The 144,179-nt window shown below is 42.8% G+C and overlaps 1 protein-coding gene across 1 annotated transcript; it reads right to left on the bottom strand.

Annotated features, from left to right (window-relative positions):
* Positions 1 to 48,720: 48,720 nt before the first annotated feature.
* Positions 48,721 to 109,748, bottom strand: TAPT1 (transmembrane anterior posterior transformation 1). The gene is made up of 14 exons (XM_068543195.1): positions 108,962 to 109,748; positions 99,207 to 99,337; positions 85,263 to 85,381; positions 74,907 to 75,069; positions 72,414 to 72,549; positions 70,761 to 70,858; positions 70,515 to 70,584; positions 64,965 to 65,045; positions 62,546 to 62,655; positions 61,062 to 61,121; positions 60,607 to 60,675; positions 57,183 to 57,259; positions 53,868 to 54,028; positions 48,721 to 51,025 (listed from the first exon to the last, which is right to left on the bottom strand). The coding sequence occupies exons 1-14, from the start codon at positions 109,746 to 109,748 to the stop codon at positions 50,808 to 50,810; spliced, it is 2,280 nt and encodes a 759-aa protein (XP_068399296.1). The 3' UTR covers positions 48,721 to 50,807.
* Between the last annotated feature and the right edge of the window lie 34,431 nt (positions 109,749 to 144,179).

Here is a 144,179-nt window from a genome sequence, read left to right as displayed (position 1 = left end):
AGCCCACCCATCACTGAGAGCTGGTCTGAGGGATTTCCCCACTAAAACCCAGTAAGACCAAAATAAACCTGGATCTTCTTGCCCCTTAAGGCCTGCCTTCACACGCTGTGGCTTTCCAGGTACACCCCTCCACTATATCTGCCTCCTAAATGCCCTGCGTGGTGACTGCAGCCAGTCTCCCAAGGGACGAGGAAGCTGAGGAGAACATCACCCAGCATGAGGCCTGCAGAGCTTCCTTACCACCCCCTTTTTCTCACACCGCCACTCAGATCTGCCCCCTCCCTTCTTTCCAGAAACTCCCTGCTCACGTAGCCCTTGATGCTGGCAGGAGAAGCCGCAGGATTCAGTAGACTGTAGTTAGAGGATCACTGGAAGATGGGTACCAAAGGTTCCGGATCCTCAGCTCAGGGATCTTTCCTTCAATCGCACGATAGGGGAAAAGAGAATACTGGAGAAAGCCCAGACCAGGCCCCTGCATCATGGAAAGAGAGGCACCGTGGGGGATGGAAAGGTGTGGGCGTTAAGCTTTGCAGAACAAAAGGCACAACAGCGATGTGTATCTTACAAAGATAATACTTGATAAAAGCCCATTTACTCCTCCACTACCGGAAGCCTTTTCTCAAAGGGCTTCCATTCTGAGTGTGGTTTTGTAACTCTGAGGCAGGGAGCCCTAGAGTTTGCTCAGGACAGGAGTCTTAAGTCCCAGCCCCATTTCAAGGGGAGCGAACACCCAGGTGTCAGTTACATATGTTAGGTTACTAAATAAGATCTTCATTTAAGAAAAAAGCATCTATCCTCTACCCCAACTCAACACTTAAAATTGGCCTAGGAAAAGCCCTGAACTTGACTAGTAGTCAAGCAGCACACAAACAATAAGGATGTGGCCAGGACTGCTCCTTGCCCACCAATGTCCACTCTCCCCTTCTTTCACTCATTGAGATCATGAATAAGCAGTACCCATAGCCTCCTCCAGTAAAGATTACATTTCCCAGCCTTCCTTGGAGCTATCACTAAATTCTGGTTATGCAGAATAAAGCCAGAGCGGTGTATGCAGTTCTCGGAAATGTCCTTAGAGGGCGTATTAATGAGGGTTCTTCAGAGAAACAGAATGGGAGATATATATGGAGATTTATTACTAAGAATTGGCTCACGTGATTTTGGAGGCTGAGGAGTTCCTCAATCTCCCAACAGCAAGCTGGAGCCCCAGGGAAGTCGGTGGTATACTTCAGTCTGAGTCTGAAGGCCTTAGAACCAGGGAAGCTGATAATGTAAACCTCAGTCCACAGACAAGAGAAGATGAAATGAAATGTCCCAGGTCAAACAGGGGAAAAAAAGAGGGAAATCCCTTCTTACTCAAGCTTTTGTTCTGTTCAAACCCTCAACAGATTGGACAACGCCCAAACCACACTGGGGAGGATAATCTACTAAGTTCACTCATTTAAGTGCTAATTTTACCAGGAAGCCCCCTCACAAACACACCCAGAAACAATGTTTAAACTGGGCACCTGTGGCCAGTCAAGGTGACACATAAAATGAACCATCACAGAGGGAGAGGGTGCCTCCTTCTTCATCTCTTCCTCCTACCTGCTGCCCAGAATTTGGATTGATGGTTGGAGCTCCAGCAGCCATCTTGGGCCATGAGTTGACCTTGAGAAGAGAAGCCATGCACAGCAGAGCAACATAAAAGGAAAAGTGGAGCATCACTCCAGCTCACACTGCCTTCCTTCCACCAGTGTTATCATGAGTGACAAACAACTTTCTATGAGGTTTAAGCTACAGTTTTTTGTTTTTTGTTTTTTTTCTGTTCTGTTACTTGTAGCCAAACTTCCTCAAAACTAATAAAATGCCAATATATCACATCCAATGAAAGATGGTGGGTCCTGTGGGGGCTTTTTTGTCATTCATATCCACCTTTATTAGTATAGTGTATTTGGACTCACTTTCTCTCTCTAACCACAGACTCTTCATTCAGGGAAGGTCTGGCTATAGTTGCTACACATTTGATAGATAGAGCAAGAGGCTGGGAGGAGGGAGGACAAATTCTAAATTTAAGGCAGAACAAACCACTTCCCCCCTGTCATTCGTTTGTTCTTTTTAATTTAACCAATGCTGACTGACTCTGTGCCAGGTACTATGCAGTATCTCATCTAATCCTCACTGACAACACAATGAGGGAGGCATCATCCCCATTTTTCAGATGAGGAAACTGAGGTTCTGAGAGGTAAGGAAATGGCAGAGTGAGAATCAGTCTGCCTCCCTTGATTCTGCACTGATTATTTTTTAAAATCATCAAACATATTTTCATTTGGCTAGTGGGAACTTGATTCCACAAACTTACTTCAACAAGGCAGAGAATGAAATAGTATGAAGCATCCAGTTCTCAGGTGATAAGGAGGCTGGGGTTGGTCAGTCAGTTAACCACTATCTATTGAGCACCTACTGTGTGCCATGCACTATTCTTCAAGTGGGTCGTCACCAACGTGATGTTTACAGAGCACCTTTCCTCTGAAGTGCAAGCATCACCGTTTCTGTGCAGAACCCACACTGCCCTGGCGCACTCTCGTGGTTCAGAAGAAAAAATAACAGCCAGGGTTACAGGGACCTAGGTCTGGTTCCATCTCTACCACCTGTCCACTGTGCGCCTTCAGATAGGTTGGGTAACCTCTCTGGTCTTCTGTCTCCCCTTCAGGGCCTTTGAGAGTTTCCCCTGCCTTTGCTTGTGCTTCTTTTGAGTGTTCCTTAATTCAAACTTGGTCAAAGCTTGTCGGGCAGTGCTATTTAGAGTTGTCCAGAAAATTACACTCTCAATGGAAATTCAGGAACCTTCCATTAGGCCCCCAAAATAATTCACATAAACAAACATCGGGCTTTGGTTGCAGTTTCCTTTTATAAAAGAGAGAAGACATTTGAGAAGGAACTGTTGTTACCGTTGAAATAGTCCCTGGAATCATGTTCTCACCTCCTCCTTGACTTTTTTCTTTTAGGAACCTCTTCTGGGAAAGAGTCCCGTTGGAATGTGTTTCCAAAATATATTTGGTGATAAGAACATGGGGTTCTTGATTAAACTAACAAACCAACAGAAGCAGTATCCCAAGTCAGTCTTGGAGTTGTGATTCTGCAGATCAGAATGAGGCCAGGAATAAATATTCTTACGAAGCGCCCAGGGCCTGGGCTAAATCAAGACTTGAGTCCACATCCTGAGGCTACATGGAAGTTGGAATCAGAAGTTTGAAACCTGATCTTCCTATTTATTAGCTGTGTGATCTTGGGCAAGTGTTCTACTCAACTCACAAAGTATTCATGAGCAAGGGTCCGTATTACGCGCCAGATCATGTGCCTGGCTGAGGTGCTGATGGTGGAAGGTGAGAAGCCAGCCTGCCTATGGGTGTTGCAGAGCCTGGAGGGGAGACTACCAAAGAGCAGGGGCCACTAAAGGTGAAGAATGCTACCAAAGCGGAGGGGGACCCCATAGAGGTACCCAGCACACCTGGCCCGGTCTGCAGGGGACGGGAGTGGCTTCCCTGAGAAAAGGCGGTTCAGGATGCAAAGGCTGACTAGGACTCGGCCAGGTGAGCAGGTTGGACGAGAGCCCTGCAGGTATGAGGACAAATGCGCAGAGACCAGGTAAGTACCTGAATGCGGGCCTCCTGAGGCCAGAAAGAAATCCAGGAGGCGACGGGGTAGCCGTGGAAACTGGGGTGGGAGGGGGAGGCAATCACGCGTGGTCTCATCCGCGCATGAGCTCTATTCTAAAGGCGAAAGGAAGTCCCTCAAAGGTGAGGGGTGGTCACGGTGCCATCGGATGTTGAAGGCACGTTCCTGAGCCTCCGAATCTTCATCTGTAAACGAGGGGTTTTGAGGCGCCTCTACTTTTCCTCTTTCCCACCTGTGGTCTAATTCTCCACCCAGGGAGCGATGTTTTCACACCAGAAGCCAGATCCTGTCCCTCCTTTGCTTAAAAGCCCCTGATGGCCCCCATCTCAGAATAGCTTCCAAAGTGCCCCGCGTGGCCTGTAACAATATGCCACGCCCTTCCCGGGCCTCCCTGTGGCCCCCAGGCCCCCAGCACACTTCCCTGCAAGTTGTGCCGCGGCTGCGTCCTCCGCCTGGGGTCTCGGACCCAGACGCCACTCAGTCCCTCCCGACGGCACCCCTCGCTGTCCCCTGAGGTAGCTCAGTTTTTCTTCGGAGCACATTCACCTGTCATCTCATAGATTTATTTGTCCAGTTCTTTCCTGTCTGCTCCCCCCAGTAGAAGGTGAGCTCCCGGGGAGCAGGGATTTGGTGTCTGCTTGCTGCTGTCTCCCCAGGGTCTGGTGCACAGCGCCAGTCCATGATATCAGAACAGTACCTATCTCACATGTTTGAGAAACTCAAATCAGAAATATTGTATAAGTAGCATTGGGTTCAGTAAGTACTTAGGAAGTACTTCCCTGTTTCTTTCTACCCCGATCCCCCATCTTCCAGACTCCCGTTAGAAGTCCTTCCCAGGGCACCATTTACCCCTAAGCCCGCAATTGCCCCACTGGGCCCTCTGCCCCGCCTGCCAGCCCCTGACTCTGTCCCTGACTGACCTGCAGGTTTCATGCTGCCCCGCTGCTGGCTTGGCTGTGTCCCCGGAGGAGATGGGATGTGTCACGATTGCCACACACTGTGGCCGAGGCTGTTTGGAGGTTGGCAACTCTAGTCATCGTCCTGCTGCCCCTGGACCCTGTGTGGTCAGGGCCTGGGTATGGCCATCACCCTGGCTGGCATAAAGTGCATGCCAGGGCATGTAATGAATCTGGACCATTTTTCAGGGACAGAAAAAACAAAACCCTTCCTTAAGCTTTGACTGATGGCTTCTTTTCTCCTGACCCCGACACAAACAGATGGTTTTCATCTGATTTTCTCCAGCAGTGACCTGGGATCACGTGCAGAAAGCCTGCTGACTGCCCCTGCCCCTTCCTACAATCCACCTGCAAGGGTCGTGGAGATGGCAAGCAGTCTGCAACAGGGAGGCCCAGGCAATGTTCTGGAAAGGCTCTCTCCTCCTGCCTCTTACTCAGAACTCACAGGGATTTAAACAAAAAGTGGGGTCCTGCAGCACACGGGATCTTCATTGTGGCACGTGGACTTAGTTGTGGCACACATGCGGGATCTAGTTCTCTGACCAGGCATCGAACCCAGGCCCCCTGCATTGGAAGGGCTGAGTCTTACCCACTGGACCACCAGGGAAGTCCCCCAAGGGGGGGTGGTCTTTAAAATCACCTAGATCAGGGGTGTTGAACCTGAGGCTTCTGATTGGCTGAGGGGTTTGGACTTGGGCTGTGAGCCTGTGTGCAAGATGGTGTCAGTCTGTGGACAGAGGGTGCTTGATTTTTTGATTCTCAGAACCGACCTGTGTAAACGTCCGGCCTGGGGAAGAGGAATAACTCACCTGTGATCACAGCATAGATGGCAGCTCAGTCTCCTGGGGCTCCCGAGACCTCCATCTGCCAGGTCACCAGCACTGCTCAGGACAAAACCACGGGCAGATAAATAACAACAAACACGGAAACAATCAAAACCAAGCTTAGAAGAAACAAAGCAAAAGGAGATCAACATGTTAGCCACAATTGTTTCTGGGAGCAGTGGGACAAAAGTCTTTCTCTTTTCTAGTCTTTTAAATTTTTTTCTGTATTTTCCAGAATTTCTATTTTAAAAGCCTTTTCTTGAAAGCATCATTAAAAGAAGAAAACTTTCTTTGAAGGAAAAAAAAAATCACTGGCATTGTATAAAAGTATCTCCATCCAACCCCTCTTTTTATGTTTTTTTAGGTTTGAAGTTTTTTCTATTGTTCGAGTTTGTAAGGAATACATTTTGGTAACCAACTTTTCTAGAAAAAAATCATGAGAGTTTAAGAAAGCATTAGTTTTCACTCTGGAAGTACTTTCACTCTGAAAAAAAGCATGAGAGTTTAAGAATGCATTAGTTTTCACTCTGGAAGTATTTAGTTTAAGGATTTCGCAGAAATGCTTTAAAGGACAATTTTCATGTTCTGATAAGTTCTATAAACGGCAGAGTGCATTATTTGGAAAGATGCTTTTTTATGAATAGTTTTTTATTTCACTTACACTGTTGTAAAGTTTTATTTCTTCAGGGACTGAACAAAATTCAGGGAGCTGAGCTTGCCCTGAGATACCACTTCAGGGCAACCCTCTTATTTTTCTATTCTTAGCGTCAATGAAGATTTTAAAAATAAAATTTTAAACTGTGGCTTCAGCTGATGAGTCCAATGTGATAGCTACTGAACCTGATAATTATAAGATTTCCTAGAATAAATTTAATTGGCACACAAATACTTGCAATCAGCCGTTATTGTTGCTATAAATGTCTCTAAAGCCCTGGGTAAAGCTATGCTAATTGTTCTGGCCTCCAGAAAAATGTTAGTTAGGCATCACCCATTTATGAGCCCTCATTGTAGCCAGTTGTTTTGATTCATCTGGGGCAGATGTCTATGTAGTTCAGAGAAACTCCTCACACACACAGAAGACAGCAGAAAGTTATTCTCATTCTTGTGGAAAAAGGACACTTTTTTTTTTTTTTAACCCCATTTGGTGTGTTAGAATCAGGTTTACAAATCCATCTCTGTTTATATCTAGCTATGCCATCTTCTAGAATTTCATTCTGAATTTACAGGGATAAAAATAATTTGAATATAAGCCATTAAGCTAAATATAAGCCATTTTGTCTTTAAATATGTAAGTCTGACTTTTAAACCCTTGTTCTGCTTCTTAGTAGCTGTGTAACCCTGGGCAGCTCACACAACTTCTCTGATCCTTATTTATAAAACAGAGATGGTAATATACATGCCATAAGATGTATATGCTGTTAAGACTGCAGTTTTTTGGAAATAAGGTTTTGGGAACTAAAGTATAATATGGCATTATTAGCACAGTGTGGAACACACAGAGCATATTTAAATTCATTTCCTTTTCCCCAGGTAATTCTCAGAGAAGAATGCCAATTTTATTCAATTAAGCAAACATTAATTGAGCACTTATTATATGCAAAGTCCTGGGGATACCAACCCTCCATTCAAGATTTTTAAGAAGCTCATCATCTTCTTTTTTTTTTTTTTTTTTAATTTATTTATTTTATTTATTTATTTTTGGCTGCATTGGGTCTATGTTGCTGTGCGTGGGCTTTCTCTAGTTGCGGTGAGCGGGGGCTACTCTTCGTTGTGGTGCGCAGGCTTCTCATTGCAGTGGCTCCTCTTGCTGCGGAGCACAGGCTCTAGGAGTGCGGGCTTCAGTAGTTGTGGCTCACGGGCTCTAGCGTGCAGGCTCAGGAGTTGTGGCGCACGGGCTTAGTTGCTCCGCGGCATGTGGGATCCTCCCGGACCAGGGCTCGAACCCATGTTCCCTGCATTGGCAGGCGGGTTCTTAACCACTGCACCAGCAGGGAAACCCCGCTCATCATCTTCTAAGGAGGACAGACCCCCTCTTATGTCCTAATTACACCAGATTGGGAAAACTGCTTTAACTGAAGTCTAAAGAACGTGCTCAGGGTTCCAAGGGAAAGGAATATTAGTTTTGACTGGTACAAAAAGGTTTTTATGAAAAGGTTTAAGAGCCTCAACCTAGCTCTCAAAGGATGAATAGTTCTGACCGGAAAGAGAAGAAAGATTTGGAAAACAGAGAATGGAGAAAGAACAGTGTAAGAGGCAAAAGCATGAAGGAAGGCAAGACAGAGTAAATGTGTGTGGTGTGGTCGAGGAGCGCTGAGGAGGACTTTGTCTCCTCAGGGGAGATGACCAAGTGCCAGAGAGAGAAAGATGGGAAACAGAGTCGCCAAATAGGCAGAAGTACCTGTGGCTCGTCCACATTGCCTCTGTCAGTGCCTGCCCCTTTAAGGCGGGCTGATCTCCAGAAAGGCAAGTCTTGGAACTCTAGTGGAAGGTCAGTAGACATCTATCACCTTTAATTATTTACTCAACAAATACTCATCGAGTATCTACTATGTGCCAGGCCCTGTCCGAGACCCTTGGGAGGCAACAGTGAGCAAAACACGGTTCCTGCCTTCATGGGGTTCCATTCTACCAGGGCAAACAGGTGATAATCAGATAAACAAATAAATGTCCTATAGAATAAATTTTTAGGGCACAGTGCTGTGAAGTACAAGAAAGTGTACGGGATAGACATGACCTATTTTCCACAGGGTCGTCAGAGATGTCTCTCGGAGGTGCTACTTGAGCAGAGATCCAAGTTAAGTGAATAACCGTGGGAAGAGGGTTCCAGGGAGAAGCACGGCAGGTGCAAAGGCCCTGATATGGATAGGGTCGCTTCATGTGCTCAGGGCAGAGCAAGGAGCCTAGGTGGCTCCAGTGCAGGGCTTGGAAATGAGGTCAGAGATTTGAAGATGCAGATGAAGGTTTCTAGACCCTAAACTCTGTAACGCACCCCCCAATCATGCTCTGACCTTCTGAGCTTGGTCCCCCTGGATTTTGAACTTGGCTTTTCCAGGGCAGATTCTCTTGAGTCCCTATTGGCTCCCTCTGCCCTTACAGGAACCCCTGGCCCCCATGCCACCCAGGGCACATAATTCTGGACACTAATCTTTGGAAAGGAAACGCGTAGAAAAGGGAATTGGTCACTTGGGTGGCTGTGCCTCCCCCACCAGTGTCCTCAACAAATTCTCACCTTGATTCTCCAGGCTGGCGGCAGGGAGTGGGATTCCCCAGTGGGGAGGGCCATGGCAGGCTTGACTCTGGGACTCCCCTGGTGTCATCACACCCCTGCTGGCCCTTTACCCTCTCTGACCTAACCCTGAACACAGACCCTTCCATTGATTTGTTCCAGCCCAGCTGAGACCAGGCTGGATAGTTTAGCAAGATTTTACAGGGGGCTTAGGGAACACCAAAGGGATGTAACTAGAATAACTGACAACTACCACTGCCACGGCTGCTCTCAGAACCCTCAAGGCCACCCACAGCTGTCCCCTTCCTGGCTCAGCCTCTTCCCAGCCACTGCTCCCTACTCCTGGGGTCCTGGTCCCCACGGGGGGGCCCACAGAGAAGCAGGCGGCCAACTCCTCACCAGTTTAAGGTCTGCCTTCCACATGACTTCCCGTCCCAGCATCCTCCTCTTCCCGCCTGATTGACACCAGGGTCGCTGTAGGAGACCCTGCCCAGCACCCCAAGGGCTTGTAGCCCCAGCTTAATCATATCAGAGTGAAACCGAGTCCCCCTAAAACCAAGTTCCCTTACTGAGTTTGTTATTAACCTCTCTATTCAAAACTTCATTGCCTTTCTTGTCCTGCCCTAGTTCCCCTCAGGATGGAGGAGTGTCAAAGAAAAGTGGGGATTGAAACCAAGCAGGACCCTGTGAGGACCTTCTCATATGAAAGGCCCTCCATGCCCCCGTCTCTCTTTTTTTTTTTTAAACTCCTTTATTGGAGTATAATTGCTTTACAATGGTGTGTTAGTGAATCAGCTATACATATGCATATATCCCCATATCTCTTCCCTCTTGAGTCTCCCTCCCTCCCACCCTCCCTATCCCACCCCTCTAGGTGGACACAAAGTACCGAGCTGATCTCCCGGTCTCTTGTCTGTAGAAAAAAGGCTTGAATCCCCTAGGTCTTCCCAAAGTTCCAAAGAGCAGACTCAAGCAGTTAACGATTAGAACAATAGAGTTGATTTCAGACGCACGCAGCAGTAAGCGGCAGCTTGCAGCAAGCAGCAGCGAGCAGTAGCTGGAAGAAAGAATTTAGTTCCCAGACGGGGAGTCCTAACTGCTAGACCACAGAAGCCAGCGGCTAGGGCCTAAACCCCCAGTTCTTGCCTGCCTTGTCAGGAAAGAATTCAGGCTAGGAGGCAGAAGGTAAAGAAAAAAGTAAAAAAATTATTGGAAAAGCAGAGTACATGCGGAAAGATGCACGGGCGAACTCAGAGAGAGTCTCGCCTTTGGGGAGTTTAAATCCTTTATAAGGGGGCAGTTTTCCCGGTCTCTGTCTTCCTTCTGGCCAAACATCTTGCTTTGTGCTCCCTGGCTAATTTGTCTCAGGACCCTCCCCTTAGGTGCTTACGCATCTCTTAGCCAAGACGGATCTCGACGCAAAGGATTCTGGGGGAAGCAAGACTTCCCTGGAGTTGTCTGGAGGGAGTTGGAGTTGTCTGGCCTGGAGTTGTCCCCTGATTTTGACCCCCCAAAGAGCCTTTCTGCACATGAGTAGTGTCTCCCTTGCCCCAAGGAGGCAGAGATCCCTTGATCCTTTACTCAAACAAGGTTTTGCCCCTCTTTGTTCCTGCCATGACTGTTGTCTTAAGGCCTCCACAAGAGGCAAAGCTTGGCTAATTACCCAGTCCCTGTCGTAGCTTCCATTTCAGAGAGTAAACAGGAGGTTGATTTTAAATGTCTAACCTGGAGCCCATCTAACTCTTGTCTCAGGAAATGCAAACAGGAGACTAGTTGTAAGTGTCTGGCCTGAAGCCCACTTTTTCCTGCCCTATGAAACGTAAACAGAAGGCCAGTTGTAAATGCCTAACCTGGAGCCCACCTATCTCCTGCCTCAGAGTCACCAGACTCCTAGCTCCTCCTGAAGATACAGAGGACAATCTGGTGCATATCTTTCAGTTGTTCTATAAAAACTAAGACCCCCCACCCAGGGGGAGGATGGTGACTACATGCTGACCATAAGCACGTAGACCCCAGGCTGGTGGGAACCGGAAGGTTGATGATTGGGATTCCTGAAACATCACCCTGTTACCTCACCACCAAGAAGTCAGAAGAAGGTCCACGAGCTGGTCAGGCATCCTAGGACATCCTATCCCCTAACACTGTCTTTAAAACCTTGCCTGGAAGCCATCAGGAAGTTGGGGTCTTTTGAGCACAAGTTGCCTGTTCTCCTTGCTTGGTGCCCTGCAAATAAACCCTTACTTTGCTGCAAACACTGTCAGAGCTGTCAGAGCTTGGGTCTTGGTGCCCTGTACACATGAGCCCTTGCTTGGTAACAAGAGCATTGTGCTCTCAGTGTCATTCAGAGGTCACAGATTCTCCTATGGGAGGATTCCTCACAGCTTGACTGGTGCCCCTGGACTCCGTTCGCCCCTGCGCTGAGCTGCTTGGGGCAGGAATTCCCACCTGGCCTGGCTTCTTGAAGCTCATCTCTGCTCAGCTGCCCCAGCATGGTGGGGAGGGAGCAGGGGGTAGCCTGGAGGGGGCTGGCCTCCTGTCCTGCACTCTGCCCGTGCTGCTGAGTCTCTGGCTCAAGGGGCCGGTGGGCTCACCGGGGGTGTCCTGAGGTCCAGCTAGTCTCAGGGTATGGTACGTGGCTCCTTCTACCCATCATGCCTTGAGCTGAAGAACTGTCACCCTGTTTACAAGTTAGACACCGAAGCAAATGGAGCAGAGTGGTTCTCCAGATTCAAATGGGACACAAAAGGAGCAGAGTCTGGATGAGTTTGGAGGACAGAGACCAAGAGGGACACGCCATGTAACGTAGCGGTTTATACTGATAGTGAATACATGTAAACTTGATAGATTTGACTCAGTATCATATTATATCCCAGACACAATGCATGGGATCCATTTTCTATCTTTTTTTTTCCAACATCTTTATTGGAGTATAATTGCTTTACAATGGTGTGTTAGTTTCTGCTTTATAACAAACTGAGGGGGCTTCCCTGGTGGCGCAGTGGTTAAGAATCCGCCTGCCAATGCAGGGAACATGGGTTCGAGCCCTGGTCCGGGAAGATCCCACATACCGCGGAGCAACTAAGCCCGTGTGCCGCAACTGCTGAGCCTGCGCTCTAGAGCCTGCGAGCCACAACTACTGAGCCTGTGTGCCACAACTACTGAAGCCCACGTGCCACAACTACTGAAGCCCGCGCACCTAAAGCCTGTGCTCTGCAACAAGAGAAGCCACTGCAACGAGAAACCCGTGCACGGCAACGAAGAGTAGAGCCCCCGTTCGCCACAGCTAGAGAAAGCCCGCACACAGCAACGAAGACCCAACGCAGCCAAAAATAAATAAATAAAATAAATAAATTTATTTAAAAAAACATAAAAAAAGTGAATCAGCTATACATATACGTATATCCCCATATCTCCTCCCTCTTGCGTCTCCTTCCCACCCTCCCTATCCCACCCCTCTAGGTGTGATCCATTTTCTTGATTCCCAAGGTGAAGAGACTTGGCAAAGTTCCATTGCTGAGGAACGGGGGTGGGGAACTGGGTGCAGATTGGCCTGACTCCGGGCCTGGGATTTTGGCTGCCACGCCACACTGCTTCTTAAGCAAAGATGCCTGAAGTCTGGGGAGAAGAAAACAAAGTCGGGAAGAATTCACTGAAGCAGGTTTCTGGGCCATCATGACATTTTGTGCTGAGCTCATGGCCCTTGTCCATCATAGAGTGTACAGTGGAATCATCTAGAATACAGTAGGGAACCACCCAGCTGCCAAGGCAGGAAGAGGACCATAGTAGCATCCCCAAGACAAAGGCTCCCAAGCCTCTAGGAGAGAAAATTGAACACATTTATGAATACTTCCTCACCCTCGATTTCCTATCACCATGGCAACCACCCTGTTATGGATTGAATTGCATCCCCCAAAATTCATGTTGAAGAAGTCTTTACCCCTAGTACCTCACTATGCTACCTTCTTTGGAGACAGGGTCTTTACAGAGGTAATTAGTTAAGCTAAGGTCATTAGGGTGGGCCCTAATTCAAAATGACTGGTGTCCTTATACAAAGGAGACATTTGGACAAAGACAGACATAGAGGGAAGATGCTGTGCAGAGAAACAGAGAGAAGACGGCCGTCTACAAGCCGAGGAGGGAGGCCAGGGACACATCCTTCGCTCGCTGTGAGACAGTGTCTGTCTGTCGTCTCGGCCACCAGTTTGTGGAACTTGGTTACAGCAGCCCTAGCGAATGAATCTACACCCCATGTGGGAAGAGTTATTGTCTCTACCTTACAAATGAGGAAACAGAAGCTCAGAGAGATTTCATGTCCCCCTCAAGGGTCCTTGCATCCAGTAGGAGGCTGAGATATGGGCTGCCAAGCATTTTCCCACTGCCTGGAGCTGCTCCTGCTGGGGGCAAGGGGCAGGGGGTTGGGGAGCCCTGAGGTTTCCCACACCCGGGCCAGGCTGCACCCTCGTGCTGCAGCAGAGGAGGCCCTGACTCTGATTATGATCACTTGTTCCCTTCTGTGGTTACGTAGCAACCGTTCCAATGATCTCCCGGGTACTCACACGGGACAGGGCACCTCCTTCCTGGAGGCGGGAGGGGATCCAATTCCTGGCAGCCAGGAGGAAGAAAGTTTCCTTATTTACACAGTAAAGCTAATGAAAACCTTGTTGGAAGTCCCAGCTCTTTACACCCCCAGGGAGGGGAGGGGGGAACTGAACCCTGGGAAAGTAAACAAGGTGTTCGCAGGAAATGTTTGAAAGTGAAAGTATGTGGCCCTCGGTGGCGGTCCCCTTTCCCATGCTGGTGTCATCCCATCACAGCTCAGGGTTTACTGACTCCCGCCCAGGGCTCTTCTGGCCTTCACCCCTTCGCCCATCCCAGCCTCTCCACACCTTGCAGGGGCAGGGGCTGCTCTTATTTCTCCCTTGGACAGAGAAGGAAACCCAAGATCAAGGAAGCAGGAAAACGAGCCCAAATCCGCCCGGCCAGTTAGTGGCAGAGCTGAGAGTCATACACAGCCTTTACTTGTCTCACCATAGAAATCATCTGGAGACCGTTGCTGAGCACTTGCTGTTTGTCGGAGGGAAGGAGGGAAGAATGAAAACAGGGGCCTGCCTCTCTAGCCTGTCTGCAGGCCTCTGAGCTCCCTCCTGCTAAGAGCCGCTTCACCCACTCGGTCTCCTGAAAGTGCTGTTGAAACTGGGAACCAGGTTGGTCCTGCGACCGAGGCCCCGAGGCCACAAAGCAGGTGCAGCCGCAACCTCACCTCCATCCCGTTCGTCCTGTGACACCGGCTTTCCAGTCTGGGGCTCAGGGAGAGCCAGGGGGTCAGACTCGAAGGATGGAGGGGGCTTAAGGGGGAAGTGACTCACCTTGAACGAGCACATCAGAGGTAAAGAACAACGATTAAGTCCAGCAAAGGGCACAACATCCGCTGGCCCTCCACACGACACTCCCCACCCCCTCACCGGGCCCCGAGGGCTGCACTGGGCTGAGACTGCACAGGAAATGGGGGGAAAGGCCCCTCATCCAGAAAAGGGCCTCAAGGCTCCAAGGGGCCTAAGTGGCCCCTCGCCCTCAGAGGGTGGTGGGGCGCACAGGGAGGCACAGGGCGCTGTGTGAGAGGTGCTGGCCTCTCCTGGAGCTTCAGGCAAAAGCTCCAGAGGACGATTTCTCCGCTGCAGCTCCTTCCTTGAGTAGGAAGACGGGGGAGGGTGAGTCCAGCAGATGCAGCCACTGGACAGGCATAGCTACAGGCACAGCCCTATTCTCCTTTTTTAAAAATTGAGGTAAATTCACATAACATAAAATTAGCCATTTTAAAGTGTACAATTCATTGGTGTTTAGTACATTCACAGGGTTGGACAACTACTGTCTCTGTCTAGTACCAACACACCTTCATCACCCCCAAGAAAGCCCCGATCCCATTAAGCAGGTGCTCCCTTTCCTGGCCTCCCAGCCCCTGGCAAGCCCCCATCTGCATCTGTCTTGATGGAGTCACCTCTTCTGGATATTTCCCACCGATGGAACTGTACGACCCTCCCTTCCTATCAACAACCTGCAGAGCATCAGGTCGAGGAGGGCTGAACTGCAGATTTCATTCTGATATATTTTAACCTTTGTTGAGACTTATTTTGTGTGTGACAAAGAAAGTCACACATTTCATGGTAGAAAACCTAGAAACTGAGAAAATCTCAAAGAAGAAACTTAAAATTGCTCCTTGTCCCATCCCTCAGAATAACTATACCAATATTTCAGAGACAAATATTCCACTTTTTCCCCCCAAGCAAATATCAGTGAGCATCTAGGCTGCTCTACCCGGCTATGTGCCTTGGCTTGGTTTCTTAACCTCTCTGTATCTCCTTTCCTCACCTGTACAATGGAGATGATAATAGTACCTACTTCATGGGTCCATTGAGAGGGTAAATAAGTGAATAATACATGTGAAGCACTGAAAACGGGGCGAGCCACAGAATAAATGCTCAGCCAATGCATCCACGTCAGCTATTATCATATTTTTTCCCACAACTCAATGTCATGAGGATTATTATATCTGCAGAGGAAGAAACTGAGGGTCAGAGAGGTCAAGTAATTTGCCAAAAGGCAAAAGGAAGCAAATATTCTTTTTTGAGTACCTCTGTGTGCTAGGTCATTATCACTGCCTCACTTTACAGAGAAGGAAATTGAGGTGCTGGGAGGTTAGCGTGTCCAAGGTCACACGGCAAGTTGGGGGCAGGGCTGCTTATTAGCAGTCCTGGTGTCTTCCTCCATCCTGCCCCACTGCCTCCTTCCGTGGAACAAAGGCCCCTAATCTGGGATTTACAATCACGTGGCCAGGGCGCCTCACCTCTGTGCGGTTCCAGGCATCCGGTTCTGCCTTCCTGGTTTCCCAGGGCTGCTGTCAGCTTCCTCCCTGGCTGCTTGCTCTGGCCATCTTTGGGCTGTAACTGGAGACACTCCTGCAGTATCTCCAGCGTCTCTCTGAGCTGAGTCAAACACCCCGTGGAAGCAGGCTTGTCAGTGCCCTGGTTTCTACTGCCGGAGCCCCTCGGGTGCTGTTCAGAGACAGCCCAGGGCCTTTGAGCGAGGCCTCTCCAGGGTACACTATCTGCCGTGAGCTCAGGGCCAGGCACCAGGCCTCCGTTCACAGATGCCATCCCCTGAAGCCTCCCACCTCTGCCCTGGAGCAGGGTAAGCCCCGCGAAACACCGAGAAACGCCTCAAGCCCGGTGAAGCACGGAAGACGTCTCAGGCTGGAGCCCAGAGCTCCGCCAGCCCACCATGGTCAGCACTGGATGTTGTTACCGAAACAATTCATTGGGCCGTAGAGCTTTCCCTGAGATTCCACAGGAGGGCTTCGAGGCTGCAGCCTTTTCCCAGGATGCTAATTAGAAGCACAACCCGACCAATACCGCATCATAAGTTATTCAACTTGGAGGACCACAGGGACGCAGGGTTCACGCTGCTGCCCGCGTCCCTCCAGAGCATGCTTGTTCCTGCCGCCCTCCGTCTGTCTGGACATCTCCCGAGACGGGAGTACTTCTCCGCAGGAGCTGCTCCCTAGTCACTGGGCCTAGAGGCCCGCACGGCTGCCTTGGTCCTGGCATCCCCACTGAACCCCATCTGGGCTGCTGCCTGGCTGGGCTGTAGATGAGGCTGCCTGGCTTGTCAAACGGGAGCTGAGTCTGGAAACTGGACACGCCTCCCTTCAGTGAAGTTCCCCCAAAGTCCTCCAGCTCGGGGCTTGGTGGGAGTCGGGTAGACCTTCTGTTCCTGAGTTCCCAGAGCATACACAGGTGAAGACTTATTTGTGAATTTAGAAATTGCAAATGCCTTGGACTCTGTCCGTTGAGGATGTCGGGCACCTGCTAGGTGATGAGATGCCCGAGCACGTGTAGCCCCATTGTGCTGTGCTGCACGGATGGGGGTGCTGTCAGTGTGTGGGTGTGGCTTCGACACCGGGGAAGACTTAGAACGTCCACACGGAATAGACCTGTGGGGCAGGTGATGCCTCTGGGGGCCTCTGCCTACCCAGCCTCTCTCCTTGGCCTTTCTGAACTAATGAAAACTCACTTAATACACCTGGAAAAATCCTATCGTCCACGACCCATGGAGAAGGCTCCCAATGAATAGAGAAGGTTCCCACACTTGGACTTCAATTGAAGGATCAGAGGACAAAGCAACACAATCGCTCTAACCTCTAGACCACACTCCTGTTATGCGTGTGGCAGACCCTCCAGGGGGTGTTCCTCAGCTGGCTCGACTCTCTTCCCCTGCTGCCAAAGCCCAGACCAGATCTGGGCACCCCCTCTCCCACCTGCCCAAGGGAGCTAGTGTCTCTGTGGCCACAGGCAATGAATGTGGCTCAGTTTGAGCCGTTCATGGTCCCTCATTCCCCACATCCATGATTGCTTAGGTGTGGGCTTGGGATGTAACCCTAGCTCCTGACACAAAAGGAGAGGGTCCTTTGGGGATTTGGGGAAGGATTTCCTCCCTGATGGAAAGGATATGTGAGGAGAAATTGCCCCTCCTCTTCCTGGACATGATTCTGTGAAGATAGGCGATCAGAGGCTGAGGCCACCATCTTGCAACCATGAGGCAAACCTGAGGACAAAAGCCAGTAAACCAAGAAGCAGTGTAGAAAGCACCCAGGCCCTTGATAAAATTAAACAACCTGCTCCCAGCTGCCTTTGCACTACTTGTAGATGAGATAATAAATCCTTAGGTGCTGAAGCCGTTGATTTCCAACCTTTAGTGTGTGTATGAGGATCACTCAGGGAGCTTGTTAAAACAGGGATGCACATGGGGGCTGGAGTGAGGCTCCCTAATTTGCATTTTCAGCAGACTCCCAGATGATGCTAATGCTGATCCAGGGACCGAACTTTGAGTAGCCATGGCTGAAAGCAATTTTAGCTGCGTGCTCCATTTCTCACAACCCAAAGCATCCTAGCTGATAAGTGCTTTGGGCTGGTACATGACAACGCAGTTTACTTCATATTCACAAAGCTCTGATGCAACACTAGTTCATTTGATCCTCACCACCGGCTTAGGAGGTGGCTTGCTTTGCAGAAGAGGAAACTGAGACTTAGAAAATTTCATTTGCCAGAAGCCTTTTGTTTGCAAGGGACAGAAACCTGGCTCCAAAGGAGTTTAAGCACAAAGGGAAAATTGTTGACTTAGGTGTCCAGAAAGAATAGGGGAAAATCCAGGCACAGCTGGATCCAGTGATTCAAATGACGTTGCCAGGGCTTCATTTTGTTTCATTCTCTCTGACCTTTGACCACCTTTCTTCAAGTAGCAGAGAACCTGACCACTAGCAACCCAGGGCTCCCATCCCATCACACTGGATTAAGACTCTAGAGTGGAGTGTTTCTCTTGCCCAGTGTCCACATATGAAACCCCTGGACCAATCCCCGGGAGGAAAGAATGGAAACAGTGAGAATGGTTAGGAAGTGACCCAAATTGCCAGGCATGAGATAACATGGCTCATATCAGGCTGGGAGGCATGAAGGTTGTGAAAAGCAGTCAGTGTGTTTAAATTCAAATACCTTTGTAAGATTTTCATTTCAATATATTTAAAAATCAGACAAAGAACAGTCAGCTCTACCCACCACCAGAGCCTCCCATCGAGCCTCTTAGATAGCCTCAACCACCAAAGGGCAGACAGCAGAAGCAAGAAAAACTACAATCCTGCAGGCTGTGGACCAAAAACCACAGTTACAGAAAGATAGAGAAGATGAAAAGGCAGAGGGCTATGTACCAGATGAAGGAACAAGAAAAAACCCCAGAAAAACAACTAAATGAAGTGGAGATAGGCAACCTTCCAGAAAAAGAATTCAGAATAATGATAGTGAAGATGATCCAGGACCTCGGAATAAGAATGGAGGCAAAGATTGAGAAGATGCAAGAAATGATTAACAAAGACCTAGAAGAATTAAAGAACAAACAAACAGAGATGACCAATACAATAACTGAAATGAAAACTACACTAGAAGGAATCAATAGCAGAATAACTGAGGCAGAAGAACGGATAAGTGACCTGGAAGACAGAATGGTGGAATTCACTGCTGCGGAACAGACTAGAGAAAAAAGAATGAAAAGAAATGAAGACAGCCTAAGAGACCTCTGGGACAACATTAAACGCAACAACATTCGCATTATAGGGGTCCCAGAAGGAGAAGAGAGAGAGAAAGGACCAGAGAAAATATTTGAAGGGATTATAGTCGAAAACTTCCCTAACATGGGAAAGGAAATAGCCACCCAAGTCCAGGAAGCGCAGAGAGTCCCATACAGAATAAACCCAAGGAGAAACACGCCGAGACACATAGTAATCAAAGTGGCAAAAATTAAAGACAAAGAAAAATTATTGAAAGCAGCAAGGGAAAAACGACAAATAACATACAAGGGAACTCCCATAAGGTTAACAGCTGATTTCTCAGCAGAAACTCTGCAAGCCAGAAGGGAGTGGCATGATATACTTAAAGTGATGAAAGGGAAGAACCTACAACCAAGATTACTCTACCCGGCAAGGATCTCATTTAGATTTGATGGAGAAATCAAAAGCTTTACAGACAAGCAAAAGCTAAGAGAATTCAGCACCACCAAACCAGCTCTACAACAAATGCTAAAGGAACGTCTCTAAGTGGGAAACACAAGAGAAGAAAAGGACCTACAAAAACAAACCCAAAACAATTAAGAAAATGGTCATAGGAACATACATATCGATAATTACCTTAAACGTGAATGGATTAAATGCCCCAACCAAAAGACATAGACTGGCTGAATGGATACAAAAACAAGACCCATATATATGCTGTCTACAAGAGACCCACTTTAGACCTAGGGACACATACAGACTGAAAGTGAGGGGATGGAAAAAGATATTCCGTGCAAATGGAAATCAAAAGAAAGCTGGAGTAGCTATACTCATATCAGATAAAATAGACTTTAAAATAAAGAATGTTACAAGAGACAAGGAAGGACACTACATAATGATCCAGGGATCAATCCAAGAAGAAGATATAACAATTATAAATATATATGCACCTAACATAGGAGCACCTCAATACATAAGGCAACTGCTGACAGCTATAAAAGAGGAAATCGACAGTAACACAATAATAGTGGGGGACTTTAACACCTCACTTACACCAATGGACAGATCATCCAAAATGAAAATAAATAAGGAAACAGAAGCTTTAAATGACACAATAGACCAGATAGATTTAATTGATATATATAGGACATTCCATCCAAAAACAGCAGATTACACGTTGTTCTCAAGTGCGCATGGACCATTCTCCAGGATAGATCACATCTTGGGTCACAAATCAAGCCTCAGTAAATTTAAGAAAATTGAAATCATATCAAGCATCTTTTCTGACCACAACGCTATGAGATTAGAAACGAATTACAGGGGAAAAAACGTAAAAAAGACAAACACATGGAGGCTAAACAATACGTTACTAAATAACCAAGAGATCACTGAAGGAATCAAAGAGGAAATCAAAAAATACCTAGAGACAAATGACAATGAAAACACGACGACCCAAAACCTATGGGATGCAGCAAAAGCAGTTCTAAGAGGGAAGTTTATAGCTATACAAGCCTACCTAAAGAAACAAGAAAAATCTCAAGTAAACAATCTAACCTTACACCTAAAGAAACTAGAGAAAGAAGAACAAACAAAACTCAAAGTTAGCAGAAGGAAAGAAATCATAACGATCAGAGCAGAAATAAATGAAATAGAAACAAAGAAAACAATAGCAAAGATCAATAAAACTAAAAGTTGATTCTTTGAGAAGATAAACAAAATTGATAAGCCATTAGCCAGACTCATCAAGAAAAAGAGGGAGAGGACTCAAATCAATAAAATCAGAAATGAAAAAGGAGAAGTTACAACAGACACCGCAGAAATACAAAGCATCCTAAGAGACTACTACAAGCAACTTTATGCCAATAAAATGGACAACCTGGAAGAAATGGACAAATTCTTAGAAAGGTATAACCTTCCAAGACTGAACCAGGAAGAAACGGAAAATATGAACAGACCAATCACAAGTAATGAAATTGAAACTGTGATTAAAAATCTTCCAACAAACAAAAGTCCAGGACCAGATGGCTTCAGAGGTGAATTATCTCAAACATTTAGAGAAGAGCTAACACCCATCCTTCTCAAACTCTTCCAAAAGATTGCAGAGGAAGGAACACTCCCAAACTCATTCTATGAGGCCACCATCACCCTGATACCAAAACCAGACAAAGACACTACAAAAAAAGAAAATTACAGACCAATATCACTGATGAATATAGATGCAAAAATCCTCAACAAAATACTAGCAAACAGAATCCAACAACACATTAAAAGGATCATACACCACGATCAAGTGGGATTTATCCCAGGGATGCAAGGATTCTTCAATATACGCAAATCAATCAATGTGATACACCATATTAACAAATTGAAGAATAAAAACCATATGATCATCTCAGTAGATGCAGAAAAAGCTTTTGACAAAATTCAACACCCATTTCTGATAAAAACTCTCCAGAAAGTGGGCATAGAGGGAACCTACCTCAACATAATAAAGGCCATATATGACAAACCCACAGCAAACATCATTCTCAATGGTGAAAAACTGAAAGCATTTCCTCTAAGATCAGGAACGAGACAAGGATGTCCACTCTCACCACTATTATTCAACATAGTTCTGGAAGTCCTAGCCACGGCAATCAGAGAAGAAAAAGAAATAAAAGGAATACAAATTGGAAAAGAAGAAGTAAAACTGTCACTGTTTGCGGATGACATGATACTATACATAGAGAATCCTAAAACTGCCACCAGAAAACTGCTAGAGCTAATTAATGAATATGGTAAAGTTGCAGGATACAAAATTAATGCACAGAAATCTCTTGCATTCCTATACACTAATGATGAAAACTCTGAAAGAGAAATTATGGAAACACTCCCATTTACCATTGCAACAAAAAGAATAAAATACCTAGGAATAAACCTACCTAGGGAGACAAAAGACCTGTATGCAGAAAACTATAAGACACTGATGAAAGAAATTAAAGATGATACCAACAGATGGAGAGATATACCATGTTCTTGGATTGGAAGAATCAACATTGTGAAAATGAGTATACTACCCAAAGCAATCTACAGATTCAATGCAATCCCTATCAAATTACCAATGGCATTTTTTACGGAGCTAGAACAAACCATCTTAAAATTTGTATGGAGACACAAAAGACCCCGAATAGCCAAAGCAGTCTTGAGGGAAAAAAATGGAGCTGGAGGAATCAGACTCCCTGACTTCAGACTATACTACAAAGCTACAGTAATCAAGACAATATGGTACTGGCACAAAAACAGAAACATAGATCAATGGAACAAGATAGAAAGCCCAGAGATTAACCCACGCACCTATGGTCAACTAATCTATGACAAAGGAGGCAAAGATATACAATGGAGAAAAGACAGTCTCTTCAATAAGTGGTGCTGGGAAAACTGGACAGCTACATGTAAAAGAATGAAATTAGAATACTCCCTAACACCATACACAAAAACAAACTCAAAATGGATTAGAGACCTAAATATAAGACTGGACACTATAAAACTCTTAGAGGAAAACATAGGAAGAACACTCTCTGACATAAATCACAGCAAGATCTTTTTTGATCCACCTCCTAGAGTAATGGAAATAAAAACAAAAATAAACAAGTGGGACCTAATGAAACTTCAAAGCTTTTGCACAGCAAAGGAAACCATAAACAAGACGAAAAGACAACCCTCAGAATGGGAGAAAATATTTGCAAATGAATCAACGGACAAAGGATTAATCTCCGAAATATATAAACAGCTCATTCAGCTCAATATTAAAGAAACAAACACCCCAATCCAAAAATGGGCAGAAGACCTAAATAGACATTTCTCCGAAGAAGACATACAGATGGCCACGAAGCACATGAAAAGATGCTCAACATCACTAATTATTAGAGAAATGCAAATCAAAACTACAATGAGGTATCACCTCACTCCTGTTAGAATGGGCATCATCAGAAAATCTACAAACAACAAATGCTGGAGAGGGTGTGGAGAAAAGGGAACCCTCTTGCACTGTTGGTGGGAATGTAAATTGATACAGCCACTATGGAGAACAATATGGAGGTTCCTTAAAAAACTAAAAATAGAATTACCATATGACCCAGCAATCCCACTACTGGGCATATACCCAGAGAAAACCGTAATTCAAAAAGACACATGCACCCGAATGTTCATTGCGGCACTATTTACAATAGCCAGGTCATGGAAGCAACCTAAATGCCCATCAGCAGACGAATGGATAAAGAAGATGTGGTACATATATACAATGGAATATTACTCAGCCATAAAAAGGAACGAGATTGAGTCATTTGTTGAGACGTGGATGGATCTAGAGACTGTCATACAGAGTGAATCTTTTGTCATTTACAGACAGTTCTGGGTGTACTCTGATGATTTTGCAAATATGTTCCTATAAAAGGGTTTCATCTTCAAGAAATTCATGGAAAAGACTCTGACAAGTACAGGTTTCTGGTAACTGACTGTACTGCTGAACTGAATGAATAAGCGTTTTCAGAACTCTAATGAAAAACTGATGAACTCATAAAAGTGCTAACAAAAGATCAAGATGAAAAAAAAATTAATTACATGGGACTGAGTGAACTGATGAGGATGAGTATAATTTTTGTGACTTTCTGTCTGAATTAAAAAAAAAAAAATCCCACAAGGACTCAGAGGCAAAGAATATACAAATCAATTTTCACTGCAAAGTAAAGGAGCTGTTGCAGTGGAGGATTACTGGACTGAATGTCAATATTATGACATAGTATGAGTGTGTTTCATGTTTGGTAATTGCCGTCATTGTTGCTTTTGTTGTGGTCATCCATGTACAATGCTTGGTGTCAGTCTATTTATCTCTTGTAAAAATAAAGCACAGTGTGTGTGTGTGTGTGAAAAAAATAAATAAATAAAAAATAAAAAAATAAAAATCAGACAAAAATACTTTACCAGAATTCCTGTTGCAGGGCTTGGTCCTGAAAAAGTGACTCCCTGTGGTTGTAGTTTTTATCTGAGCCTCCAGCTTGGAGATGTTAATTATTACCTCCTTCATGAGTTATGGGGCCCTGAGAGCAGAAAACATGTCATTCATTCATTTCCTCAACAAATATTTGTGTGCCCAGCTCCAGGAATGGCAGTGATAATGCTGTGTCCGTCCCAGTGAGGACGTGGCATCTGGGCAGTCGGGCTCCCTGTGGACCAGGCATCCAGGAGGTGCGTCTTTGTGCCCCTCCTGGAGCACAAAGAACCACTTCAGCACACTCTCCTCAAATTTCATTCTATGATTGTAATATTCAGCTTTGTCTTGGCTTTGAATAAAGACTGATTTTACCATCTGCCAATTTAGAATTTGGTCAAAGGCACATTTAGTGACCCCCAGAAAGTGTGCATGCACGCACGCGCATGCGCGCACACACACACACACACACATGCCTCGTTATCCCAATGTCTCCAAGCCTCGCCAGGCTGGAGTTATGATCACATTAACCATAATCCCTATGGTTGGCAAGTAGTTCTTTTGTTTATATGCTCAGCCTTTTCCATCCCAAAGAGCATATTAGCTGGGTCAGAATGGATCTCAAATATCTGCTTCCAGATGATCTTCAGATCCCCGGTACTGCCCTCTGGACCTGAAGTCTTGAATCTGACTTGTTTTGCCAAAATTCCACTTCTCTCTTCAATTCCCTTGCAAAGATCCCCCAGTACTTTTGGTGGCTGTGTAAATTCATCCATCTCTGGTTCACAGAAAGACAAGGAAATCACAGTTGGGGTGGTTTGGGCTGATATTAGATTTGGACCTAGTTAGATTTGGGCTTCCACGCGGTGATGCCCACCCACATGGCGCTGCCCATTCATGTGGTCATGCCCATTCATGCAGTGATCCGTCTACATGGTGATGCCCATTATTGCAGTGATGCCCAGCTACATGGTGATGCCCATCTATGCGGTGATGCCCATCAGCCAGGCAGAGCAGCCATCTTGGAAGTTCTGCTCGAAGACTCGGGATAAAACTGGGGCATCTAGAGAGGAGAGCAGACACAAAAGGGAACTCACCCTGGGTTACAACCAGGGTTGAAAGGCAGGGAGAAAGCAGAGCAGATGTAAATGGAAGAGACAAAGAAGCAGTATCCGGAGAAAGGGCAGTGCAAGATGGCTGAGTCCAGGCAGGAGCATTTCTGGAGGGAAGGAGAAATGCAGTGAAAGCACCAAGAGGGCCAAGTCAAGGGGGACTGACAACAGCAGAGCAGGCGAGTGGCAGAGGCGAGTGCCTGCCTGCCTGGACCTTCTCCCTGACCCTGGAGGTGGGCACAGCAGACACTGCGATCCTGTGATCTCTAGTTCCCAAATGAGTCTGCTGAGGACCAGAGAACTGTAGGGACTTCTTCAAAGTCACACAGCTTATTCTAATGCTCATGTGTCCTGGGACCTTGGCCAGTGTCCTTTTGGCTCCATGCAGCTGCCAGGGGCAGTGATCACTCCAATGGGCAGCAGCTGCGCAGGGAGAATCGGTCATTGGAAAGGTCAGCTGAACTACAGCTCAAACACGTTGAGATCTGAATTTTTTTTAAAACCCACACAAGCCTGCTGAAATTAACCATCCAACTTCGCCATCCAACTGTCCTCTCAGGAGGCAGAGTTTGTGGATAAATTTCTGTAGGTCATTACAAGTTTCCAAAAATAGTCTTCCTTCTCTGTGTTGGGGAAACCGACCAGACTTCCCAGGAGACATGACGATACCAGAGGCTTCCCTGCATCCACTAAATGGAAAACAAGCCTTTAGCACTGTTGTGAATTCCCTAAACCACTGGTTCTCCACCCTGACCGAGAGTTTAAGTCCTTTGTGATGTTGTCTCCCAGCCAGGGGATGGTTCGCCCCCAGCCCTACCACCAGCTGGTCCCATCTACTGCGGGGAGCCTGGGAGAGAGATGATCACTAAGGTGACCCAAGGCCCTGGGGGCGGGCAGACACAGACACACAGCAGCTGCCACTGCTGGGCACGCAGCCTATGCCCTGCTCTGGGGGGACTCCAGAGGGCCTTCGGCCAGCTGAGGCCTCAGACCCGAGGCCTGCGGGGCTGCCTGGAGAGAGCTGCTTGGAGAGAGTCTTCTTGGTCTCTGCACACTCCTGTTGGATCATGGAGACCCCAGGGACCATCTCCAACTGGGGAGACTGAGGCCAGGAGTGGAACTGACACTTAGCAGCAGAGCTGGGACTTACCCTCAGTGGTCCTGATACCTGCTCCTTCTTTGGGGTGATGTCTTGATGCAATGGGCCCCCCAGGATCCCATAGAGGGGGCTGAACAGTGCTGCCGTGGATGGCATTCATTAATTCATTCATTCACTCAGTAGGCATACCAGATGTCTACTATATTAGTTTCCCAGGGCTACCATAACAAATTACCAAAAATTTGGTGACCTGAAATAACAGGAAGTTATTCTTGTACAGTTCTGGAAGCAAGAAGTCCTAAGTCAAGGTGTTGCCAGGGTAGCGCTCCCTCCGAAGGATCTAGGGGTGAATCCTTCCTTGCCTCTTCCAGCTTCTGGTGGCTCCAGGCATTCCTTGGCTGATGGCTGCATCACTCCAAACTCTGCCTCCTGAACGTGTCCTGAGCTGCTGAAGTGCAGGCCTGGGCACCTTGAGACCAGAGCAGAGTGTGGTGACACCATGGCATGAAGACTTGGCTTTTGAATTTCAGGGGCCACAGGCAAGTGGCACGCCTTTCCTGGAGCTGCCCTGGATGCACAGCGAGGCGTAACAGCAAGGGGAGCAATCTGCATCCCCAGAGGCTGGACAGGCCAAGGGAGTCCAAGGAAGGAACCAGACTAGAGACTTCCTGGAAAAAATTCTGCCCAAGAGGCTGCTTGCTGGGCAAGGGGACCTCCAGGGTGAACCCTAGGGCTGGAGATGTGATGGGCAGAAGCTGTGAGAGGTCAGACAGAGAGTGCACCTCCCACGCCAAGAGCTCCAGGTGGTGACAAGGGTGGGTATCAGGGGAGGGGGATATCCCTGAAGAGCCCACAGAACACCCTATGAAAGTGAGAGGAGAAAGAGGGTCATTATGGGTGAGTTGTTCACCCCCACCCACCAAATATTTTGAAGTCCTAACACCCAATACCTGTGAATGTGACCTTATTTGTGAATGGGGTTGTGACTAATGTCATTGGTGAAGATGAGGTCACACCGGAGTAGGAGGGGCTCTTAATCCACTGTGACTGGGGTCCTTATAAGAAGAGGGAAAACTGGGCACAGGCACAGAGAGGAGAAGACCGTGTGAAGACAGAGGCAGAGACTGGAGTGATGCTTGCACAGCCAAGGAACACTTAGAGCCAAGAGAAGCTGGAAGAAGCAAGCGAGGATCCTCCGCTGGAGACTTCAGAGGGAGCACGGCTCTGCCAAAACCATGATTTCGGACTTCTGGCCTCCAGATTGTGAGAGAATAGATTTCTGTTGATTGAAGTGCCCCATACTGTGGCTCTTTGTTATGGCAGCCCTAGGAAATTAACAAGAGGACCAACCTTTGAGCATCCACCACATAGCAGGTACCAGGAGCCAGATATTCCAACAGGAATTCAACAGAACTGCCTTGCCTTCACATCTCCTCTCCCTTTGCTCACCCTTCTCCTCCAGCTCTGGAGGAGCCAGACACGGCAAAGCCTATGGGGGAGAGGGGAGGAAAAACATGAGCCGAAGGACACACAATGCCCTCGTTGCTGCTGTTGTTCTGCCTGAACTGGGGGAAGGGTACTGCTTCAAATGGGATGTGAGAGAAAAAAAAGAAAAAAGGAAAAAAAGGTCTGCCTTAGATTAGACTGGAATCTTTTTCTTTTTTTTAATTAATTAATTTATTTTTGGCTGCATTGGGTCTTCATTGCAGCACCCAGGCTTTCTCTAGTTGCGGTGAGCGGGGGCTACTCTTCGTTGCGGTGCACAAGCTTCTCATTGTGGTGGCTTCTCTTGTTGCGGAGTACGGGCTCTAGGTGCGTGGGCTCAGTAGTTGTGGTTCGTGGGCTTTAGAGCACCGACTCAGTAGTTGTGGTGCACGGGCTTAGTTGCTCCGTGGCACGTGGGATCTTCCCGGACCAGGGATCAAACCCATGTCCCCTGCATTGGCAGGTGGATTCTTAACCACTATACCACCAGGGAAGCCCTAGACTGGAATCTTTATACTATCTGAAAATGACCAGAACGGGGTACGGGATCCACCTATATAGTGTGGGAAATTGCCTCCAAGAGCCAAGAATGGGAAAGAATTCATAGGAAACATGCAGGTAGAAATATCTGATGGGCTCTGATACGAAACTTCCCCCAAAGCCTCAGCAGGAGCCAGAGTGCCTCTCTGGAGACGAGGGTGGCGGCAGGAGGTTATCTCGGAATCCTTGCCTTCCTTTGTGCTTTTCCAAAATGGAAAGAACCCTCAATTCAGCTTCACAGAAGTCTTCTCCAGGGACTGAAACCTAACCTGGAGCCCAGGTCACTGCAGGGGAATGATCCAGAATTCAGGGAATTGTAAAACATGTACTCAGGCAACAGCTTTACCTGGAGGCTGGCCAACGAAAGTCACCTGGTGGCCAGGGCAATGTTCTGTAGTTGAAGGAGTGCTTTCCGAGAGGGGAAATCCTTTGCGACTGGAGATGGCGATACAAATGCCAGCGTAAATAGAGCAGGGTTTCCTGGTTGAGGGCACAGGTGCTCGAGGCAGACAGTGTGGGTCTTTGTTCTGGCCATCTGTGCAGTTGGCTAAGCGGCTTTATCATCAGGGTCAACTGCAGGAAACAAAAGCCTCTAGTAGTTTCTAGGCAAAAAGAGAATTAGTACAGGGAATTAGGTGCTTACAAAGTCATCTGAAGGCTGAAGGGAGTAGGGGGCTCTAGACTCGGTCTCCAGGAGTATTTAAAGAGTAGATAGGATTTGTTTTCATCGGTATGAGAAGATACCGACATGTCAGTGACTGTTGTCAAGGAAGAAGTGTGTTATCCTCACAGATCCCTAGAAACAGAAGGCATAGCGTGCTATGTAGGGCCACATGGGGAAGCACCATGGTCTGCTGGGGGCAGTGGGAGCAAGGGGAAAACATGGACAAGAAAGAGCCTTTATCATCGTTTCCAGGGGAAGGAACTTGCTGCAGGGTAGGCAGGCTTGGGTTGGGATTGGCTGGTGTGAATAACTTCAGCAGACTGTGGGGCATAGGTGCTGACCTTAGTTGTCTGGTACCTGGCCTTGGGGTGATTAGGGCAGGTGAATAGAGGCTCAGATGGTGAGAGTCTTAGAGGAGGTGGCTGGGGGTATGGGCTCTGGGTTATTGGCCGGTTTGCATAGGAAACACATGTGTACAGACCAGCCATTTGGCTGTCTCTAGGAATCAGCTACCCTGGAAGGGACAGTCCCTCCAGGGTCAGCAAGGCCCCAAGATGTCAAAGCATCAAAAATACAGAATAAAAAGACTCGATTAATTCAAGAATGATTTCTTTACTACTGTAGAATTGACCAATAGGATGCGGAATGGTTTCTGCGACCTTCTGGAAGGTGAGGCAACAGGCCACAAGGAAGCTACTGAGTGCGAGAGGATACAGACATGTATATAAACCGCTAGCAGAGCTAAAGGCATCAAGTCTTCATAGTGACTGCTGCCATTCTTATTATTGTTTTGAATTCTGTAACTTGGGCAGCACAGACAATGATCATTAGGCTTGAACTTAAAAAGGGAAAATGTCCCTGTCATTTGATTATCCATTAACACAGTACTCCCAGGGACACAGGTCTGATCGCATGTGCGTACTTGTCAGCCCTTAGATGTACCACGTTAAATTGAACTGCGGTGTAATGGGGATAAGGGAGTAGTTCTGAACCTTATCTTTCCATGAGGGCTTGAGCATTGTTGGGGGTAAAGTTGCCTATGAGAGGACCTAGCAAAAATTGTTTCCAGCACCTTCCTGAAATATCCCAAGAGCTCTTCCATACGTGTAATGTTTTCTGCTGCCCACCAGGTAAGCAGCGGAGTGAGGCGAGCCCCAAAGCAGGGTGATGAGGAGGCAAACCCTAAACCCAGCCAAGGAGGGCCAACCTCTGAGTCTGTTTCCTGGAGTTGGGGAAACAAAGCGAGGGAACCGTTCAGTGGGTGGGGCCTCAGGGACAGCACGGGGGGCAGACCACAGAGCCCCCCCAAGTCAACACAGGCCAATGTTGGCTCCTTCCACCTGGCTTGTCCCACCCAGTTACCCTGACTGAAATTGCATTTCTCTGCACTTTCACTCACAACTTTTATGGGTTGCATTTTTATTTTAATGAAATAGCTCTTTTTTTTATTTTTAAATTTATTTTGGCTGCATTGGTCTTCCTTGCTGCACATGGGCTTTCTCTAGTTGCGGTGAGTGGGGGCTACTCTACGTTGCAGTGCGCCGGCTTCTCACTGCGGTGGCTTCTCTTGTGGAGCACGGGCTCTAGGCGCGCGGGCTTCAGTGGTTGCGGCACGCGGGGTTAGTTGCTCCATGGCATGTGGGATCTTCCTAGACCAGGGCTCGAACCCATGTCTCCTGCACTGGCAGGCGGATTCTTAACCACTGCACCCCCAGGGAAGTCCATTATGGGTTGTATTAATAACATGTCTCTCACAGTCACAAAAGTAATAGACACTCACTGTAAGACAGAGACGTGTACACTGTATAAAAATAAATCACCACACTGACAAGGATGGCTATACTGCAAAGGATAACAGCAGGTGTTGTAAGGATGTGGAGCGATTCGAGCCCTCAGACACAGCTGGCGTTTAGCACAGCTGCTCTGCAGAACAGTCTGGCAGTTCCTCAAAATGTTAAACAGAGTTATCCCATGACCCGGCAATTCCACTCGTAGGGATATACACAAGAGACATGAAAACATATGTCCACATAAGAGCTTGCCCATGAATGTTCATGGCAGAATTATTCATAATAGCCTAAAAGTGGAATCAACCCAAATGTCCATCAACTGATGAAGAGATAAAGAAAATGTGGTCTATCCATACAATGAATATAATTCAGCAATAAAAAGGAACGAAATCGGGGAGGGGGAAGGGTAAGCTGGGACGAAGTGAGAGAGTGGCATGGACATATATACACTACCAAATGTAAAATAGGTAGCTAGTGGGAAGCAGCCGCATAGCACAGGGAGATCAGCTCGGTGCTTTGTGACCACCTAGAGGGGTGGGATAGGGAGGGTGGGAGGGAGACGCAAGAGGGAGGAGATATGGGGATATATGTATATGTATAGCTGATTCACTCTGTTATAAAGCAGAAACTAACACACCATTGTAAAGCAATTATATTCCAAAAAAGATGTTATAAAAAAAAAGGAATGAAGTACTGATACAGGCTACAACATGGATGAACCTTGAAAATATTAGGCTAAGTGAAATAACTCACAAAAGACCACATATTGTAAGGAATGTCCAGAAAAGGCAAATTATAGACAGAAAGTATATTAGTGGTTGCTTAAGCCTGGGGTGGATGAGATGGGGAGTGACTACTAATGGGTACGGAGTTTCTTTTGTGATTACAAAAATGTTCCAAAATTGAGGGTGGTAATGGTTGCACAACCCTATGAATATACTAGAAATCATTGAATTATAGTCCTTAAATGGGTGGATTTTATGGTATATAAATTAAATCTCAATGAAGCTGTTATAAAAATTAGTTATGAAAACTTATGTCCACACAAAGACCTGCATACGGATGTTTATAGCAGCTTTATTCATAATTGCCAAAACATGGAAGCAACCAAGATGCCCTTTAGTAAGTGAATGGATATTGCAGTACTTCCAGACAATGGAATATTATTCAGCGCTAAAAAGAAGTGAGCTATCAAGCCATGGAAAGACATGAAGGAAACTTAAATGCATATTACTAAGTGGAAGAAGCCAATCTGAGAAGGCTACATACTGTATGAGTCCAATAATCTGATTTTCTGGAAAAGGCTAAATTATGCAGACAGTAAAAAGATCAGTGGTTGCCAGGGTTGGGGGAATGGAGGGAGGGATGAATAAGTAGAGCACAGAGGATTTTTAGGGCAGTGAAACTATTCTGTATGATACCATAACAGTAGATACATATCATTACATACTTGTCAAAACCCATAGAATGTACAACACCAAGAGTCAACCCTCCTATAAACTATGGACTCTGGGTGATCATGATGTTTCCACATGGGATCATCCATGGTAACAAGTGTACCACACCCTGGGGGATGTTGATGGTGGGAGTGGAGGTGGTGAATGTCAGAGACCAGGGTGCATATGGGAACACTCTGTACTTTTCTACTCAGTTTTGATGTGAACCTAAAACTGGTCTTAAAAAATGAGGCCTATTTTTTAAAAAAATCACTTAAAATTAAAAAAATCACTTAACAGTCTGATCACATACACACATGATAACTCAAACATTTTAATCATGTGCTTGGAGTCTTTGTAAAGACTTTTTTATATAGTTTCACGTTACAGTATTTTAGCCTGTTTTTCTTCACTTAGCAATATAATGTACACATTTTTCTATGTCAATAAAGGCTTTATTACACTTTAAAATATCTGCATGGAAATCCATTATGTAGATGAGCTATAATTTATTTGAACATTCCACATTTTTAGACATCCTTTTAATTTGTGTTAGTATAAAGAACACAGTGGTAAACATCACATGCTCTTGGAATAAATTCTTAATGATAATAAATAGTGAATATTTGTTGAGTGCTTATAAGGGCCAGTGAATGATCAAATGCTGTACAATTTGTCTCGATTAACAGATGCTCAGAGAAACTTAGGAAGCAGGTACTATAATTGACCCCATTTTACAGATGAAGTGACTGAGGTTTGGAAATATGAAATGACTTGCCCAAGGTTAAACAGCTAGTAAATGACGAAGCCTGCAATCAAACTTAGGTTCAGCTGATTCTAGAACTTTGAGCTATTAATTGTTTCTGACTCCTAAACACACGGAATTAGTTTCTGTAAATTTTCATTCTTTTGATACCTTTTGTCAAATGGCCTTCCGGAAAATTCACAATAATTTATAGTCTCCACCAAAAATGCAGGAAAGTACTAATGACTCTCACCAACACTGGTTTTATAGTTCTATGTAATCTTTGTGCTAATTTGATAGTCAAAAAATGATTTCCTGTTACTGTTTCAATTTGTAATTTTTTTTTAAGGGGCAGAGTTGTCATCTCTGAGGATGTAGACATGTTTTCTTTTTGTTCTTTTTCTTTTTTAATTGAAGTATAGTTGATTTACAATGTGTTAGTTTCAGGTATACAGTAAAGTGATTCAGTTATATATATGTATATATTTATATATATAAATATATATATATATATTTCAGATTCTTTTCCCTTATAGGTTATTACAAAATATTGAGTATAGTTCCCTGTGCTATACAGTAGCTCCTTGCTGGTTATCTATTTTATATATAGTAGTGTGTATATGTCAATCCCAAACTCCTAGTTTATCCCTCCCCCGCTCTTTCCCCTTGGGTAACCATAAGTTTGTTTTCTATGTCTGTGGGTCTATTCCTGTTTTGTAAATAAGTTCATTTGTATCTCTCTCTCTTTTTTTTTTTAAGATTTCACATATAAGAGATATAATATGATATTTGTCTTAGTCTGGCTTACTTCACTCAGTATGATAATCTCTAGGTTCATCCATGTTGTTGCAAATGGTATTATTTCATTCTTTTTTATGGCTGAGTAATATTACATTGTATATCTGTACCACATCTTCTTTATCCATTCATCTGTTGATGGACATTTAGGTTGCTTCTATGTCTTGGCTATTGTACATAGTGCTGCAATGAACACCAGGGTGCATGTGTCTTTTCGAATTATAGTTTTCTCCAGGTATATGCCCAGGAGTGGGAATGCTGGATCATACGGCAACTCTATTTTTAGTTTTTTAAGGAACTTCCGTACTGTTCTCCATAGTGGTTGTACCAGTTTACTTACCAACCAAGATATAGAAGGGTTCCTTTTTCCCCACACCCTCTCCATCATTTATTGTTTGTAGACTTTTTGATGATGGTCATTCTGACCAGCGTGAGGTGATACCTCATTGTAGTTTTGATTTGCATTTCTCTAAAAATTAGTGATGTTGAGTATTTTTTTCACATTCCTGTTGGCCATCTGTATGTCTTCTTTGGAGAAATGTCTATTTAGATCTTCTGCTCATTTGCAATTTGTAATTTTTAAGTTACTTGAGAGATTGTATATTTTTATGTTTATTGGCTGTATTCATTTATTTTCTCAAGGATCAACTTTGTACCTGCTTTTTTTCTCTTCCATTGGGCTTTTTTCTTATTATTTGTTTAGCAATAGCCTTGTTGTTATATAATTTTCAAATATTTTCACACTTCATGCTTTTGCATTGTAACTTGACAATTTCCATTATTTTTCGTATTGACTTTTATTTTTAGACTTTAAAAGTGTTCCCTTACCAACTCCTCTAGACACGAGTACAGTAGCAATGAAGTTCCACAATGAGCAAGCTGACAACAGCTAGTCAGGGAGCCAGCTCCTGAAATGGTTTAAAACCAGTCTCTGCTCTTATTTTCTCTCCAATCAAATCCAGAATAAATATCCATATTCTTTGCTTTCTGCCTGGAAAAGTCAGAATACACATCAGATGTAGGAGGCCAGTATCAAAAGCGCAATTTGGAGCTGACATTTGGTCCATAAGACAGCAAAAATTACAGCAAATTCCTCCATACTTTTGCTAATTGATGAAAAATTTTAAGGTATAATTCACATACCATGAAATTCATCACTTAAAAGTATAAAATTTAATGGCTTCTATTATATTCACAAGGTTGTACAACAATCACTACTACTTAATTTCAGAATGTTTTCATCACCCCCCAAAATGACACTCCGTACCCATTAAGCAGTCAATCCCCATTTCCCCTCCCACCAGCCCTGGGATCCAATAATATACTTTCTGTCTCTATGGATTTGCCCATTTCCTATAAATGGAATCCTACAACATGTAGTCTCTGTCTAGTTTCTTTCACTTTGCATGTTTTTTTTTTTTTTTTAATGATTTTTTTTTTTCTTTTGTCTGCGTTGGGTCTTCATTTCTGTGCACGGGTTTTCTCTAGTTGTGAGCAGGGGCTACTCTTTGCTGTGGTACGCGGGCTCCTCATTGTGGTGGCTTCTCTCGTTGCTGAGCACGGGCTCTAGGAGCGCAGGCTTCAGCAGTTGTAGCACACGGGCTCAGTAGTTGTGGCTTGTGGGCTTTAGAGCGCAGGCTCAGTAGTTGTGGCTCACGGGCTTAGTTGGTCCACGGCATGTGGGATCTTCCCGGACCAGGGCTTGAACCCGTGTCCCCTGCATTGGCAGGCGGATTCTTAACCACTGCACCACCAGGGAAGCCCTAGCATGTTTTTAAGTTTCATCCATGCCGTAGTTTGAGTCAGTGATTTTCTTTTTGTGGCCAAATAATATTCCGTTGTATGGAATTTTGTTCCTCTGTTTGATGTTGATGGACATTTGGTTGTTTCCACTTTTTGGCTATTATGAATAATGCTGCTATAAAAATTCATTGCTACAAATTTTCATGTGGAGGTAAGTTTTCATTTCCCTTGGGTATATATCCAGGAGAATGGCTGTATCATATGGTAACAATGTTCAACATTTTGGAAAACTGCTAAACTTTTCCATAGAGTCTACACTATTTTTCATTCCCACCAGCAATGTGTGAGGGTTCCAATTTCTCCACATCCCTGCCAACCCTTGTTATTTTAAAATGTATTTATTTTTATTATGGCCATCCTAGTGGGAGAGACTTTTACACTGGGTGAACTTTGAGTCTGTTAAAATAAAGACAAGCTTTCTGAATGTGGGTCTTCCAGGGAACTACTAGACAGGTCAAATGATGATCGTTCTTTGTGAATGACGTTTTGAAAGAATTCCAGCTTTGTTCTGCTCCATCCAGGACGGGGAATGCAGACGGTTATTTTTCAAGGCTACTGCTGAGCTGGAAAATGAGGGATGGGACTAGAGCAAGTTAAAAAACAGAAATTATATTTTTATGCAAAACTGCCTGATTTTTAAAACACCTTTTGATGGCCCCAATTGAAAACACTTGTGGGTCAAAATCAACTGCAGGCCCCCGTTAGGAGCCTTGGACACAGAGAGAGGTGGCTTGGTGGAATGGAACGGTTTTCAATTGTTTTAAAGTAGTAGAAAATTTTTGTCAGATAGCATTTTATTCAGAAGCAAGGGTGATATGGAAAATATTTCACAACCCAAAGGCCTAGCACCGGCCCATCAGAACAGAAACAACTTTAGCTGTGCCAGGTGCTGCCCTTTGAATGGCCGGATTGTGGGGAGACGGAAGGGTGTCCAGGAGAGGGGCCCTCCCGGAGCAGCCCGCAGAGAAGAAAGGATGAAAGCGGAGCTTCCTTTCAAGGGGGAGTGGGGAAGGAGAACGTGGGCGCTGACCCCCGCGGTGCCCCAGACTCTGTGCAATCCGGACTCCCTCTGATCCCACACCCTGCGCCCACACTCCCGTGCTGCGGACCCCACTGCCCCTCCCCTGCTCCCCCTCATCCCTTGCTTCTCCCCTCCCCGGTTCGGTCCCCTTCCCCCTCCGTGCTCCGGACCTCACCCCCCCCGTGCGCCCCCCGGGTCCTGGTACCCGGACTCCGCTGTTCCTGGGCCCCTGCACCTTCCGCCCCTCCCGCAGCAGCCCTTAAAGTAGCTCGGGGAACCCTGAGCTCCGCAGAGGAGTTTAAAACTTCCTGCTACAGGATGAAGAGTGTAGCCCACGCCAGGGCTTCCCAGACTTGATCCCTGGGGGTCCATTCTCTGAGCCCGCGGAGCCCTGCCCTCCCCGCCCCACCCCCGGCGCCCTGGGGGGCTCGGTTCTCCGCTGGGTGGGCGGGGCTCGCGGGGTCTCTCCTCCACCCACCCCCGCAGGCAGTGGGGGCGGCGGCGGCCACCCCTTCCCGAGGGCCAGCCTCACAGGCGGTTCCTCCTCTGAACGCAGAGGGGTCGCGGGTCCAGGGCGGGGCTGGCTGAGGGCGGCGGTGGGGCTCGAATCTGCCGCCTTTGTTTCCTCAACCCCGCGGGACTGCGTCTGGAGGAAGGGTCTCCCCTGGGCCCCCATCTTTCCCCAGTCTCCCTTCTGTAATGCCACCCTCCTTCGTGTCTTTTGTAGCCTAGCTTTGCTGGATGCCCAGGTCTCATAGGTGGGTCCTGAGTGGGTCCAGTCTCTCCGCAGCAGCGCTGGTTTTTCTTGGAATCCACCACATCTGGTCTCCCGTAAAGAAAGCATATTCGGGCTGTGATGTGTCTTGGTTCCTGATCCTTGAGATAACGAAAGTTACTGAGGTTTTTGGTGAGGGGCTTCTGAGTCCTGCTTGAGCCTGGTTTTTACTGAGAATCAAGTCGGCACGCAACAGGCTCCCTGCCGTCTTGTCGTTCATGATTGGCACCAGCGCCCCTGGGATGGTTTCTCTGATCCTGGACGGGGATGAAAACGTCCCTTTACCGTCGGCGCCAAGGGCGTGGTGTTGGGTGTCAGCAAACTGGGTTCAATGCTCATCTCCACCAACTGTTGTGTGTTCTTAGGGGGTTCACTTGGCCTTCCTGGACCTCAGGCTCCTCAGTTATAAACCCGAGATAAGACTGTCCTCCTTATGGAATACTAGCCATAAAAAAGAATGAAATAATGCCATTTGCAGCAACACGGACTGAACCAGAGATGATCATACTAAGTGAAGTAAGTCAGAGAAAGACAAATGCCATATGATATCACTTATATGTGGAATCTAAAGTATGACACAAATGAACCGATCTGTGAAACAGAAACAGACTCACAGACATAGAGAACAGACTGGTGGTTGCCAAGGGAGAGGGGGAGGGCTGGAGTGGGAGGTTAGGGTTAGCAGATGCAAACTATTACATATACCATGGATAAACAACAAGGTCCTACTGTATAGCACGGGGAGCTATATTCAACATCCTGTGATTAAACCACAATGGGAAAGAATATAAAAAAATATATATGTGTAAGTGAATCACTTTGCTGTACAGCAGAAATTAAGACAACATTGTAAATCAACTATTCTTCAATTTAAAAAAATAAATAAAAGCATTAAAAAAAAAAAAAAAGACTCTCCCCTTGCAGTGAGGACTCAAACAGTGTGTGGAGAGGACCCAGCCCTCTTGCTGGCATCAAGCAGGCCAGCAACAGAAGTGAGTTTCTTTCTTTGCATCTCTTGGCTTCCTGGGTTGACCCAGATGGTGTCCATGCCTTCTGGAGGGGCCGAAAGGAGAGGACGATTCTATGACGCTCTGCTGTCTGCCAGTCCCACCTGCTCTCTGGACAGGACCATGATCAAAGCGGCAAACATGGCCCCAGGGCTGCAGAAAGGCTGCAGGTGGAGCCAACAGCACGGTGGTTCAGTAGGGTCTGAAGCCAGACACCTTGGGTTTGAATCCTGCCTCCGCCACTTCCTGTGTTCCTTTGAACTTGCAGCTTCTATCTTAAGTCAGAGTCTTATCTACAAAAAGGAGTAGATTGTGAGAGTACCCAGCTCAGAAAAAGTACATGCAGAATGAATGACCTAAAGCACCCACCGTACGTGAGCAGAGAGTCCAGACGTGGTAAGGAGCACCGCATCAACACACACTAGTGTTATGTGTTTTAACCTCACGGGACTGTCCTGAACATCCAATGAAATCATGGTATGTGGGCTCTTGGTGAGTTGTAAATGGCTTTTAGAAAATAAAAGCTTTTTGTCATTTGATCAAAACAGCAAAAAGGGAAAATGGCCCACTCTAGGGTGAAACCCAGGGGTTGGGAGGCTGCCCTTGTGAGTCTAGACCAAGTTCAGGAACACACAGAGAGATTCTAATTCCTGGGTGGGCTACTGTGTCTGCACTGAGTTATAGCTTCAGCTTTTCAAACCTGGTCAGCAGCTTGCTAGGGGGGTTATCTTGTGGCTTAACTACGTAGTTGTAAGTAAAAGGACTTTTGCTAAGTAGAGGAAAGACGGCATCCATATCGGTCATCTGTGTTAAAATGGCAGAGCTAACTAATACCATTTTAATTAGGAAATCGTAGGAATTTAATTTGCAGTGGCAGTAGGGTGCCCTGCTCAGGGGGTGGGGTGGGGTAAACCCGGAGCTTCAAGTCACACGGCTGCATCTGGATGAGTCATACCTCCATCACTAGCCAGATGTGTCACCTATAGGGCAGGTTATCTAACCTTCCCAGGTCTTGTGTTCCTACTCTGAAAAATGAGTATAGTCAAACCTATTTCCTCTATTAAAGATAATTAATGAGAACACAGTCCAGAAAGTATTAGGTCCTACACAAATGCAAGGTTTCATCATCATCACATCAGATCCTTTCTCTCATCTCTCAGTCCAGGGGCCCAAGTTCATGAAAGAATGGAGATTTTTGTTTCTTTGTTCATTAATTCTTTACTGACCATCATTTAACGACAAGGATTCGAAGTAGCATGTAGAAACATACAGAGTCCAGTAGCATTCCAGTAAATACCACAGTGAGTTCCAGAAGGCTATTTCTTATAAGCAACGCAGTACAGTAAAAGTGATTCTTTGGGATTCTTCTTCTCACTTGGTTTGTTGAGTGAATGAATGAGTGAATGGAAGATAATGAATTGAGATTATCCCTCTAAGTAAGATTCCTTTGTACACGTACAGGGAGTATATACTTTTGCAATGTCACGATAACTTGTTAGATGATCTCTCCCTTACAAGCATAATCTAGTCACAGAGGATCGATTTTCTCTCCATCATCACTGACCATCAACTTTATGACAAAGAGGCTGACACTCCAAACTGACAGGAGTCAGGGTGCAGGATATGGTGTGATCAGAGATTTGGTGAAGCACTCCTCCAACGGTACTGAAATGATCCACTGGTAAAAACACAGATGCTTTATTTCTGGACACTAAGGAACTGAGCAAAACCCTCCTTTTGGGGGGAATTTTGTGCCTGGCCTAGACAGAATGGGGATCAATTGCCGTGTCCGCGGTCTTTTGGGGCAACAGTGATGGAGGGGAATGAGAAGATACTGAGTGCTGTGTCCAGAGACAGGGCCCAGTCCATTGTATGCGCTATACATTGTGACTCAAGGTGATGTGGGCCCCATCGAATGTAACTCCTGAGCTGCATTGCATGGTTGTCCTTAGCCATTGGAGAAACATCCAATGAAGAGCTTAAATAGAACTTTGGGGGAGGATTTGTTACGATGAGCGCTTGAAAAGACACTAGGAAAACTTATCCTACGTGAGGAAAAGAGTGCAGAGAAGTAGTTGCAATCTGAACACACCTGAAGAAACAGCACTGGGCTTGGTGAATAGCCCAGAGGAGGGCGAGCCTGCTATCCTAAAATGAACCTTGAAGAAAGGCCACTGGGGATCTGAGAACTCCTGCCCAGGGATAACTCTCTCCATTATGGACTGAATGTTTGTGTCCCCCCAAAATTCATATGTCGAAACCCTAACCCCCAATGTGATGGTATTAGGAAGTGGGGTCTTTAGGAGGTGATTAGGTCATGAAGCTGGAGCCCTCGGGATGGGATTAGTGCCTTCTTAGTCAGGGTTCTCCACAGAAACAGAACCAATAGGATATATATAGTTATATACAAGAGGAGATTTACTCTGGGAATTGGTTCACAAGGTTATGGAGGCCAAGAAGTTCCAGTCTGCTGTCTACAAGCTGGAGAATCAGGAAAGCTGAGGGTATAATTCATTCCGAGGCTGAAGGCCTGAGAACTGGGGAGGCTGCTGGTTTTAAGCCCGTCAGGCCAACGGCCTGAGAACAAGGAGCTCTGATGTCCGAGGGCAGGAGAAGATGGACATCCCAGCTGGAGGAGAGAGAGAATTCACCCTCCTTTCACCTTTTTGTTCCATTCCGGCCCTCAACAGATTAGATGGCGCTGCCCATATTGGTGAGGGCGGATCTCTTTGTTCTTCTTCTGAATCAAACACTAGCCTTTTCTGGAAACACCCTCACAGACACACCAAGAAATAATGTTTTACCAGCTATCTGGGCATCCTTTAGTCAACTTGATACATAAAATTAACCATCATGGCGCCCTTATAAGAAGAGACAGGAGACAGGAGAAACAGGAGAGAGCTTTCTCTCTCTGCTTTCCACCAGGTGAGGCTACAAAGAGAAGACAGCCGCCTGCAAGCCAGGAAGAGGCTTCTCATCAGACCAGATCTGCCAGCACCCTGGCCTTGGACTTCCAGCCTCCAGAACTGAGAAAGGTTTGTTGTTTAAGCCACCCCTGTCTTTGGTAATTTGTTACAGCAGCGTGACTGGCTAAGACACTCCCTGAAGGGGCTCTCCTGCAGCCTGGCAGTCAAGGCCCTTGGGGGCAGGCGGGGCTCAAACAACTTTCCCAGACAATATCCTTCCATCCGTCCCAGAGCCCAGCCCGCCTGGTGCTGGATGCGTGTTTGTTCACTCACACTGCCGCTCTGCCAGGGTTCACATGTTCACACCGGCCCATCCTTCAAGGTCTGATGTCGGCTCTGTTACATGTCTACCTGATGTCTCCCTCCCTTTTATCTGTGCTAATGAAACCCTGATTTTGTTCGGAGCCAGTATGTTCCAGGTAGTTGATTATGCTTGGTGTAAGCCGGTGTTTTTCAAACCATGGACACAATCCATCACAAGATTATGAAATCAATTTAGTATAGTGTGACCAGCATTTAAAAATTATAAACTGAAGAGTGAAGGTAAGTATTGTTTGGTGAAAGTTTACTTTTCAGTTATATATGTGTGTGTACAGTGGTTTCAATGTGCCATGTATAGTTGACCCTTGAACAACACGGGTTTGAACTGAGTCCAACTATACGTGGATTTTTTTTCAATAAATACTACTACAGTACTACACAATCCACGGTCGGCTGAATCCGAGGATGCGGAAGCATGGATTGGGAGGGCCCACTGTAAAGTTATACACGGATTTTGGATTTTCGACCGCAAGGAGGTCGGCACCCCTAACCCTCCTGTTGTTTAAGGGTCAGCTTTATTACCTATTATGGGTCTCCATCAGAAATTTCCAAAATCACTGGTCTAGGCCAATCAGGAGGCTCTCAAGTCCCCATCTCCCAGCCCCACTTGCAGCTAACACCAAAAAGAAAAATTAAAGATATAAATACACATGCCACTAAGATGAAAAATAACTAATAAATATTTTAAAAATATTTAATCACACTCTTAAAACTAGGTACCCTTTTTTTTTTTTTTTTTTTTTTTTTTACTAGGTACCCTTTTTAAACATCTGTAAGGTTGGCAAGGATTAGATCAGGGCTGGTGGAAGTGTGGGGTTCCAGGTATGCTCATATGTGCATCTAGAAGGTAATTTCATAACTACAACAAAAGTCGTTTGGAGACTTTGTCCAAGGAATTCCAGCCCTAGGAATTTATGCTAAGGAGAAAATCAAATGCCCAACAAAAAGGAATTGATTAAACAAATTATGATACGGCCGTAAATGGAATTCTAGGCAGCCATTAAAAATATTTTAAATCATTGACTTGGAAAAATGTCCACCACGTGTAAAGGAAAGGAAGCATGTTATAAACCAGTATGTAGAGTGTCATGGAAATATATTTACATGTAGGAACCTATACCTGTGTATATATTATCAGAAACAGTTTGAAAGAAAGTGCAACAAATTAGATGGTAAAATTATAGATATTCCTCTACACATCTCTACCTTTTTCTTAATAGTCTTCTGACTTTTCTATAACAAATGTCTGTTACCTGAGGATTGACAAAAGCTTTTAAATTATGCGGTATTTACCATTGCTCAAGCCAGGAAGGCGGTCCCCACCCTCCTTTCTTAGCACGTGATCAGCGATGGGGGGCATGTTATGCCCACGTGTTTAGCAAGCATGTGCCCCACCCATGGTCAGGAGCCCTGCTCCGAGGTCCTGGCACCACACCCAAATTCTTGGAAAACCAAGGTCTTGGTCTCCCTGTTGGTACATGGACATCAGGACCCACCACACAGGAGTAAATGAGAAACCAAGTGCTAAGCATCACAAAAATCCATGTTGTCATGCCTCACACTGTCTAGGTTCCTTAGGGAGAAAAAAAAGGTGATTCAACAATAAGCAGTAGAACCAGAACAATCCATTCCTAGTCCAAATTCTAAAAATAGCACTCAGCAAAGCCAACCTATGGAGAATTGGAATCATATGAGAGTCTGGAAAATGTGAACTGAAAAGAGGTCAGGAGGAATGGAAAATTTGTTAAATGCTCACGCTTTTGTTGGAAAACCACTTGATTTAAGAAAAAAGTCTTGTGCGTATTGGTAAGAGCTCTGGTGCAGGGCTGTCCTGGGGTCTGAGCACTGCACAGTTGTGAAGGACCAGTGCTCTGCCATTAGATGAACCAGCCTTTAAATCTTGGTCCTATTCATCTCTAGCCGGATGACTGTTGAGAAAAGCCTCCTAGCCTCAGTTTCCACATCCATAAAATGGGGACTCTGCAGGCATATTGTACAGATTAGATGAAGTATGAATTAAAAGGGCCTTGTATGATGGTTTGCAGTAGATGTCTAATAAGTACTGCTCTAAAAATCATTATTCTTCTTATTACTACTACAGCTCTTGCTTCAAGCCAAAGCTAGATGACACTGGGGTACAGGAGAAAAGTAGCTTGCCCTGGGACAGAGGTTGGGTGCCTGTTAGAGCCCCTAAAAGGCTAAAATTCCATCTTTCTAGGACCTACATCATCTTTAAACATGTTCTCTTTGAAGGAGAAATGAACATCCGTTACATTTGCAAGGGAAAGTCATATTCTTTCCTGCGGTGTTTTCTAATTAAAGATGGGTAGGATCTGAAACCGCATGGCTTTATGTCACCCCGCCACCTGCTTCTTTGTTTCCAGTTCTCAGTCCAGTCTGGACAATGAGGGAGCTGAGCCCAGTTTCCTGCTATTCAGCCTGGGGCTCTCAGGGTGCTTCCTTCCGTTGCCTGTTATGCAAATGTGATTTCCATCCTCAGCCGGTGACCGGGTCCCAGCCTGTCTGGGCAATCATTTCAGGGGTAACAGACCTGCAGGCCGCTCATCACTACATCATCCAGTGAGAAACAGAAAATCAGACAGAGATTGATTTTGCCTACGTGCAGTGTCAGTATTGAAAAAACACAAGGACGAAGTCTAAATCGAAACCTCTGTTAGGTGTCTCTATGGCCAGTGGAGGTTTAAAGGTTCCTGCAGAGGTGCTGCTTTTTCCTTCCGAGGTGGAGACAGAACCAAGTCAGCCTGGGGGGCTCCTGGCCCTGCCCCGACTCCAGGCCTCCCTCGCCTGGTTAATTCCATAAAAGCAGCCCCCCCCCCCCCCACTGGTGTCCCTGATTCCATGCTAGCTGCCCTACAACCCATTCTTCACACAGCAGGAAAAAGCAACATCCTAACTCCTTATCAGGTCCCCAAACCAGGAATATCCTGGCTCCTCCTGGTCCCTGGGCTGGACGCCCTGCCATAGCCCACCTCTTACTGCATTTCAAGCTGCATCCTGTCCTTAACCCCACATCCCTTCAGCCCTGACTTCCTTCTGTGGGAAGAATACACCCTTCTCACTCTCATCTCAGCAACCTTGAACTTGCTGGTCTCTGCCTGAAAGAAGTTCCTTCCACCTCAGGCCACATCTTACATGTCACCTTTTAGAGGGCTTCCCTGACCATCCCCATCACATTATCTTGTTTCCTCTATGGCACCCGTCACCCTCCGCACTACTCAGCTGTTCCCAAGGTTATGGTCTGGTTTCTGCACTGCAAAGTAAGCTTCCAACTGAAGGACCCTGCTACCTCGTCTGCTGTGTCCCTAGTTCCCAGAACAGCAGGCTGCTTGCTCCCGGAGGGAATGAATCTCCCGCAAAGGGTTTTGGTGCCCAGTTGCACAACATAGTGGACTGTGTGTCCTTTCTCTCTTCCTCGACTTTGGTGATTAAAACTTTGGAGTGTCATGTGATATCTTGACCCAGTGCTCTATGATTTCTGCATGATTTATCTGAAAAGTTCTACTGCCAGAGGTTGGAGGTGGAGCCTTGAGGGTGCAGGAGGCGGAGCATTGAGGCTTGAACATCTGGAAGACACCGGTTCAGCCCTGCTCTGCCTCATCTAACTGCCCTGTCTTGAGCAAGCAACATCAGTGAAGTGTGGATTTTAAATAAAATGTAGGCATATGCTAGAGGACTTTGGCTCCCCAATTCTATTTTAGTCTCTTCAGTCTTTACCTTGGGAAGAGCGTTGGAGTTGTTTCTGGCCCCATAATCTGAGGTCCAGATCCTAGACAGTGAGGGCTCTAGGCCAGGGGTTCTGAAACTTGAACGTGCACGTGAATCACCTCGATCGTCGGGCACCACTTCCAGAGCTTCGGATTCAACGTGGCTGGGCAGGGGCCAAGAATCTGCAGTTGTACCATCTTCCCAGGTGATGGGATGCTTCTGCGCCGGGACAGCGCTTTGAGGACCACTAACCTAAGCTGTGAGGCATCAGGTAAGGATGGTCAGCACAACTTAGATTCGTACAGTGCTTTATCATTGACAAGCCAAGTTTTAGATGCATTATCTTTATTTGCTCCTCCCAACAACCCTGAGAATATTATCAAGCCCAGTTTAAAAACGAGCAGACTGAGGTTTGCAGTGTCACACAGAGGAAGTCCCTGACTCAACACCACACAGCCAGCCAGCCCTCCCCGGACTTCCTAGAGGGGTAAACATTCTGGACATCCAGCGTCCACAAGGTCACCATGCCCTACACCCCTTAAGTCCTGTTACTCTGGCATGAATGACCACAGTCACCTCCTTAAGGGGTTTCCCTTCATTCATTCATTTCTGACTTGTCCTTCCTTTTTTTTTTTATCCGTTTAATTCCTACTCTTTCTTCAAAGCAGCCTAAGTGCACATCCTCCACAATGACTCCCAGGTTTATTCATCCAATAAACATTTATTGGCTGCATCCATGTGCCAGGAACCGTACAAAATGCCAGGGCTACAGCGAGCATGGTGAAACCCATCTGAATTAGATGTCCTGTCACAACCAGCACCTATGTTTACGGTAGCACTTACCTCAGTTAGTGGTCCCCTGTCAGGCTGCAGATAAACTCTGTGAACAGAGAGCACAGCTTATTTAGTTCTGTGCTGTGCACAGCAACTGACTGTGCCATGAATATTTTACATCAAGCCCGACAAGCTATTTATGCATTTCTGTTGTATTTCACTTATCTGGTTAACCCTGACGTGATAGCTGTCTCTTTCCCGAGTATTTACATTTTTATGTAGACATATCCAAAATGAAATGAAAATAAGCTTGTTGAAAATAATTGCAGTTTTGAAAGTACCCACTTTGCAGGTGATTCACCCCTCAAGAGCTTAAACACTCTGTAATCCCTGATCGAATTCCCTCGAAAAGGTGCCAACTGTACTCTCAAAACCCTCACTTCATTTCCTCACCTGCCAAAAAGAAAGTTGTAAGTGAAAAGCAAAATACATCGCGCAGATACGTTCCCTTCTTTTTCATCACTTTAAATATCAAACGACTCCAAAAACAACTTTACTATGCTGTGCCAAAACGTGCCTTTCATTAACTTGCCAGTGTGTGTTGCTTTTCTTTTCTTAACTGAAATTTACAACAGCAAGGCCAAGCGTGCACTTGCTGAGCATTGCCTGTTACTAAGGAAACGCCTCAGATAACAGAAACTCCCTTGGAATGCCAATTTCTTTTTTAACAACTTCCCCTCTCAACTGTACACATTCTTCCTCAATCAGATTAAACATAATCTAAACCATCCGAGGTGTCTCAGGCATATATGAATGCTGCATATCACACTGCTCCCTAACACAGGGATATTTTCAGCCATCACGTACATGGTACCATTTGCTTCAAACTGGTCCCAGATGATCACGATTTTGCTGCTCTTCTGACATATTAACTCCTTTTCTTTCCAATTCTCTGTGTTGTTAGGCTGTACTCATAATCTATACTTCCTGTACAATTTCCTGAGAGACAAGGGGCAAGGCACATCTGTTCTGTAGAGTGTATGAACAAATAGGACTTTGCCACTTATAAACACACTTAATGTCGTGATGACCCAGGGCGTTGGAGTCTGACTGCTGAATAAGTGGGGCATAGTCGTTTTATCTTTTCCTCCACAAACAACAAATAGTAAATATCCAAAGAGTATTTTTAGAAGCACACATTTTAGGGAGTTAGGTCTAACACCCACTCCTTTTATGTAAAGATCTCTAAATAGGCCCTTTCAGATTTCCAAGTGTTATGAATGTGGGCTGTAATCCAGACCCTCCAGATTCAGTGGCTTAGAACCAAAGCCACTTACATCTCTCTCATGTATAGTCTAAGCTGAGTGTCCCAGGTTGATGGGCAACTCCACTCCGCAGAGGCATTCAGGGAACTGGGTTCCTTCCCCGTGAGACTCTGCCATCCAGTGAGCCCTGTGCATTTACCTGCATGGCTGGGGCGGGGCCACACCTTCTCTGGGTTCCAACTGGTGGGAAACGGAGAGGTGTAGGGGACCCGTGACGGTATATACCCTTTGGTTTCCATCTCTTGGTGAGAATTAGTCACTTGGCCACATGTAACAGCAAGAGGGGCTTGGGAATGTAGTCCCCAGCGAGGCAGCTAGGTGCCCAGCCACAGCTCTATGCTTATGCCACAGAAGATGCTGGTGGACAACTAGCAGTATTTAGTAAAAAAAAAAATTTTTTTATTAATTTATTTTTGGCTGCGTTGGGTCTTCTTTGCCGCGCGCGGGCTTTCTCTAGTTGTGGCGAGCGGGGGCTACTCTTCGTTGCGGTGCGCAGGCTTCTCATTGCACTGGCTTCTCTTGTTGCGGAGCACGGGCTCTAGGCGCGCGGGCTTCAGCACTTGCAGCACGCGGGCTCAGTAGTCGTGGCTCGCAGGCTTAGTTGCTCCGCGGCATGTGGGATCTTCCCAGACCAGGGCTCGAACCCGCGCCCCCTGCATTGGCAGGCGGATTCTTAACCACTGCGCCACCAGGGAAGTCCCTCTTATTTTTTTCTGTTTTATGGAAGCACTGTGAAACGGCTATACAATTATTTTATTTTAAGCAAATCCAATAGGAAAAAAAATCAGATTTAAGTTAAAGAACTATATTTATTTTAAAACTGAAATAGACCTGAGAGATCACTTGGTTATTAGACAACTTGCCCCCAGCAGCTGTTATTTCACTGACTTGTTTACCACCAGTCCTCCCCAGGAGGGCAGGGACTTTGTTCATTGCTGATCCCAGCAGCTAGAGCAGTTCTGGACACATAGAAAGTGTTAATAAATCTTTGTTGAAAGAATAAATAGATGGAACTGAAACAATCCAAAATGTAGTGATTTTAAATTATTTTGTGACTTTATATCCATCTCTGCTGAGTTACCAGGGATGGGAGGAAAATTTCTGAGGTTCTAACAAGTTTCCTCCATGCATACGTCTAAAGAGTATAAAGTCTAACTGCTAGCCAAAGTACAAAAGTACGAAGAAAATTTGGACAAGCTCTGAATGACTCTTGGTGTTTATACTTCTATCCCAAAGAGAAAGCTATGAGTCTGACTTACGTTGTGCCTCAGATTTTTTTTTTTTTAACCAAAGTACTGTCTTAAACTTGACTCCCAGATGTGAAAAGCACATGGTGTGACATTCAAATAGCTGCAAAATGAAGTACCTTAATTTGCTGAGAGATATTAAATGGTCTATGATCAAGACCCAGCCTATTTTTTTTCTCCGAAGACAAAAATCAAACATTTTTCTCCCATTAAAACCAAAAGAATAATTCAAATTAGACAGTCCTGTCACTTGTGAACTGGAAGGAAATTCTTGTTATAGAGTGGGAAATTCACTCCACTGAGTATAGTAGTAAATATTATTAAAATAAATTCAGTGACCTTTTTAAAAAAGATTATAAAATTGAGTTTATTGAGTTTCACACAAGATGCACTTATAAAATTAGTACTGAACGCCATTTTAACAGAAGAAATGAACATCATTCCAAACTCCCAATATATTCTGCCAAAAAAAGATCTTCCAAAAATGACAGCACAGTAACAGAGTAATTCAAGCTGGACTGAAAGATATACCCAAATCACATTTTTGCTCTGATCAGGGCTATGTTTGGCAAAGTTATCCCCAAACTATTCCCATTCCTCGCGGACACTGTTCCTTACGTTGGTGAAGAGAAGATGGAAAAAAGAATAACAATCCTAAAACGGGCCTTCATTGAAACATACACAAAACAATTTAAAGTCTTTCACTTTTAAGTTAAAATAATTCCTGGTTTCACAAAAGCGTTTCTGTACAATTTTCTTTTTTACCCCACGTGAACATCAATTTCGATTTCTTTAGCTTTAACGCAAAGCATTAAAATCCACTTTTGTCTTTCAGAGGAACAAGCCATAGCATTACAGCTTGCTTTTTCACATTTCACCCAGGAAACAGGCAAAACAGCTAAAATTTACCTTCTGCACATCACACGCTGGAAAGATCAGCACAAGAGCTGAACTTTAAAATGAAAACATCAACGGCAGTTAACAGTTAACGGTTAACACATCACATGCTGGAAGGAAAGATCAGCACAAGAGCTGAACTTTAAAATGAAAACATCAAAGGCAGTTAACAGTTAACGGTTAACACCTGGACATTCTGAAATTAGACCCTGTAAAATTTTTATAAAAGTGCAGAAAGGTTCCTCAGGGTAAAATGTGGTGGAAAATAACCTGTCCTAGGACGTGGGCCACAAACTGGTAATTAAGCAGGAAGGGAATACTGATGTCAAACAAAACCAAAAAGCACCTTTTGGCTGCTGCTCCCAACATTCCCGCACAAACACCTGTCCACACCCAGGCAGACACCTGAACGCCCCGAACACCCCACTCCCTTCCCCCACGCAGCCTGCCCAGCCCGGCGCAGGCGCACGCGCACGTGACGGCCACACCTCCCCGCACAGCACAGGCCCGCGCAGGCGCAGGCACACAGACGGACCCACCCACGCACTCCAGAAGCCGGAGCAAGATGCTCCCCCATCCGCTAGCGGATGGACTTCAAAACTGTTGCTTGCAAAACCCACTTGAAGCCGACACCGTTGAATTTCGTATATTGACAGTTCTTCAGCCTGTTCAACGCCAAATCCTTTTTAACTGCAACAGTTTAGGAAGCAATTAATGAGTTTTCAAGTGAAACCAGTTAACTAAACGTTAAAGTTAACACTGCTCCGCTTTCTCAGTATAAAAAGTGCCTTTCTGTTAAGGGAATTCCTAGTTTATCCACTGCAGTGAGACAATACACAGCTCACATCACGTTTTGCTGTAGAGTAAACTGAAAAACTATGAAACATTTTCTCAGTGATGCATAACCTTCATTAATTAATATTTTTTAAATAAACTGGCTTAGGGTCTTTTTTTTCCTCTAGAAAATGCTACTATTCATCATGTCTTATTTAAGGTAGCTTTTTATTCTGATTAATTCAGGTGCATCTTCAAAGATTATTCTGGTGGTAAGAACACTTATCTTGACTTAAGTTGAATTACTATTATTATTTGTAATGGTTTGGCAGATGAAGTGACGTTTGAAAACTGTGGAAACAGAGTGAGGCTGGAAAGGGAGCATCGTGCTAAGAGCTTCTCAGTTTTCCAGGTATGTCCTTATACTGAAGAGGACGCACGTCAAAATCCGCTCTTCTGGAAGCACAGATTGACAAAGCAAAGTGATGTCTGTGCTGCTCCTGTCGGGCCCAGAGAGACTCTGCCGCTTTGCCAAGCAGGAGGAACTTTTCCTAATCCGTCAAGTTTTCCAAGGAGTCAAGGCTGGAGGTCACTGTTGGCTGACTCACGTGACCTGACCTTCAGCCAGAGCACATCACTGGAAGAAGGACACTAAGATTTGCTTTCCATTAATAATTTAAGTTCTTAAATAAATATTTAAGTGCCATTTTCAGCATCTGTCTGTCCTGGTAGCACAGCATCTGCCGCCCCGGGACTCTGCATCTTTGGCACACGCAGCTACAGAAATCAGTCAATTCGGTTTCCACAAATTGTGAACCTGTCTATCTCTAACAAATCTTTCTTTGAGGATCTGTGTTTTAATTCAGAGTTTTCTTGCGTTATGTCCTTCTCGTCACCATCTGGAGTTGTCAGAAACTGATCAGAATTGCTTGTCACAAGTAGTGGTATGACATTTTCCTTTTGATGAAGAGGCTGGCTGGTGACCGAAGCAGACAGGTTTTCTTCTGTGGAAAAACAGATTCATTTAATTAGAAAAGGGTTTCCCCCCAGCTTATAATAACCACAAGCTTACCAATATAGTGGTACTGAAAAAAAGTGTTGATTATCCATGCTTTTGGATAAAGCGAATAACAGCCAAATAGCAAGTTGTATAAGCCCCAGAGTTTATAATGAAACTTAGAGGCCACACTATTTCTGTTTCCTCGTCCAAAATTTTCTATAAAAGCTATTATGTGGATCATGTCACACAAATAACACTGTTACCTGATTTTGGAAAGATCAGAACTCCTATGTAACAACCCTCCTCCTATAAAACCAATAATAAGATTGTTGCCGGAGCTGAAAAATTAACATTGATTCCTAAACTTAGGACATCAGGGCTAAGTAGACTCTAATCCATTCCACCTCTTATGTGTAGTCACATTAGACACAGTCAGCATTTCATGTCCAGGAAGTCCAAGTCAGGAATAAAAACAGATCAATGGACAAAACCTCTAATGTTTATTTTGGGCCATGGGGATCCTGAGCCTGGCCTGAGGAGCAGTGGTCTGGGGGCCTGGACCCACCAATCTCTGAATCATACATTCAGTCCTTGTAAGAGCAGCTTCGTCAAGGTAAGGATGACATACCACAGATGGTACATATTTAAAATGGATAATCTGATGAGTGCTGACACATATATACACCTGTTTGAAACCACTGCCACGGTTGAGACAATGAATACATTCATCTCTCTTGGTCGTCCGTCCCTCCCTCCTGCTGTCCTTTGCTTCTTTTAGAACATGATGGACTCCATGGTGTCTTGACAGCCAGCCGCTCTTTTCATATGCAAATTGGGCCTGAGCTGCCCGACTTGCAATATCTTCCTGAATGGTCTCTGGCCAGTGGTCTCCTGACCTCCAAAACATCCTAACCAGACACAAAGGCACTCGCCCAAAATGCACTTCTTATTACAGGGCTCTGGATCCAGTGAACTTGAACTGCAGTGAGTGCTACAGGTTTTATCCCCTCTTCAACTGGAGGCTTCTTGAAAGCAAGACCGATGGTTATTAGTTTCTTACTGTGTTGAAGGAACCTAGCCTAACAGAACACACATGGACCCATTATGAACTATCCAGGTAGCTGAAACAAATGCAATCCCATATTACCAATGGTACTTATATGTTCTTTAAAATTAAAAATTATTTTCAAGTTAATCACAAGTTTCTGTTCTACTTTAAAATAAAGCATACACGACGAGCATGGCTCTCTCTTCAGACTGGCCTCTGGCCCAGCTCTAGTCTCATCTCTTATTCCTTCCAGAACAAACTCGACACTTGGAATACTGACCCACTAGTTCTCTTCTTTTTCAGGCCTCCACGATTCAGCCCATGCTGGTCCCTTTCCTGACGTGCCCCCCGATCTTCACCTGGGCCTATTTCTTCTCACCCTTCAGGATTTAGTTCAGGCGTCACCACCTCCAGGAAGGGCCCCTCTCCTGTCCCCTCCATGCCCCTGTCTATAACCTCACTCACCAATTTGGATTATCCACTTTTGTTGTCTCCCCTGTCAGTCTGTGAGGCCCTAAAGCATGATTTATTTACCTTTGTATCTCCAGCATCTCATATACTACCTGTCACACACATTGCCCCAGTTCTTCCTCCAAATCTTCCAGGCCAGAAACCCTGGACTCATCCTCAACTCCTCTCCCACGGCACAACCTCACTGGCAAGCCCTGGGCTCCTCCTAATCCACCAGAATCTGGTCAGCTTGCCCGCTCGCATGCTCCCCAGTGGCCTCCACCTCTGGGCTCACCCTTCTTTTTTTGTTTTTTTAATAAATTTATTTTATTTATTTTATTTTTGGCTGTGCTGGGTCTTCGTTGCTGTGCGGGGGCTTTCTCTAGTTGCGGAGTGAGGGCTACTCTTCCTTGCGGTGAGTGGGCTTCTCACTGCAGTGGCCTCTCTTGTTGCGGAGCACGGGCCCTAGAGCACAGGCTCAGTAGTTGTGGCACACGGGCCCAGTTGCTCCGCGGCACGTGGGATCTTCCCAGACCAGGGCTCGAACCCGTGTCCCCTGCATTAGCAGGCAGATTCTTAACCACTGGGCCACCAGGGAAGCTCTGGGCTCACCCTTCTTGAGGTTAATTTCCACAAAGACTGAAAACAGTCCTTTTAAAATGTCTGCTGGATCGTGTCACTCCTCCGCTCCAAGCCCTGCAACAACCCCTTCACACAGGAAAAGCTGAGATCCTCACGAGAGCCCACAGGGCCCTGGGTGACCCGGAGCCCTGGGCAGCCTCTTGGACCCCCTTCCAGTCCCTCCCGATCCCGGGGGAGAGGCTGTCCCTTGACACGCCAAGCATGTTCCTGCCTGGGGCCTCCGGGCGCATGGCCTGTGCCTGGGAGGCTCCTCCCTGGAAGGCTCGGTCTCTGCCCGGATGCCGGCTGCTCACGGCTGGGGAGTGCCCCCAACCCCCGTCACGGTCCCTCTCCTGAGTCTGCTTTAGTTTTCTCCACAGCACTGACAGCCACCTGCCATGGTGCACACCCACCCCCTCTCTCTCCCCGATGATCCAGCTCTGCCTGCCCCCCTGCTGCATCCCTGGACCTGCCAGGTAACAGGTGCCCAATAATCATCGACCGAACAACCAACGAAGGAGTGAAAAAGCTCGGAGCACTGCGTTAGGGGCACCTGTGATGAGATCCACAGCATAAACATTAAAAATTGACAGCTAAGCAAAGTGAAATCCAATCTTGAAAGCATTGCTAAACGTCGACTGAACAGTGATCTTTTTATTAAGTAGAGTTCAGACAATTAATTCATTATAGAATGATTCATAAAAGTGATAAAAAGAACCAAACCTACCTTGAGAGGGTTTACATTTATTTTGTGATTTATTGGATGGTTTGCTGGGAGCGCTGGTTGGGGGAGGGTTAAACAACTTTTCTTCCATTTTGGCTTCCTTCACGTACTGGCATGATTTTCCCAACAGGACAATGCTGTTCAGTACTTTCAGAGATATCAACCTAAAACCGGAAAGAAACAACCAACCACTGCTGGAGTCCCTCTCAGTCACTGGGCAGGCAGAGGGGAGGGGGAGAGAGGATCACCCGGGAGCCGCAGGGCCCAGTTCCTTATGCAAAACCCGAGTTTCTGGAGGCTTCTTTACCACGGGGGACCATTTTTGAAAAACTCCTTAGTTCTCATTATAAGAAGAAATTATACTTAGAAGTCTCACCTGGTTCTAAATTGTTTGACATTTATTCTTTTATTACAAAACAAATACATTTAGCAAATGCAGATGAAAAACAACAACAAAAACTTATAATGCCACACTTCAGTACAAATCACTGTGACATGTGGCATATTATCCTTCAGTCATTTTTGCTCTGAATGTACGTCTATTCATACTTCTCACTGTCCAGAAATGGGGTCTCTTCAGAAGGCAGTAGGGGACTGGAGTTCAGAGCGAGTGCAGGGACTCCAGGGGCCAAGTGCCTGAGTTCGAATCCTGACTCCACTGCTCAGGACCTGTGTGGCTCTGAGTGAATCTCTTAACAGGTTAATCCATAAAGGAGGTGATTTCAGTAAGGTGCTCAGAACAGTGCTGAGCGCATAGAAATGCCAACAACTTTTGTCATTTTATTACCATCGTTGTTGCTGACATGACAATACATCATGAATATTCTCCAGAACCGCTGGTGTTCCTCAACGACATTATCTTAATGGTCTCACAATGCTGCACTATATTGGTTATCATATAACAAAGCCCCTCAAAGCCCTTAATTTCTGGTTACTTAGGCTATTTCTAATATTTTGCTTCTATTAAAAAGTTTCTGGTTAGGAAAACTTGCGTTAAATCCGTGTTTCCTTAAGATAAATTCCAAAATACATAATTACAGAAGTGAGATTTCTAGGCCAAAAGGTACATAACCTTTTTAGGCATCTGAAACAAATCTGGCAAAAATTCTGAAAAAAACTCTTCACACTGGTATCGTCACACAAATAGGGGCCCTTAAATGGCACAACACCAAGGACCTCACGGCCAGTTCTACAGTGAGTGAAGACGTGGGTGGCTATTCCTTAGGCCTGATATGAAATCCAATCCTGGCAGTGACACGGAACTACGCCATCAGTGAGGGGAAGTCCGAGGAGGGGCGTGGAAGGAGGTCAAACAAGAAGCAAACAGGCTTCCTTCACTCTCCCCGGCCTCCCCACTCCCCACTCCGGAGCACCGAGGGCCTCACATGGACCCAAGGCTGCAAGGACCTTCCGCGTGCGCGCGCCACTCTTCCAGGTTTACCGCCAGCCCCGATTTCCCCCGCCCTCCTTACTCAGCCCTTCCACTGCTTCCTTGACACCACTAGGGCATGTCTAGTAGGATCTCAAGCTTACAAAACCCAAACAGGACCCTCGATTCCAGCCCCAACCCTCCAAAAAATCCAAGGCGAACCAGCCCCACGTATCTGTCTTCACCGGCTTCCCCATCACAGTGGACGGCCAGCCCATCACCCTGACTGCCTGAGCCCCACACTCTGTGATCACACTTGATGCTTCGTGTTCCCTCTCGCCACACATTCAGTCAATGCATCAGCAAGTCCTGTACATCTCCAGCTTCAGTGTATCCCTAGCTGACAGATTCTTAGCACTCATTGCCACCATTCAATTCCAGCTGTGGTCACCCTTCCTGGGAACGACTGGAACAGCTTCCTGACCTGGCCTGACTTGTGCTTCTCTCCTTGCTACACTCCAGTCCATTCTCTGCATAACAGCCAGAGTGGCCCTTGCAAAAAGCCAGATGGATCTAGCCCTCTTGTGCTCACAAGACTCCAGTGGTTCCCCTCCCTCAGAGCTGAAGCCCAGGCCCTTCCTGGGGTCTGCTGGACCGCCGGCCATCCTTGCCCACGCTCTCTGCCTGGCAGGGTGGAGGTAAACAAGGAATGACACTAAGAACTTCGGAGGGCAGTGTGAGCATTTGTGCCACGGAAGGAGGATCTCACGTTTTTTAATGGCAGTAACTGATGAAAGTTACCTTAATACAGTAAAGCATTTCTATGTTCATTCAAACAGTACATGGTATGCAATCTGATCAGAACCACATCTTGCTTTGGGCATCACTGACATTGGCCGTGTAGCCTGAAGGCGGCACTGAGGGTGCGGAAAGCTTATTTGTGACTCACATACTTGGTGGAGACGGTGAACACTGACCGCTCCTGGGCTCCTGCGTCAGACACCTCTGGAGCACCTGCCGAGTCAGTCAGCAGGCAGACAGCGGTGTAGAAAACACTCAAAACGTGGAACCGGAAATACCCAGACGTCTCTAGAAAGCGGACCTCGTCCCAGAGGCAGATTCTGGGTGACTCTCTGGCTGAGGTCACTACCGTTACGCTTATCCTCTCCTCACTTTCTCCTCTCGAGATACTCAGTTCTGACTGCCGCCCAGAGCACGGCTCCTGATGCGCCACCCGATGCGCCACTGCACGTGAGCACAGGGACCAGGGATGGGGTCCCTTTCCGCCGAAGTAAGTAAACCTAAAGCTAGGCGGGGCTACTTTATCATAAATTCACGTCGTGAAAAAACTAGCTGTGGCAAAAATGCCTTTTTTATATTATTTTCTTCATACCGCTTATTACTATCTTAAAGTATTTTAGTTGTTTATTTGTTACCCTTTGTCATTCCCAACAAGATATAAGCCGCATGAGACCAACAAATCTGCAGATAAAAGTTTAACCAGTCACAGGCAGAGAAATGATACATTTCTGCAACTCCTTTGGGTTTATATGACATAGGCCTAGAGCATGCTAAATAATCAGTATGATAAACATAGTAGAAACAAAGATTTTTTTAAAACATAGAACAATATCTGATTACAATGGCAGATTTTATCATAAAACATGGGTGAAACTTAAGTCCTAGGCAGAAAGGGCTTTAAGTGATTTCACTAAAAGATTAAAATTAAATCTAAAGTGCTATTAATGCTACTACCAAACAGCATATTTAATTTAACTAGAATTTAACTGAGTCACAAATACATTTGGAGATACATGCTGTCAAGGGAGACCCCCAAGACAGTTGGGATGGGCATATTGTTATGATTTAGCTGCTATTAGCTTCCATCACATCTTGCATTTATACTTTACTGTATAACCAAAAACATATTCAAGAATGGTTAATCTTACCCGAAATAGAAGAGTATGACACAGGCATAAGACAGGATTCCTTGCACTTTAATTGAGCTTGTTACAACTCTGATGAGCTAGCCAGAAACAAACCAAAACAACAAAACACATAAACAAAACATACAAACACAGAGTTATTAGTTAATATTTAAATAAAGATTTCTCCATGCAGATTTTAACACTTTGGGCACATACCAGTGGCCTTTGTCTAAACTCAAGAAAGCAGTTCTAGTTTTGTTGATTCATATCAGAATCTGGCTGCTTGTGAAAGCTTCTGTGGTAGATTTGGATTCTTTAGACAAATCCAGGATGTCTGTGGCTAATGCCACGTTCAACTGCTGACTCTAAAGTCAGACACTGTACCTAGTTCATGAATGACATGTTTACCTGTACTTATTAACAGAGATGCAAATCAGCTGACTTTTAAAATAAAAATTATTCTGGAAGATACAAACGAATTCATCTTGCTGCATGTGTCCCTACCAGAGCTAGAAGCATTTAGTGGGCGTTTCCCTCGCTCCTGCTTTTTCTGTCCTTTTTTCTTTGACTCTCTAAGAACCCCCAATGACTTGCAGGGGGAGAGAGAAAAGGGAAACTTAGGGGGTTTGCACTGTTTAAAAAAACGAAATACTATTACAAAATTAATTACTTAAAAGCCAGAAACGTTCTGCCTCTTTTGGATAGTTATGATTAAACACCTATTTTCTTACTTATCTCACAGAAACATAGGAGTAACAGCACTATCCTTGGAAGTTTGCTGAATAAATCTGGTGGGATCTGTCGCTGGAAAACGTTTACACATTATAGGTTCAGCTTGATAATGAGCCCACATATTAGGGTATAGGGGGACTGCTATGTGAAAATAGAAAATCAGGGAAAATAACTGACCTTATCTAGTAATGTTATCATCAAATGGAAGGGTCTCTAAATAAATATCATAAGATACATTTTAAATGACATTTTAAAAATGCTTTTAATAAAAGAGCAATTGGGAGAAGACAGACAGAATGGACTGCCATATATTCAATAAAATTTCACGATGAGGAAAGATATGGAAGTCCTCATCTCTGTCACAGTCTCTAATGGGGAAATGACCCGTTGTACAAACATTTGTGACGGAAAGTAACATGGTTCTAGAATTTTATTCATTAATATGAAAGGCAAACCAATGATCACATTCAAGGCTTAAATGACTTCATTTTTACCCAGTACGTTATTAGGTAACTTTAAGATACATGTGTCCCAAGTCCAATTTCCTTGAGACCTTAACATGATTTATTTTACTTTTCTTGGATATGAATTCATTCTAGGACCAAAAGTAACATTTACAAGGAAACACTGCCACTCTTGGCCTTAATTAAAGAATTATCTTAGTTACTGAGGCCTCAGCTTATTCTTCAGGGCCCCTAGATTTCTACCAAAGCTAGGGTGTCGCTCTGGCACTCTGTGAGAAAAGCGCTGCAAAAGAAAACCTGCTGGATCCTCGCATAACTACATAATCCCCTTTGAAACTACAGGAGGTTTCCCAGAAGTGTTCTGCTAATCAATTATTAATTAAATTTAAATCTTTTTGTATAACAACCATAAAAACTTATTTAAAGAGTAAAACAAAGACTGAAGAAAAATCTAAAAAATCTACTAGTTTAAAAAATTCATACTAATTATGAATCGAGTTTTCTGGCAAATAAGTTACTAGATAAATAATTATTATTTGGCAAAGCAGGGACACACTTAAATCCAACCACTTAACCAATCCTTTAAAAAAAAATAAAGTCAGGCAAACTAGGTTTATTCTCACACTGTTGTATACTTTTTCCAGTTGTAGAAAACAAGTGTAGAAAAATTTTAAATTCTATTTCATCAATCTCTTAAAACTTTAACAAATAATTTTACTCTTGAAAACTTTTCTGTTTTTCCAAAATTCTAGGAGCTCCTATTCCCAAGCAAAAGAAAGCCAAATTAGTTAGTATATAATAAAAACAAGCTCCTGATACAACTGAAAACATTTAGGATGTGGTTATTAGAAGAGTCCTGCTGAAGTTTAAATAACATTAAATCTATTCATCATCCATCCTCTAAAAAAAAGTTAGGCAAGCTGGTCAAAACTACAGTTAGTATAATCTACAACTTCTTTATACATCTCTTAGTTAATTTCTATGGGACTCTGCATTATAAGAGAACTTCAGATGTCCTTTGACAAAAAGATGGTTGCATTTGTTTTGATATGAGAATAGGCAGCCAAAAAGGAATATAGGGACTTCCCTGGTGGCGCAGTGGTTAAGAATCCGCCTGCCAGTGCAGGGGACACGGGTTCGAGCCCTGGTCCGGGAGGATCCCACATGCCGCAGAGCATCTAAGCCTGTGCGCCACAACTACTGAGCCTGCGCTCTACAGCCCACGAGCCACAACTACTGAACCTGCGTGCCACAACTACCGAAGCCCACGCACCTAGAGCCCATGCTCTGCAACAAGTGAAGCCACCACAGTGAGAAGCCCATGCACTCCAACTAAGAGTAGAGCCCCCGCTTGCCGCAACTAGAGAAAGCCCACGTGCAGCAACAAAGACCCAACACAGCCAAAAAAAAAAAAAAAACCCAAAAAAGAATATAATATAGAGAATATATATAAGTGCAGCCAGCAAATCTTCTTAATTAACATTATTACAGCCTTAATTAAATATTATAGTAACTATATGCAAGGCTGTTCTGAGCAATTCATTAAAATATCAGAAGTTGATGACTAATTTTTTTGGTTGATCTAGTAAATTTCAGTGCTATTATTTAAAAATATATATGATATTTCCTGTGTATAACAGTAGAAAATCTCCTTGTAAAAACTTCGGAAAAATTTTAAGAAGTAGTGCTTATAATGAACACAGAATATTTCTTCATTTGTGCATACCATATTTATTTAATCTATTTCATCTGTTGCCAAATCTTTACTACTATAAATGCCACTGCAACGCATAACCTTGCCTATAAATCATCATGTGCCTTTTATAACTATTTTCTTAGGATAAATTCCTAGAACTGGAATTACTTCATCAAAGCATAATACTGTCACAGTGCCCTTTAGAAATGTTGGACCAACTTCTACTTCCACCAATATGTGTTACAGTGGCCACATCAATGCCTACCACTAGGTATTTCCACTCTAAAAGAAAAATCGTTGCCAAATGAATAAGCAAAAATGAATATTCTCCTTGTCAGGAAAGCCATTACATAAAATAGAGCCTTAATATCATTTACCTATTGGATGGCTCAAAATCCAAAAGGAAAATACTATAAAACAAAATTTCCTTCTAAGTCATGTACCTTTAATTTTCATATCAAGTCCTTTTAAAACAAACTTATTGATAATTCATTTATTAATATTCTGTAATGACAGTCATCTCGTCATAAAAAAGGGAAAAGTATGGACTTACTAAAACAGCTAGTGGGAGAGGAATAAACCCCATCCTCCGTGCCACGGAATCACTGTAATCAGTATATGCCTAGACAGAGAAAGGAGAAAAGGATTTACGGGATTAAACAGCATTTAAAAAGTACAATTCACTCATCACCAGCAAATGTTATAAACAGGTGAGGCTGTGAGCAAGAAGAGAACCTAGCACCTATAACGTAATTTAGTAAAATGATGTGGCAATCTAAATGTTCATAAGAAGTTTAAAATACAAAGCTGCACAACTGTTACAACACTGCAGAAATCATACCCTATGTAATGTTACATATTAGTATTATTTTTATTATTTTGTAAACATTTAGTGTCGAGAACAGAGATAAGTAGGAAGTTTACCTAGCTTTCCCTTAATTAATATCCCATGCTAAATTAAACCACTGTTCAGTTAACTTCAGACTATGTCTTTAATATAATACTCACATTTTTCTGTCGACTGCTAACAAGGTCAAAAGCAAGGCTGGCTCTATATTCACTGTAGACCTAAAGACAAGTAAGAATGAAATATTAAGTAATATAGTGCAAACATACAACGTGGAAAGATTTACCTTGTAGATAAGATGTTCAATAACTAGCCAGGAAGAAGATGCTAATAACTAAGTGACATCTGGGTAGTTTTCCTCTTATTCGTTTTCCTACAATATGGGTAAAACATAGCCTCAATTCCCCCAACTGGTAAGTTCACAGGCTTTGTAAAGGTTTCTCTTAAAGAGGGATAAATATTCAACGATTATGATCCTGAGAGTTTAGAATTTGGGGAGGAGTGGCTATTTTAAGTAGTGTAAGGCACAGAAAATAATTCTGAAAATTTAAATTAAATGAACACTTTAAAAAATACTATTACTGTATATCTAATGATAATGATGCCTTCTTAGAAAAATGAATGGTAAACATGATATAAAGCTGAATTCGAGAACACAGTTATGAAGGCACTTGTAAATTGTCATTTCCACTAAAAACTGCACTAAGTATTCGAATCAATCCTATTAGTTTTGACTTATGTTGCTGAGAAAATGATCCCATGAAAAGGAATTCTTGTTTTGAGGAAGCCAAGAGAGTAAAGGGTAAAATTACTTTATCAGCGTTTTGCAAAAAAGTGCAAAATTATATTTTATTCAAGTATATTAAAACATTCAGAAACCCAATAATCCAATCATCACATTATAGCGGCTGCAACTGCATTACATTTTAAGTCTTTGCCTTTTGAAATAAAACAATAAGCATCAGAGTAAGACAAAGCACAACCAAACCAAACCTAGATAACTGGTGAAATTACTATTCATTTTGGTCCTGAGGTAGGAATGAGGACCGCACTAGAAAACTTGCCTACGTTTTGTTTACAAGCCTACAGCCCCATTTCTATTTCTGGAAATTCTATAGAATACCTGGTTATAATATAAAACAAATCTCTCAAAGTTCCAGCAAATGCTTTCACTAGAAAAATATAAGGCTCTTGTCTTCTAGGACTTCTCAGAAACCTATTCATAATCACAGAAAAAGAATCAATTTTTAAATATAAAATATTAAACAATCTAGGCAGAGAGAGAAGTTTTGATATCTAATGTTTTAAATAGAAACAATGTGATTTTTAAACAGTTTAAGTAGACAGATTATGATGGCTATTAACCGTTTATAATGGTTTTGAGTTAGTGACACCCTGATCTCAACTACTGGTCAATCTATACCTCTACCCAAATGTATGGAACCAGAACTGTTTAATATTGAAATAATGTACTTTCAGTAGTACAATTATTTTTAGAAATTTAAAATTATAATTCTAACTTTAAAGTAGTAGTACTTTTCTATTTTCTTCATAAATGCAGTAAACTTAAACTTGCTCTTCTACAACTTTATAATATTAACCAGAAGTCAACACCAAACACTGAACTGCTTATTAAAATACATACATCTGCAGTAATGTCATTGAACTTTGTGATAAAGGCATGTTTTACAATATCCACAGCAATTTCTGATGTAACCACCATACAGACATCTGGAAACAACACCCAGAGATGATCTATAAAGTAGGGGAGAAGAGAGACAATTAAATCTCTTAATATGAACAAAATCCATAATATCCTATCACAGGCTACCACAGAAACCTGCAATCTCCACAGGGCAAAACTATAATGTTTTCAATAAGTGATAATAGAGAGAGAACCAGCATTCAATTAATTATCAGAAGAGCCATATTTTATCCAGATAAAGGATAAGTCATTCAACAAGTATTTATTCTGTGCTTCCTCTGTGCCAACCCCTATTGAAGCGGGCACAGTGGCGAGCAGAGCCCCTGGCTCCCTTCCCGGACCAGCACGGGAGGACTGGTGGGATGGCTAACTAAGCAGGCTCCTTGGAAAACTCTCTGGCTGCCTTAATGTGATGGTAAATAACTACTAGGAACATGTGCTGAAGTCAACTGAACAAATTCTTTTCCCTCCTTGATCACTAAGACTTAAAAGATACTGATCAATCATTTATTTCACTGTCATACAGATGTAATTTGTCAGATTTGCTCACCTTTACCGTATTTATTAAAATGTCAATTCAGTACCAAGTACCTGACCGAAAAATGCCAACAGATAACCTCCTTAGACCTTGAAGAAGGATATAAGAGTGGGACAGAGCAAGAAAAGGATCAGAATTGTTGGCAGGGACCTGTAGCAATCCAGCACCTGGGAAGCTGGAAGGTGGGGTGGAGAGAGCACAGCTGGGGCTCTGCCTGCTGACAAGACAAGGCAGTCTTAGGGAGTTTCACATCCTGTTGAGGTTTGGGGAATCAGGGAACCTCTTTCAACAGTAAACTCTGCCACTGACTGGCTAGATGATGCTGGCAATTACCTAAGTTCTAGCTTCCTCATCTACAAGATAAAAGTATCTACACTTCACCATTATGAGAATTAAATGAGACAATGATGTAAAGTGCATAGCAATGGGCCCAGCATACAGAAAAGCTTGTACTATTTTTATGTTGTTCAGCATCTTGGGAATTTAGGGTAAGCTTCTGTAAGTGGTATTTGGTTTAAAAAAATTTTTTAAAAAACCTAAAAAAGACAAAAACAAAGAGTGAAAGAATGATGAATTTACCAACAAAGAAGTGTTCCTCTTATCATACTCGCAAAGAAAACTAAGATAACTTGTTGAAAGTCAAGTACAAATGAGAACACGACTTTAAACATCCAGTTGTCAGCAGGTTTAGGGATTACTGTCCTGGGGTGCAACAATACCGCTGTTTCGGGACTGCTGAATCCAGCTATGCAGAGAATCTAGGAGGGTGTGTGTGTGTGTGTGTGTGTAGGAGGGGCTTTGCTACCACAGGTCAAGTAGCCTTTGGATCTATTCAGATGAGACGTCAAGCCACTGTTAAGATATACCATTTGATTTTATGCTTTCTACAAGAAAATAACTCCTGGAAATATATTTCCAAGATCATGTATCTCATTCTACATCTGTTTCTGATGTTTCACACACACCTGAAAACTAACAAGTTATTAAATACCTATAACATGCACGGCATTGGGGGTATTAAACTGCAAAACATGACCTCGATGCTTAAGAACAAGGTTATACAGAAATGTCAGACGTAAAAAATTCTAAATTACTTGAGATATCTGATCATTTCCCACCAAGCTGACTTCAGCACCACCAGACTGCGTTCTAATTACCTATCTATTTCCTCTATTAGCTTGTGATTCCTACGCACATCTTAGTCCTTCTTACCTGTGCCAGTGCCCAGCACATAACATATACTCAGTGAATGTCTGCTAGCTGAATGACTGATGAAAATTCATGGAATCTCAACAACTTCCTTGCCAGCCTTGATTCAGAGAGTGTAAGTAACAAAGTTTACTGTTTTACATTATATTTCTTTAATTTATCTTTATTCAAAATGCTAATTCATAGGCAGTGAATGAGTAAAAGATAAATTTTAGGAAAGAGTAAAAGTTCTTCTGGTGAACCCGTAAAATGAAAAAGATCTGACTGTATTTAGATAACCACAGCACACTACAGTTAGAAAAATCAGCAAAGAGGCTTGGAAGCTGCAGTGCTCGACAGGGTCCACTCACCCACTGGGTACACAGCTCTAGAGATGCTGTGTGGCTCACGGGAAATGACGGGCCAAACACTACGGCCCGTGGTCTGGCTCCCACCAGACCACAGAGAGCACACTCAATCTGTCCTACTGGAACGGTTATTTCCAACATCCAAAGAGTTGAACAGCTAAAAATTTTGAAGTTTTCGGCAATATTCATTTTATTCCATGGAAGAGAATGATTTTTGGTTCAAGAGTAAAATTGGAAGGCACCGTATTTGTTAAGAGTTACTTACCTGGATTCCAAGAAAACTGTTCCATGTTTCTTAGACACACTATTAGCAAAAGCACATAATTTGTGAATCGTTCTTTAATATCTGAAAAAGAATTTAACATACAAATAGTAGATATATAACAAATTGTATATAAATAACAATTACAGAGTATGTATCTAAAATAACTTTTAGTCAGAGCATGATGAAATTATATATGTAAATGTGTGTAAAATTAATATATTATAAAATATATATAAAATGTCTGTAAAATTATATATAGGGTGGTGCTACGTTGGTAAGCCATCTACTTCTTTCACCAACATAATTCTAGTATGGAAATTCCAGTTTTCTACAGACTTCAAAAAATATTCAAGCCATCAATCTGCTCATATTGAGTCAGACTGCTCCTGTGGTCTTCGGGAATGTAAGAAAACTGTTTTCATTTTACAGAAGAAGAAATAATAGAAGAGTGTAAAATATAAGACTTTGGGTAACATAAAACCCCTGCTTCCCAGACTATTTCCGATCTGGTAAATAGTAAGTATACAAGTACCGACCTGAGGAATCCTTCAGCTAAGAAAGTGCTAGTACTACAATAGCATTACTAAGAATATATGTGGAACTTAGGGGAATAAAACAAGCAAAAAATTAGGTTTCATGATATTTACCGTAAGTTACTAAGTATTCTGGGCTTAGTCTGAATGAATTTAATAAAAGCAAATAAGTAAATTCCTGCTAAAGGCTAGTTTACACATTTCACTTTTGAAGCTGTTATCTTCATCAGAGCCTAAGATACTATGTAACCAAAAAATGGAATGAAATAAATCTATGTCTGTGGTAAGTCTGGTACATCCATGTGTTGGGTCTATGCAATGGTAGGGCTGTGGCTAGAAGCCATCACGCATATAGTGCCCATCTCGAAAGTCTGTATACATCTGTCATTTCCCTAATAATCTAATATCTCAGGAATTCAACTGTGGGACCCCCTGTAGCCCTCTGCATTTCAGTTTCACTCTGAAGTCCTTCCTGGGACTGCTTTGTTCTTCCTTTCTGATTTCCACCTTTCCCTGTCACTCTAGAGCAAATGATTTGGACTTTTATTCTACAGCTAAACCTCGGCCTCTGTAAGTGAGCTGGCGTTTTCCATGTGTCTTCTTCCCTAAATTCCTGAACTCTCTCTAGTTAGTAGCAGTACCTCTTTTCTAGGGTAGCTCGGCTCCTAGCCCCTATTTGTGAGGAGTCTGAGCTGTACCTTTACTTCTTCACAGGCCAGGGGGCACAATTTGCTGTTCTATTATGAATCCATAGCATTATTTCTTACGAAATGCCACGTTCTGGGGTATAAGCTCACAGCACGTGAGTCTCCAGGGGAAGAGCACAGGCGTGCCCCCTCGAAGGGCACTGCAGACTTGCAAGGAAGCACACTGTGGAGTGTAAAGCACACGTTGTGACTAGTTCTAGATCACATTTTCAACTTATTCTGTGATTTCAAATGGGAGTATAGGTTAAAAGAAGCTGAAAAAAGCCTGTCCTAGAATAATTTCCATCATAATCTAAATAAAATGTATTCCCTGCTACTTATGTATAGTTAACTGTGGGACTTAATTCATGGGACTAATTAAATTTGTCCATGTACTTTCAGTTGGAATTCTGTACAGTTATTCACAGAGCTGCATCTATATGTGTGCTAAGCCCTTTGGATTTCTAATGTCCATCAACAAATTTAGCGAAGAAATGTACTTATTTCTGACCTTTCCACTTTCCATGATACTGACTTGGTTCACTGCAGAATTATCTGGAAAGAAACTGCCTTGTGAAATTTCAAATAGTATTTGAGATAAGCCAACATAATTTTTATGAAGTCTTATATAATAAAACAAAAACAAGAGCAGTGTTTAAATTAATCATATCTGATTCTTGGACACATGGTAGCTGCCGGCATAGAGGAAACCTATAATCATTTCAATTCTAAGAATACTGATAAAAGGGGAAAAACTCCATTTTATTAGGGGGATATTTAAGGTCAAATAGATTTTAGAAAAGCAGACTATTTCAAAATACTGTAGAGATTAATAAAAATTGATAAATTCTGGTAGATAAATGCAATTTTACACTATGAGGGACGTGAAAGGTGGTAAGTGTGAAGATTAAAAACACAATAAAAAAAGCACTCATTTATCAATCTAACTATGAAAATGAGGCTGCTATGTGGCTATTAAAAAATCCCACTATGTTTCATTCTTGTACTTTCACAATTTTATTTTTTGTACATACATTTAAATAATTTATAGAGATTTGACTTTTAAAATTTGAGCATCACTAAAGTATACCGAAATTCTGACACAGTTCCTCCGCAATAAAATAAAATCTTACATAAAGAAGTAAGATTTTTTAGAATAATAGATTCTAATAATGATAAAATGTAAATATGTTGTTGATTGAATGAGTTATCTATTTTACAATATTAATAATGCAATCCACAACGTATTTACATCATATCTCATCTTCAGAACAGTTTTGACTTGGATTGAACTCGCATTAATTAAAAAGTGAAACTCCTACCAAAATGGGAATGTCTTCTCTTAATCTTTATTAATGAGCTTAAAAACACTGGTGATTAATTTTTTAAAAATATTTCTGATAATCAAATGATTAAGCTCCTTTTTCCTCTTCTAAGTCACCACTAACAGGGATATATTTTAACATATTTACAGTCACAATTTAAATGTGCAATGAGTGACTCTTTTATTTCCAACAGTCATTCAAATTAATGCAGGTACACAGGCTTATGTTAAGAGAGTTAAACAGAATCACCCTGAGCTGGAACCTTACTTCAGACCAATGTAACTCCTGCAGGATCTTTCTGAAGGTACAGTTCACATTGTCAGTGGGTTAACAGCTATGTAAAAAATTTCATTTTAAGAACCCAGGTCAGAAAGGTCTAGGTTCCATACTCAGCTGGGGCTTACAATGACATGATGTGGAAGAAAGGACATCATGTTAAAAGTTGGGTTTTATTAACTAAACTCTATTTCGTGTGTCCTCAGGTAACTCCCCTAAAGACAATGTACAGTCAGGCAAGAAACTGAAAGGGATAATAAAGTCACTCTAGAATTTCCAAACCAAGTTTTCAACATTAAACTAGCATGAGGTACTAAATTTGATCCCATGTACACGGCAGCTCAGTTTTCCAGGGAAATTCACAGGGAAAGAAATAGCTGGTGTGTGACCGGCAGCATCCTGTGGCCTGGCTCTCATTTCACAGCTGCTAATGCACGTGGAGGAGGCAATAAACTCAGTCACCACGTGAAAGGCAGGCGGTAGTGACTCCTTTCCTATCCCTTTAATATCTGAGCACCACCTGCAACATCAGCGAGACTGTCTACGACAGATTTTTCTTTTTCTTACTTGGGAACAGGTTTTAAAAGCTACCTTAGGTAAAATTAGTTTCTTATAAAACTTGAAGGGAGACAGAAGGGGGTACAATGCAGATCACCCTGCATTGTAACGTGAATTATTTTACCTCTAACAAAAAGCAAAATTTTTCATGCTGATTACTCACCATTTTAAGCCAAAATATACTTCTGAATTTCTTATAGACTCACATGCATTGCTTGATTAATATGCTACTGTTTTCAGAGTTTTCTTAGAACTGAAATATTGAATTCCTTATCTTTCTAAGCTAAGAGATTAAAATTTGGGGGACTTGTTTATAAAAGAAAGGAAAAAGGGATATTAATTATATCAACATACTGGCGATAAGGTTGAAAATCGTTCACAATCTCCTCCTCACGATACATAAAGACTGAAAACCCTTACAACTTAAAGATCTGCATGTCTAGTTTAAAGCTCTACAAAGAGTGCCTACTCAAACCAGGTTATTAATTTAAATAGAAATAATATGATTTCTGCTACAAGTGAAATTCTTGTAGTTGAAGCAATATATTCTAGAGTTAACTCCTGAAGCTGAGAAGAGCATGCCCCTTCCCTCCTACCCCTCCCCTCCTCTTTCATTTCAAATGTAAAGAGCTTGGCAGCACACGTTTGAGAGAATATTACTGCACAGAACGACACTGTGCCAAGTGCCCTTCAGAGCTCTGAGATCTAAGGTCTATCACTGCTCCACAGAATTGTCTAAAGTTTTTCATTAGTTCTTTCTGTTCCTTGCCTGGTTATCAAATCTCCTATAATTCTAAACACTCCTTTGCTTTAATATATTCATATGCCATTATTTTCCTTGTCTAATATATGTACAGCAAAATTTACGTACCGTGAAATTTTACTTTTAAGTGTACAATTTGATTGAGTTTTGATGAATGCATAAGCTATGCCACCATTCCCATAACTAAAATATGAACAGTTCCATCACGACAGTAAGTTTCCTTGCATCCCTCCCAGTCAACCCCACCCCCAGTAAGTAATCACTCTTTTATTTCTATCATCATAAATTAATCTTATCTGATCATAAACCTCATAAGTATGAAATCACACAGTACGCACTTATTTGTGTCTGGCCTCTTTTCACTCAGCATAAGGCTTTTGAGATTCATCCATGTAGCTGAATATACGCAGTTCTCTCTAACTGCTGAATAGTGTCCCACAGTGTAGATATACCAAAATTTATTTATCTGCTTTCTTCTTAATGGGAGGATTTGGGTTGTTCCCAGTTTTGGGCTATGGATAAAGCTGCCATAACAATTCTTTACAAGTACAAGTCCTTTTGTGAACCTGTGTTCCCGCTGGTGAGTGATAGGGTAGGTGAATGTGTAACTGTGTAAGAAACCGCCAAAAGGTTTCCCAGAGCAGCTGCAGCATTTCACATGCACCATCAGTGCGGGGCACTCCCCAGCGCCACTGACACACACTGGCAGCCACGGGACCAGCCATGCCAGTGGGCGCGTGACCTCTCACTGGCTTTTTCACCCCTGTTCTCCACCACAGTGCAAATGGCAACATGGTGAAAGAGATAAGTAATGTCTTCATATTCTTACGAAAACAGTTTTGACTTTGCAGACTCCCCTCCAGGGTTCCATGGGCCACACCTTGAGAACCAAGACACTGTGCTGCTATGATCATCCTAACTATGTAAGATAAGGTTTCTGGGGATAAATTCTGTGCCCTCACACATCTTAGAATTAGAAAGGAGGCAGTAAGGCACAACTGAAAAAGCCGAGAATGAAGAGCCAATCTGAGGCTTATCATCAGATTTCTCTCAGTAGCTAAGTGAGTGACCTTAGGGAAGTCAAATTACTCTCTGTTTCAACTTTCACATCTGTAAAATGGAATAATATCAGCTGCTCCTAAGAAATTTCTGGATCAGTGAGAAGCTTCTGAAAGTATGGTAAGGTGCGATGCATATACCTGTAATTTTTTACTATCTTAAACATCCTGAGATTACAATAACCAAAATAATAATAATAAAAAAACTTAGTAAAGATGTTGAGAGAATAAAAGAAAGCACTGCTTAAGTGAGAGAAAACAGTGGCCCGTAGGAAACGTGACATTAGAGTTTCAGAATGAGTTACAAAATAATACTGCATAAAGCTGCAAGTAGAATCTGATTGTACATACCGCTATTTGACATTTGAAAAAGATTGTTCTTTTCAAACTTCTTGAAAACACTTCCTTTAATTTCAACAAACTGAAATAGTAAACACAAATATCATCTTCATCATTAACGCAGTTTTAAAAATGGACATGCTACATATAAAACTTCTTAGAGAATAACATTTAGAAAAAATAACTTTTTCCCATTCAGAATACTGCTGTTAAAGTACCATATAACCTCAAAAATGTAAAATAAAATCTCATACTTACATTATTAGACATCATAATAGTAAGCAGGGACTTGTTGTGTGAGTTAAAAGCCACGTTGAGAGTTGTTGCCTGAACCATTATAAGGATTGCATGCAAAACTAGCAGTAAGTGATGTCAAGGAAAAAACTTGTCTGTTTTCAGTTTGTATTAACAGATAATGCTATAAAATCTTGCAAGTTTATAATGGGGAAAAAAGATGACTATGCTTTCTAAATCAAGTCTTACGTAAGTATTTTATTATCTCTGTAATTTCCCTATTAGCTATAGTTGATATAAATTTGATGGGATAAGATGTATGCAACTCATATGAAACAAAACAAAAGCAGAAATGAATCCAGTCATTAAGACTGTGAGTCCTGGAAAACAGTCGTCTTGTTCTTTCTGGATCTTTGGCATTTGGTACAATGCTTAGGAAATAGGATCTCAGAGAAGTTTATTAAATAAATGGAAAAAATTATGGTAAATACTGAAAGAAGAAACCTAGATATATACATTGTGAATTAAGATAATTTGCATTCTAAAATAGAAGAGAACACAAAGTAAAAGTTAGTCTGGAACTGATTTTCCTCTCTGGTTCTGCAGGGGGCGGGGAATATAATAAGAAATGTCTGATAATTAATTAAGATTCTTCTTCAGATGTCATTTTTGAAGACATCCACAAGCTGCAGAATTATACTCATATTACATATGGAATAGTTTGTTTAAATTAGAACAGTAACTTTTTACTTCATTATACTTGGAACAAGCTTTTACTCTCCACAGAAATTTTTCCCACATAGTCCTTTAACTTCCCAAATATTAATCCAATTCTTTCAAGCATTGCTCTTTCAGAGACAGTACAGAAAAAAAAAAATCACACGACACATTCCTCTGAACGAGTCCTGATCCCATATGGACCTTAAGTGTAGGTATGCATGTGTGTGTAAATATACATACACACACGTGCATACCGTGCTATATAGTAAAGCATTTACTCTCCAAAAGAAAAGCTTTCAGGAGAGGAAGGAGGGAGAAATAAAAGCTCAAAAATTCCTCCCTAACCAATTTCAAATTTTATTTCTAGATGAATTGTATATATTTTAAGCTGAAGGTTAAAACAAAGAATTCATAGGTTTAAAGATAACTTCAAAAGAATTCTAGTATATGTATGAAAGTTATATAGATCTATATAAATCTAAAATATGTATAAACATACTATCCCTTTATTCTAAAATCCTTCCTTATAATCAGTTACACTGAGAACAGAACTATTTTCTAGCAGTTCAAAGGGTCATGTACACATGAGACTCTTTAAATTAATTTACAATTACAGCTGACCCTTGAACAACATGGGTTTGAACCGCATGAGTCCACTTATATGCATATATTTTTCAATAGTAAATACTACAGTATTAAATGGTCCGTGGTTGCTTGAATCCTTGGATACACAGGGCTAATTATAAGTTATACTTGAATTAGCCCCTGTGTTGTTCAAGGGTCAACTGTACTATTATAAGCAATTTCTCAAAAGATAGCAGAGGGTTCACATTAGTCTTCAGGATACGGACACACACACACACACACACATCTTTAAATCTGAGAAACAGCTAACCAAATAGAATAATGTAAAATATGCATTGATGGTTGGAATTTCCGAGAAGTCTAAAAGGATACAGACATAGAGAACGGCCATGAAAAAGTGAGGAATCACCCCGATGTGTGCTGTTTTTCTTTCTTTGGGCTCTGTTGCTGTCCAATAGAGAGCATCTAATATATCTTGTCCAAATGATGAAAACAGACGATCTGCTACCTAAAGAGAACAATTTTGTTAAGGTGTTTCTCAATATTCCATTTGAATATGTTACTAAAATTCAGAGGTGAACTCAAATACTGGAAATCTCACTTTTTAAATCCTACTAGAAGGTAGGCTCCAGAAGAGAGCAGGATCTTTATTTACTTCTTCACTTACATTTCCTTATTCTCTGACACACAATGAGTGCTCAAGTTCTGTATTATCTGAATTAGACTTTGTCTAGTAAACTCTTGTTTGTGACAAGGAAAGTTTTAGTAGCAAAAATAAAAGGGAGAGGATACGTCAAAATCACAGTTCCTCTGGTTTTAAAACTCTTTGAATTCAAATTCAGGATTCAAACTTAAATCCTTTAGGACAAATATATCATTTGACCCACTCTACTCACACCTAATATCGGTAAATAACAATAGCTGTAATTTGTTTGAGGTTTATCATATAAGAATATAATAAGCAGATTTGCTTCCTAAAGACATTTTCAAGTTCTGATCTCTATGAATACAGTATGATAAATAAAGAGAAGCACATAAAAAAAGAAAAAAGGAGGGCTTATCATTCAGGATTCAGTCACATTCTAAGAGAGGACCTTCCCAGACCATCCAGTCTTTTGTGGCTCCCGTGGTCTCTAACGTATTACCGTGTTCTTCTTCATCACGGTTATTTATTATTTCCAAATACCTCCTTGTTTACTGCCTCTCTCCCACCTGTAGAATATAAGCTCCAGGGGATTAGGCTTTGCTCATCTCTGGATCTTCGGGATCTTGGCATGTAGGGAGTGTTGGCTGAATATTTGCCGAATGAAGGGATAAATCGCTACCATTTAGGGAGCTCCTACCACATGCCTGGTTTGTCTCATGTAATCCTGGTAATTCCCCTAGTATCTCCATTTCACAGATGAGAAGCTGAAGGTTAGAGTCATTCAGCAACCGGCGGCTATGTGCAGGATAACCAGGATTGGAGGTAACTATCTCTATACTAGAGCCTGGACTCTTCTACACTATGCTGAAACCACTCATCAACTCTAGTCTACAAATTGAATAAGTATTTAAGCCACTTAGATCAGCAATTCATGGATCCTTCTGCTTGCCCTGTTTCCTAGTAACGGTAATACCACCACCTTGTGAGAGGGCTGTGTAAATCAGGAGGCGTCTGCCTTAAGTTTGGGAGTAGGGAGAAGCCCAGTCACCTGCAATCCCCCGGGAGGGAAGGCATGGAGATTAGTGGGGTGCTGGCACGGAGAGCCACCCACGCTGCCGGGGAGGACAGGAGGCCTGGGCTTTTCCTTCTGTGGGAGGGAGGGGAGAGCAGGATGGCTACTCTGCTTCACAAACCACACCCACACCTGATGGGGCAAAGCAAGTGCATGGCCTACAACCAGGAAGCTGGGGTGTGGTTTTAAATCATCCCAGTCAATGAATTAAGGACTAACGGGGACGGCTAGAGTTCTGCGGCTTCTACGAAGAGATGGAAAGCCCCCAGCTGCCCGGGCAGCGCAGCTTCAGGGCAGAAAGGCCAGCAGCCTCCACCCCACCCCACGTGTCTACTAGCCAGGACAAGCCCGTCTGTGACTAATTCAAAAGACAGGTAGACCTTACTTGTATCCCCAAAAAGTAGTATAGGAAAGCACAAATTGAGTCTCAGAGGTTAATTATATAACCCAGGTTGGCTTACTATCTAAAAGACTTATTAAGTTTCTGCCTATAAAGCAAAGCATGTTTTTCTTTGCTTTGTGTAACTGTTAATTTACATAAATGCAGATTTTCATATGATGACTGCTTTAAAGCATAGCGTACTTGGAAGACATATTGTATTCAAAATGTTAAGTACTTAGAGAAACTGGGAAATTGTTTACCTGCTTGGTGTGAAAATTCAAAAGCAACTTAAAATATAAATCTACTATAGCCAACATACACATAACCCTAAAAGTATCTTCATAAATTTAAAAATTCTAGCAAAAAGTATACATGGGTTTCCAATGAATTTGCAAAATACATTTCTCTACCATTTGACAGTTTACATTCTCAAGGGTGCACTGACTCAGAAATGTCTAGGCAGCAGGTGCCCCTCTTCCCTACTTGAGGACACATTGTGCCCTGGGGACCTGCTACCCTCAGTGTGTCCCAGGACCGGCAGCACAAGCACCATCTTGTTAGAAGACGCCCAGACCTACTACATCAGAATGTGCATTTTAACAAGGTCGCCAATGACCGGATGAACACGGGGGGCCAGAAGCACCATTACCAGAGCCTGCAGGAAAGTGTTCTGTTCTGGAAGGTTTGGAGCAGTGTGCCACCGGCCAGGCCTGTGCGGGCTGGGGCGCTGGACTGCCTGGCGGGGAAATGAGGGCCCGGACGCACCTCGAGCATATTGTAGATGATGTAGAGCTTGATGACGGACTGGCCCCTAATCAGGTGATACATCATGGAGTAGTCCACATAGTGCATCATGAAATAGCAGATGACCAAAATGACACCCTTCAAGATGTCACACACCTGGGCAGGCTGAAGCAAACGTCTGTCCCTGAAATATATGAGAAGAAATAAAAATATGAGTTTTACCTTCTGTGTTCTTGAATAAATAATCTTCACTGGACATACAGTGGCAAACAAAGGTAATGGGACTTAGGTTGACCTTTTAAAAATTTCAAACTAACAAGGAAAGTTATGCTGACTACTCAACAGTATGAAATTTTCTGCCCAAGTAGAGAATATAAAATATTAAACCAGAATTACTGCTAGAAGTGGGGAACCTAAACAAGTGAACACCGAAGGCAGGCGGCTGCTGATAGAGTGCTCGGAAGCAATGGATTTCCACGAAGAAGACGCAAGCCTCCCACCTCATCGGGAAGCCCTGGAGCCCACTGTCTCAGCCCTTCTTACCCAGTGCTAGCGTTCTACGCGTGGTGTTCTGCACTTTGCACTTTCTACTTAACAGCATAACAGATCTTTCCATGTCAGTTCATAAGGAACTCATATTTACATGACAGCGCAGTGCTCCACTGTGTGGGTGTATCATAATTTACTTAACGTATCATTGACAGATTTCCAGCCTTCTGCAACTATAAACCATGATGCAATGTACATGTCATGCCGTGTCAGTGAAAGTGCATCTATAGGATAAAGTCCTAAAACTGCAATCTCAGGGTTACGTTCACTTGACATTTTGATAATAGCAGCTGTGCTGCCCTCTGCAGGGGTTGTACCAATTTACACTTGCACTAGACACCTGTAAGCCCACGGGCATCAATTAGCATTTGATCAACTTTGGGATCTCTGCCAATGCCACTGGTGAAAAATTGAAGCTAGTAGTTTCAATGTTAATTTCTCTCATTAGGAGACTGACATCTTCTTTATATATTTAAGTTATTTATACCGTCTGTGAATTCTCGCCTCACATCTTTCTCTTACTGGTTTGTAGGACAGCTTTTATATTACAAAAGTTAGCCGTCTATGACATGAGTCGAAAATACAGTTGCTCCTTAAACAACATGGGTTTGAACCGCACAGGTCCACTTATACGTGGATTTTTTTCAATAAATATGTACTTCAGTACTACGTGCTCTGCGATTGGTTGAGTCCATGGATAAGGAACCATGGATACAGAGGAATCTCGGACACGGAGGGATCGTGTATACGGAGGGCTGGTTATTGAGCATAGCGTCGGTGCCCTAACCCCCAGCTGCTCAAGTGTCAACTGTGGTTTTTTCCTAATTAATACAAGCAGGATCATTCCTTACTTTTGAGGTCAGAGTATAAGGAGCTAAACCTAAATTGTGAATGGAAACGTCTTCCTAAGACACAGCAAAAACATACATTAGAAAAGAAGAAATTTAAGACTTCTTTCACTGAACGTAAAATTCCTGTGACAAGAATGGGAAAGGTGTTTTCTCTAAGTCGACTGCAGGCTGATTCCTCAAGATAGAAAATGCTCAGTCTCCTGCTTTGGCAGCTTTTACGTATGTATCGTACAATCAATAAAAAGCCTGAATACTGGCATTAGGAGCCGCAGAGTCTCTTCATTTCTGTCCGTTGTGACAACACTTTAGGACCTACCTAAGGGGTGAGCTCCCTTTCCAGTGGGCTATTGGCGTCCTGAGCTCTCTACTTACTTGGTATTTCCTGGCTACCTATTCTCTCTGGAGCTCCTTCCTAGCCCTTGTCCACATTCAGATCGGGGGCTCTTTTCTTCCAAAGATCCTTGTAGGGTTCAACAAGGAACCCATAACTGCTACCCAGAACACTGTTCTGTAAGATAACAGTGAGGCATGCAATGCCAATTCTGCCAGACGTGTTACAGAACCTCACACTTGTTTTCTACAATACATACTGCATTGTGTAGTACATTGTAGTATGCAGAGGTTTTCAGTCAGGTGTGAATTTGACCTCTTCACAGAGAGAATATGGAAATCTGCAAAAATCCTGAAAAGAGACAAATTCTGTGAAGACTGGGTCCAGGGAGGGCTAGCAGAGGATGAGAAGACACTGGGCTGAACCAACGAGCTAGATGGAGAGACGGGTCAGAATAGTCCAAGTCACACCACGTGTCCAAGTCATACCACCATGGCACAATAAGCCGAGGGAAGTTATTCTTAGTAGTTGAAGTTGAAATCTTGGGAAAAACTGCCTCAAGGACAAAGTTGATCAATCTCTATCATCATTTTTCTGTCCCTTTCTGTCTCCAGTGCTGTTCCTCTCTCTCCCTGCAGACTCTGGCCCTTTTCTCCTCATGAAATCCAGAGTGAGCTGCATCTCTCATCTTCAAACACCTAGCCCAGAACACAGAACTCTGCCAAGGGCTGTTCAAATATCGAGGTAATTCGCTGCTGGACCCCAAGATAAAAAAATGGAAGCAGTATTATGTTTGTCAAGAGTTGGAGGTAAACATATTTTTAATTCAAACAATGAGAAGAGGAGACATTCTGAACACTCTTGGGCTCCTGGCCCGTGTGCCTGTCTCCTCTGGGATGGCCAGGGTCAACCCGAAGCATCAGCCAGGAGTGCACACCCACCTCCCCCTCAGAAGTGCTGGCACAGCTGAGCATATGCTGAAAAGCACAAATCACCCATAGTCAGGGTCCTTTGTGTTTAAGAACTAGAGGTCATGTTTTATGAACTAAAGAAAACGATATGAACAAAAAGTAGGGTGGTATTAATGAATCTGCATTAATTACCAAAAAGATTTAGATAACTAATTAAAGTAGAAATCTATACTTAGAGCTTTTGGTACTAGATTGGCATCTACTTAGTTAAGTGATCTCAGTCAAAGCACTTTATTTAAGAGATAAAAGGATTTTTAATACATATCTGTCCAACTTTGTTTCTTTATAAACATTTGCAACAAAGGAACAGTGTGTTAGTGTATCTAAGGAGGAATATTATATTTGATACAAGTCATTGTTAGAAATTAGCTACCAAACATTGGAAAGCTGTCTCCCCAAATAACGTTAATACCACACATTTTAAACCAAGAAGAAAGTAAATTAAAATTTTTAAATTTTAAGTAAACAACTTTAATTTAGTTTTCTTTTGCTTAGGATTAAACTAGGCTGTAAAAATAGTGCAAGAGTTGAAGAAACACCTTATGCTACAATCCACAGGTCCTATGAGGCAGGCACCGTTCTAGGCACTTGGCACGTATCTGTTCTAGTTTCCACGACAATCCTATGAGATCCTATGAGGAAGGTACATCACCATCCCAATTTCACAGATGACGCAAAGAGTATCAAGAACGTGCCTGCAGCTGCATGGTCAGGAATTAGATGTGGGGGACCAGGGATCTGACCCTCTGCATCTGGCTCCAGAAGGCATGTTCTCACTCCCATCTACCGTCCCAGACTTTTCTTTAAAAGAACTTTCAAACTTACAGGAATCAGCAACTCAGTATCTTTTATCTTTCAGCATAATTTAATACTGTATAATTTATCACTGTACTGTCATCTCATATGGAAAAATTATTGTGCTAAAAACCAAAAATAGCTATAATTTTTCATTTCTAAAAAGAGGGAAAAAAGGACTATTTCCACTGGATCTGTGCACTGCTTTCTGTGCACTCTCTGCTTTGATGAAAATTTTCCATTGCTTACATCATAACTGGGTGCTACAGAGATGACTCTGATTTTCTCCTTAATTTCAAAATTAAGGGGATTTATTCAAATAAAAAAATAAAAGCAGAACTCTTAAGAAACAAGGGTCTTGTTTTCATATAAATTTCCCTGTAAATGAAAAAGGAAAGTTGCAAAAAAAAAAAAAAAAAAAATCGTTTCTAAGGGGGCATCACAGCTTCTCTGAGTAAGAAAAGATCTAACCTCAAAATAAGTTCAGCTGGTTAAAACAACTTGAACCAGTTCCAACATTTGTTTCCTTTTCTGCCAGGACATTTTTGGATATGATATAAGTATTTCCAACTCCATAAGAAGCTTATCTACAGCCCTGCCAATCAACTCTGAATTGGTTTATGAACAATACTTTCAGGCTGAAGCTCTTCCTTATAAATGCCTGTTAAACAGTGGTTACTGGCAATTCATTTTGCAAGCACTGAAAAAATCCCACACTAACACATAAACAAGTGGAGGAAGCTGTTGGACAAAGTGAAAAACCCACTAATCTAATTTACAGCTAGCTGTCAGTTATCACAAGACAAGTAATATTAAACAAGATAGTCAACAGACCTTAAAAATTTTTTTTAATTTTCAAGTTAAGCCACTCTTACAGAAATTAAATTGTCTACATTTCTAAATTTTATCTTTTGGTCTTTCAAATACTTTCCCTGGATTTGCACAATTACCGAATAAAGTGACCCAGTTGTTTCAAGGGCACTTTTGGGGAACAGAATGATGTAGTAAACCCAGATGATCAGGTGTAGGCTTTTCCTGCACCCTGTTCAGCAGAAGGTACTATGCCAACTAAAATTAAAGTAAAAACTGATAGTGAACAGAAAAAGATCAGGAAAGAAGAGGAGGCAACACAAATGACTAAGAGAACTGGGATAAGCCCTGCCTAGTTAATTTTCAAACTGGTGTTGAAACATGCCAAGGTGTCAGCATGAGCTACTTCATTACAAAATACGCAGACTGGATCTTTCTTTTTTTCTCTCTTTCTCTTTTAACATTTTTAGCTATTTGTGGTATAACTGAAAGAATGAGGATATACAAGCACTACTGAAAAAAACGTGAAATATTAAAAATGGTCTCCATTTCTGAAAGAGAAGTCGTTTTATAATTTTAGAGTAAATTGGAATAAAGTATTAAGATTAAGATGTTTTCCTTAATTAGGAGACTGAAAATTTTAAATCTTAAGTTTTTGCGACAGACAGTAGAAAAATAATTATAAAAGCTTAAACTGAATGACTAAAGCGTTCCTTGGGCTTTGAAAATAATTTCAAACTATACTAGGAAAAAACCACTGGTTTTATAAGCTATGTTTGGTGTTCGGAGGATGCAAAATAAAAAACTGCTCACATTGAAGGGCTCAGCTGACTGATGTGGCATTGGGAATGAAGTACTTGATGTCAGGTCTAGTCCGACATGTATAATTAAAGATCATTTTATCAAGTGATTTTCTTATGTTAGATGAGATCATGGTGAAATCCTGCACAAATGTGGACAAAGCTTTATGACCAAGTAAGGACAGGGAACCACATTTTCTTCAGTATGTGTCCATCTCCAAATGGTTATGTCTGTATTTTTTCATTATAATCAGTATTCGTTTGTACTGATGTCAATTTGGCCGAGAGTATAGAAGGAAAAATCAGGGTTTACTCACCACAAGGAGTCCCTGTGACACCACATTCCATTCTATAAAGGAAGTGAAAGTGCTCCTCCCTTCGGTCTGATTTACAAGAGAGAAAGAAAGAGAGAAGGTTGTAATGTTGCTACGCTACTTAGAGCGTCATGGTGAGGAAACAGGGGACAATAAAACCTGAGGTTAGGAAGACTCTCTAACAAATATATTGCTCTCTACAAATCAGCCACGTAGACCAGCCCTGGTAAGAGGAAATGACAGACGTACTTGTTTCCCCAGAGAAAGTTACCAAGAGCTCTCCCTACCTGCGCGACAGGGGTGCCATGAATCACTCAGGCCAAAAATAAGGCTTACATCTAAAAAGAGAAAAATCTATTATGTATATGTGTGTGTGTTCATATGTGTGCAGTTAATTTTAGGTAGAACTACCTTGGAGGAGGTAAGGCATACGGAGGAAACCCAATGGGTTAAGAAACTCTCAAGCATTTGAAATTCGTAATTCTTTGGGAGATGAGAGCTTTCTGTGGGGTAAATTCTCAAAAGAAAAAGACACCATTGCCTCTTAAAACCAAAGAAGTACATAAAGCCTCAAGTAAGAGTTATGCCTAAAACCAAGGTGAGATATCAGTAAAATTTACTTGCACATATTTTATTTGCCCCAATAGTAAAAGAAAAATACTCTAGCATTTATTACTTAAACCTACTCTACACTTATTACTGTCTAAAATATTTTAGCAAAGTTTTCAAAACTAGCAGTTCCTGGCACCAGATAGTATTGCTTTTCTCTACAATCTCCCTCAACTTTTAACTCAAATGTGACTGAGGCTTCTACAACACAAAATGAAGCCACAGGTTGGAGGAGGAAAAAGAATTCAGAAAAAATGCCAGGTAAATTAAAAACACACATACAACTGGTTATTATTTATTTATTCTATAAGTAAATTTGGAAAAAATAATGTTGGATACCTCTTTAGCATAATATAGAGCAGTCTACTTTTCTAAAAAACAAAATACTTTCATTCTTCCAAGAAACAAAGATACTTCATATAATGAATCAAAACTTAATTCTGATTTTCATGTCCTCATCATTAAAAAAATTATCTTAATTCAAGAAGTTTCTCAAATGTTTTTAAAAAATTATACTATCCTGAGAAAGAGGGAAGACAGACATAAATCAGTTGGCTTTTAAAGAATCTGGATGTATTTCTTTATTTTAGTCTACAACAAAATAGTTAAGGGCAAAGATTTTTCAAGACTGCCAATTCATTAGCAATAGTTTTCACCTAAATATTCTTGAAATTACTAAGGACAGGTGTCAACTTTTTATGCAAGCAGTGCACCCTTTGCAGAAAACACACACACAACTACCGAGTCAAGAAAATTACCCTGCCAACATCTCAAAATGAAAAATATTTTAACAGGGTCAAAAGCTGGCAAAATGTCCACCAGGGGAGCAATCACGATAAAGACTGGTTTCTTAAGAGCTGCAGATTCACCCTGGCCCTCAGGCTTAATGAAAGGCAGAAAGTCTATTCAGTTGTCAGTACTGACAAATATCCCCAAACCAAAACCCATGGCAAGTTTGCAGAAGATTTAGAAATAGGTTCAAAAAATCAATTCTAAAGCAGAAAACCCGGGAGGCTGTCAGCTTTCAGAAGCCTCTCACAAATGCTGTACCAGATATAACTCTGCACGTAGAGGAGGTGAGAACACCAATCCCATTTCTGAAAAGAGGGCAATAATAGTACTCTGCTGTGATGTGACACTGAATGAAACCACAGCACTAGAGCCTGCAAACTGTTGCTGTTTTCATGTCAGCATCTTGATTACTTTGACAAATATCTCTTCCCACCCACCCTGCTTTTTGGGAATAATTTCAAACAACTAAGAGACTAGGAAGATATCAATAGTAACTTTCTCTTTTTTTTAACAGAAAGAAAACTAAAATACAGGAGAGAAAAAGAAAACAGAAAAAAGAATACAATCAACCTCTTTGCTGGTCTCTTTAATTTCTTCTTATCTCTTTGAAAAAATAAAGTCAGACTGAAGGAAAGAGCACTTTTTGTTTGCTTAAAAAGATGGGACATGATACAGCTACAGGCAAGACAAATCAAATAATCTTGAATGGAAGTAGAGAATGTTAGAAGAAAAGCTATAAGAAGACAAAACTTGGCTGATTAATAATTTTGTAAAAATAAAATGTATTTTTATATTCCTAAAATATTTGAAAGGTCTTAGACTTAATATTAACAATAGTTTTGCTAATTCTGATAACGTATACTTAAGGCACTAAGACAGGAAGGCAGTATCTTCATATTCTGTATAATCTGCCTACACTCACAGAGTAAAGTGTTGAAGTTCTGTTATATCATTTTAACTGCACTTCACGTTATATATACACATATTTATTAGTGATGGCATAAAATGTAATTTTTCAGTTGATCCAAACTGCAGAAATAGCAAGAACTGTTCGCCCAGGAAAACTTAGTGGAGTCTTCAATGTAGTGTGATGGGCTGACCTCTAGTGTCAGTTTGGCCATAAAAACTTGAAAACAGAATGGACTTGAATTCTGTTTTAAAATGTTATTCAAATTAATTTAGATTGAAAAGTATTTTAAAGTAATATACAAAAGTTATCATCTTTACTTTTTATGCCAAAAAAAAAAACCTAGAAAAGGTTGGCTCCAGGGACCATCGACCACTCACACTAAAGCCAACAAGGAGTAGAGGGATGAAGCCTTCCCAGCTCTCTGCAACACCTCTCCCAGTTTTCAGAACAAACACTGAAAGACTTCTCTAATGCTACTTTGGTGCCTTGCTCCCCAAGTGACAAGGGACACAGTTTAGATGCCTGTGCAACAACAAGATGGCTCTTGTTGATTTTAGGTTACACATCCTTTTAATGCTGTATCTCATCGTGCCAATAGCCACGGAGAACATGCTCTGTCTTTAAAAGCCATTCGCTTAAAGACAGCTAGAGCACGAACTTGCCTCACATTGCTGATCAAAGAATAACTAAAAAGTAATCTAGCTCATAGTGTAGACATGAGTTATTTTATGTCAGGTAGCCTCACCTGGGCTTTATCCAACTTTCCATGCGTCTATTCTTGTTATGCAATCACACATGAAGACTTCCATTTAGTAATGTCTTAGATTTTTTTCTTGGTCTTCTGAAAAGGTAACTGAAATAACCATGATTCTACTGAGCTCCCAATAGTGATAAAGGAATAGTGACAGTATACAAGGTTAGGCTTTCTGAATATTGGAGTACCATGCTACAAATGTCTGAAAAAAAAGGTTTGCTGATATGAATAAAGTCTTCTTAAAAACTCTCCCAAAGGCATAAAGCACATACTTGAATATCTTAAAGTTGACAGTAAATTCCTAAAAAAGATCCTCCCATTTGATTAACAAGAAATTAATAAAATATGTAACATAATTCTTTCATTCTGGAAGGAGAGGAAGATTATAGAATATAAAGTATCACATATAACAATGATGTGATCTTAATTCTTATAATCTACCCCATGCCATCTTGCAAAGAAGAGCTTTTACTCTTATCACAATATGATCATCATGATCGATAAATTCTTCCAATTTACACTGGAGGGATTTCTTCCTTATTAAGACTGATTAAGGCCATCTTTAAAAGGACTGTATGTGTTATTCAGTAAGTACTAGATATCAAGCATATGCTCGTTTATTACTTTAAAAGAGACTCTTCCATGACTTCAGTCTTAAAAAAAATCAACATATAATTCTGTATGTTGATCAATAATTTTATAACTCAGTTTCCATGGTTACTGATGATAATGTTATTATTCATATATTTAATATACCATGGAAGAGTCACCTACTTCATAGTTAAATAAAGTTTCACATATTATTGTCCATTTCAGTATTTTGTAACTTTTTCGGAATGAAACGTATTTAGAAACATGAGGCACGTGAGAAATGTAAATTGGGCAACTATGCTAAGAACACTGTAACGTTACAAAGAGTGACCACACAGAGCAGAGGCATGTTGATGTAACCACAGAGAAAAAAACTGTAAAATCCAAATTTCTAACCTCAAGACCAAAAAAGCATTAAGATTCACATAAGCTTTACATTTTCATCTTCCTGTTCCTAGTTTTGGAAGAGAAGGAAGGAAGGAAACTAGTATTTATTCCTGTCTACTACGAACCAGGCACTACACCAGGTATTCTTTTCACATCTCTCAGTCTTTGTGGTAAAAGATGCTGGCTCTAAACATCCCCTTTTTACTGATGGGGACACAAGCTTAGAGAAGTTAGTAGTTGCTCATGACTCATCAGTTACTCAATGCTGGGCCAGACTGTCTGATCCTTCCCACCAGGACAATGGTCTTCAAAAGCTTTCCCCTCTCACAAATCAGAGGGGGGGGGGGGCGGGTCTCACCTGTAAGCAGTAACTAAGGCTAGCTAGGTCACGAAGACAGAGACTCTCAAATGAGATGGAGGAGGAACCCTGTATTAAGCGCTCCCTAGGAGAGTCTGATGCCAGCCGCCGCCCACCTCCCAGCCTAGCACCTGGTCCTCACTTTACAGATGATGCCCAGGAGGCCAAGGGACTTGAAGAAAATAAAAGTACAGGCTGAGCTAGCACAGTGGCAATGTGGTTGGTCCTTGACTCTCAGTGCCAGGCCTTTTCTATTCTTCTACACAGCCTCCTGCGTTATTAACATTCGTTTACTGGCCAAAGCAAAGTTCTGGTCCAAAACCATTTGGAAAAAAAAATGTACATATAAAAAGTACAAATATTATATAAGTATATTATATAATACTCATTAAAAAGATAAACAGCATTAGTTTATGCATTAAGGGCCAAAGTGTGAAAGAAACTTAATGATTATCCCTATTCTAAAAAATCTATGCAAGTGATTATTTAGCTCAACTACAAGTAGTAAAAATAACTTAAATTTTAGTTTAAAATAGTTCATAATCTTAAACTTACCTTAAGCCATAGCAAGGCAGTGTGAAGAGCCTGAACAGCGCCAGGAAAACTCTTAAAGGAAGCAGGGTGAACACATACAGAAATGCATCCAGGCACAGAAAGATTCCAAAAACCATGAGCTGGATTTTAAAAGCAGAGAAGAACATAAAAAACAAAATGTAAAATAAATATTCTTTAAAATATTACAGATGAAAATTTCAAACAATCAAGGAATTTCTAAACTTTGTAGGAAATTCATTTCTTATAACTTATCTATGGGAACAACAAGTTAGTACTTCTCCTTGTGTATACAAGCCATATTCTAATGAAAAATCCCTTTTCAAAATGCAAGTTTGTAGTTCTTCTTCCAGAGCCTTTGGTTTACCACCTACACAAGTCAATTACTCAAAACACAAGTTGCCCTTGACCACAGCATCTGATGTAGCTTTCTGGGTACTTCCTCAAACTTTAGAGATATTATAGAAAACCTTTCAGATAAAACTTGTAAAGTCTATCCTTACTCTTATGTAAAGAGATTACTAATTTTAACAAAATGTCATGTATACTTTAACTTGCTGTACAAAGAAGGCGTTATTCTTAATTGGAGGAATAGCTGCTAATATCTGTAATGTTTCCCCCTTTCTTGTATACTTGCCACATAAGGAGGACAGAATCTTTTGATGGCTTAGAGAAGTAGCCATACCCAGGCTACTAAACTCCACGATTTTAAGAGTGGTGACTTTCTGTATGTTTGACACACAAACATGGTATGATATATACACCCTCACACACAGCACTTGATGTATTCTTAGTCAATAAACTGTCCTACATATATATATTAAGCAGTTAAAATCCACACTGTTACTGGCAGAATCGCATCCCTCCCCACCAAATTCAGATGTTGAAGGCCTAACCCCTGGTACCTCAGAATGTGACTGTATTTGGAGATGAGAGTTAATTAAGTTAAAATGAGGTCATTAGGGTGGGCCCTAATCCAATATGACTGGTATGCTTATAAGAGGAAATTTGGACACAGACAAGACACAGAGGGAAGACAATACAAAGACAGAGGGAGAAGACAGCTACCTACAAGCCAAGGAGAGAGGCCTCAGAAGAAACCAACACTGCTGACACTTTTTTTTTTTTTTTTTTTAATTTTTATTTATTTATTTATTTATGGCTGTGTTGGGTCTTCGTTTCTGTGCGAGGGCTCTCTCCAGTTGTGGCAAGTGGGGGCCACTCTTCATCACGGTGCGCGGGCCTCTCCCTATCGCGGCCTCTCCTGTTGTGGAGCACGGGCTCCAGACGCGCAGGCTCAGTAATTGTGGCTCACGGGCCTAGTTGCTCCGCGGCATGTGGGATCCTCCCAGACCAGGGCTCGAACCCGTGTCCCCTGCATTGGCAGGCAGACCCCCAACCACTGCGCCACCAGGGAAGCCCCACTGCTGACACTTTGATCCCGGACTTTTAGCATCCAGAACTGTGAGAAAACAAATTTCTGTTGTTTAAGACACCCAGTTTATGGTACTTTGTTACTGCAACCCTAGCAAACTAACACACCTTTATAAGAAAGGACACATTTTATTAATTTTTTGCAAGAATGTCTCAAAGGAAAAAAAAAAAAATATATATATATATATATACACATACATGTATGTGTATGTATACATACATGTGCCAGGTTTCTTAGTAGTTGGTCTGAGTCAGTCACCCTGTTGTCAGCACAGTCACAGTTCTGTGACTGTCCCCTTGTTTTACACACAAAGGAGTGCTATAAAAGACTGAGCAAGGTCCACCTAAAGCTAGTGGTCCTTACTTATTACTCTCCTGTCACCAAGAATCCTTTCCCTGTTTGCTTGTGATCTGTTGTTTACACTCCAAAGGCAGAAAATGACAGAAACCTGACATTCCCAGAAGGTATTCTGCTGTGTCCGTGTAAGTGGCTGTCCTTCTCGTGACCTTACACTGGGGATTAACACATCACTCATGCATCAGCATCTACTAAGCCGTTAATACGGGCCAAGTAAGACGCTCCGCCTGGCGGGCGGGCACAGAGCCAGGCAGGACCTCATGACGGGGTTCCTGCCCTCAGCAAGCTTATTCGCATTTTCACAGATAGAGACACCAGCATGCAGATAAAGGAGGTCAATGCAGAGGTAACGGTTGCTATGACAGCACTAAGTATACAAGGAACAGGGGAGCCCTGAGAAAAAATGGCCAACCCAACTTTGGGAGATTTAGAAAAAGCTCCATAGAAGAGGAGACTCTTAATGACATCTGAGATGAGGGCTACTGACACCTGGAGAGGGTAGACTGGGCGGGGGTGGAGGGGTGGGAACAGGGGAAGGAAGCTTTCCAGGGGAGGAAGAAGCATGAGCAAGAACACCGATGAGAAAAGTAATCATGACGAAAACTGCCTCTTAAAGAATCAAACTTGCTTTTAAAGAACAGTCACCTTTCTTAGGCTTAGAGGAATCTGTATTAGTATCATGGTAAACAACTAACAAAAGTCTAACGGGCCTTCCCCTTCACTTTTTTTTTCAATTTTTCTTTTTATTGAAGTAGAGTTGATGTACAATGTTGTGCCAATCTCTGCTGTGCAGCAAAGTGACTCAGTTATACACATACAGATATTCTTTTTTCGTATTCTTTTTTTTTTTTGGTTAATTAATTAATTATTTATTTTTGGCTGCTTTTGGTTCTTCGTTCCTATGTGCAGCTTTCTCTAGTTGCGGTGAGCGGGGGCTACTCTTCGTTGCAGCACATGGGCTTCTCATTGTGGTGGCTTCTCTTGTTGCAGAGCACGGGCTCTAGGCACGTGGGCTTCAGTAGTTGCGTCATGCAGGCTCAGCAGTTGTGGCTCGCGGGCTCTAGAGTGCAGGCTCAGTAGTTGTGGCGCACGGGCTTAGTTGCTCCGTGGCATGTGGGATCTTCCCGGACCAGGGCTCGAACCCGTGTCCCCTGCATTGGCAGGCGGATTCTTAACCACTGCACCACCATGGAAGCCCTCTTTTTTCATATTCTTTTCCATTATGGTTTATCACAGGATACTGAGTATAGTTCCCTGTGCTATACAGTAGGACCTTCTTGTTTATCCTCCCCTTCACATTTTAAACCAGCCCAGTAAACTCAGTGGGCAAAAAAAAAATCTTCCCCCACTGTATGCTGACCACATAAAGACCACCTGGAGCTGTCGATACGACAGATCTCAATATTAAAATGGAAGGAGGGACTTCCCTGGCGGCGCAGTGGTTAAGAATCCGCCTGCCAATGCAGGGGACACGAGTTCGAGCCCTGGTCTGGGAAGATCCCACATGCCGCAGAGCAACTAAGCCCGTGTGCCACAACTACTGAGCCTGCGCTCTAGAGCCCGTGAGCCACAACTACTGAGACTGCGTGTCACAACTACTGAAGCCCGTGCGCCTAGAGCCCATGCTCCGCAACAAGAGAAGCCACCGCAATGAGAAGCCCGCGCACCGCAAAGAGGAGTAGCCCCCGCTCGCTGCAACAAGAGGAAGCCCGCACGCAGCAACGAAGACCCAACGCAGCCAAAAATAAATAAATAAATAAAATTTAAAAAATAAAACGAAAGGAAAGCAAGTGGCTGTGATCTAAAGAAACTTCAACTGGGCGGAAAGAAGGCATCCATCTATGTGAGAACATGCAATATACAAGTGAAGCAATAGAGATGCCTTTCAGGGTTTAGAAACATGGAAAAGTGACCCAACTCCTCTATCTACTGTTCAGGTGTTAACTTTTTTCACAAAGCGCAGCATTCTCTTAAATTCTTTACAAATGAAAATGAGAAAACTTCCTAAAAAAGTAAACAAGATGTAATCCTGAAAACATTCATCCTTGAGGGAGGTAAAGAAACCCCTGCTGGGCTGAGTGTGAGCCTGGCGCCCTACTGGGCATTGGAGGGCATCTCATTTAATTTACCTGGTGATCCAGGAGTCTGAAGGAGATGTGCCAAGAGGGACCCCTGTGTCCTCCGTCCTCCAGGCGAGTGCTGAGTACTGACTACTTAATCCCCCATCAGCTCTTGAGCTAGTGATTTTCATCCCTGCTCAGCACACGAGGAAACCACAGCTCTGGCGGCTGAACACCTGCCCAAGGCTGTGGGTCAGAGTGAAGGAACTGGCCTTCACGCCTAGGTCTGTCTGCCTCAGGGCCCTACATGTTCTCTTTGAAGCAGTTTAAGCACAGCAAAAAGATCTTACTCTCTATTTTTGCTAGGCACAGGAGTTAACGCAATTTTCTTTGTGCTAACTTGTCTTTTGCCAATTTGCCTAGTGTCATAAAAAATGCAGAAATAAAAGGCATTTAATGAATCAAATTTACAAAAGGCATAAACATTTCACATATATAGATTTACTGCTAGCTTTGAAAATGTTATCTTAATAAAATTAAAAGGTTTGAGTATATATTATTAACAAGATTAATGTGTACTTTCACACCTTCAGTTAATTTGTATGGCATCTTGATAAAATAGGCAAGTGCTATTTCCTCTTCATTTGGACCAAATAACCATAAAGCATTCAAGCAGTCTTAAGTAACAGCTAATGAAATCTGCCCTGAAATATAATAGGTGTGACTATAAAGCAATGAAATTGGTGTCATATGCCACCCTGTTTCCCTTTTGAGAAACACAAAAATCTCCTTTAAATGCCACTTGAAATTTCAAAATAAATACAATGTTGTGGCTAAAATCAAAGAAGCACCATGCTTCTGGAACACGCCTCTTTAAATCACGGGTGAACATCCGTCCTATCAGCTGATAGTCGTGCCTTGCGCACTGGACCCTTGTTGCTCTCTCACCCCATTTCCCCATTTCTCTCCTCCTCTGCTCCTGCTGCTCCAGCCCCGCCTCACTTTATCCATCTTGAAGAAGGCGGTATCTTACTTTAGCTGCATCTCACCTTTACGGGGGGCGGGGTGGGGGAGGCCTTATAAATATGTCATCTCTTTGAACTGGCCATTACATGAATAACAGAATGCAGAAAACCGAAGCATAATGAAGAAACTTCAAGAAGAAACCCCACACTGGAGTTTTTGGCTTGTACCTCTTTTCCATTCTTCCATTCCATGTTATTTTCCCGGGGATGGAAGACAAAATGCTACAGAAGGTTTTGTGTGAAAACTTTCCAGAGCTAGCTCAGTCTTTGATTTGTTCCTCCTTCTCTCTCTTAACAAAACATGTATTGCATGCTCTAATGTTCCCTGGTCTTTCTGTCTGGCGGGAGATCTTGTGTGGAAGGGCTTCAGAAGCCTTTTACGGGTACTGGGCAATACGGCCAGGCACTGGCCAGGTGCTGTGCACAGGGCCTGAGGGCCTCCGTCCATCCTCACCTCCAACCCGAGCACGCCGCCCCTGCCCCGACTCTGCAGTGAAACTCGGGAGCTTGCCCAGTTCCTGAGCAGTAGAGGCAAGGCCAGTAGGTCTGCAGAAGACATGGCTTTGAAACTGAAGCACTATTTCTACTGAAGACACCTGTCACTCAGCCTCAACCTCGCCACTGGATTTGGCCTTATATGTTTAAAAAAAAAAAAAAAAAGAGATTTAACAGAAGTTTTTAATAACTGAACATCAATGTTAAAACTACAACAATTCTGTAACACTTCTGGTCAACAAAACATCACACGCTAGTGAAAATTTCCACAACCAGCTCTTACCACACTCATTTTGAACCTAATACTATTGCTCTTAATCATATGAAAAATACTAGCCTCAAAAGAAATAAACAAATAAAAATGCCAGCCTCCCTCTGTGGAGAGTGGAGCAAGGTTTCTTAACCTTTTAAAAATGTTTCCTTTTTTGACAAAAATCTCCTGCCTTCCTTTTAATGCCATTTGAAATTTCAAAAAATAAAATGTTATGGCTAAAATTAAAGCACAGTGATTCTGGAATATGCCTCTTTGAGTTGCACAAACCATCTTCCGGCAATTCTGAATCCACCTCCTCCACCATGACCACCAAGTAGTGTCCAGAGCTGAGGGCGGCTGCTCTGGGGTGGAAGCTGGGAAGCAGTAGTAAAGCAGGAAGGGTGTTTTCTTTCCTTCCCCTGGTCTCAGTTTATAAAGCTCTGGGTCTACTCCTGTAAGAGCAGAACCCGCGTCCTGCTTAATTCTACGTGGGGGTTAAAAGGTCATTTAGGAAGGACATCTTCCCCAAGGAATTCAAATCTAGTGAGCGGCACACAGACTGCAGAGCAAGGGCCGGATGAAGGATGTGCTCTGGATGCGCTGAGATCAGGTCTGAGCAGCGAGCTGGGGGCGGGGGGTGAACTCGGGATGGGCACCTGGGGGAGGGAGGAACGGAGTTAGCGAAGATCTCCCACCAGGAGACAAGATGGGCACTAGCTGCCGCCAGGCACAGAAAGGAGGAACAGCATTTCAAGCAAAGACAAGAGCGTGCTCAGGTGCAACGTGAGAGGGAGGCTGTGTGGCCAGAATGTAATCATCAGATGAGAGGGTCAGGAATCAGCTCAGTTAACCACTAAGGGGCACAAATCTTTATCCTGTGTTCTGGAAGTTCTCAACAAACTCACATGCGGGGATCAATTAAAAGGATGTCAAGGAGAATGGGTTATCAATAAGGAAGTTTACAAATGACTGACTTTGAAAGCAATTACTGCTTCAAGGTCATCCCTATAATAAAATAATTTTTATTCATCTGAATTCAAAAACTCATACCCCTGGGAAGTCTACACTCTAGGAGATGGTAAACAAAGGGATTACAAGGAGCCGAGTACTTTTATGACAGGCAAAGTCACATAAACGCATGTGCGTACGGAAAACAAAGTAATTTTGATAAAAGGCTTCATAACAATCAACTTATACCTGACACATTTAACACAAGGAATAAATTTCTTCGGAGGTAAATAAATATATTGAAGATTTTAATCTGTAGAAAGACTGCACATGGAAAGATCTTGAGATTTTCCTACTTCTCTTATTTTTAATCATTGTTGAATATTGTAATATTCTAAGCACTTGACCTATATCAACTTACTTAGTCCTTACAACAACCCTTGAGGCAGGGGCCATTACCTGGTATTTTGCAAGGACCAACAGGGCTGTGATGTACAAGGCTGGGTGTGCCCTCAGGACCCTATGGCACATTTGCGAGGTCTTAGCAGCTGCTGCAGGCTACAGTCACACACCGTCTAGGCTCAAATCTGCTTTTTTTAGGGAGTGACCAGCAGCACTGCAGCAGGAACACTTAAGAAGGAGAATACCAGTCTGAGGGAGACATCACAGGGGCCTGATACAGCACAGTGGAAAGAGAGAGGAAGAGAAAGAGTTTAGACTGTCTCCAAAGCTAACGTGACAGAAATAAGTTACTGATCCAAAAAGATAAACATAGCCCCACAGTGCCAAGATCACAAATTGTCTTTTAAACACATCAGTGAATGGGATGGAAGCCTGAAGTCTTTGGCTGGTTGCCCTAGAACCATGTGATGGGTCCTATGTGCCTAAGAGGTACAGGGCCGACAGCAGGCCAAGGAAGCCCTGGATGCCTGGGCCATCCCCCATCACCTCCAAGCCCCACCTCTGAAGTGGGCTATTGGTGCCCCCGCCAAAACGGATCTGCACTCCCCCCCACCCCACGCGAAGAAGCGTTAGGAAAAGGTAAGACAGTCACACAAGACACGTGGAAGCTGCTGTCACCACTGCCGCAAGCCAGGGGCGACAAGCCTCAGAGAGGACAGGAGGAACACCAGCCAAGGCTGCTGAGATGCTGAGATGAGCAGATACCCTAGGCTTTCTGGTGTCTTAGTAGTCATGTGGTGGGACATCTTGAGTCAGGGTGTGTCACAAACAAGAGCTGCATCATGAGAACAATTTAGGGGGATGATTCCCCACACGTTTTCACGAAAATTAGAAACCGAGCAGGATGCCCAAGAAATCACTGTCATAAACAGATCTAAGTACTCTCTATTAGTTTCACAACAAAATCTCAGGACTGTTTTATTGAAATAAAGGTGAAACATTGGCTATAACTACATTTTCTTAATATACACTTACACTGTGAAACAACAAAAAGGCTTCATATATTTTCATTAAGTTCATTATTTTGAAAGGAACTTTTTGAATTATTTTTTCCTAAATGTTATTACCCCTTCCAACTCTCAAAAAAGCAGAACTAAGTTCCTCCACTAGAGATGTAAAATTTCCCTTCTGTGAATGTTTCCATTACTCCCATTTCCTCTGCCCCTCGTCAGCAAACTCATTCACATGGTCATGGACTACCCATCCTCCTGAGATGACCTAGTCCAACTGCCTAATCTTAGACGAAGAAAGGCAAAGCCAAAGGAACACCATGATCGGGCTACTGGGCTCTTCCCTCCGGACCCGAGAGAAGCTAAGGTTGTTCACCTCGACCCCCAAGACTCCCCTCTGTGACAGTAACCTCTCCCATCCAATAATAACAAAGTCTACGCCCCAAACACAATATTCTATACCTACTGCCATACTTATATCTTCAACCTGATGAATTTAAGTAGTTCTATTTAAGACTAAGCAGTTGAATTCCATTTTCTAAAAAAAATATATTAAATAACTATAACATACAAAGCATGGTAATGATGAAATAAAAGACTGTCAAAAAGCATAGAATTATAAGGTAAAGTCAAAAATGTATTTTCATTTTAGTTCTACCTCTTATGATATAGGCAAGGTTACATAAACATATGTAACTACAGAAAAGTAATTTTGATAAAAGACTTCATAATAATCACAACCTACATATGACATGTATTTAACACGAGGAATAAATTTCTTAAGAGGTAAAATTAATCAACTGATTCTAATCTGAAGAAAGAGCGTACATATGGAGGGATCTTGAGCTCTCCCTGCTTCTCTTATTTCTAATCCATGTTGAACATTGCTATGTTTCAGAGGCAGAGCTCTGAGGGGTGGATAACCCGATTATCATTCTCAATCTGTTTCTCCCTTTGTTGGAAAAGCGTGATATTCACTGGCCTAGTCTCCTGTGCAGCAGGGATGGCTGTGTGACTCAGTTTGGCCAATAAGACATAGCGGAAGGAAGCATGCTGGGACACCTCTGGGAAAGCTTTTAATTCTTTATAAAAGGGACAGTGGAAAAGGTGGCACTGTCCATCTCCTCTTGTTTCTGATTATAATGCAGATGTAATGCCCAAGGTTGCAGCTGTCATCTTTCTATTAAAAGGCAGCAACAAGAGGACTGAGAGCCAATTTGCCAGCGATGGTGAAATAGAAAGATAAAAAGGACTTGAGTCCATGCTGGCCTCATTAATCCGCTGGAACAATTAAGATCTCCTTCCTCTTCACTTGTTAAAAATTTTTTCAAAAACCTTTTTGTTTAAGTCACCATTAGGTATTCTGTTACCTATACAGCTAAAAGTTTTCTTGAGAAATAAATTTTAATCTCCTCCCAAAGCCAGTCTAAACTCCTTAGCCTAACCATTCAAAGTAACCTGGATCCAGCCCAACCTTTCAGTGTACCTGTCCTTTCTTGTGTGTTCCTAACAATTTCCCACCTCTGGATCTCCCTAGTACAACCACCCCTGTCCCCGCCACATACGCCATAAAATGTACAGAAGTGACCTCTTTTTCCTCATCACCTTGCCATTACCTTCACGAGTCTTAGTTTATCTCTCTACTCCCACACTGTAGAAGTGCCTGGAACATAGTGAGCTCTCAAAACAAAGACTGAGGAAATTAATAAATAAATGCACGAGTGAGCTGTATCTCTCTACATTAGTATTTAAATACATTAGGGGATTTTAGAAAATATTGGGTTGGCCAAAAAGTTCGTTCCGGTTTTTCTGTAAGATGTTAAGGAAACATGTAACAGCTAATGGAAAAACCCGAATGAACTTTTTGGCCAACCCAATACTACGGTGAGCATTTCTTTACTACTTCCTGCAGTTTTGGATTCACTCAGATGACAAAACTAGCCCTTGGGCAAGGGATGATTTTGTACATGGTGTACATGTACATGGTAAATTGTTCCTATGGGGTCAAAATGCAGAACACACCCTAGCGCGTTTCAACCAAAACATGGGTTGAAGGTGAGATCTGTCTGGGCGTCTATGTGGGACGGCAGAGTGTGGCAGGAAGAGGACACGGAACTTTCATGGTATTTATACCTCAGGAGGCTGCTGATGGGATTTAATGCTAATTCCTTTCAGGTGCTCAGGACAGTGCTGAGCATCTAATCCTTATTTGATAAATGCTATTCGTTTTATTAGTAACACAGAAATGGATGCCAGAGATGGGATGTAACTGGCCAAGCCAAGTGGGGTATGGAGCAGTGAAAATCACTCACCAGGAATTTCCTCTCTGGGAAACTGGTGATCCCCTGCCCTGGTTCCACCAGCACCTGATTAAAGCAACCATTGTCTATCCTAACTGTCAGCTCCAGCCACGTGCCTGCTGAGGTCAGACTTGAGGGCTCAGCAGAAAATGTCAGGGTGTAAGGTATGTTATCTCTATGGCCATTAGCTAAATCCTCATGAAAGAGATAAGCTTTACCCTAAGACAGTCTGGCTAAAAAGAGGGAAGAAAACAGTTTTCCCTAAAGGCTCTTTCCGCAGGAGGTCAGCAATCCGAGGGCTGAGAGTCAGAAAATCCTGGCGCTTGCAGGGTTAGAAAAGTTGTTTATTAGCTAGCGAAGAAGGAAGATGAAAGTATAGCAGGAGATGAAAGAGGGACACAGGAGAACCTTGAAAATCAGTCCTTTCCCAATCACTTCCTGCTGTACTCAGCCCAAGATGACAGCTACCCCTATTGCAAATGAGACTTCCACTGGAATGCAACCTGGGGACAAGAAACCTTTCAAAATTTTTCTTGTTCTCCCAGGGCAAGGCATTCCCAATTTGCTGAAGAGAGGCTTGTAAAGATTTTAAAACACTTACAGAAGGCTTACCACAGAAGTAAATTAGTCCAGGCCTCACAGTTAATAAACTGTGGGGCCAAGATTCAAGTCCAGGCAGACTGGCTTTAGAGTTCATGCCCTTAACCCACTTTGCTATCCTGGCTCTCAGTTCAGGATGCACAGTTCAGCCTCCTCCTTGTATGGAAGAGAAAAACACAGCCCCCAAAGTGGACCACGTAAGCAGTTAGCAGCAGATCTTGGACAAGAACCCAAGGGGTGTGTGTGGGCACAGGGGAAAAGGGACTGTGAAGGAAAAGAGGAAATGTTGCCCCAAAGCCAACAAAATGCTCCAAAATTTCATACGCTTACATAAGATTGAAAAGTTCAAATGTAAAAACGTGCTAATAATTGGAAATACTATTTTAAATATATAAGCAATTCACCTCTATTAAATGTCAAGTATAATGTGTTTATCCACTGACACAAAAAACCTGGGATTTTTTTTTTTTTTTTTTTTTTACAATCACTAAACAGGTTCGGTAAGAGATACTAAGCTGACCTTTCTCCTGACTCTAAAGTATAAGCAATAATGACACGCTTTATAGTGTTTGCAATCCCTGTAGACGCAAAGTGCTCTTTAATTATCAACTCTCTCTTCCTGCAAAGGTTAGGTGGAAATATATTAGCACTTACCCAAAAAAAACAAGAACAATAAAAAAATGAGTAAGGTATTACATATTAGAATAGACAAACACAAAGGAAACCAATAAAAAATAAATTAGATTAGCGTGAATATCTAGATAGCCTCTCACCTCTCACAATAAAAGTCTGAAGTGGGATCCCCACATATCAAATAAAGGCCTTAGAGAGAGCAGAGTGAATTCATGCTGTTATGAGAGACATTTAAGCCTGGAATTAAACTGAAATCTAACGCTGCTTTCCTCTGTGCTTCACTTAGTCTTAGAAGAAATTGCTCTAAACTGAAAAAGAAGACATTCTTTCGTACATTTTAAGCAGTAAAATTGCTAAAGTGTTGTTCTAAGAGACTAAATGAAAATTTCCTAAACAGGCCTAAAGCTAAAAGCCTCTCTCATGGGAAACAGGATTAGAATAATTACAACTGCGCATGAGCAGTGCCCATTCAACTTTTCTGACGTTAATACGTCTTACACACATAGAAGTGAAACCTAAGTTTTAAGAAAAAATACTTACCCTTAGCACAGGCAATGAATGCAATCTGATACTTTTTCTACTCTTTAATTTGAAAAATAAATTCTAGTTGATTAGTAACTGTATGGGTGACTCCACCTACCAGTGGTCCTGTAACGGACCACAGTTTGAAAAACGATGGTTTATACTGCAGTCCCAGAAAGACCTGCAGGGATATCCCCCAGAAGACAATTTAATACAATAACGAACATGAAACGCTTACAAGTTTCTGTGAGAAATCTACCCAGAAACCTGTTTGTGATTTCAATGTTGCTAATAAAGAGAGAAGGGTGGGTGTATTGAACCTGCCTCTGATGAGGTGACAGGATTACGAGAGGATGCTGCCACCAGGCACTATTTCTGCCACAGGTGGGATGATAAAAGGGGTCAGGTGGACACCTCTCCGTGTCGAACCAGCTTCCTGGGCGTGTCCATAAAGTCTGCCTGTGACTGCAGGCAAATCTCTCTGCGCTCTCCCAGAGCAAAATGGGAGTCCAGGGCAGCTCAGACAGGTGGGCGGATGAGGCCGGCACTGTCCCAGACAAGAGTCCAGGCTGCAGAGGTCCACGCCTCCAGCAGTGTCCTCACGTTTCCAGCCATGGCTTATCATCGGTAGAAAAAAGTGAGCTTTGAAAAGCAGGCTGAAGTGTTTTAAGAAAGACACAAGACTTACCTTAAAAAATTTTTTTTTCTTTCTCAAGCAAAAGAAACATCACCCCCTAGGTCCCTCCAGGACAAAATCTTAAAGCGACTCCAATACACAGAATAAGGGCGATGTTGCACCTGGGGAGGAGTGAAGCCGAGGGTGCCCCCCCACGCCTCCACCTCCCTCCTCACCTCCAGCCCTTGGCCCCTCCACAGAACCCTAGAACTCCCCAGAAAAGCAGCAACACAATAATAGCTACGCATGTTTAATGATCCTGACCAAAGGCAACGAGCTGTTTCATTGTCTCAAACGTCTGCTGGCTCCCTAGCTCTCTAAATCTCACCCTAATACAGAACCTTCCAAAGCTTCAGCACACGACGATGCGCCACTAAGAACCTACCGAAAGCAACATCTCTCAAACCGGGCATCCTTCCTTTTCGCTGTACCACACCTCTTGTTGTTATAATACGCTGAGAAAGCAAACCAACTAAACTCTTCTGATACCAACTCCAATAGTAAAGTATGATTCTAGAGAAGTGACTGGAACATTACAAGTTTTACGTTACTATAAAAGTATGAAAACGTGCTTCAGTATAGCTAAAGCTGAATTATTTCTTAATTCTTTCCTTCCTGCTCAGACTCGTCAACTCTATCAATGCAGACAGAAAGAGCGGCCTTGATTTCGTATCTGACTGGTCTTGACGGCCTGGGACACAATCAACGGAGCACGCGATGCGCAAAGATTTAATGCTGCTATTACTACGTTTATCCTATGCTGAGATGTTTTCTGTGATGAAGGTGAAACAAATTGTCTTTTTTCTTTGAAGAAACTGTTTTTAAAAATGAGGGCTTTCTGAGAAACTGAAACCTTAAAAAAAAGGGTGCAATTAAATAATTTATATTATGCTGAATAGGAAAAAAAACTGCTTCTAGTAAAACAAAACTGAAGAGAACTAAAGGAATAAGTAGAGAGCAATTCCTTGAAAAAGTTATTTGGGTGGGACACAAATGGGAATACGGTAAGTTTAATAAGTAGCAAAGTTACACATCATTGGCTCTTACACTAAAAATACACTTTTTAAGACTCTTCCTGAATGGGAATTCCTACTCCCCCAATATATTTAATTATTTATGATCACGTTATTTCCAATATTTTAAAAACGCAACTCAAGCTGTTCACAATTTTTTTAATAGAATTAACATATTGACATAATTTTCAAAACGACGAGTTTAAAAAAAAAAGTACCTTTTCCAATTCTCTTGGTATTCGCATACAAGTGTATACTCTTTCTCTTCTTTCTGTATACTTGGCTTCATTATGTTCAAGGAAGTACCCTCTGGTTAGTTCAGCACTGAGGAACCTCAACAATGAAAGCTCTACAGGAAAAAAAAAAAATGACAAAACAAAAAGAACAGTATTTATCAAGGAACTTCCATGCTAGCTGGTGCTACAGGTAATGCATATGTAAAACAACAAGAGAATAAAACAAAGTAATCTACATTTCTGTGCCCAGAACTGAACTGCACATAAACCACCAGCAAAGACTGTTGAGAAAATTGCTGTTCTGTGTGATATAAACTGAAAAAGTCACAGGAATATAAAAGGGATGATTACTATGAGCCAGAATAGTTAGAAAAGTGTTTTGTGAGCGTCTACTCCTGGGTGTTACAGGTGATACAGGACCTGGACTGATGGAGAGATGAAGGCAGGTAAAAAGAGTAGATACCAAGTATATACAAAATGGAGATATACACACACACACACACACACACACACACACACACACACACACACACAATCAAAAGGGAGCCAAGTCACCTAACAGGCATTGCTTCAGCCCAAGAGCTATCCTGGGTGAGGTACACAGACACCAGTGCAAATTCTTCCTTCTTCAGCCTCAGAGATCCTGCAAGTATCTAAATAATGCCACTTCCCCAGGTGAAGGCTTCCCAACATGATGGTAATTACAATAAGTTATACAAAACAGAACCTCAATCCGATCTAAAAGACCTCCCTTTCCTTGGATTTGTCCACCTGTTTCCTCGGTTCCTCTGAGGCAAATTCACCCACAGTCATCTCATCTCAGCTGAGGAAAGAAAGGCCAAAGGAGGTGGAATACTTTCCATTTGGCTGTACCTGGAGGACCTGAGATGAGAAGTAAGGCTGTTAATGCCTGATCCCAATTTTTCCACTGTGTGACACATCTCTGACAGCCCACCACCTCGGTGACCTCTCAGTCCCCAACTTCAAAGACATCCCAACTTCTACTCTCTAGGAGGCCATCCTCTCTTCCAGAACTCAGCATACCAAAGGTTTCAAATTGTCCTCTTTGCTCTGAGCTGGCCTCGTGGTCCTTTTACCAAATACAGTATTGGTGTTCCCTCCAAAAAATGACAAAGAGGGGAGGTTGATTTCATTTACAAGTTATCGACCCTCATAGTTACGTCTTATGTGATGCTAGGATTTAAAGGTTGCAGGGAAGGGGAACAGTGTATAGTCCAAAATACCCTTGAAAAGCCCTTAGGAAGACTCAGAAGTGGACTTATTATCTCCCAGTGTGCCTAAAAACAGCTTACTTCCTCTAACACTGGGACAGATCACTAGTTCTTTGAGCGTCAGGTGAAGTGGCTTGCTTATGTATAGAAGTTATAGCTTCCCCAAAAAAGCTACACACATTTTTTTAAAAATACAAGATTCATAATCCATTTGGAGAGTCAGTGATACCATGAAAGCTGTCTGAAACAGGAGACTGAAACAGATGGAGAGAAAACCCGACTTCCACCTACTGCAGCCCAGCGCAGGGGCAGGCCAAATCATCCAGTGCACCACGAGCACGGTACTCTCAGTACATTTATGGTTGAAGCCATGTACACATGATGTAAGCTTCACGGTATATATTAATAGATGTTCAGACTAAAAGGCCTTAGTATAGGGACTTCCCTGGTGGCGCAGTGGTTAAGAATCCGCCTGCCAATGCAGGGGACACAGGTTTGAGCCCTGGTCTGGGAAGATACCACATGCTGTGGAGCAACTAAGCCCGTACGCCACAACTACTGAGCTCACGTGCCGCAACTACTGAAGCCCACGCGCCTAGAGCCCGTGCTCTGCAACAAGAGAAGCCACCGCACCGCAACGAAGAGTAGCCCCCGCTCGCCGCAACCAGAGGAAGCCCGCGTGCGGCAACGAAGGCCCAACGCAGCCAAAAATAAATAAATAAATAAATAAATAAATATTTTTTTTAAAAAGCAAATTAAATTAAAAGGTTGAGACAGCTGTATGTATGGTGAGGCCACTCAAGGTGGCTGTTCTCTTGCTCTCTGTACTTCCCCTGCCCAGCCAGTGCCTGCTCCACCTACATCTTAGGCACATGAGTGATCTTCCTATATACTTGCCTCGGGCCCCAGCTAGTGACTGCTCTTATGAAAGGGGTAGTGAGGGGCGTGCCCCTCTGCTGGTTTCCCTGGTAACTAAGGAGGCTACCTGAGGTCAATTCCCCTCTAACTGGTAACCTCCCCTGCCCCCTGGGAGAGAAGACTGCCGCCAGGTCCTGCCTGCTGTCAGCCACACACGGTGGGGTGTCGCTCCAGGACCTTGCTTCCCATGTGTAAGATCCCCCGTCCATTAAACTACTGATGTCTCTGTCGCTGAGTCCAGGCTCTTTCTTCAGTCTTGAAGCTGGGCAAGCACAGGGTTTGTAGGCCTGCAGGGTGCAGCCCAACACTGTACCCTTGTTTACTTAGAAAATTATCCTCTATAATGGTGCCTTCCCTGGTGCCCACGAGATGACCGAGCTTCCACCATAATAAGGGTTTTGTTATGATGCACAAAGAGAGCACAGGATTAGCAATTAGAAGAAGGAAGTTCTGGCACCAGCTCTGTCACTCATTAGTGCTGTGACCCCGCTCGACTCATAGATCTCAATTTCACAGAAGAGGAAACCAAGGCTTGGAGCGGTTTTACAACACCTGTTACCTGCTTGCCACCCACAAAGGATGTTCGAGGGACTGAGAGAGGATTTGAATGAAAGGATATGAAAACTGCAAAGCATGACACAATGCTTGAACTACTGACTAGTAATTTCACACGATCTATAGTATTAACCAATTCTAGTTTGGTGGTTACCGAATGTTTATTGCTATTTCTGCAATCCTGTTTCCATGGATAAAATGTAACACATCAAATAAGCATATTTAACAAACTATATAACTTAACTAATTTTCCTTAAGTTACAAAATATAAACCTATGAAAGTGTTTTAACTATATTGTAAATATGAAAAAGTGTCGTGTCAGGATTTTACCTCTAGAAATGCAAGAATTTTAGTTATAAACGCCAATTTTGATTTCCCATAGAAAATTTAAAAGTAAACACTTAAAAATCAAATGATTAAACATGTTTTGAGTAGACACCTCTCATAACTGTGAGACAGGTTTTATAATTATGCCCAATTTATAGATGACGAAACCAAGGCACAGAGAAGTTAAGGAGGTCTCCAAGGTCACAGAGCAAGCCAAATGGTAGAGCCAGCATTCAAATCAAGCAGTCTATCCTAAAGTGTGTGCTTTTTGGCACTAGATTATTCTATCACTGTCTCAAGTGCTTTTGTAAACAGGCCATTGTGTTCTGCAAAACTGGGTCTCCCCCCACCCCGCATCTCTGTGCTCCTGTAGCATCCTGGGTTTACTTCTATGAAGGTACACTGTTTACTAATCAGCTCCCTTACCAGCCCATGAGCTTTCTGAAAGCAAGCACCATGTATCCAGATCTTCTTCATGTCCAGCCCGCAGTGAGCTCTGAGTGTAAGGGTAGTGTTTGCCTACAATTAACACCATACTAACGGGCTGGGGAAAGGTTTTAAAAGAAACATTAAAGCAATACTAACAAAAAAAACCAAGCTTCGTGGGGTGAAATATTTTGAAAGCTTTCTTACCACCTCCTCCTCCCCGACTCCTGGAGAACTGGCCCTACTTAAGGGATTAGGATCCTCCCGCTAGACGGCCTGAGGTAGTTTACAAAGGTCCTGCTCACACTACTTCAAGAAATTCTCACAATTCTGAGAGCTAAAGGAACAGTTGACAGCATTCACATTTTGCAAATGAAGAATCTGAGGCTCACAGAGGTTAGGAGACTTGCCCAAAGTCACTGAAAAGCTAAGGGGCAAGTTGGGAATAGAACCTGGATCTCTGAACTCCAAGTCCAGCGTGCTCTCTCCCCTGGGCCATAATTATCACCCATCTATCTGACAATCGTACTAGAGAAGATGACCTAGCCCTGATCTGGCTTCGGCCTGTCAGAGGAGTTGTCTGATTCACACTGAAGAACAAGATTCTGTTGCCCGGTGGCCTGAGCTCCTAAGGTCTAGGGTAGTCTTGCCGCTCTGTCTGGTCTCCCCACCTCCAGTCTTTTCCTGGCCATGGATATATTCTGCAGGATACTACTACTCCACCTTCTGTTCCAAGTATAGCTGTGTTTCAGTGTTTTCGTTCGTTGCTGCCGTTGTTTTAAACACTGTTCTCTAGCATTCTACAGACTTACCTGAACTCACCTGTCCCGTGATATTGGGTAGAGTGCCTGGCTAATGATTTAGGGAGGCTACTACTGCTCTTTGACCTGTGGGCGCCACTCTTCAAGAATTCTGCTAGCCAAGTGAACCTTAACTTTTTCCATACCGTGGTGAAATTTCATTCCTTCTTAGCAAGAGTCACTTGCATTTGTTATGCCAAACATCTGTCTTTATAGTTGAGGTGCAAACTATTTCCCAAAATAAAAGAATCCAATTGTTTATTTTCTGACTACTGTTTGAACTCTTCAGATGTCAACCAACTTTAGTTCATTTATCCAGATCTCACCAAGAAGAAATATTCAGTAAAAGCCTTTTAAAAATAGAAGTATTTGACTATTTATCAACAATTATAATAGAAACGAGCTTCTACATTTAAACAAGTTAGTCTTGTCAATTATGAATATTTAACACTAGGAAAATAATATCAGTCATAAATCTGGATCAATTCTTCCAGATTATTTTTAATCAGTATTCATCTACCACAGAACTGCCTTGTGATCCAGTATCTTAAATTGAGAAAAAGTACAGTATAAATGGTTTCTTCCTCATCCCTAAACGAAGAAATATTATGTTTAATTATCTTCTGAGAGAGCTTGTTTTAGAAATAAAAACCCAGTATAAAAAAGTATTAATTTGAAGTAATGAGTAATCATAAACATATTTACACGTTCAGTAATATGTCTAAATATATCTTTCTTAAAATAGCATTGACCATCAAAAAAACTGTAAAGTAATATTGGTTAACTGCTAGGAAAATACTATGAAACATGCAAATCTCCAGTCTTAAATAATGCAAAAATTTAATAGGCTTTACTAAAGTTACACTAAAATATTAGTTACAAGTTTATTACACAAATACAAAGGCACACCCTTGTACAAGGCCAACTAGGAATCAATGACAGCAATTCTGCTTTCCTAAGTCAAATACAGTAAAGGTACCAGTCGAACTTTTAAGGTCCTCAAACTGTTTATAAATAATCTCATTTAGGGAAGTAAAGAATAGGTAGAATATTCATAAATTTATAGATGGAAAACAGATACAAAAAGAGTAGTGACTTTTTCCAAGGTCATAAGGTTACAAAGTAAGGACTAAAAATGGGAACAAAATATCATTAACCTGACAGTCAATGATACAGTCTTTCCAAAGACCTCCTTTATGCAAGCATTCCCCAAAGTGGGCTGCAAATGAGCTGCTAGGACTGAATTTTGGAGGGTAAACTAGGTGGAAGGTAAACATCTTAAAAAGGTCAAGATACTGAACCAGTCAAAGATCAAAATAAATAACTTTTCATTGCTTGTTTACTTTACAAGTACTTGTTAAGTAAAGCAAGTGAGACTTTTAAAACGAGAGCAATCGTCTGTCAGAAGAGAAGAAGCTAATTTTACTTTATCTGTATCTGGGTTGTGTTCACTCCAAGTAATTTCTCAGGCAGTTTTACAATTATTCTTATTTTCCTTTATAAATGAGAAACTGATTTACTCTAGAGCATAATTTTCAGAATCACGGCCTTTAATCATCCATCAGGATAAGTTTGGGGCCATAAGGATAAACTATGTAACATATTACAGAGGATCAGGACTGGTTAAATGAGAATGCATTTTAATATTCAAAATGTTAAATTTTCAAATACACAATGGGACATAGTGAATATGAACAGTTAAAACCTTTGTCCCACTCAAAATCTTTTGTGGGAGCTGCTAAAAAGGAGATCAGTTGGCTTTTCTGAGTCTTAGTCTTTCTTCCTGCCTCTGTTCATTCTCTTATGGAGGTAAAGCAAGAGGTTTAAAATGTAAAGAAAGAGAAGAGAAGCACAAGGGATGGATAACAAGTTTAGGCTCCAGAGTGACGAGTCACCACCTAAAAAGGAACAAAATGGGCCCATGGCCCTGCTACAGTCAAAAACCATACTGTTCACCCATACCTTACGACAAGTTCTTTTGTTTTACAAGCAATACCTATCCCTATGCATACTCCAATACCTGCATTATATAGGTATTGTTTCATCCTCACCAGTAGGTGTTGCATTTATTTTACACCAAGTCTTCTACTGTTAAGTCTCCAGTCACTAGAGCCAACTTAGATACTTCAGATACTAAACTATTTAGTAGTGGAGTTATGAAACAGAGCCAAATGGATTAGGCAAGCATAGAGTCTACGAAGCAATTGAACAACTGAACCAAGCCAAGAACAGATTGCCTAATTCTTAGTCCAAAGTTGACTTGCTGGACCTAGATTCCTAAATGGGAATATGGCTATACAGAAACTCTCCCACTTAGAACTTCTACAGACCTGTGAAGTGGGGCACAAGCATGGAAACATAGTAATATGTACTTTTTTTTTTTTTTTTTTGGCCGTGCCATGCAGCTCGCAGGATCTTAGTCTCCTGACCAGGGATCGAACCTGTGCAGAGAAAGCAAAAAGCATGGAGTCCTAACCACTGGACCACCAGGGAAGTCCCAGTAATATGTACTTATCTGGTCTTATATCAAAAAGGACAATAGAAATTGGTCATATTTTTAAGAAGAGGAAAAAAAGAAGACAGAAGAGATGAATCTGCGGTTCTTGATGACTACTATACCCAGAGTTCAAGACAGGTGACCACATAAGGCAACGGTGGAATACACAGTGACCATCATGAGTGACAGAATGAAACCAGGAATGATGAGTGGGATATCCATTCCTATCTATGTTAAGGTTTAAGTACTAGAACCTGAGAAAAGTCTCAGCCCACTGCCAGGCTACATATAAGTCAGAGGGAGTTCAGTGAACAAAGTGATTAGAAGAGTTTGAAAAGAGAAACAAAAAGAAAGCTTACCCTTGACGTAGCTGTATATATGCAAACTAATACACATAAATATTCTACAAACATATAAATGAACACAGACAGGTATAAAATAAAAACAGGAACCTCAAACATTACATTTTGAATTATTTTACTTGGATTCAGAGGGTTTGGATAATCACCTAATCTGTATATTCATTTACGGGACCCTAGATGGCTAGGGCAGGCCAACAAACATCTAATTTATAAGAGTCCTAAATTCCTTGGGAGAAATGATGAAGGGGACTTTGGAACTAACTGATGGTTCACGCCACCAAGACACTAAAATTATGACTTTCAAAAGGAAAGACAAAGGTTGCCCTAAATTGGCAGGGGACGGGGGGGAAGACTAGAGTATCAGAGGCAGCACCAGAATATAAAAAATGGACATGTAACACCTTAAGAGCAAGCACCTAGGCTTGGAAGAGATTTGATTCAGGAAGAAATACTTCTCACATGACACTAGGTGGTGCCACTCCAAGGCCCTCTGGCCCAGGGCAGCCCCTAGGTAAGAGTTTTCTAAATTCCAGACAGGAGAGGAAGGAAAGGATGCTGAGCCGTGGAAGGGAGCAATGCTGCAGGGTTAGGGTGAACGCAGAAGCCACTCAGCAGCCCAGGGCATTTCAGAATGACTGAAAGAATTCTAATCTCCAGTGAGGATGCCCTGACCAGTGCGGCATCAGAGTTGGAGAGTGGGCACTGGCAACGGCAACGGCAAGAGCTGCGTAACTAGCGGAGAAGAGACAGACACCCGGGGGAAAGGACAAAGGGCCCATGTGCAGGCCCAGACACAACAACGCTGGCTGGTGACTCCAGCTGAAATACTCCTGGGATTCTCACCTAAGTCCTCATCCCCAAGAGCTGCCACAGTCATCTCTCCTCAACATAACGGACAGCATTGGGGAAACAATGACTACCCCAAAGACTAAAGCCGGAAGTGTGTCACTGATAACGACTTCCTGCAACTCTGGGTTAAAAGCCCAGCTTCAAACATGTTAAGTAAACCACGCTCCGCAACCCACGATGATGAAGAATGCACAGGCGGCGTGAAGTCTATGGAAGTCCACAGTACCAGGTATCCAGACCCATGACCAGCAGGGCCACGGAAGGGGTGTTAAGGGTTACTCCAGGAGCCCAACATCTGTGATCATCAAAAGGCACCTGACAAGTTCATTTTTCGTGCATGCAAACAATAACAAAGGCTTTTATAATGTTGGCTTTCCTAAAACTCATAAATATTTAAAAGAAATCAGAGTGAAACCTGGCTACATTTTTTTCTGTTTGCACCAGAGTGCTTTTAATTTTCAAGTCCAAGTAAGTAAACAGACAGCTGAGAGATTTAATACTTTGTCTTATTTAGATCTGACCAATTTAGAAAGTAAATACTCTCCCAAGCAAGTGTTTAACTGACAACTTAGAGTTGAGAATTTCTAAGTGGTTCATTGAAAAAGACAAAACAAGGCACAGTCTGTACTTAATTTTTCAAAGATAAAGACCTCTTCAAAGTCTAACCTACGTCTACTTCTGATAATTAGCAAATCAATCAGGATCTTACCTGATCAGCCTTAAGTTAGCATTTAAGTACTCCCACATCTTCAATACCCAAGTGCAATCAATGATGCAGTAAGCCCTAGTACTTAAACACTTATTTGCATGAACTGCAGGAAATAACGGCTAATGCAGCTCGTATGGTGTACCAGAAGCAATTTTTTAGTTGGAAGAAATTAATGTAGTTATGGGTCTGTTCCTGCTCAAAACTTAGAATTATTTAAGAATTAAAATGCTGTTATCACCCTATATTCAATGAAACATACATCTCAGTCTTCCCCTTTTTTAAGCTTAATACACGACTGCAATATGAATACAAATGCAACTTTTAAAAACAAGAATAAAGTCCTGTCGCTTAAAGAAACAACATTGTAACAATATGCTTAAAACCGGTCATTGAAAGTAGGATCCACAAGTGCATCTTACGCAGCCTTTTTCTTTTTTTTTTTCAAAGTGGCTTAAGTTTCGGTTTAGGAAAAGTTCACAGGTAACATTTGCAGGAGTGCTAAATATTTATGTCCTGGGCAAAACGACTGAACTTCACGGTCATTATTACCACCTTGTTATCTGCAGCAGAAGAACACAAATTCAGAGGGCAAGTTAACAGGTTTCGATGACTCAAATTCGCTTAAAACACAGAACAAAAGTCACCTTGGCACACAGATAATGAAATCAGTCTTGCGTTTCTCAGTTTTGGGCTCCCTGAGACGTGGGGAGATGCTCGCCAACGTTATCGAGGCGGGAGGATACCAGGCGTTCTGTTTTGTTTTTAAAGACCTTTCAAAAGCAGGAAAGTGAACGGGGACGAACTCCCCGGGCCGCAGCCCTCTCTCTCGGACGCACCTGGCCGGGCGTTTGCCGCCGGGGCCTCGGCGCTGCGCGCGGACCCGCCCGAGGAGCTGTCAGCGGCCGCGGAGCCTCGGGAGCTGCGGCGGCTCCGCGCACCCACACCCCGACGGCCCCGGAGGCAGCGGCGGCCGCGGAGCTCGCAGCCTGCAGTCCCACGGCGCCCCCCGCCGCCCTCCGCTCCCTCGCCGCGGCCTAGCGCCGCCCGCCCGCCCTTCTCACCTGCGCGGCTGCGGCGCCGCTGCCGCCGGCGGTCGCTCTCGTAGAAGCCCAGTGTCTCCGTGTGCTGAGGCGCCGGCGGGGGCCCGTGACCGCCGCCGCCCGCCTGCTCCGCCTCTCCGCGGCCTTCCCTCTCCGGGATGTCGGCGCCGCCACCGCCGCCTTCTCTCTGGGCGGTCGCGTCGCCGACGCCCGCCATGTTCCGAGCACAACAAACCTTCCCCACCGCCTCCCTCCAGCCTCCCGCCCGGCCTCCGTCTCCGGCCGGCCCCCTTCCCGCCTCGCCCCGCCCCTCGGTGGAGCCCGGGCCGCCGCCGCCACCACCATCCGCGGCCCGCCGGCCGGCGCGCGCCATTAGCGTCAGCTGTGCGTGGGAGACCGCCGCCGTGACGGCCGCCGCCATCTTCTTCCTGCCGTCGCCGTAGCGCGCGCTGGCTTCCCGCGCCGTGCCGGGCTCGGCCGTCCAGGACCCCGCGCCGGGCTCCATGCCGCCGGGTCGCGCGGCCGGGGAGAGCGAGCGCCTCCGGGGCTCGGGTCGGGGCCCCGGCGGGAGCGGGGCGAGAGCGGAGGCGGCGGCGGCCGGAGGGTCGGCCGAGGCGCCCCGGGGCGGCGGCCGCTGCGCCTGCTGCCCGCCGTCTGCGAGGTGGCCGGCCGCTTGCCCGGGGCCCGTTTTGCAGGCTCGGTGCCCGGAGTGCGCCGGCGCCGCCCGCCCGGTCTTGGCACAGCTCGCGTGGCCGCGGCGCTGAGGGGCCGGCTCCAGATCCCCGACCCCCGCGAGGCCCGGCCCCATAGGTCCGCTATTTGGGCTCCATCTCCTCTGCATAGTTATGATCACCTGTCACATTCCCTGGCCTCTAGGTTTTTGTTGACAGCTTCCAAAGCACTTGGGCAAGGAGGAGCCCGGAGATGCTACCCAACAGGTGGGGGCGCGGAGGAGAAGCGATGGTCTCAGGGACTCAGCCCGAGGAGCAGGGTGCTTTATACGTTTTCCGCGCCCGCGGACAAACTAGATTGTCTTTCGGTATTAGGGTTCGAATACAGCTCTTGGCCGCCGTGGTGCCCTTGCTCCATCACCTGGGCGACCTCTTTACTTGGGGTGACTGTCCTTTGCAGCTCAGGCGTGTGACTCCGCACCGAGGGCGGTGCCGAGACCGCCGCCGCCGCAGGGCTCCTGGAAGTGAAGATGCCCGGGGCTCGGGGAAGGGGCCGGGCACTCCATTTAGGGGAACCGTGGCAGGTCGATTTCTCTTCTGCCAACTTCACTTGTACCTCTGGTACCCTTTTGATTAGAAAACGGAAAATTGTAATTCTTCACTTAGCATTAAGCTGTCTGGAAATTACCCTAGACCTAAACTTGAGAGCCAGATATAAACGGGTGTGAATAGAGCAAAGTCGACCTCGTGTTGATTCATCAAAGACCTTGAGTGTTCTGTTGTCACTAGTGAGTACGTACCTGGTTGCAAACTCAGAGTGGGCTGTTTTGGGCACCGTGCTGAGGGCAGCCGCCTAACAGTCTTAACAGCAGGGTAAGAGACTGGGGCGAGGGACCAAGATGGACCAAAAAGGCCCCGTAGCTGGGAACTGACCCTCGGCCGCCAGAGAAAGGAGGAACTGATGCCTTTGGAACATCCTTATTCCCCTTCATAAAACGGAACAATTCAGAGGATGACATTTCTAAACATTCCTGTGACCATGAAATTCTCTGTTTTGGTTATGTTTGGTCAAAACTGAGTCTTAATGAATCAATCAAAAACAAGTGCTCTGGTCAAATCTTCAGAATCATTTTGAAAATCAAAAGGTACTGAAAATTGTATGGCCTCTAAGATTCCTCTACAGCTCAAATTCTATTATTCTCTGATCTTTTATAGTGTAAAACCATCCCATTCTATTATTTACTGATTGTGAAGAAGGAAGTAGGCTTTTATTGCTTGTTTATGTCAGTTCCCAAGTGCTGTCTCACCACATTTATTGGCTTATGGCCCCTGCTGTTAACTCAACAGGAGCTGGAAGGGAAGGAATCTAAAATTCTGTTTCCTAAGGCAGCCAGTTGTAGGAATGGATTTCTCTCATTTTCTGTAATAGCCTGAGGAAGAACATGGTGTTCCAAAGGCTGTCTCTGTCCTTTAAAATAGTCAGCAAAGAGAGGGAGGGAGCAATGTGTCCAGGCCAGGTCTGAAGGTGTTATAGCAGAGGAGCAAAGCAGAAATGGGAAAGCTGAAGCTCTTGTAGCTTTTCATCAATTGGGTCTTTTCACTGGAGCTGCATTATTTTATCTGACGTTTTGTGAAACTGCACAATTTCAAACACATAATGAAGTCGAATATACTAAAAAGCATTTTTGAAATGAACATTAATATAAATAATTTTTCAATTAACACTATTCTTTCCTTGTCTAGGTATTGATAATTAGATAATCAAATATCTTACTGTATATGAAAATTTTTCTCTGACTTAATTCAACCCATTGGCAAATTTTCAGAATCCAGGAAAAGGGTATTATCAAATATGTATTCTAAATCATCAAAACTTAAGTTACACATAATCTTAAGAAATGGTTTCAAAGTATAGAAAACCAACAGTTCTCTGAGAACAATAAATAGAACTTAAAATATCATAATGTTCTTTATATCAGTTGTAGAACAAAAGACATAAGCTTAGATTTATAATGCCACCGTTAGGAATTAATAGGAGTAGTTCAAAAACATGATAACCCTCGCCATTAAAGAGACATCAGATAACATTCTGAGTTAAATTATAAGTTGAAAGCAGGATTTGGATGACAATGAGCTACAGGAATTGAACTTAAAACATTAATTCAGCAAACAGTAGGATGGTGTGCTGTTAACATGTCACTATATTAGTTGCTAGTGAAAGAAATAATTCATTGGTGGGTAATAGTTTCCGTAGAGGAAAGTGATGAGCAAGAATGAGAAGCGGAGAAGAGTCTTACATGTAAACAGTACTGAAGGAAAAAAATGCAATGAGTGAAGAAACTTCTTAAATAATAAGGGACTTATATATTCAAATTATATTTTAATATATATGCATAATAACTATGATAATATAAATTCAATTGAGTTTGTAAAATTGCTACACATATTCTTAATTGTATTCTTTTTTAAATTTTTTAATTTAATTTTATTTATTTTTTTATACAGCAGGTTCTTACTAGTTATCCATTTTATACATATTAGTGTATATATGTCAATCCCAATTAACTGTATTCTTTACCTAATGGTGGTAATATCTACCATGTAGCTATTGTATTTTGAAAATAGCAAAACGCAAAATGTTGTTTTTAAAAAGAATGAAAATTGGGTGAGTAGTGTACACAATTAAAACAATAAATCGCCTATTTTAGTAAAGATTTAATGATTGTGATTTTGTGACTAAACAAAATACATTGAACACGTTGTGTATGAACCATGGATTCAAGCTCCAGAAGATTATCTTATGAAACCTATAAACTCTGGTTCTCAGTATCTTTCGCTGGTAAATGGGGCAATACCTATGCTACAGTAGGAGCTGAAAAAAATAAGATTTCCCTTTTTCTTCCTCCTCAGTGCTAACTTCGAATGCTTCCTTTTGTTTAGACTGAGTAGGTTTTACTTTTCAACTACAAAGCAATTTATCTCTTGATAACATTTCTGGTATATTTCCCCTAAAGTATGTTTGGAATTAGTTTCATATACTTTTCCTGAGTAACGGGAACATCAGGCACTTTGATGACTTGAAGGGGCCCTGAATCAAGAGAAGGCCTGGACCCTCTGGCTCTCCAGTCAAAGAGTCTTTTGATCTAAGGTGACACATGTGACCTCTCTATGCTTCATTTTCTCCACTGTAGAGTATTACACCAGATTACCCTGATGGCCTCTTCTAAAATTTTCTGATAAAACCCTTCCAAACCCTTTTCAGATTCTTGGACCCCTGGGTTATAAAGAGCTAGATATTTGCCTATACTCTGAAGATTCGTAGAAAAGTATGAAATCCTTAATTATAGAGTGACTTTGTAATTGGGTCTAAATTTTGAATGCAGGGAATTCAAATGCAGTAACTTTATTGATAACACATCCAAGGTGTGTCATCTTTAATGTCCCTACTTTATGAGCTCAGCATTAGCTCTTCATCCCTTTCTGTGAGGAGAACTGGTGGTTCCCGCTGACCTTTCCACTCCTCACCCCAAGACTCAGGGTTTCTGTGCTTTTTACAAGTTTTCTGTACTGGACACATGCATAACTCTAAGAACACCGCTTGAAGGTAGCATTTAACAGCAACTAAAGAGGTATTTGAGATGATTACTGTTGTACCACTCATTTTGGTAGTATAGATTCAACCACTGAATAGAATACAGTTTAAATAATTCTGTATTTCCCAATTGAAAATTTATTTTAGCAGTACATGACTTCTATTCTCTAAACCGTAAATACCACACATCTAATTCACAAAATGCAGTACTGAATTTAATTCATTCACCCTGTCTTTCCAAGAGAAAAGTATGAATTGATGTTTTCAGAAAATCCGAACAGCATTGCAACTGAGTTCTAAAGAAATAAAATACACTGTGGGACCCAGAGCAAAGCTTTGCAGTAAATTTATGTGAGTTTATTGAATCTCTGAGCTTCAGTAATAATACTTTCTATCTTCGGCAGTCATTTTTGGACTGATACTTACTATGTTTTATCCTGTCTGGGCTTTATTCCATGGATTTCTAAAGGACATCAACTCAGTTTGTTTCTGGAAGATCTAGCACAAATTGAATAATGTGCCTTTGATTTTAATGTACCTGTTACAACTTAACTAAAATGGTCATGAGCAAAATCTTTTTTCTAAAAGCATTTCTCTGGCATAAGAATATAGAACTGAAAACATTTTAAACAGGACCTATTGAAAACTGTATTTTGTTACAAGAGATATTTTATAAAAGATAGTCTGTTCTGAAGACCTAAAAGGTTCTGTTTATGTAATAAAAGTGTATGAACGTAAATCCATGCTTTATTGGCTAATGAGACCCTTTATTCAAAATCAGATATAAGGTTTGTTTCATATTAAATTTTAAATTTCTGGAAAATTCCAAAATACTGATGAGAGAGACCAAGGTGATGGCTTAGCAAGCTTTCCAGTCCAGATTTCTCTCTTTGAGGAGAAAAAAACATTGTTTATTTACTTATTTTTTAAATAAATAAATTTATTTATTTATTTATTTTTGGCTGCGTTGGGTCTTTGTTGCTGCACGTGGGCTTTCTCTATTTGCGGTGAGCGGGGGCTACTCTTCGTTGCGGTGCGCGGGCTTGTCATTGTGGTGGCTTCTCTTGTTGCGGACCACAGGCTCTAGGTGCACGGGCCTCTGTAGTTGTGGCACGTGGGCTCAGTAGTTGTGGCTTGTGGGCTCTAGAGCGCAGGCTCAGTAGTTGTGGTGCACGGGCTTAGTTGCTCTGCAGCATGTGGGATCTTCCTGGATCAGGGCTCGAACCTGTGTCCCCTGCATTGGCAGGTGGATTCTTAACCACTGCACCACCAGGGAAGTTCCCAGTGTTCTGTTTTATGGAGAGTAGTGTAATTGGCTTCTCCCTTGAAAGAAAATAATTTTCTTTGTATTTGTAAGGATTGTAAGGATGTGTTTTTAAAAACAACATATCAGCAAGGATTTTTTTCTTCTGAGTTTGTAATTTTTTAACTAAATTTTCAGAGAGGCAGTGTCTGTTAATTCTTAAGGGACCTATATAAACACACAGGTGGATTCACCCATGCAAGCATTTATTTCTAGCTAACGGATGGTTTTCTCAAAACAGTCTGATTCTTTTGCTTCTTTGCCTAAGTGTGTGGCATATTTGTTTGGGACTAGACTCTACAATCTAATATCACGTGATGGCAGTAGACTAGAAAAGGTCTTCAGATAGAGAGACAGCAGATTAAATGGGGAAAGCTATAAACTCGGGAGTCAGGAGGCCTGGGTTAGGATTCTGTGCTGCCACTTACTAGTCATGATAATTAGGATGAACTCTGGGCCTTAGTTCCCTGATCCATACAGCAGAGGATTGGCTATATTGTCTTGAAGTTTCCTTTAAGTTCTAGACTTAAGAGATTTTAGGTACCTCTTGGGGTATTTAGGCTGAAGTTAAATGTTGACTTGGCATAAGCTTGTAATATTATTTTTCTTATGATGAACTCAAGTTCCCTATTCTAAATTATAATGTTTACCTTATATTGCTTACCTTTACTTAACAGACTTTAGTATTTCTTATTCAGCAAACATTAGTTGAATGTTTTTTGTGTCAGTTACTACACAAAGCCCTAGAGGAACAACGAAAAATGACATGTAGTTCCTGTCCGCAAGAAATTACATTGCAGTGTGATAAGTATTACAGTAGAGGAATGAAGGAAGTGCCATGGTAGTTCAAAGGGGAGACTGAGTAATTCTGTTCAGGGGGAGCCGGGACAGCTTAGAAGGAAGTGGCATTTGAACAGGTCTTGGAAGATGTGTCTGTCAGGTAGAAAATGGGGCAGAGACAGGTAGCTAAAAGGCCTTACAGGCAGATGCAACAGCGTGTGCCGAGGGAGCAGGGTAGGAAGATGCAGAGTGTTTGAGTAGAGCTTCAGGACTGGGTTTGTTTCCAGGGCTAAACCCAGGGAAAAAATGGTGGGAGAGGCAGGGCATTGACTAGACAGAAGAATGGGCAGAAATGGTCTGGAAGTAGAATGCGGAACTAGGGGATTAAAAGGTTGCTAACACTACCTCTGGGCCTTCTTGACAAGAATAATTCATAGTTTTTTTGAGCCTCATATATAGTGAGATTTGCTTGCACTTCTACCCATAGTTGTTAAGTAGAACAATTAGAAAGTCGGTCTGTGTTTATGGGGCATTTACTGTGTATTAAGTCTTATTCTCCATGTCCAAGTCCCTAAGAACTTTTACCAACATCTTTTTATCTGAAAATTGATCTCTGTATAAAATTTGTAAAACAAACATTTTTTAAAAATTTGTTTTGTTTGGCTATAAGACAAAGGGTTAGGTTTTTGACAAGGAATCACAGATGCAATTTAACCGTAAGCAATGTATTCTTCACGTATAGAATATCATATTTCACCTCAAAATCCCAAATCAAATCATTTCAGTCTATTGAAAGGGTAAAATGGGATGATGGCTTGGAAGCTGGTTTTTGGAAACTTTAAAGTTCTAGATTATTTTGATTAATTATAAATATCAGAAGGAATACACTGTTAAATTTTATGTCTGAGTTTTAGCCCTCTCCCCCAACAATTAGCGTGGGGTAAGAACTGTACGTCAGCTTGGAATCAGGCTGTTTTGAGCCATTTAATTTAGACACTTATTGTTTTAATATAAGCACTTTTCCTTTGGCAGGCAGCATACAATTTTAATTAGCACTTGGAACACAGAAGAATAGGTTGACGAGGTACAAGACACGAAGAAATGTGTTCATGATGGCCTGCCTGAGGACTCTGGCAGCATCCAGGAAAGATGCTTCCAGCATAATGCCCAATGCTTCTGAGAAATCATCTTCACTGGCACTTACACTCATATATTTGATCACTTTAGTGTTTTGAGATGTCAAAATATTGGCATTAGCTGCTTTGTCATCTAAACTACACTCAGAGAGAATATTAATTTCTTAAGCTTATTCTGATGAAGCAACTGGTATATGAGAAAACTAAACTCATTTTCTACATCTGTCCAGGATTCACTTCCCAACTTTGCCAGTCAAGCTCTTACTCATCCTTTAAACCCTAGTTGGAGTATTCCCCTTCCCAGTCTTCCCTAACCTCCCTTTCCCCTATGGCTAGTCTCTTTTCTGTATATACCCATTGTCCATGCACCTACAACTGCATGACCACACTATGTTGTTATTTTTTAATGCATTGTTCTCCCTGTTGACTCTCAATGCCATATTTGTAAGAATTGTGTCTCCATATCTGTATTTGGGTTGCATCTAATTAAAAGACACTGCATGGTGGAATAAAAAGAACATGTGCCTTATAGTTAAACTGTTATAGGGTTAATCTTAACTGCTACTTACTTTCTATGGGAACTTGCACAAGTTACCTAACTTCTTTGTGCTTCTTTCAGTGAGGGTAGTAATGCCTGCTGTGCAGGATTGTTGTGAAGATTAAATACTACCCATCCATCTGTTTAACAAATACATAGAGAGGTCCTATTTCATGTCAGCCACTGTGCTTGGTACTAAGAATATAATGGTGAATAAGGCATGATCCTTCCCTGAGAACTCTATAATATCTTGGGAGAGACAGATAAGAAAACAGACAATTGCAATATAATTGTTGAAGGAATAGCACAGGGATTCTTGGGGTTGGATGAAGGCAGCAGGATTTGGGGTGGCAGGGGAAGCACGTGGGATAGGATGCTCTTGAGCCAGAGAGAAGACAGCAAGTCAGGACGCAGAGAGAGACATTGTCTAGCAGTGGCCGCGGGGTTGAGGCTGGAGATGTAAGTACCATGAGAGGCCTTGCATGTCAGGCATGAGGCAGAGGGAACCTGTGAAGAATGTATGATCAGATTTGAGATTCAGAAAGATCTCCCTCCTTGGCAGTGTGTGGGTAGTTTGCGATATTCAAGGGGACCAGCACGACCAGTTAAGAGGCTGTTTCCCAGAGGTCATGGTGGCCTCCATAGCAGGAACCACAGTGGGAACGGGGTGATGCGAACATATTGAGAGATATTTAGGAGCCAGAAAAGGCAGGATGGGATCAGATGTGATGGTAGGGAAAAGGTGGTAAGGAGGGGAGAGGAGTCAGGGAGAGGAAACAGAAGTGGTTTGGGACATAGGTAGGGAAGGAAAAGTGAGTCCGGTTTGGAAATTGTAGGGTTTGAAGTACCCGTGGGGAGTGTGGGACATTGTGACGTCATCATTTTGAGCTCTTGTATATTTTGGCCCTGCTGGTTTTTGTTCTGGAATGTAAACATTTCTGCTAGGTTGATATCAACACGGATGAATTCTGTGGCAAAGATTTATTCCAGAGTGAACTCCATTGAGGCAATTTAATTCCCTGATCCATTTTCTATATAGCATATTAAAACTGTTTCCAATTGTTTTCACTTTCATTTTTTTTTTACCAACATTATTTCCATCAGGATAAAATCTTTCTCATGTACCTTTTACAAGGAAGGCTTGATTGTTCAACTTCTTTTTCTTCATCTTTGTCAAATTTTTATAGATTATAGCTTTTACTATGGCAAGTTTCCTTTTAGGTCCACATTTTTACCATGTTAAATTTTATACATGTAAACTTCTACCAAATCTTTTTGATTTTTCATTAATCTGTGAGCAATAAAAGTTTTTTACCATTTGCTGTTTTGGCTATTGTCCACTGTAGTTTACTTTGCTTTTTTAACCTAGCCCAATATTTTCTGAAATAATTTTTGCAGTTTTTAAATTTAGCAATGATATATGATCCTCAAGTCAGCCCTTCATCTGTAACAAATTTTACTATGTCTCATTTTGGCCCCTGTCAGTTTCATTTCGGTCCTTAATATCAGGGGTCCCCAATCCCCGGGCCACGGACTGATACGGGTCTGCGGCCTGTTAGGAACCGGGCCGCACAGCAGGAGGTGAGGGGCGGGCGAGCGAGCGAAACTTCATCTGCCGTTCCCCAGCGCTCACATTACCACCTGAACCATCCCTCACCCCCACCCCGGTCCGTGGAAAAATTGTCTTCCACGAAACAGGTCCCTGGTGCCCGAAAGTTTGGGGACCATTGCTTAAGACCAAACTGCCTCCCAATGAGAGAATCAAAATGACATATTTCAGCCCACTGATAGCCAAGGGGAGGTGTCCAGGAAATAGGATATGTATGCAGATATAGTGATTTGGAGAGAAATCAGGGTCAAATACAGATATGGGTGTCATTTGCATCTGGGTGTTGAGGACAAGGGGATGGGTGACATCTACCAGGAGGGTATATATAGCATGAGCGAAGAGCACCCAGGAAAAGTAGGAGGAGCACCAACATTCCAGAAGGACATAGCCTGAGGAGGAGGAGTCCATGAAAGAGAGGCAAGAGGCAGGAAGAAGCCCACCGGAGGGTATTATCACGGAAGTCAGGTAAGGAAGAGCAGTGTCCAATGATGACGGCTGCAGCAGAGGGCGTGTAGGAGACACAAGAAACATGTCCTTTAGGGTTAGCAGCAGTGACACCATCACTGTCCTCAGTGCCAGCCACCTCATGAGTGGGAGAGAAACACTCAGCTGGGGAGACAAACAGGAGGAGTGAGAAGGAAGTAAAGACTTGGAGACAGGGCTTCCCAGGTGGCACAGTGGTTAAGAATCCGCCTGCCAATGCAGGGGACACGGGTTCGAGCCCTGGTTCGGGAAGATCCCACATGCCGCAGAGCAACTAAGCCCGTGAGCCTCAACTACTGAGCCTGTGCTCTAGAGCCCGTGAGCCACAACTACTGAGCCCACGTGCCACAGCTACTGAAGCCCGCGTGCCTAGAGCCCATGCTCCGCAACAAGAGAAGCCACCGCAATGAGAAGCCCGCGCACCGCAATGAAGAGTAGCCCCCGCTCGCCGCAACTAGAGAAAGCCCTCATGCAGCAACAAAGACCCAACACAGCCAGAAATAAATAAATAAATAAATAAAATAAATTTATTAGAAAAAAAAAAAGAACCAGTTAGTCTAGGTAAGTAGGGACTGGTAGATGGCCTTAGTTATTATTGTTTTATTTTATTTTATTTTTTTTAAGTAGAATCTATAACAATCTTAGGAGGGCAATAGAACATATGAAATGCACCCTTCTTATCCTAATGTAATCATTTCACCTGCCAGTCTGCCAGTGCACACAGCTCCAAAGGTTAACTTTGTTTTAGGAAGTGGGACAGGTTTCAGGACCGCGATTACCTTCAAGAAAACTTTTCTCCTTCCGTAGCAACTGACCTCAGCTACTGAACCTCCAGGACATTGAACAAACTGCATTCTCTTTGAATCCTTCATATTTGTAGCTACCATCCCCTTCCACCCTGTCCCTGTTCTGACCCTTTTTTCGTTTTGTTTTTTTTTTGTTTTTGCCTTCAGGACACTTTTGTTGGCTGTTCTTGAGTCTAGTGTATTTGTTTGACCTCTGTGGAATTTAGTTCTGGGCACATGAATTAAATAAAGGTGAACTGAGCAGTCATGATTCCTCCCTAACAAGTTCTCCAAGCTTCTGTCTTTGCTTTGCGTTGCTGTTTCCCTATCCCACGGACATGTCATTGCCTCTGGCCTCCAGCACTGGCACCCTGTGTAGGTGGGACACTGCAGCGGGACAGCACGGGGCTGGGGGAGCCCAGGGAAAGTCAGAGATGCCCTGCTTCTGTTTCCCTGCACCAAACCACAATTCCCCTTGGAGTATAAGTGCGTCTAATTAGGTTGAGAAAGAATCAGAGATATTGGGCATATATTTCATCCCCCAAATTGAAGTATGCAATAAACACTGCATGAAAGTGATCTGTAGACCAATTTAATACTCACTTTAGATTCACGTCATAGTAGACTGTTGGAAAAAGGAAAGCAGAGGAAATCCTCACCCTGTCCCGGGGCTGGCTCTCTTCCTGACCTGGGTCACGGGTCCGGATGTTGTCCCCGGCCAGAGAATGGGTGGGGTTGGACCTGGGCTTTGTTCACTGCCCATCTTTATAGGTTTGTCTCTGCATAGTCCTTTCACACCATGTGGGTCTCACTCTGTCTCCCTGCCTTGCCTGGAGCACAGGTCTCGGGCAGGGCTCTGCCTGGAGGGTCCCGGCCACACGGCCATGAGTCTTCCTGTCTCTGCCCGGAATATTAGATGGATATTCTCCTCACTCATTCTCAGGACGCCAGACATCATTCTCTTGTTCTTCTTCCCTCTTTCCTGGTGGGTGGGGCAGTGAATGTTGGACAGACAGGCCTTTGTGTTCTACCCTCCACATCTGCTCCCCAGGCAGTACACATGCAGGCACCTCCCTGCTCCGATGGGGGGCAGGAGAGCAGAGAGAAAAGAAGGGTCAGGCACGGAGAAAAAAAGACACAGTTTAGTATTTTAAATTAGTATCCTGCCCCACAAGCAAAAAAATGCTAATAGGGAAGATGGTCTCCCCAAAAAATTTAGAAAAAATACTTCTAACTTTAAAAAGTTTTGGCGAGGGCTTCCCTGGTGACGCAGTGGTTGAGAATCTGCCTGCCAATGCAGGGGACACGGGTTCGAGCCCTGGTCTGGGAAGATCCCACATGTCGCAGAGCAACTAAGCCCGTGTGCCACAACTACTGAGCCTGCGCATCTGGAGCCTGTGCTCCGCAACAAGAGAGGCCGCCATAGTGAGAGGCCCGCGCACCGCGATGAAGAGTGGCCCCGCTTGCCGCAACTAGAGAAAGCCCTTGCACAGAAATGAAGACTCAACACAGCCATAAATAAATAAATAAATAAATAAATTTAAAAAGTACCTGAAAAAAAAAAAAAGAAGTTTTGGCGAATGATGAAGATCTGTGGCAAGATGGAGGGAGAAGTTTTTGCAGGCTGGGGGAGGAGGCCGTTTGGGGAAGTGATGTCTTGATCATGCTCCTGCTCCCTTCCTGTTCTCTGGACCACCCTGCCTCTGGACCACTGCCTCTGGGCCACTCTCCTCCTGAGCCATATTGTCCCCTTTCTCCATCCATCCCCGTCTTTCCCCGCCATTGTCCTCTCATCCTATACGCATCCAACGAAAGCCATTTAGAGAGGACCGGCCAGGGCCTAGTAGGTCCCCCTACTTTGAGGGCTTGTCCAGAGGGCCATACACCACAATTTGACTTCTCCCTGTGGATTACTTCTGTAAAATATCTCCTTTTAATTTCTGCATGAGCTATTTTCCTTGTTTTTTTACATTTAATTTTACTTTTTGAACATAAGATTTGTATGATTCCAAAGTCAACATTAGATGGTTATACCCAGGGCCCTGCTGCTTTCATCCTGTGCCCTCCACCCTGTTTGCCTCTGCTGTCTGCAGGTAACTAATGTTGTTTCTGAAAATTGTCTTCTAATATTTCTTTATGCAAATATAAAAATATATATAGGAAAGGTGGCATATGACTTGCCAGTTTGCACCTTGCTTTTTGCACATAATTTATCTCAGTATCCATATTGATACATATGGAATCTTCCTCATTTTTCCTCAAGGCTGAATATACAGAATTATGGGAACATATCATAGTTTCTAAGTCCCGTATGGATAGGCATTTGGATTGTGTCCAATCCTCTGCTATTATAAATTATGACACAATGAATAGCCTTTTGCATTTGTCAATGACTTTCTTTAAGTAAAAACAACTAGGAGGGAGTACAGGAGGGCAGGAGAGAGAGGGAGGGAGGAAGAGATGAAGAAGTAGAGAGAGATGCTTGATTTTATAAAAATATGGTCCTTTGGACCAGAACATTTTTGAAAGAAGGCCTGTATGCTCTTGGGAATTAGCTGAGATTCCAAAGTGTTCTCTCTTCCCAACGGCTTTTGTGTCCTGTGAGAGAACCCCGAGAACTACCCCAGCCTGTCCACAGCCATTGAATTAATGGGAGACACTGATCTATTTGGAAGTTTGAATTGGTCGTGGTGGGTGGGACTTACTGTCATCTTCTTAAGGAGGTCAAGTTCTCCATGGTGCCAGGAAGCCTCCTCTCCAGCATATTCTCTTGATTTTTACTGACTCCTTTGATAGGAATAAGCCTCTCATTTATGATTAGAGTTGCCCAGGAAGAGAGAACTTACTGGCCTTAGTGTGTCAATGGCATCTGTCCCAGGCACTTTCTTGAGAAGACATTTTGATAGAGCAAAGGACAGTGCAAATGTGATGATGCGAGCTGGGGAAGATGGGAGAGGGAGGAAGGGGAGGGGAGGAGTAAGACACATTTTTGAACGTTTTACCAGGATATCTCCTAATCCCTGCAAACTTCGCATCTCACACAGAGATGGTATTTCACCCCTGCAGCTGCTATTCCCCATCTTATTAATGCGAACCTCCATGCCTTCGTTCACTGAAACTAGAAACCTCAGTTATTTGTACTGATCTCTTTGTCTCACCTACTCACCCTGCAAATGTCATTCGTCTTGTTCCCTCTTCTCTATTCCAGCTATTATTGCCCTCGGACAGACCTTCAACATTTCTGCCCTGGAGGATTACAGAATAGGGGAGCAGAACATCCTGCCGACTCTGAAGCCAGACTCCCGGGTTTAAGTCACTGCTCTGTGCTTACTAGCTTTGACCCCCTGGACCACTTACTTAGCCTCCTGCATCTCAGTTTCCTTCTGCTATTTGAGATGCACGATAGTATTTGTCCCATTCAGCCCTTGTGAGGATTTAGTGAAATAAAATGTGGAAAATGCTTGGAATAGTGCCTGGCATGTCATAAGTATGCAGTAAGCACTAGAGATCATTTCAAAAGCCTCCTAACTGCTTTCACTGCCTTCTCACCTCTCTCTCCCTATTTCTCTTTAGTCTATTCCCCACTGGGTGGGCATACTGGTCTTTCCCATCCATATGAAAAAAGTGGTTCCCACTGAAATCACTTCCATGATCCTCTGGACCTTCTCAAGCTGATTCCAAGCTATCATCCCAGTCTCATCTCCTGCCACAGCCCTGCAGGATTCCCTGGTCCTACCACTGCGGGATTCCCTGGGTTCACATCTCTGCACCTCGGGGCTCTCAACTGGGATTTCCTCCTTTCTCCTTTTCTCCTTCGTAATCCACTTCTTATCCTTCCAGGCATAGATCAGATGTCCTAAGCTCAGTGAAAACTTTGCTGACCTTCACCTCCTCATAACCAAGTCATGTTGACTGCTTTCTTTTCTGCAGTCCCCTGGCAATCTGTCTATCCCTCCAACTTAGCCCACCTGCCGCAGCAGGGAGAATGCATATGCACCCCATGTTACCCTTGCTCTATGGAGGGGAAGCCACGCCCTTCCTGCACATCTCGGTTCCCACAGGATTTCCTTGTGCCCAGATCACCTTCTACCTTTCCTCAAACAGTCACACATCCCTCATTGTAGCACTTGCCACACTCCCTAAAGGAATGGAGGGAAGTGTGCTTTATTTTGGGCATAAAAGTAGTTGAGAAAGAAAATGAGAGGAATGAGGGATCTTCAAGATGGCAGAGGAGTAAGACGTGGAGATCACTTTCCTCCCCACAAATACATCAGAAATACATCTACATGTGGAACAACGCCTACAGAACACCTACTGAAGGCTGGCAGAAGATCTCAGACCTCCCAAAAGGCAAGAAACTCCCCCACGTACCTGGATAGGGCAAAAGAAAAAAGAAAAAACAGAGACAAAAGAATAGGGACGGGACCCGCACCAGTGGGAGGGAGCTGTGAAGGAGGAAAGGTTTCCACACACTAGGAAGGCCCTTCGCGGGCAGAGACTGCGGGTGGCGGAGGGGGGAAGCTTCGGAGCCACGGAGGAGAGCGCAGCCACAGGGGTGCAGAGGGCAAAGTGGAGAGATTCCCGCACGGAGGCTCGGTGCCGAGCAGCACTCACCAGCCCGAGAGGCTTGTCTGCTCACCCGGCGGGGCGGGCGGGGGCTGGGAGCTGAGGCTCGGGCTTCGGTCAGATCGCAGGGAGAGGACTGGGGTTGGCTGTAAGAACACAGCCTGAAGGGAGCTAGTGCACCACGGCTAGCTGGGAGGGAGTCCTGGAAAGTGTCTGGAGCTGCCGAAGAGGCAAGAAACTTCTTCTTGCCTCTTTGGTTCCTGGTGCACGAGGAGAGGGGATTAAGAGCGCTGCTTAAAGGAGCTCCAGAGATGGGCGCGAGCCGCGGCTATCAGCGCGGACCCCAGAGACGGGCACGAGACGCTCAGGCTGCTGCTGCCACCACCAAGAAGCCTGTGTGCAGGCACAGGTCACTATCCACACCTCCCCTCCTGGGAGCCTGTGCAGCCCGCCACTGCCAGGTTCCCGTGATCCGGGGACAACTTCCCCGGGAGAACGCACGGCATGCCTCACGCTGGTGCAACGTCACGCCGGCCTCTGCCACCTCAGGCTCGCCCCGCCTCCTCCGTACCGCTCCCTCCCCCCGGCCTGAGTGAGCCAGAGCCCCCGAAGCAGCTGCTCCTTTAACCCCGTTCTGTCTGAGTGAAGAACAGACGCCCTCAGGCAACCTACACGCAGAGGCGGGGCCAAATCCAAAGCTGAACCCTGGGACCTGTGCGAACAAAGAAGAGAAAGGGAAATCGCTCCCAGCAGCCTCAGGAGCAGCGGATTAAATCTCCACAATCAACTTGATGTACCCTGCATGTGTGGAGTACCTGAATAGACAACGAATCATCCCAAAATTGAGGCAGTGGACTTTGGGAGCAGCTGTAGACTTGGGGTTTGCTGTCTGAGACTGATTTGTTTCTGATTTTTATGTTTATCTTTGTTTCATTTTTAGTGCATGAATCGTTGGTGGATTTATTTATTGGTTTGGTTGCTGTCTTCTTTTATTATTATTATTTTATTATTTTAATATTTTTTCTTACTTATTATTTTTTAAAAATCTTTTTTCTTTCTTTTTTTCTCCCTTTTCTTCAGAGCCGTGTGGCTGACAGGGTCTTGGTGCTCCGGCCAGGTGTCAAGCCTGAGCTTCTGAGGTGGGAGAGCCGAATTCAGGACAATGGACTACAAGAGACCTCCCGGCCCCACGTAATATCATTCGGCGAGAGCTCTCCCAGAGATCTCCATCTCAACACTAAGACCCAGCTCCACCCAATGGCCAGCAAGCTCCAGTGCTCGTCGCCCCATGCAAAACAACTAGCAAGACAGGAACAAAACCCCACCCATTAACAGAGAAGCTGCCTAAGATCACACTAAGTTCACAGACATCCCAAAACACATCTCCGAATGCGGCCCTGACCACCAGAAAGACAAGATCCAGCAACACTCACCAGAACACAGGCACCAGTCCTCTCCAGGGAGCCTACACAACCCACTGAACCAACCTCACCCACTGGGGGCAGACACCAAAAACAACGGGAACTATGAACCTGCAGCCTGTGAAAAGGAAACCCCCAACACGGTAAGTTAAACAAAATGAGAAGAGGAATACCCAGCAGATGAAGGAGCAAAGTAAAAACCCACCAGACCAAACAAATGAAGAGGAAATAGGGAGTCCACCTGAAAAAGGATTCAGAGTAATTATAGTAAAGATGATCCACAATCTTGGAAATAGAATGGAGAAAATACAAGAAATGTTTAATAAGGACCTAGAAGAACTAAAGAGCAAACAATGATGAACAACACAAAAAACGAAATTAAAAATTCTCTAGAAGGCATCAATAGCAGAATAACTGAGGCAGAAGAATGGATAAGTGACCTGGAAGATAAAATAGTGGAAATAACTGCTACAGAGCAGAATAAAGAAAAAAGCATGAAAAGAATTGAGAACAGTCTCAGAGACCTCTGCGACAACATTAAACACACCAACCTTCGAATTATAGGGGTCCCAGAAGAAGAAGAGAAAAAGAAAGGGTCTGAGAAAATATTTGAAGAGATTATAGTTGAAACCTTACCTAACATGGGAAAGGAAATAGTCAATCAAGTCCAGGAAGCTCAGAGAGTCCCATGCAAGACAGATCCAAGGAGAAACACACTAAGACACATATTAATCAAACTATCAAAAATTAAATACAAAGAAAAAGTATTAAAAGCAGCAAGGGAAAATCAACAAATAACATACAAGGGAATCCCCATAAGGTTAACAGCTGATCCTTCAGCAGAAACTCTGCAAGCCAGAAGGGAGTGGCAGGACATATTTAAAGTGATGAAAGGGAAAAACCTACAACCAAGATTTCTCTACCCAGCAAGGATCTCATTCAGATTTGATGGAGAAATTAAAACCTTTACAGACAAGCAAAAGTTGAGAGAATTCAGTACCACCAAATCAGCTTTACAACAAATACGAAAGGAACTTCTCCAAGCAGGAAACACAGGAGAAGAAAAGACCTACAATAACAAACCCAAAACAATTAAGAAAATGGGAATAGGAATATACATATCGATAATTACCTTGAATATAAATGGAATAAATGCTCCCACCAAAAGACATAGACTGGCTGAATGGACACAAAAACAAGACCCGTATATATGCTGTCTACAAGAGACCCACTTCAGACCTAGGGACACATATAGACTGAAAGTGAGGGGATGGAAAAAGATATTCCATGCAAATGGATATCAAAATAAAGCTGGAGTAGCAATACTATTATCAGATAAAATAGACTATAAAATAAAGACTATTACTAGAGACAAAGAAGGACACTACATAATGATCAAGGGATCAATCCAAGAAGAAGATATAACAATTGTAAATATTTATGCACCTAACATAGGAGCACCTCAATACATAAGGCAAATACTAACAGCCATAAAAGGGGAAATTGACAGTAACACAATCATAGTAGGAGACTTTAACACCCCACTTTCACCAATGGACAGATAATCCGAAATGAAAATAAATAAGGAAACACAAGCTTTAAATGATACATTAAACAAGATGGACTTAATTGATATTTACAGGGCATTTCATCCAAAAACAACAGAATACACTTTCTTCTCAAGTGGTCATGGAACATTCTCCAGGATAGATCGTATCTTGGGTCACAAATCAAGCTCTGGTAATTTTAGGAAAATTGAAATCGTATCAAGTATCTTTTCCGACCACAACGCTATGAGACTAGATATCAATTACAGGAAAAAATCTGTAAAAAAATACAAACACATGGAGGCTAAACAATACACTACTAAAAAACCAAGAGATCACTGAAGAAATCAAAGAGGAAATCAAAAAATACCTAGAAAGAAATGACAATGAAAACACGACGACTCCAAACCTATGGGATGCAGCAAAAGCAGTTCTAAGAGAGAAGTTTATAGCAATACAATCCTACCTAAGGAAACAAGAAAAATCTCAAATAAACAACCTAACCTTACACCTAAAGCAATTATAGAAAGAAGAACGAAGAAAACCCAAAGTTAGCAGAAGGAAAGGAATCATAAAGATCAGATCAGAAATAAATGGAAAAGAAATGAAGAAAACAACAGCAAAGATCAATAAAACTAAAAGCTGGTTTTTTGAGAAGATAAACAAAATTGATAAACCATTAGCCAGACTCATCAAGAAAATAAGGGAGAAGACTCAAATCAACAGAATTAGAAATGAAAAAGGAGTAGTAACAACTGACACTGCAGAAATACAAAGGATCATGAGAGATTACTACAAGCAACTCTATGCCATAAAATGGACAACCTGGAAGAAACGGACAAACTCTTAGAAAAGCACAACCTTCCAAGACTGAACCAGGAAGAAACAGAAAATAAAAACAGACCAATCACAAGCACTGAAATTGAGACTGTGATTAAAAATCTTCCAACAAACAAAAGCCCAGGACCAGATGGCTTCACAGGCAAATTCAATCAAACACTTAGAGAAGAGCTAACACCTATCCTTCTCAAACTCTTCCAAAATATAGCAGAGGGAGGAACACTCCCCAACTCATTCTATGAGGCCACCATCACCCTGATAACAAAACCAGACAACGATGTCTCAAAGAAAGAAAACTACAGGCCAATATCACTGATGAACGTAGATGCAAAAATCCTGAACAAAATACTAGCAAACAGAATCCAACAGCACATTAAAAGGATCATATACCATGACCAAGTGGGGTTTATCCCAGGAATGCAAGAATTCAGTATACGCAAATCAATCAATGTGATAAACCATATTAACAGACTGAAGGAGAAAAACCATATGATCATCTCAGTAGATGCAGAAAAAGCTTTCAACAAAATTCAACACCCATTTCTGATGAAAACCCTCCAGAAAGTAGGCACAGAGGGAACTTACCTCAATATAATAAAGGCCATATATGACAAACCCACAGCCAACATCGTTCTCAGTGGTGAAAAACTGAAACCATTTCCTGTAAGATCAGGAACAAGACAAGGTTGTTCACTCTCACCACTATTATTTAACCTAGTTATGGAAGTTTTAGCCACAGCCATCAGAGAAGAAAAATAAATAAAAGGAATTCAAATCAGAAAAGAAGAAGTAAAGCTGTCACTGTTCACAAATGACATGATTCTATACATATAGAATCCTAAAGATGCAACCAGAAAACTACTAGAGCTAATCAATGAATTTGGTAAAGTAGCAGGATACAAAAGTAATGCACAGAAATCTCTTGCATTCCTATACATTAATGATGAAAAATCTGAAAGAGAAATTAAGGAAACACTCGCATTTACCACTGCAACAAAAAGAATAAAATCCCTAGGAATAAACCTACCTAAGGAGACAAAAGACCTGTATGCAGAAAACTATGAGACACTGATGAAAGAAATTAAAGACGATACAAACAGTTGGAGAGATATACCATGTTCTTGGACTGGAAGAATCAACATTGTGAAAATGGCTATACTACCCAAAGCAATCTACAGATTCAGTGCAATCCTTATCAAACTACCAAAGGCATTTTTCACAGAGCTAGAACCAAAAATTTCACAATTTGTATGGAAACACAAAAGATCCCAAATAGCCAACACAATCTTGAGAAAGAAAAACGGAGCTGGAGGAATCAGGCTCCCTGACCTCAGACTATACTACAAAGCTACAGTAATCAAGACAGTATGGTACTGGCACAAAAACAGAAATATAGATCAATGGAACAGGATAGAAAGCCTATAGATAAACCCACGCACATATGGTCACCCTATCTCTGCTAAAGGAGGCAAGAATATACAATGGAGAAAAGACAGCCTCTTCAATAAGTGGCGCTGGGAAAACTGGACAACTACATGTAAAAGAATGAAATTAGAACACTGCCTAACACCATATACAAAAATAAACTCAAAATGGATTAAAGACCTAAATGTAAAGCCAGACTCTATAAAACTCTTAAAGGAAAACATAGGCAGAACACTCTATGACATAAATCACAACAAGATCCTTTTTGACCCATCTCCTAGAGAAATGGAAATAAAAACAAAAATAAACAAACATAACCTAATGAAACTTAAAAGCTTTTCCACAGCAGAGGAAACCACAAACAAGACAAAAAAACAACCCTCAGAATGGGAGAAAATATTTGCAAATGAAGCAACTGACAAAGGATTAATCTCCAAAATATACAGGTAGCACATGCAGCTCAATATCAAAAATCAAACAACCCAATCCAAAAATGGGCAGAAGACCTAAATAGACATTTCTACAAAGAAGATATACAGATTGCCAACAAACACATGAAAGGATGCTCAACATCACTAATCATTAGACAAATGCAAATCAAAACTACAATGAGGTATCACCTCACACCGGTCAGAATGGCCATCATCAAAAAATCTAGAAACAATAAATGCTGGAGAGGGTGTGGAGAAAAGAGAACCCTCTTGCACTGTTGGTGGGCATGTAAATTGATACAGCCACTATGGAGAACAGTATGGAGATTCCTTAAAAAACTAAAAATATTGGAGATTAATCCTTTGTCAGTTGCTTCATTTGCAAATATTGTTTCCCATTCTGTGGGTTGTCTTTTCATCTTGTTTATGTTTTCCTTTGCTGTGCAAAAGCTTTTAAGTTTCATTAAGTCCCATTTGTTTATTTCTGTTTTTATTTCCATTTCTCTAAGAGGTGGGTCAAAAAGGATCTTGCTGTGATTTATGTCATAGAGTGTTCTGCCTATCTTTTCTTCTAAGAGTTTTATAGTGTCTGGCCTTATATTTAGGTCTTTAATCCATTTTGAGTTTATTTTTGTATATGGTGTTAGGGAGTGTTCTAATTTCATTCTTTTACATGTAGCTGTCCAGTTTTCCCAGCGCCACTTATTGAAGAGGCTGTCTTTTCTCCTTTGAATATTCTTGCCTCCTTTATCAAAAATAAGGTGACCATATGTGCATGGGTTTATCTCTGGGCTTTCTATCCTGTTCCATTGATAAACAAACAACCCAATCCAAAAATGGGCAGAAGAACTAAATAGACATTTCTCCAATGAAGATATGCAGATTGCCGACAAACGCATGAAAGGATGCTCAACATCACTAATCATTAGAGAAATGCAAATCAAAACTACAGTGAGGTATCAGCTCACATCAGTCAGAATGGCCATCATCAAAAAATCTACAAACAATAAATGCTGGAGAGGATGTGGCAAAAAGGGAACCCTCTTGCACTGTTGGTGGGAATGTAAATTGATACAGCCACTCTGGAGAACAGTACGGAAGTTCCTTTAAATACTACAAATAGAACTACCATACGACCCAGCAATCCCACTACTGGGCATATACCCTGAGAAAACCATAATTCAAAAAGAGTCATGTGCCACAATGTTCATTGCAGCTCTATTTACAATAGCCAGGACATGGAAGCAACCTAAGTGGCCATTGACAGATGATTGGATAAAGAAGATGTGGCACGTATATACAATGGAATATTACTCAGCCATAAAAAGAAACAAAATTAAGTTATTTGTAGTGAGGTGGATGGACCTAGAATCTGTCATACAGAGTAAAGTAAGTCAGAAAGAGAAAAACAAATACCATATGCTAACACATATATATGGAATCTAAAAAAAAAATGGTTCTGAAGTACTTAGCAGCAGGACAGCAATAAAGATGCAGATGTAGAGAATGGACTTGAGGACATGGGGAGGGGGAAGGGTAAGCTGGGATGAAGTGAGAGAGTAGCATGGGCATATGTACACTACCAAATGTAAAATAGATATCTAGTGAGAAGCAGCTGCATCGCAAAGGGAGATCAGCTCGGTGCTTTGTGACCACCTAGAAGGGTGGGGTAGGGAGGGTGGGAGGGAGATGCAAGAGGGAGGGGATATGGGGATATATGTATACATATAGCTGATTCACTTTGTTATGCCATGGAAACTAAGATTGTAAAGCAATTATACTCCAATAAAGATTAAAAAAATAATAATAATCAGGCAATGGCAAGAAGTATAAAACAAAAGAAAAGAAAATGAGAGGAATGAGTCTGGGGAACGGCAGATTTATAAGAGCTAAATAGTCTGGTTGCTACGCCTTGTGTCTGCTTCCACAGCTCTCAGAAACTTCTTAATACAAGTGTCAAACTCTGGGAAGTAACTACACCAAGGATTTGCTGCCCTCTTGTTCTTGTGCTCACTTCCTTCCGTGGAGGCAGTTAAGAGAGGACAGAATAAAAGCCTCTGAAAGCATGAAAGTAGTTATGATTTTGTCCTGTTGTTCTGTAGAGAAAAGAGCATTCTCTACCCTGCAGCGGTTCACGCTGGGGCTCCTTGGTTTAGCAATGTAGCACGGGACCCAGATCTGAATCCTTGCTGTTCTGTGTTGAGTTCTCAGTCCCCTTCTGGATAAAATCTTATAAATCCAACTGTGTTAGGTCTGGTTCCCCAGAAGCAGAACCTGGGTCAGGGATTGTTGTGACAGTGATGTTTTGAGGCGGTGCTTGGAGAAGGGGAGTGGGAGGACAAGAGCAGGGAAGGAGAGGAAAGCCCCTCATGGATGTGACCTTGGCAGGGGCTGACTTGGATCTGACCCCTCGGGGAGCTCTGGAGCATGAATTCCACCACGGAGCTGGTCTCCTCTTGAGGCAAAGGGATGGCTTTTCAAAGTCTTGTGTCGATCAGTCATTGTCTCCTATCTTCTCTGAAAGCGGGGCAGCTCCTTTTGGTTGAGCGCCCACAGAGTCCACTATGCCAACAATCTTTGAGCAAAGAAGTGGAAAGAAGTAGCTCAGAGGATGTACCGATGACTAGAAACATAACCTCTTGGGGTGCCTTGGAGAGACTGAAACGGGATAGGCTAAGTGTGTGCATATGGCTCCTGCATGCATGTGTCTGTGCCTGGATTTCCCAAGGCACGTGGTATGGGGCCCAGGCAATTTCATTAGGATATTGAAGGGATGATGCCCTCTGAAGATACAAGGACTTAGCAAAAGTGAAATAACAGACATTCATTTTTTGATAATCCATGGTCTATTTAAAAGACCAGAGCTATGCCATGTCTGTATCTAGGTCTAGCAGCAATTGACTATGGCGATGTGTTACTCTTTCTACTTAATTTAACTAATTTATTTAGAATTCCTACCCTGGCGTTTTAGAGTTTAACCCATATAAACAAGGCAACTCTGAAAGGGAAGAGTATGCTGCCAAAACCTTTAGTTGAGGAGTTACTACAGGGAGTTCTGAGAACTGAGACAAAAATGGGATAAGTTTTGGGTTATAAGGGTCTATTATTTGGGGAAAACGAGGAACTATAATGTGAAGAAAGACACAGAGCTTTATTTACCTCCCCCAACCATCTCAAACCGAATAGGTGGGACCCTTGCATGACTTGGATAGACTTATTCCTGGCCAGGTAGCTCAGACAGCTCCAAACGTGACTCCCAGAGGTTCTAGCGCTGCCTAGTGTCCTTAAATAAGTTCATTGTCTGTTTCAACTTGTACATGTAAGAATGGATGAACTCAGAAAGCTGGAGAACTTGAAGACATCCACGTGGCCAACTCTGTATTTTTATATATTTAAGGATCTTTAAAAAGACCACAGCTTGCTAGTTGACTGTGTGTCTGTGGGTCCTGCTGATATTTTTACTGATGTCAGAAGGTCCAGCATTGTATTTCTAAAGTTTTTCCCATCAGGTCTTCAATGGACATTCCTACCTCTGCAGTCACTATTTGGTAGATGCCTGAGTAAGCTCTTCCACGAGGCAGGGTTATCATTGGTGAAAGAGCTTTAACAGGCCAAGTTTGAAAACCTTGTCTTCCCAAGAGCCACTTGATCCTAAGAACTGTAGATACTGCATTTTTTCTGTGTGAATGTGTGATTGAGATCTATAGAGGCTGATGCTGTCTCAAAAGCTCCTGTAAATGGTCTCTGACAAATCTGTAATTATTAGCTTCTTGCCTTCTTTCTTTTAGAAGTCTGGAGCAGAAGAAGTAATTAACAGTTGATTGAGGCGGTTCATTCATTTGGGTTCTGGTTAAAGTCAAGAAGGTTCTAATCTTAGTGCTATTGACTCTAGGAAATGATCTATCAGATCACCTATAAAATATCAATAATATTATTAAAGGAAGTTTTCAGAAAAGCAATTTTCTAAGCAGACATAAAAAGATTTAAGATATACATCTGTGCTTATACCTATGATGAGCACCTGGTGTGGTGGAAGTTTTTATTTAGAGGCAAACATAGAAAGTCACATCGGAGTGGCATCCTCTATATAAATATAAGAATTGAGGTATGTCGACTTTGGAAAATGGCATACCGTTAATTTTTTTTTTTTTTTTTTAATGCTGTTGATTTAGCCAAGACTTCTCCTCAATTTGCAGAGGTTTTGGGAGAAGGTGGATGTATTTGCATAAGGATCCTAAAAGCCTTCTGAGAGGGAAAAAGTGAGGTACCAACCCTCTCCACCAAATCTTAAAATTAGGAAAACCTGCTACAGTGGATGGTGGCAGTCCTGACCACCATTCAGTGACAGAAGAGGACACTCTGGTTCCCCAAAGGGAAACTCACCACAAGAGAAAGTGGAGTTTGGCAGTGATCTGAGCTCCACACCATAGTCCCAAATCAAGGTGAAATCTTCATCTGATACACCACGAGCCTGAGTTCAGAAGATCCACGGGTAGGAGTCAAGAAACCAGTCATCTTGGATGCTATGATAAAAAGCTTAAACATTCCAGGTTGAAGGGTGTTAATCAAGGCAGTGGCCTGGATTTTGTTTTAGAGAGTTCATTCCAGTGACCAATGCAGAGGCTATGCCTAAGAGGACCAAGAGTAGAGTCTGGGAGGCTATTGTCATGGTCCAGGGAGTGGAATGGGGTCCGAATGAGCCAGAGATAGAAGGGAAAGATTCAAGCAGTGGGAGGTAAAGCTGTCATGTTGTTAATTGATTAGCTCAATGGGAGCAGTACTTAATTTGTTTGCTATTTGTGCTGTTTATTACTATTATAAATGGTGGGAATTGGAATAAGTGGCCAATTATTCTTTTCCTGATTCCACTTGTTTCAGCTGTTGGTCTCTAAGAAGAAAATTATGACAATGGGGCTTTGATTAGCTTCACTCATTTTCACAATGACTGTGGTTATCATTCCCAGTTTCTTGAGTGGAGTCATTGTTTTAATTTGCATAAGTGGCTTTTGGATATGCAGAGATCCAATTAATTAAAAGCAAGATATCAATGGATATAGAAGAACAATTATCTCGATATGGCCAGACGTTAAAGAGAACAAATGTCTGACTGGAGAGTTTGCCAGCATTTCCACTGAGTTAATTCTAGCTGCCAAAGATTGATGGGAGGAGAACATAAAGAAAAGAAGAAATATAGATGGTCTTGGCCAAATGGTACTTCTGCAGCTTAGAAGCATGGTTGGGGAGGCGTGTCATTTTTTTTTTTTTTTCTAACCAAAATGTTTAAAACTAGAAAACCAACAGATTTTTGTTGTAAAACAACAACAACCTAAAACAATAAAATGGTGCATATGGTAGAAATGAAAAAACATCCCCTGTCCCCGCAACCTCCTACTTGCCTGGACCCGGTTAGTAACCACTGTTCATAGATTAGTGTGAATTCTTCCAGGTTGAAGATGTCCTTAATGAGATTCTATTCATTTTACAGAATCCATGACAGAACATGTTTCATCAAGGTAAACCTTGCCCTATTTTGTTATCTGATAAAGTCTACTTGATGATTCAGTTCATAGCTTGCTGGCTGGCTGAATGCTAAGATTGTTGCTGGCAGGAGGTGCTGTCCTGTTGGGACAGTAGACAGTGGGGATAAGAGAGGCAGGACAGAAAGCCAGGAAAAAAGGGTCAAGTGAAGGTTGAATACAAATGGCAGATGCCAGGTGTGAAACTAGGACAGGCTTGGCATTGGAGGCTTGGAAGTCCCCCTTCTCTGCCTTCACGTTCTCACTCCAATCCTAGTCACTCTAAACCCTGGCTGCTGAGTTTCACCCCCAGGCTTCTAAATTATTCTCCCAAAGGTCACCAAGGGACCATTGGGTCACCACATTGGATGACATTCTCTCAAATTTCATCTTCCTTAACCTCACTGGGTATATGACATTGCCACCAACAGTCCCCTTCACACATCTTCCTCTGTCCTTGGCTACAGTGACGATGTATTCTTCCAGTTCTTAACCTTCTCTGACTGTCCTGGCCCTGATTTCCATCCTGACTCTGCTCCTCTACCAGTTCTCAAATTGTGGGCATTGCCTACAGCTCTGTTCCTTTCCTGCTCCTCTTTTCTCTGCATTTCCTGTTTTTTGGATGTTTGATTCACGTCTATGTCTTCAACAATGATCTCTGTGAGGGAGATGCTGAAATATTATAAATATAGCTAGAAATAAAAAGAGGAATTTGGCCCCAATGTTCACTGGAGTTCTGATCTTCTGTTTTTTGTTACCTTCTCGACATGTCCCATGTCTATCTCAAACTCAGCAATTCTAAGACTAAACTTGTCCTCTTCTCCATCTGGCAGACTCCTCAGCATGGCCTAGAGCGGTCTTCATGATCTATCTCTGCCCACCTGTCTAGTCTCATCTCTTGCCCTCCTCCTACAAGCACCCTCTTTTCCAGTCATACCGAAATAACCACAGATGCATGACCATGCCCTGCTATCCTGTGCCTCTATGCTATAAATTATGTTTCCTCCACCCGAATTGCCCTTCTTCCTGGGCCTGGATTTTTCCCCCCCAGACAACACTTCTTCAATTCTCAAAACTTCTCTTGAGTATCACCTTCTTAAGGAAGACTTCCTTGAATTCTGGATCTGCTGCGCCTCTGCAGTCTCCTGTATCACCCCTGGAAACTCCTGTTATAGAACTTATCATACTATAGTGTGATTGGTTTCTTTGCTTGTATTCCTGACAACCTGTGAGCTCTTTGAAGGCAAGGACTATGTCTTTGGCCTCTGCACCCCCAGAGCCTAGAGAAATCCTTTACACATACTAAGTACTTAATACATACTGGATAAGTACGAGAACCAGCTTCCCCCTCCTGGCTTCTCTATTTTTGGTGATTGTAAAGTCATCTGACATTTAGATCTCTAACCCTGACATCTCACCCAACTCCAGAATCGTATCCTTCCTTTGCAACATCTCTGCTTGAATGTTCAGCAGGTTGATCAAAGATAACAGGTTCAAAGCAAAGCTCTTGATTCCTTTGCCCACTATTCCCTACCTCAGGAGGGCACAACTATTTATCAAACCACTCAGAGCGAAAACCTTGGAAGCATCCTGATTTCTCTTTTTTTCTTCCACGCTACATCAAATCCAAGAAAAAGATCCTGTAAGCCTTATCTTATCATATATTGGGAATCTGGCTGGTCTTTGTTTTCTCTAAAAATATCACATCAGTCCAAGGCATCATCATCTCTTGCCTGAACCCCTGTCGTACCCTCTTGCTGGTCTCTGTATGTCCACTTTTGTTCCTCTATGAATGATTCTTCCACACAATGACCAGAGGTCCCTAGTCTGGCTTATGAGACCATTCTAAATCTGGTCTTTTGTTATCCCTCTGGCCTCCAGATGCCTCTGTCCTGGTCACTTCCAGAAAGAGGACTCTGAATACACTATCTAAAAAAGAATCTCCTGACCCTCCATCCTCTCACCCTGATTTTTTTCTCTTTACGCCCTGATATTTTATATTTCTTTATATATCTATTGATGAACTCTTACCCCTAGTATGTAAGCTCCCTGAGGGTAAGGTGTTTGTCCGTCAAATTCTTTGCTGCAGCTCAGCATCTGGAACAGTTCCTGGCATCATAGTAAGAGCTCAATAAATGTTTGGCAAATGAACGAGTTATACTAGTTTGAAGGCTATAAGTCATCTTTGCTTTCCCACTGCCTTCCTTCCCGTGTATAGTCACCAAGTCCTTTAGAGTCTTCCTGATGTTAATTCAATTCAGATTTATTAATGTAAACTGATCGCCTTGCATTGTGTCTATCATTGAGCGACTTACTTCCCACAATTGCCGTATCAACTGACGTACTTGATGGGAAAAGAACTTTGTAAACTCTAAAGCACCGCACACATGTCGTTTGCCTTCCAGCGCCCCTGCGATGACACTAATTAACATTACTTCCACTTGAACCTCTAACTGATCTTCCTGCTTCCAAAATCTCCCCAGAAAATATATTCAAAACTCTGCTGCCAACTTAATTTTCTTAAAGCATTGTTATAATTCTGTTCCTCTCCTACTCAAAAGCTTTGACTGTCTTCCAACTTCTGACCAAATAATATACAAACTCCTTGGCTTGTAACCGAGATCCTCCCCAACCTTGCTCCAAATGGCCTTTTCACCCTCTCCCTCTATTCCCGCATTGAAGCTCCTGATGTTCAAGTCCATGTAGACCACTCAGTTCTCCCCAAGGACAGCTGCCTTTTCCCCTCTTCTTCACTCACAGTCTCCCTCTGGCAGGAACTCTTCCTAGACACCTTCCCCTGAAAAATTCACACCTGGAAGGGTCAGAGCAAATGAACCTCACGATACTGCCCTCCCAGTGTTTTTCTACTTCTAGGTGATTTTTCTCTACTCTCTGAATGTTAATAGCATTTAGTTCTTCCTATTGAGGGAGCACTCTTATTTCCAGAGATTTTAAACAAGCTAGAATATTTTTTAACAAGCTAGTTTTCCATTCTGAGTGTGTGTGTCTGTGTCCGTGCATGAGCGCATTTCTATTTAAAAGTGAACACTCCACATGTATCACAAAATTCCAAACCTGGAAAAATCCTCTGATGTAGCCTAATCTATAACTGTTTACATTTGAGGAAACTATGAACTACTTCAGTTAAATGAGATATTCCAAGTTACACACTAACTGGCAGAAGAGCTTGGGCCAGAAACTTGGTTTCCTGATTTCCAAATTAGTTCTCTTTCTACCACTCTACTTCATAGCACATTGCCAAGTTAGTACTAAAAATTCAATTCAAAAAATACTTATAAACTATTTCCATACATGCCCAGCACTGGCTTAGTGCTCTGGGATACAAAAGAAGTGTAAGAGAAGAGTCCTGCCCATGAAAAACTTTTGAGCTCACTGAGCAAACAAGGCACACCCACATGAAACAAATATATTCTATCTTACATTGTTATGTAATTATATGAGTGAAACAGAGCTGATAAATCTTCCTGTAATGACAGAATGATTCTTTATCTTTGCTGTTCAGTGGCCAGTATAGCCAAGCGTGGCTGCTGAGCACTTAAAATGTGGGTAGTGTTACTGTTACGAACCTGGGTTCTTGGACTACATTTCCTTAAAGGAGGAAGGAAGGAAAAGGATGCAAGGAACACTTTAAGTATCTCTCTCTTCTCTCACCATTCTTATTTGGGAGGTAGGGAAAGTTGAACGTCCACCTGTCCAAGCTTCTCTGATTCCCGCTCCCTTTCAAATGGGTCATGTGGCTATCTCTCTGGGATCTGCCTTTCAACAATCAGCATGCATCCGTGGCTCCCGCTTCTATATGGTAGACTTCAAAGACAGGTTTTCATCTTGCGGGATGCAGTGGCCTGCCTTTCTGAGTTGGCAGTGGGCGAAAGCCTCCATTTGCTACAGGATGAGCTCCATTCTCCAATCTAGCCTTGCTGAATTACAAATGTAATGTTTTGGCCTCTGTGCATTGGACTCTATTTCTTAATTGGTTCTGGACTTTGAAGAGAAGGAGCAATTAATTATCATCCTCCCTTAAACATCATCCAGATGACCTATTTGATGCGCTCTTCTATAGTACAGATTTTATAATCTTATTCAGATTTGTAACCCAAGATCGTAAGCATATAGAAAGAAGAGGCAATATTCTATACTGTTATTCTTCCTAAGTCTCTTTAGACTTCAGGTTCATGGGCCAGTATTTATTTGCACGGAGGTCGTAATGGGCTAATAAATCAGACACTAAGAAAAAAATTAAAAATAAAATACATATGATGAGAAATGGGATGTTTCCTGCAGGAATTCTGGCTGAAACTCAAGCTAGTTAAAATGTATGACAAATTCCCTATGTTATAAAGAGCAATGCTAGACACATTGCTGTAGGACTTACTGAGAGGTGAAGAAATGGATTCTTCAACTGTCCAGAGCTTCATCAACTCCATCAACCACCTTCAACTGTATAAGAAAAAGCTGGAGGATGATTTAGATGGGATTCATAGGTGTAAGAGCATCATGGCATTTTCCTGATCTTCAATCTGGGGTAAGAAAGGAGGGCTGTCCCCTTAACCCAAGTTAGAATGGTCCTTAAGGCAAACCTAGAAAAGAGGAAAGTCTTCGAGGAGGGAATATCGACATCCCACCCCATGAGGCTGGGGCCTTCCCCTTGCCTGGGGGGTCCTGAGGGTGGGAGTCTGGCCGGAGCTGTCTGAGACAGCAGCTGAAGACTGAGGGCAGGGACGACTGGCCAGGATTTCAAGAGGTTGTTAGAGAAGCATGTCTGAGTAACCCCACAGAAGGCATTCAGTTGCCTTAAGACAGTCATACCCAGAGTGATTATGAAGGCAATTATGTGAGAAAAATACAAGCTAGTTACATTAACACTCATGAAGTGCTTACCTAGTTCCAGGGTATGGATTATTTTATTAATCCTCACAACAACCCTAAGAAGTGGTACTTTGACTCCTATTTTATAGATGAGAAAATGGAGGCATGAAAAGTTGTTATTTGCTTAAGATCATAGAATGAACATGATTCTGACTGGTGTTGAAAGAAGCAGATCCTTGTATATATTACTTGGTTTTGATGCCATCTGTCTGTTCTTGATACCTAAATTTAATATTTCCAGCTCTAATCTCTCTCTCTCTCACTCTCTCTCTCTCTCTCCCCCCTGAACTCAGGCTTGTATATCCAACTGCTTATGTGATAGCCCCATTTGGGTATTTAATAGGCAATGGAAAATAATATATACAAAACGAAAACTCTTGATTGAAACCTGTCCCTATCTCACTCTTTCCCATCTCAGCAGCTTCAGCCAGATCCTTTCCATCCCCCTCCCTTACTGAGTGTAGAACTCGAATCCACTGACTTCTTTCCATTTCTTCTGCCACTTTCTTAGTCCAAGCCACTATCACCTCCTGCCTTTACTCTTTCCTCCTTAATCCACAGGAGACAGAAAATTCTCATTCCCTTCATTGGTCTTGCATTTGTCTGAGAATAAAAGTCACACTCTGTACTATGGAGCCCTGCAAGGCCTGGCTTCTCCTGCTCTCACGCTTTCCCCATTTCTCACTGGACTTCAGCAGCACCACCTCTGTTCTGCTCCCCAGGAGCCCGGGCATTTGCACGTGCTCTTCTTTCTGCCTAGAATGCTCTTGTCCCATCATTTTGTGTGGGTAGATCATCCTCCTCTTTAGAGCTCAACTCAAAGGTCATCTACTCATTGTTATTCCTGGTTACTCCATCTCTCTTCCCTGTTTATTTTTTCATAGCCCTCCATATAATTGGTAATTATTTTGTGCATTCTTTTTTTGCGTTGTTTTTTGGAGGCATTCATTTCCACCTCCTCCCTACAACTAGGAAGTAAGCCGCCTGAAGAAGGGACCTTGCTTACCTTCTTCTTCATCACTGTATTCCCAGAATCTGGCATATCGCCTCATGTGTAATAGGTGCTCAAAAAATGCCAGTTAAGTAAAGGAATGAAAATTTCAGGAAACGTTTGTTGTATGAAAGAATAAAGAGAGAACCATGTATCGGATGTCATATACTGGATATGGTGGAGTTCTGACCTGGTGGGAGTGGGAGGTATGCTGGGGGAGCACATAGTCATCATGATTAGGACCACTGTCTCTTTTGGAGGCAATGAAAAAGCACCACCACTCACCTATACTTATTCCTGTGTTCAGACAATATTTATTATTTTCTGATGTTCTAAGCACTAGTTTAGTGGCCAAAGATACAATGACATAGGCACAGTCCCTGCCCCCAAAACTTGTGGTGTAGCGTCCTACAGTAGACGAGAGCAGGGAAAAGTGGGGAAGGGGCAGGAATGGAGCAAGTCTCCAGTAACTCATTGACTTTATAATGTCCCCAGGAAGTTGAACGTTCAGATTTTTTCATCTCAAATACAATGTAAAAGAAAAACACAGAAAGAGCCTGTAAGGGATAGCAAAATGCCCACCTTTTAAAGACAAGAATGACCACTGAGAAACTGGAGCAGAACTTCATCTAGATATCAGTTAGATTAGTTGGTATGAGGGTGACACTTCTCTAACATGAAATCTGTAAGTTGTCAATCCTAAAGCTGAAAGTTAGAGCTCAAGATACTTTGAGCCATTTAGAAATTACAACTGCCCTATGATTCAAGACTTCTGCCAATGTCCACTCCTTATGAAAGGGAACAAGGAGCAATGGAGAAGGCAGTGGAAAAGTTGGAACTGAAAAACATGGATGAGAGTTCTTGCTTTGTTCCTGCCAGCTCATTCGCCTTAAGGATGTTACTTAATCTTTTCCAGTCTCAGTTGACTCATCTATATATTGGGGATGAAAAAGGCATATATCTTATGATATTGTTGTAGATTAAATGAGCTAAACCATGTAAAGTGCTTACCATAATGCCGGTCACCTAGCACACAGAGTAATGTTAGGTAATATTAACATGATTTTGGGGGAAATTATTATAGTAGCACCTAAGTCACAGGGTTGTCATGAGGAGTAAATGATGTGTGTGTGTGTGTGTGTGTGTGTGTGTGTGTGTGTATGTAAATACCTATCACAGTGCTTGGAACATGGTAAGGCTCAATAAATAGTTGTTGAAGAGGCTAATGTATTGGAAAAGCCGTGAAGTATAGATTGCTATAAAAATGCTTCTGGTTTTTATTATTTATTTTCTCAACAAAAATAGACTGAGTAACTAAAAGCCTTTGTATGAAAAAAAATGCTCAAAACTTCCCCATCCAACTAGGTATGATATTTAGAATATTTAGCAGTCAGGAGGCCATGCATGCCGACCAATCAGAATGGATGCTGGCAGTAGCTGCAGAGAGTGGGATTCCAAGGGTTCCCACTCTGCCAGGCACTATCCTTTTAACTAGAAACTGTGAGAAGGCCTTGGAGGACCCCAAGGAGGGACCAGAGGGAAAGAAGAGGGGTCTGGGGTGGAGAGGTTTGCATAGGGTAGTAGCCATTTTCTAACAAGTACAAAACAATTTTGCTATGGACCTAGAGGGTATTATGCTTAGTGAAGTAAGTTGGACAGAGGAAAAAAAATACTGAATGTTATCACTTATATGTGGAATCCAAAAGATAAGACAAACAGAAACAGACTCACAGATATAGAGAACAGACTCTGGATACCAAGTGGGGAGAGGGAAGGAGGAGAGGTAAAATAGGAGTAGGGGAGGCACAAATTACTATGTATAGAATAGATGAGCAACAAGGATATATTGTACAGCATAGGGAAATATAGCCATTATTTTGTCATAATTTTAAAGTGAGTATAATCTATAAAAATATTGATTCAGTATGCTATACATCTAAAACTAATATGATATTGTCAATCAACTACATTTCAATAAAAATTTTCACTTATTTAATATCTGAATCGGCTGTGTTTGTGCCTACATTCTGATGCAGCTCTGCCCCCTAAACTACACCCTTTGTGAACTGGAGTTGAAAGGAGAGAGAATACATCCTATGTATACTGTTCTCCCGTTCACTTCCCATCCTAAACTAGGGTTTGTTTGCTTGTAAGTAATGTTCTGTTAAAGAGCTGGGTCAAAGAAAAGACTCTGAGAACTCAGCATCAGGAAAAGGGTGTGAGAGTTCTGTCAGGGATCTGTAAAAGGCGGTCTGTTTTTGGTAACATGTGGGTGAGCTGCCAATTGCATCATCCCTAGCTGTTGCTGCTCTTGATAATACATTATTAGTCATCTTTATTCCAACAAAATCCTCATCACTCTCTATAGATTTGATGTTGAATTTCGAATCCACTTTAGTAATGATATTTATAACTGGTACGTTAGAAACCCTGCATTATTTGAAGAAAGGTGACTTATTTGAAGATCAGAGGGAAGGTTGGGGAATAAACTAACTTCAAGTCACTATTTTTTTAAAAGTGCTACTAAGGAATTGAGCCTTAACGTTCCTCTGTATAACTCTTTTTTAAAAAATTAATTAATTAATTAATTAATTTTATTTTTGGTTGCATTGGGTCTTTGTTGCTGTGCCCAGGCTTTCTCTAGTTGCGGCGAGCGGGGGCTACTCTTTGTGGCAGTGTGCGGACTTCTCACTGCGGTGGCTTCTCTTGTTGTGGAGC

Source organism: Eschrichtius robustus, chromosome 4 (assembly GCF_028021215.1).
Source record: "Eschrichtius robustus isolate mEscRob2 chromosome 4, mEscRob2.pri, whole genome shotgun sequence".
Taxonomy (NCBI): domain Eukaryota; kingdom Metazoa; phylum Chordata; class Mammalia; order Artiodactyla; family Eschrichtiidae; genus Eschrichtius; species Eschrichtius robustus.
This window is presented reverse-complemented; position numbering and strand designations above follow the sequence as displayed.

Excerpts from the sequence above, each read along its gene's own strand:
- TAPT1 (XM_068543195.1), bottom strand. The coding sequence starts at position 109,748 with ATGGGGCCGGGCCTCGCGGGGGTCGGGGATCTGGAGCCGGCCCCTCAG. Across the intron at positions 75,070-85,262 it reads CTGCCTTGCTATGGCTTAAG|GGACAGACGTTTGCTTCAGC; the intron begins GTAAGTTTAAGA and ends CATATATTTCAG. Across the intron at positions 65,046-70,514 it reads TTTTCAAATGTCAAATAGCG|ATATTAAAGAACGATTCACA; the intron begins GTATGTACAATC and ends ATTCTTTTTCAG.